Source organism: Pleurodeles waltl, chromosome 3_1 (assembly GCF_031143425.1).
Source record: "Pleurodeles waltl isolate 20211129_DDA chromosome 3_1, aPleWal1.hap1.20221129, whole genome shotgun sequence".
Classification (NCBI taxonomy): Eukaryota; Metazoa; Chordata; class Amphibia; order Caudata; family Salamandridae; genus Pleurodeles; species Pleurodeles waltl.
In genome coordinates, this window is record NC_090440.1 from 444169190 (window position 1) to 444313368 (window position 144179).

A 144179-nucleotide genomic window follows, 5' to 3' on the forward strand; every position below is an offset into this window, starting at 1 on the left:
ATTGCTGCTGTCAGTGCTGAGGCCAGAGCGTTGAACGATCGCTGATGGGCAGCCTGACCCGAATGAATGCCCTCCAGGTATGCATTGCTCCGATGCACCTCCCTTTCTACCCCCTGGATGGCATTCAAAAGGGTAGACTGCCCAACAATGAGCGTCTGGAGGAGGTCAATGATCTCCGCACTGAGGGCAGCAGGGGTAACTGGGGCAGGACCTGAGGTGCCAGGGGCGAAGGAGATGGCCGGCTTCCTGCCCAAGCGGGCACGGGGCGAAAGCTGAGGGGCTGCTGGGAGGGCGGAGCTGGTGCGCTGGGTGGGGGCTTTACCTGTTGTTGCAGTGGGCACGGATGTTGCCGCCACCACAAGGGAGCTCCCTTCCGAGGACGTGTCGGTGTCGCTGACGTCTCCACGGGTCCCCGTTGTGGAGCCCCCCCTCGCCCTCCATCTCACTGGTTAACTCCGAGTCGGTTGCAGGGCCCTCCGGGGCCATGTGAGATGCAGCTCCCTCATGCGCCGATGCCACTTCTCCTCCGCCTGATGATGCTAATGCACACATGAACAGGAAAACCAAAAAAAGGAGGGGGAGAAGAAAGAAAGACATGTTGAGTGCATGCATTGGCGGCACCGTTGGCGGAGAGGACAGACACAGCCATTGTCTCTTCCAGACCGAGTTCACAGCAGCACTTGCAGTATAGGTCCTCTCCTGTGGATGATCAGGTCTCGAGTGATTAAGCAAGTAGAAAATGGCAGTCACGCCCGCGGCGGTGCGTACCGCGGCGGTGCGTACCGCGACCATCGGCGCACATCGTCATTGGCTCCTGAGACCCATAGGGTTCAATGTTAACCAATGCTGCTTTGCGCCGCGGTCTTTGACCGCCTACCGCCACGGTGTGCGACGCCAGCGCATTGACCTCACATCCCATTGTCACACTTCACAGGTCAGGCAGCCGCCATTTCAAGGGCCCACATGGCTGAATTTCTACGGCGTCACACAGGCCTAGGCCTTGCATTGCCACTCATACAAGCCATTCAATGCATAGCGAATCGTGTAATGTGCAAGCTGTGGTTACGTACCTGTGGGTTGCTTGACTCTGTGCTCCATGTTGTCCTTCCTAGGCACCGTCCGCTGGGACTTGCGAGGAGATGGAGAAATCCTCCCGTGTACAGACCGCTGGTGGACCTGTCGACAATGGAAGAAAGACATGTCATACTTACATACAGACTTGACCGAGCCACTATACAGGAACTGTGTTCCCAGCTGGAGCCAGACCTGATGTCCCCCATTCGCCAACCCACAGGGATTCCCCCTCTGGTGCAGGTTCTGTCAGTACTCCATTTTTTGGCAAGTGGATCATTCCAAACAACAGTGGCCATATCATCAGGGATGTCTCAGCCCATGTTTTCTAAGGTTTTGTCCAGAGTGTTGTCTGCCCTGATGAAATACATGCGGAGCTACATTGTTTTCCCTAAGGTGGGAGATTTGGCTACAGTGAAGGCTGATTTCTATGCCCTTGGACATATCCCCAACATCAATGGTGCCATTGATGGGACCCATGTGGCCTTGGTTCCCCCCAGTGGAAGTGAGCAGATGTACAGGAACAGAAAAAGTTATCATTCTATGAATGTCCAGGTGGTCTGTTTGGCTGACCAGTACATCTCCCATGTAAATGCCAAGTTCCCTGGGTCAGTGCATGACGCGTACATCATGCGAAATAGCAGCATCCCTTATGTGATGGAACAGCTACAGAGACACCGTGTGTGGCTAATAGGTGACTCTGGTTACCCCAACCTGTCGTGGCTACTGACCCCAGTGAGGAATCCCAGGACAAGGGCAGAGGAATGTTACAATGAGGCCCATGGGCGAACTAGGAGGATTATAGAAAGAACCTTCGGCCTCCTGAAGGCCAGGTTTAGGTGCCTGTATATGACAGGGGGATCCCTAATGTACTCACCAAAGAAGGTGTGCCATATCATCGTGGCCTGCTGTATGCTTCACAACCTGGCTTTGCGACGCCAGGTGCCTTTCCTGCAGGAGGATGGTCCAGATGGTGGTGTTGTAGCAGCTGTGGAGCCTGTGGAGAGTGAAGAGGAGGAGGACGACGGGGACGACACAGACAACAGGGACACAGTGATACAACAGTATTTTCAGTAGCACACAGGTACGAATCAACTACGCCATTTTACATTTACTTAAAGTCTCCTGCCTCTCTACTGTCTGAGTTCACCCCCAGTTCCTGTTAACTGAGTTGTGACTTTCCCTTCTGTTTTCAGAGCTGTGGGCCCCACTGCGTGAACTCTGCTTTGTTTGCCCATGGACTACAGCTGTGTGACAGTGGTATGTTGTCATCACAATGTAACTGAACATTTTGGCACCGTTATGTCTAATACATTTGTTCAAAATACAAGCAGACTCCAGATTTTTTTAGTGCAAGAAGTGATTTAATTCAAGTGCTAAATTTAAGGAACATGATTGTAAAACGGGGATGGGTGATGGTGGAGTAATGTCCATGGCAGAGTCCAGTTCTCAGTTGCACAGGTGCATTGTCCATATGCCTGTGGAAGGATGGAGCAGGGGCAGTTCAAGGTTGGACAGGGTGACAATGTGGAACAGTGGGATGACATCAGGGGGTATCGTTTGCTGGCGGGGGTCTTGCAATCCTACTCTGTCTTCTTGTGAGATCTCAGGTTCCGCTTGCGGGGTGGTTCTTCTTCTGCAGGAGGTGGGGTTCTGGTGGCCTGTCGTTGTGTGGGGGCCTCCTGACCACTAGCGCCGGCGGAGGTGGTAGGCTGTTCCTGGTCCAGGCTAGTAACAGGGGCCCTTTGTGGTGCCACATGGTCCCGCAATGTGGTGACTATCTGGGTTAGGGCCACGACGATGGTCCCCATTGCGGAACTAATGTTCCTCAGTTCCTCTCTGAACCCCATGTACTGTTGCTCCTGCATGACCTGGATCTCCTGGAACCTGGCCAGTACCGTAGCCATCGTCTCCTGGGAGTGGTGGTATGCTCCCATGATGGAGGAGAGGGCCTCTTGGAGAGTCGGTTCCCTGGGCCTGTCCCCCCCCCTGTCGCACAGCAGCCCTCCCAGTTCCCCTGTTTCCCTGGGCCTCTGTCCCCTGGACGGTGTGCCCACTACCACTGCCCCCAGGTCCCTGTTGTTGTTGGGGTGGTGGGTCAACCTGGGTGCCCTGTAGTGATGGACACACCGCTGATTGACGTGTCCTGGAGACAGAGGCATGGGCCCGCTGGGTGGGAGCTGTGCTGGTGTTCCCAGAGGGGGTTAGGTCTGGTGTAGCCTGTGGCTGTCTGTGGGGAACCGACTGTCCCGAGGTCCCCGATGGGCCGGGCTGGTCATCAGGGTCCAGGGAGGCAGAGCTGCTGTCATCACTGGGGGCCTCTTCTGGGGGTGGGATGGACATCTCTGGACCCTCCGTGGCGGTGTGGTGGCGTTCGGGTCCTGCAGGGGTATAAGAGTATGGTTATTGCTTCTGTGTGTAGCATTTCGTGTAATGGGTGGGTGGCTGTGTCCCCCAGTGCTGGCATTCCCTTGTGGGGGCTTTTGTGACGGTGGCTTGTGGGGGTGATGGGTGTGTGCAGTGGGCATGCTTTGGGGATGGGTGTCCATGCTTTGGGGACGCACGCAGGGCTAGGTTTTGGGATGGGTGGGATGTGATGGTGAGCCATTTGCAAGGAGTTGGTGTGATGGGGGTGGGGGTGAGGGTGGGGGTATGATTTGGCATGCAGGTGGGGTGGGGGGAATGGAGTAGTGAAGATTTGACTTACCAGAGTCCATTCCTCCGCCTACTCCTGCGAGGCCCTCAGGATGCAGGATGTGCAAGACTTCCTCCTCCCATGCTGTGAATTCTGGGGGAGTAGGTGGGGATCCGCCGCCAGTCTTCTGCACCGCAATGTTGTGCCTTGATACCAGGGAACGCACCTTCCCCCGTAGGTCGTTCCACCGCTTCCTGATGTCGTCCCGATTGCGTGGATGCTGTCCCACAGCGTTGACCCTGTCCACTATTCTTTGCCATAGCTCCATCTTCCTGGCAATGGTGGTGTGCTGCACCTGTGCCCCGAAGAGCTGGGGCTCTACATGAACTATTTCCTCCACCATGACCCTGAGTTCTGCGTCAGAGAACCTGGGGTGTCTTTGGGGTGCCATGGGGTGGTGTGGATGAGCTGAGGGGTGGTGTATGTGTTGTAGAGTGTGGTGAGTGTGGTGGTGTATGGTGTTTTGTGCGTGGAAATTGTGTGGGTGATGTTGTGATTTGCCTCTGTGTGATGGTGTACTTTATGCTGTGCTCTCTCTCTCTGTCCTTCACTCGCAATTGTGGTCGTAGGGGTTTGTGGGTGATGTGGGTGTGTGTTTTATATTTAATTGGGTGTGTGGGAGTGGTGTGTGTCTGTGTCTCAGGTGTGTGTATTTTGAATTATCCAATGTGTTAGTGTTTTGTAAAGGTGTGTGTATTTTGACCGCGGCGGTGTGTACCGCCAATGGAATACCGCCGTTGAAAGAGCGCTGCGGGGATTTGTGGGTCGGAATGGTATGGGCGTATTTCTGTTGGCGTGACGGTGGAGGTTTGGTCATCGCCAGTTTCCCGCTGACCTTTGGTGTAGCGGACTTTTGAGGATGTCGGGTTTTTGGCGGTTTGCCAGTTGCGGGTCAGGATGACCGTGGCGGTTTACTGCGGCCGCGGCGGTGTTATGGCAGCCTTCTGGCCGGCGGTAAGCGACTTTTACCGCCGAGGTCAGAATGACCCCCTATGTCTGCTCCAGGCATAATGTATGCAACGGGGGCATTCCCCCTTTAGGGGAGCCAGAAAATGGCGTAAGGAAATCTATGAGATTTCCTTACGACATTTTTATGGCACTTTTAACACCTGCTACAGAGCAGGTGTTAAAAGGGGCCTTCCATTCTTTAGCATGGGGCTCTATGTAATCTGCAGGAGTAGCACCAGTATTTGAGCGCTATTCTTTCAGAGTACATCAATAGCATCATGAATAATGACACTATTGCCCCCTACCCTGCACCATGGTGCGCCGTATTTAAATACAGCGCACACATGGTGGTGGTAGAGGGGTGCTAAAGTCTGCAGGCAAGGTGGCGGTGCTTTAGGAGCAGCGCTCCATTCCATAAATCTGCCCCTGAATGTATATATAAGGCCTGATTCACAAACCTAAGTTACACTTTTGAGTATGTTTAAACTTCATAGTAAGTTTACTACTTTCGGTATTCACTAACTCTGAGTGTAAACTCACTACAAAAGTGTAAGTTAGTTGTCTCCAACCACAGAGCAGTTCAATTGGCTAACCCTTGTGTGGGTAGGTGTTGTCCCTCCCTAAATCCCTCCTTGACCCTTCCTAAACACTCGTAATCCTCCCTAATTCTATCCTCTTTAGTAATGAGTCAGTCCTACTCCCACCCACTCACACATATAAGTATAGGCCAAACTTACATTTTGAAGTACATTTTCTGGTATGCAAAATGAGCTATAAAGTGCAGTCTGAGCATTAGGCCCTTAGAGCCCCAGACATGTAAAGAAAAATGAAACACAGCTGACCTAGATACCTTTTGTGGAAAAAAGTGTCAAAGGCTTATGAGCGCAGTCTCCCAAACATGAAAAAAAGACTCACCGCAGGAGTAGAAAAGCCTCGGCATCTAGGGGGTAAGCAGACATACTGCAGTTGACATTCCACAACACAACCACAACACAAAATCATGTTACAACAAAACACAACAATATTGGCAATTTAGCACAGCAGCTCAGCATAGTACATCAATCAAACAATAAAACAATAAATACAGCAGAACAGCACATGTAATATGACAAAAAGCAATAAAATAACAAAATAATATCACAATTAGAACACAAAAACGCAACTCAACAACACAGCACACCAATACAAGATAACACCATAACTAAACACACCAGCACAACACCACCATACAACAATACAAAGCAAAATAACAAAACAGCACAATGTCTCCATTGTGATGTATGGGGTTCTGTGGAGAAGTATGTTCTAGTAATGTGGGGTTGTGTTGTGTTGGGGTTGTGCTACTTTATTTTGTGCCATCTTTGCATTGTTGCATAGTTTTGATGTGTTGTTTTGTGTAAATACTGCACATTATGCTGTGGTGGTGATAGGTTATGTTGGTTTCTGTGCTATTCTGTCTTTGTGTTGCATTATTGCAGTTTGTTTCTGCACTGGACTGTGATTGATGTGTGACATTATATTGTTATTGTTGTGCTGTTTTGTGTAGTATATTTTTATTTTGTTGCTATTTTCAAATGTGATGTTATTCTGTTGTGCTGTACTTTGTTGTTAATTTAGGGACATTACAAATGTTGGTACATTTCCATCAAAAATGAGCACATGTAAATAAACTCTAAGAGCCTGATAGCGAGTTAGCAGAGTATATGTGTATGCTTGGAGAAACATGTTGGCCAGTATCTCTGCAAATACACCCTCATAATTTGAGTAGAGCTACATAGAATAGAGAGTAACAGCATAGCCCTTTTTAGGTTGAGCCTATGCAGCGTGCAAGCCCTGTCTCTCAACATGTTGTAATCTACATCTGTGGGCTTGCAACACGCTCATCTCATGCCCATCACTTTCTTTAATTCCTTGAGCTACCTTTCAAAATTCCCTTTTTTCGTAGGTTAGTGCTTTACATCTGTCCCACCTTGAGAGGGCTTTGTTACCGCCTTGCAGACTAGCCCTGTTTGATTAATTATTGCACGATCAGCCATATATCTTAGTGAGGCACACTACTTTTTTCTTTTGCCTCTCCACTTCGTGTTGCGTGGCTGTATGTGGTTTCTTCCTCTTCCATCAAAATGTTCAAAACAACATGCTTCTTCTGTCTCGGTCACCTCTAGGTCCCCACACTAGGTTGGGGAGGACCCCAAAATAGTAACCTCTCCCACCTTTCAGTGTGTTTTTAAGATCCCTCAAGGCTGGAACTTTTTGTTTTGTTTAACAGCTTGGAGTAGTTTGAGTTTTAAGGGCCTTGTTTGTAATGGTATTGCAGTAGGCCTGCTAAGCCTGAAAATGTGTGAGACACTACATTTTCTTGTGGCTACATATGTAGTTACACTGCATCACTTTCTGCAAGTTTGTTTTCATGTCGCTATGCTCTTTAGTGGCTGACTATATGGTTACATGACCATGTTTCTTACAAATGCTATTTTTATAGTGGTGCCCTGTAGGGACTTGTTCTGAACATTACAATCAAGATACTGGGGGACCCCAAAATAATATTATATAAAAAAAATATTGGCAATATATTCATTTTTAATGCTGAAAGAGGAAGCAGATAAATGGACGTGTTTAGTTATATGCAGGGCACTGGAATTATGTGGCAGAAAGGACCAAATTATGCTGCAGGGCTGACCAATTTTTGTGACAAGGAAAGTCCAGGAATACATTTTTTAGTCTTCAATCACTTGTGGAATAGCCAATTTTCTGTAATTATAACAAACACATAAGCCACCTACTCTGAGCAGATAGCTTTGTGTGCATGGGGGGCAAGTGTGGATGTAGGAGGTTGTGTAAAATGTTGTATGTGAGGGATAGGGAGGATATTGCATGGCATTGAGGGGCTACCCTACACTGTGAAAGTGGGTTGGGTGGGGTCCGTGGACTGGGGGCGCACTGCATTGCAGCCAATACCCAAAGCAAGTTTAGTGGCCAGTTATTATGGCCCTCAAAGGAAAATGAGATGCATTTCAAAAAGTAAAATGAAAAGTTTTCTTTTAATTTTTTTTTTAGAGTAGGCAGTGGTCCATGGGACCACCACCTGCTCTGGAAAAATATTTCCACATGCTTTCACAAAGGAGGAGTCCCATGGGGACCCCTTTCTGTTTTCGAATGGGTGAACACCAATTTCAACTTGGTGTTAGCTGCAAATGTTTTGCAACCTCATTTGCGGTCACAATTATACACACCACTGCGACTTGCAATTAGGAAGGGATGCCTTCGGGATGCCCCTTCCTACTTACAAGTCACAATCCCTATTTTGTGAGTCGGTAACCATGTACCGACTCACAACATAAGGATGGTACATTGCACTCGGCCATTTTGCAGTCTTACATTGGCCCCTAGTTTTTTGAGTCGAGTATGCTAAGTGAATGTAATTTTAGTGTGGGGAGGCTGTTGGGAATCTGCAAGAGGGCTGGGCAGGGGCCATGCCTGAAAAGGAAGGAAGTGCTAAGAGTCAGGGAACTTGATTAACAGGCTTCTAAGAAGAAAATGAAGACGCACGAGTGCGTGAGGTGACAATAGAGGAATGGTGGAAAAATGTGGGAGAGGATTTATCCTCTTATTATTAGCATACATGTTCATTTGTCTCTAGTTGCAACTATATTCCATACGTGTTAAGTACTGCCGATTTACTGTAGCTGTCCTATACTGCTCTGACAATGACACCTGATGGTCTGCAGTGCTTCGCAAAAACGCCTAAAGAAAATATACATAAATAAAAGCAAGGTATTTTTGTGCAATCGATTGCTGCGGAAATGACTGAGGAAGCTGAAGGACATAAAGAGAGTGAGAGAGAAAAAAAAAGATCTAACAGTGTGAAAACATGTAGGGAAAGAGCATTATACGCTTGACTAATGCTATTATTTTCAAGCAGGCTTTCTGTTCGCAGGTTGTTGATACAAGTATGTTTGATTTGGAGCAAATACTCATCACAGTACACCCTATCTCCTCTGTGACACAGAAAATGACAGTGCGAGGTCGTCGGGGAGAATACATTGGAGTGGAAATTAATTCGTGTAAATCGGTCTGGATAAAGAGAAAATAAAGAACGAAGATGAATGAGTGTCTGGTATACATATATGCATTCTTATTGAGGAATGAGTGTCTGTGTTATGAATAATAGCCTTGTACCCCAATACAATGAACACTTGACCGGTTAAATGCAAGGTGCACGGTCTTCCATACAACAATAGCTATCTCATGAGTGCATGACATTAAACTGAGCTTTTCTTGAGAGTAATACACTAGGAAAGAAAATGAGCACGGCCCTTCCAGAGATTGTGCAGAGGAACATATTTCTCATGCATTTTTTAGAACCATCCGAACATTTCAGAATTTAAAAAATGTTCATACTAGCAGTGATAACCTTAAAGGTAAACCAACTCAATAAACTGCTAACTTATTTTTTTTACTACAGCTTCGTCGTGACTATTATCTATTTACTTTACGCTCATTTGTTTTTTGTAATTAACAAAATTAATATTCTCTCATCATGCCGAAAAGAAATCAGTATTCATTGTACCAAGGGGTACTGTGGTATGTAGTACTCCAATTACCCATTAGACCTATGTATTCGGTACACAGACGACATGGCAATCATGCTAAGATGAGGTGGTGATGCCCAGTCTTCCCAGTTTAATTTTGGTTAACGCCTAGTTGCAGTTCCGTATTGGATAACCAGGAATTCACCTAAATTGAATTGTAACAGGCCTGAGGTACTCATTATTAATTGAATATTTGATTTACCGTTAAATATTTGATGACTATCCAATCCAGGCCACATCAACTCCGTTTGAAAACGTGAGTTCCTATGCAGTCAGTACCTTTAAGATTCTCTCAGTTTGCTTCCATTTTCGCAGTTTGCTTAAATGTGCCCCTCTTTCTCTGGTGTCTTTTTGATTTATGGTGGTCCAGGCAATTGTTGGTGTGCAGTTGGATTATCATAATTCTCTATATGTTGCTCTTCCTTCCTCTCTTATTAATTATTCTTAAGTGCTGTAAAACTCTTGCATGGGATTATTTTAGTGCTTTATACGGCCGCATTTATTTTAGCTCTGGGCTTGAGGCCTGTGCTCTTTTACCTAGTGTCGTTTTATTTTTTCCTTTTATGATTTTAGCAAAGCTTCATTTTAATGGAGATTTTTAATTATTTTTTATCAGTTGCCATTCCATGCAGAATTTGTTATTAATTCTTTTACACAACATTTCATCTGGCCTGGGCCCAAGGCTGTACATGATTGTTTAGCAGGTATTGCCGTTGGAAGAGTATAATGTCTACCTTATTGAACCAAATCCTACTTCTATTTGACTTGCATATGTATGAGACTTGTGTAACAGAGAGAAAGGGTCAAGATCTGTTCCACCATGACTTCCCTGAGAAGCCGTAGAGTGTCATGAATCAGGCTGGCACAAATCACCTTTACTTCTAGGTTTGGTGAGGTGCTACGCACTAGTCAAAACAGTTAGGCTGACAGCTATCAGACGTTGTGGGATAAAGCTCAGCCCCCCCACATGCAGTGGCTTTCATACAAAACCAGTAATCTTGTCCCCATGATGAGAGTCCTACAACACTATTTCGCCCAATTGTTACTTGGCCTACTGCACCAAACTTCCTGCCAATATTGTACAATGGAAACTAACTGTTCAGGACATGCTCTATCAGGTGGAAGTCTGCACAGTATATCAATTCCCATGTGTGTTTAGGTTTATATTTGCTAGCTGCTCCGTGCAGGTTGCAAAGGTGACTGAAAGCTGGTTCGGGACAGTGTTGTACCGATAGGCAATAGGGATGGTTGCTGAGGAAAGTAGAGAACATTGCTTAGGAAGGGGAGTTTTACAAGATCTCTCTTGCTTTGAAAATAAGTCATGTGGGAGCCAGTGATTTGGGTCAGACTTCATTGCAGTCCACTTCCACAGCACTTTTACCAGCCCGTATTTTTTTTCTAGCCTCTAAAATAGAGTCCATTGTTCCTACACTCAGTAAACACAGTTCTGAGAACAGAGACCCACATAGTAAATTCATCTGTGTCCTACTATTATTCAGGGCTAGGTTTTTACTCAAAGGCAAAAAACGGGTCTGGTGCTATTTTTCTACAAATAGCCTTTTCATTTTATCATCAATCCAGAACGTTCCTCTCTTCTTCTGTTGGTTTTATGATTATTCCCATTTTTTTGGGAAAAAAGCTTTAACATTGGCTATTTCTCATAGCCTGTAAAAACAAGTCATTCATTTTCCTTGTTATCAACAATTGAAAACGTGCATTTTGATAACCTTTGAAATTTTCGCCTTTGCTTAATTGAATGTTCCTTTATGGATGCAGAACCCCCTTATTTGTTTCTGCATATTTAATGAAATCATTAGCAGAACATAACATTAAGTCATTGGTACCCTGGCACTTTCATTTACTGCTTTTTATTTTCTGTCTCCAGATTTAGTAGAGCTTAATGACCCAATTTTTAAGCAAGCGCGAAATGAGTGATTAGTGCATTCTGCTTTTGTATATACTATATATTGCATCCTCCTGATTTGTTAAGTGATACATTATTTAGGACCCTCTACAAATATATTTTTCCACAGCAACCTTTCTCTGCTGTGCAGTCTGCCCTGCTAACCAGTGACCTAATAAGTGCCTGTGTGCCTCCATTCAAGATGATGAAATTGGTGTAATGCTGATTGACATAATCAACTTACCTATAAGTCCCCAGTATATGCTACAAAATGTACCCAGAGCCTGTATGCCAATTGCCACCAGTGGACTGCAGCACCTATTATACCAGTCACTACAGTGATAGTGTAAAACTTGGTTTCAGGCCTACCATTGTAGCCTGGCTAAAGCAGCCTCACTAAATCAGTGCTTAAAATGCAATTCTACTTGTCAAAATAAGCCTTCTTTTTAAATAATAGTTTCCACTAAGTAGGTTTTGCTGCCCATAAGACAGGGTGCATGACATTTAAAAGTAGGTTATGTGGAAATGTCATGGTAAACAATTCTCACAGTGAAAAAGCACCACAAGCAATATTCACTGCAGCAAGTCTGGCTGATCCATATGAAAACTATGAGATGCAATATAAGAAAGATTAAATAATTTCATTCATTCATCTTTTGTGATAGTTATTAAAAGGCCAATTCCCTGGTGAAGTTGGATGTTTAATAAATATTAAAGAAAGTTACTTTCAGAAAGTAACCTTTTCCTTGCCTTCTACCTCTGGAGGTTAATTGGCATTAGTCTCCAGCTGCAGCCACCTGAGTGCTTAGCCCTGAATAAGATGCGAAAACTGCTCCCACAGAAGGAGACAAAGGCTTGGGTGGGGAGGTCTTCCTGTTCCTCTGGATGGATGACCATTTGGTCAGTGTTATTACATTAATTTGATTTAAAGGGGCCTCCCCTGTCATTATGAGTCATCAGATGACTGCTGCCCAAGTCGCATTCTTTGTTCCCACAGTCAGCTAGGCTGAAAGAAAAGTGGGCAGTGACAGTAGAGAAAGACTTGTTCAATTCCCTTGTAACACCTCGGAGGGGGGCACATATGCTCTGCACAACGGAGAGGAGTTTAACCATATTGGATTTAGGGTCACAATGGGATTGTTTACTATAGGGCACACATGAATTGCAGCAAAAGGGAGAAGGGGTACTGCTATTTGTTAGGAAGTGGCCAGAAGTCATCCACACACAAGCAGGTACCAGATGGGATTTCCAGTACCCAGCTGAGAATGTTACTGGACCCCTAGAAGATCAGAAGTGGAATGATCCTGCTATGGGAGATCTGTGAGCACTGAAGGGCAGGCAATGCACCCAGAACAAAGAAGTAGACTCAAAGCTGGCATGTTGAAACTACAGGGACACAGTAAGCCACAAGAGTCCTTTCCTGCAACAACCCATCTGACCAGTTTGACCTGGACTTTCCCTTTGGCGTTGCTGGTGGCTTCTGCTGGAGTGAGTCTTGATACCCAAGTACTGTTTCTGAGGTCCTGGAACCCTGAACTGAGTCAAAATGTAGTCCTCCTACCATTTTAAGAAACCTGGGACTCACAAACGTTTTTGGCCAAAAGGTGAAAAGCGGGAAAAGGAGAACTCTGCCAAGCAGACCTATGAATGTGCATTGCCGCTGAGATGAAGATTAAGGGTTCTCCCACTTAGAGCTTTACTGCAGCAGCAAATCTGATTCAGTAGGACCTCACTGAGAAGGTATCTGGCCTCAAGGAGCCCCTTACCAGCAGCCTGATCCTAATCCAAACTAAGTGTAAACTTAGAAATCTTCAGCTGGCAAAGGAGACAAAAGTATCCAGCTGGCCAGGAACCTTCCTTGTGGAAAAAATAAAACGTCTCCATTTCAGAGCTTTTCTACTAATAGTAAACTGCTTCACTGGGACCTTCCCCAATGATTGTCTGACCTTGTGGAGTTGTTCTCAGCAAAATCCCATTGCCTTGTCCTGTTGAAGATTTTGGACTTTCATTTGAGAGTCCAAATGCAACATTGTTGAGTAGGTCAAACTTTTTTTTTTTTTATCTGACTAGCACAGTCTGCCTCAAGATGCGTCTAGGTTCCAGCCTTCTGTAATCAGTTGCTGCTCAATGCTTCTTTTGAACTGTTTGTTTTTAAAAATTTTAAAGATCATATCTTCTGTTCCCCTTATTGGATTTTTGTTGTTTTGGTGTCTCTGAAGGACTGGACATGCAATTTATTAAAATGTACTCTATTTCCCTAAATACGTTTGAGGTTTTTCTATCCTTTTGAACTTAATGTTGTTTTGATACTGCAGAAACAATTCACATATTGGCTTAAAGTTAAGCCTGTCTGCAGTGTGCCATACTGAAGGTTGAGCTTTATCTAGTTTCTTCAGTGGTCCACCCTGATAAGGCCTGTGATTACCACTTGAGGTAGGTATTAATACCCCCTCAACTTACACTACAGTTTCTTACGGTACTAGAATGTCAAGTTTTTAATATTGCTGGACCACAAAGCCTTGGTGAATATAGTGTGACCACAAAACAATAATTGAATATATTATTGAAAGTAGGTTTGTCTTATTTGTATTTGTTTATTTGTATTTATTAACAGTATTCATAGTTAATATTTAAAGTATTGCTTACTAAAGAACTGTGGAATTTAATACAGTTCTAATGTTGTAATTTGATTGCTTATTACTACATGCCTTTTTAAATGAGCATTTTATTGTATTTAGTTCTCTATTCCTATTTTTTTTTTTTTTTACCCGCTGGGACTTTTACTGGGCTCTTCTGGTGGTTTCAGCTGGAGTCATTCTTGAACCACAAGAACAGCGCTTGAGGGCAATGGTTGTGGATTGCTTTGGGAATTAGACTGAATAGTGTATAATTTAAAGGTTAGCAAGAAAATATTATGCTTTTATAATGTTTAAAAGATTATTATTTTTCCTTTTTTAATTGAATTAAATGCTAGATCTTTTCCAGTTTTATTTTGGGTTAATGTATTTTGGGGTGTATAGTTCAAAATTAATTTTTATATTACGGGTTATGGGGTTCTCTAGGGGATGGAATGGTTACTGTTTTAATGCTATGCTAATATTAAGAATTTTTTTCTTTTTTTTGCCCAATCTGGATCTCTAACATTAGCCAACAATAGGCATTCTAAAATATTGCTCTGGTCGATGACGTCAGATGGCATTTTGTGATTTGAGAAGGCTGATTTAGAACAACTACCAATCATGATGAGTACACAATTGAAGCCACTTATCCTCACTCAAGAAGGCACCATGATGCTGTTGAGCTGTCAAAATGCAGAAGACCTCAGCTTCATGGGTTTGCATTGTGAGTGCGCACCATCCAGCTAGATAATATCCTGGTGGACTTTCAAGTCAGATTCAAAGACATAGAGTGCCTAGAGGGCAGGACAATGACTCTCCACATTGTCTAGTTTCTTCAACCAGTCGCTCTGAGACATTGGCAAGTATCCTTCCATTTATGTTCTAAGGTGGAAACAGAACGTAAAAAAAACCTGAAAAAAGCAGACATTATTGATATGACATAGGAGCTCACACTCTGGGTGTTTCCCATTATTATCACTAGGAAGCCCAAACAACTGGGAGAAGCTTGAATATGTATAAACATGTGGTTCCCTGACTGCAGCCATCAAAGAGGAAAACATGTTACATTGATGGTCAATGACATTGTCAGTGAGCTGAGTGGGGAAGGGTGGGTTTTGGAAATGGACCTCCAGCCTGGCTACTACTAGATAATCTTACATCCTGCATTGTAATATATCATGATATTGTAAGAGGCTGGCCTGGTTTGTAGTAGGTACATTGGGTACTTACACCTTACACCAGGTCCAGTTATCCCTTGTCAGTGAATGTAGTAGTGTTCTAGCAGCTTAGGCTGATATAGGTAGCTATAGCAGAGCAGCTTAGCTGAACTAGGAGACATGTAAAGCTCAGGCAATACAACTTCTAGTTACACAGCACTTATACACAAGTGTAGACAATACTCAGTGTTACCAAAAATAAAGGTATTTATTTGGGTGACACAGTACCAAAAATATCTTAGAGACAATACACCTTAAGGAGGTAAGTATTATACACAATATATACACTAGACACCAAAATAAGACAAGTAAATAGTCCTAGAACAATGCAAGCAGTAGGAAATTCTATAGAATGCAATGGGAGAAAATAGGTCTCGGGGCAAAACAAACCATATACTAAAAAAGTGGAATGTGAATCACAAATTCCCCCCTAGACAAGTGTAGTGTGTGCAGAATCGCTGGGAGTAAAGTACACACTACACCTCGTTTTTGGGATTTTGCAGCAGCCAACCGAGTCTGCAAAGAACAACTGCTGGATTATTGGACCTAAAGACGTGCAAAGGAAGAGGACTTAGTCCAGAAGTCGAAAGAAGTTCCAGGAAGGACAGGAGCTTCTGCCAACCCAGAAGAGGGTGCAAAAGAATAGTCCACTGTTAGTTGAAGATTCAGAAGTGCACCGTAGGAATATTCCAGACAGTTCTTGCATGATGCAAAAAATGTCCCATGGCGTGAAGATCGTTGCAGATGAGATTTTGTGTTGGAAGGTGCCAACAAGCCTTGGTTACGGCAAAAGTGCATTTTTCATCAAAATGGCGCTGGATGGACCCAGGAGGGACCTGGGGGCCTCAACTCTGTGTGAGGAGGAAGAGGGGGCTCTCAGCACCTCAGAGAGCCCTTAGGATGCCAGCCAGCACCCCAAAAAAGCCGCAGGACCTGGGTTCAAAGGAGGTGCAAAATGCAGTTGATGCAGCACAACAAAAGAAAGTCCCACGCCGCTGGAGAACAACTCAGCGAGTTGAGCATCACAGGGTCGAGTGCTGGGGACCTGGGCCAGGTTGTGCACAAAGGAATTTTGCAAAGAGTGCACAGAGGCCTTAGGAGGAGAAGAAGACACAAAACACAGGGGTACCATCGTTCTCAGGGAAGGCAAGGTCTTACCTCCTCCAAATTGCATCAGCTGAACCTCAGGACAATCTATGTTGATGATGTCCACCCTTTGTGTCCTTAACAGCACGCTCGTCACTGTGAGAGGAGTCCCAGGGTACCTGCTTGGAGCAGAGGAGTGATTCAATGACTCCACAGGAGATTTCTTCGGTCCTTCTGGTGCAGGATGAAGACAGGGAGTCCCCAGAGCATGCACACTGTGGAAACTGTTGCAGTTCTGACTTGGAGCTGAGGTTGCTGAAGAAGTGTCTCTTGTGGACACTTTGTTGCAGTTACAGCGTTTCTTGGAGCAGGCTGCGGTTGATCCGAGGTCAGAGGATGCTGAAGTTTTTGCAGAGGATTCTTGAAGGAAACTTGCAAGCAGAATCTGAAGAGAACCGACTGGAGAGACCCTAAATAGCCCTGAGAGGGGGATTGGCTACCTTATCAGGTATGGACCTATCAGGAGGGGTCTCTGATGTCACCTGCTGGCACTGGCCACTCAGAGCCCTCCAGAGTGCTCCCACACCGTGCAAAGCTAGATGGCTGAAGTCTGGGATACACTAGAGGAGCTCTGTGCACCACCCCTGGGGTGGTGATGGACAGGGGAGTGGTAGCTCCCCTTTCCTTTGTCCAGTTTCCCGCCAGAGTAGGGGAGAAGGTGTCCCTGAACCAGTGTAGACTGGTGTATGCAAGGAGGGCACCATCTGGTCCTTCAAAGCATTTCCAGAGGCTGGGGGAGGCTACCCCTCCCCAGCCTGTAACACCTATTTCCAAAGGGAGAGGGTGTAACACCCTGCTATCAGAGGAAATGCTGTGTTCTCCCTTCCTGGGACTGGGCTGCCCAGACCCCAGGAGGGCAGAACCCTGTCTGTGAGGTGGCAGCAGCTGTAGCTGCAGTGCAAGCCTAAGAGAGCTGGTTTGGCAGTACTGGGGGTCCATAGTGGAGCCCCCAGGATGCATGGAATTGGCTCCCCAATACCAGATTTTCAATAGGGGGCAATTCCATGATCTTAAACATGTTAAATGGCCATATGCGGAGTTACCATTGTGTCGCTACATATAGGTAGTGACCTATATGTAGTGCACCCGTGTAATGTTGTCCCCGCACTCACAAAGTCCGGGGAAATGGCCCTGAACTATGTGGGATCACCTTTGCAAGTGCAATGGTGCCCTCACACTTAGTAACTTTGTATCTAACCTTCAGCAAGTGACGTTTAGACATATAGGTGACTTGTAAGTTGCTTAAGTGCAGTGAAAATGGCTGTGAAATAGTGCACTATTTCACGCAGGCTGCAATGGCAGTCCGGTGTAAGGGTTTGTCTGAGCTCTCTATGGGTGGCAAAATAAATGCTGCAGCCCATATGGATCTCCTGGAACCCCATTGCACTGGGTACCTAGGTACCATATACTAGGGACTTATAAGGGGGGTCCAGTATGCCAATTGAAATTGATAAATTAAGTCACTGGCCTTGAGTGACAAATTTAAAAGCAGAGAGAGCAAAAGCACTGAGGTTCTGGTTAGCAGAGTCTCAGTGGCACAGTTAGGCACAACATAGGCATTCACATTAGGTCACAAACTATGACCACTGAGGTCCTGGCTAGCAGGATCCCAGTGAGACAGGGAAAACACACTGACATATAGGTTTTTATCTAGGATCACACTCACAAACAGGCCAAAAGTGGGGGTAACCATGTTAGAAAGAGGCTACTTTCCTACATGTATTTTCAACACACCTGGGTGTCTTAATTTTGGGATCTCTAGCACAGCCAAAGTGTTTCAAAATGTAATACAGAAATGTTGGAAATGGCCTTTCTGCAGGGTCATCCCTTTTTGCCTTACTCCGTAATGTTTTTCTGACCTAATTTGTGCTGGCTTTAGGACTCTGAGCACTTTACCACTGCTATTCAGTGCTAAAGTGCATATGCTCTTTCCTTAAAACATGGTGACCTAGGGTCATACCCAATTGGCCTATTTAATGTAATTGTAAGCCCCTAGGTAAGTGCACTAGAGGTGCCAGGGCCTGTAAATTAAATGCTACTAGTGGGCTGCAGCACTGATTGTGCCACCCACTTACGTAGCCCCCTAACCATGTCTCAGGCCTGTCTCTGTAGAGCCTGTGTTTGACGTTTCAGTGCCAATTTGCCTAAAACTTCCCTTTTTCTACATATAAGTCATCCCTATGGTATGCCCTAGGTAACCCATAGGGCAGGGTGTTGTGTAGACAAAAGGCAGGACATGTACCTGTGTAGATTACATGTCCTGGTAGGTAAAACTCCTAAATTCGTTTTTACACTACTGCTACCCTCATATCCTGTTTGAGTGGTAGATCCTGATCTGAAAGGAGTAGCCAGATCATGTTTAGTATGGCCAGAATGTTGATACAAAATCCTGCTTAATGGTGAAGTTGGATTTTATATTACTATTTTAGAAATGCCACTTTTAGAAAGTGAGCATTTCTCTACACTTAAATCTTTCTGTGCCTTCTAATCCACGTCTGGCTAGGTTCAGTTGACAGCTCCCTTGTGCATTCACTCAGACAACCCCAAACACAGGATGCTCAGCCACACTTGCATACATCTGCATATAGAATATTTTTTCCTGGGCTGGGAGGGTGGAGGGCTTGATACTTACATTTTCAAAGGACAGTAGCCTGCCCTCATACAAAGGACTGCCACACCCCCTTCTGGGACCCTGGCAGACAGGATAGAACTGAACGGGGACCTTGTGCACTTCTAAACTACTCTTTGAAGAATCCCCCACTTCAAAGGCACATTTGGGTATTTAAGCATAGTCTCTGACCCTACCAATTTAGACACTTCTGAGGTAGACACTCTACTTCATCAAGACATTTCCTGGAGAAGAAACCCTGAACCAGAACCTGCAACCTGCCACGAAGAACTGCCTGGCTGCCCAAAGGACTCACCTGACTGCTTTCTGAGAAGGACTGCTGCCTTGCTGTTGCCCTACTGCCTTGCTGCTCTTTGGCTGTGCTGAGAAGTGTTCTCCAACAGCTTGAATAGAGCTTGCCTCCTGTTCCCTGAAGTCTCAGGACCAAAACAACTTCATTCCTGCAAGAAGACTCAGGACCAAAACAACTTCATTCCTGCAAGAAGAACTCCCTGTGTGGCAAAAATCAATGCACAGCCTGCCAGAAATGATGCACAGCCTGCATGGCGGTGAGAAAATCGCCGAACCAGAACGACGCAGCCTGACTTCGGAAGGAGAAGATCCATGCAGCGCCAGTGTAGCGACCGGAAATTCGACGCATGGCCCCTGCATCGATGGAACGCCGAGCCGGAATGACGCAGCCAAACTTCCTGAGAGGGATCGATGCAGCACCTGTCGTGCGGTAGAAATTTCTTTGCAATGCCCACCGGATCGACGCAGCGCCTGTGACTTTGTCCTGCAAGCGCTGGATTTCAACTCATCATCCCCAGGGTGTCAGAAACCCTGGCAACCAAAAGAGGATCCCAGTCTATGTGCCAGAAATTGATGCAAAGCCTGCCCTGCGTGAAAACTGGACAATGCACTGCCTGTGTGTGCCGGAAAAATCGATGCACACCTCACCATTTTCTACGCATCTCCTCCTCTGTGGTCCCTTGTGGAGAATTTGAACGCGAACCAGGTGTTCTACTGTGTTATTGAATGATTTCTTGCATAAATACTTTACACATTTCCTTCTGAATTAAGCTTGACTGCTCAGTGCCAAGCTATCAGAGGGCGGGCACAGGATAATTTGGATTGTGTGTGACTTACCCTGACTAGAGTGCTGGTCCTTGCTTGAACAGGGGGTAACCTGACTGCCAACCAAATACCCTATTTCTAACTAGAAAGTTTTAGCGAACCTCCCAGGGATGATAAATGTAACTAACAACATTATGATATGCATCAAGTCAATAGGTTGACGCAATATCAGGCTATGGAGTACACTGCAGAGACTTCATACACAGGACTAATGCACCTCAAAGAGAAATTAAATGTGAGTCTTTGAAACACAACATCAGTTTATTTGGTTATTTGTTTTCTGCTGATGAATTCCAGCAAGGAACAAGACATGAAGACATAAAAACTGCTCCAGCCCTGTCATGTGTCAGTTACTGTAGTAGATTCATCAAAGACCTAACCTTGCTTACTCAACCAATAAGAGAGCTCATGAAGGCACAGACACCAAGGGCATTGGACGCCTGCCACAAAGAGGCTTTTCAGCGATCCAAAGATGCACTTACGCCTCACACTACTCCGGGCTCCTTTGATCTAGTAAAGGACACCAAGCTGGTGGTTGATGCCAGCCAGCACCACCAGCATAGGTGCAGAGTGGTGCTGATTGGGCTCCACTGGCATGCACAAGTAGGGCTATGTTGCCCACTGAACTGAACTATTCACAGATTCATAAAGAGGCTATCACCATTCATTAGGGATGCCATGACTTCCATTTGTAAGTGCGTGGACACACGTTTGTGATACAGACTGACTATAAGCCACTGGTGCCGTTGTTTCAAGGATCAGATTCAAAACGACAGCCTGCATGGAGTAGTAGTTGCTTCAATTACAGAAACACTGTTTTATAAGTGTGTTCTCACAACCCAGTGGACTATCTCTTCAAAACCCCTGAGTAGTGACCAAACTAGAGGAGTGTGAAGCACAAGAGACAGAAGGATATGTTCAATATGTGGCTCAACAGTCTCGACAACAACCCATGACACAAAGGCCCTCATTATGACACTGGCGCTAAATCACGCTTACCGCCACGCTGACGCCCACCAACATACCACCGCGGTGGCGGATATCCCTTTACCATATTATGACACACACACACCAATCTGACAGATTACAGCCACATACACAAATCTGCCAGACCAAAGGTCAGTGCTAAAGTGGTGGTCCCAATACCCATACCGTTACGCCAAAAAATACAACGCCAATCAAATTATGACCCACGAATCACCACAGTGGACATTCAACAGCGGTAAACCATTGGCGGTACATGCCGCTGTGCTCAGAATGGACACCCACATACAAAACACCACCACATTGGCCAATACTAAATACACACACCTGACACGCATTCACACACCACACCACCATAAAACACACACCCATATTACCCACAACCCCTTACGACCAACAATTGCCACCAGGAGACTAAGAAGAAGAGCACAGAGAAAACTAGACACACACACCACTTACACCCATACACCCCTCACGCACTCCACATCACACACCCCACCACATCACCCAACACACCCTCACCAACACATTACACAACACCCATGGCACCACAAGGGCACCCCCGTTTGACTGAGGAGGAGTTAAGGGTCATAGTGGAGGAAATTGTCAGAGTAGAGCCACAGCACTTTGGAGCACAGGTACAGTAGATATCTATAGCAAGGAAGAAGGAGCTATGGCGGAGAATGGAGGACAGGGTCAACACCGTGGGACAGCACCCACAAACAATGGATGACATCAGGAAGAGGTGGAACCACCTATGGGGGAAGGTACGTTCCATAGCAGCAAGGCACCAGCTTGCCATACAGAGGACTGGTGGTGGACCCCTACCTCCTACCCCACAGCTCACAGCATGGGAGGAGCAGGTACTGGCAATACTGCATCCTGAGGGACTCGCTGGAGTTCCTGGAAGACTGGACACTGGTAAGTCAATATTCACTACCTATCACCCCCCGGAATACCTGCATGCCTTCTCACACCCACACCCTCACTCCCATCACTCCACTCCATCCCACACATTGCAGCACATTCCCACACCGCCGGGAAATGAGACTCTCCTGATTGTCCCTCTTGTGTCCCACTCAGTCACCATGTCCACCTTGAACTGCCATTGCTCCCCTTCCTATGTCCCCTTGGACACTACACCTGTGCTACAAACACACTGGAACAATACCCTGGACTTTCCTCCATCATCACCCCATTCCATTGCACTTTACCTTCAATTTCTTAGCACTACAATAAACACCCTTGGATAAAACTCGACTACTAGTATTTCATATCTAGCAAATTTGTATTGATTGAAACAGCCACATCCATTGCAAATTAACTCTAAATAGTGAGAGCATAGAATGAATGACCTGTTGCTGGCTATAGTGATCACATAAGGACATTATTGTCATATCACCAACATCTGTAAACTGATAATCCACAGGTGACAGTAAGTAGAGGTAGCCTGTGGGCGTTGCATGGAAATTTCTACAGCGCGGCTGGCACTGCATCGATTCCTCTCTGGAAGTCAGGCTGCATTGTTCTGCCACACTAAATACAACAATAGTCATAGAAATGTGAAGTTCTACTGTCTCACCTGTGTGTCATTAGAAGTAGTGACGGATCACTAATGTTCCATTGCCCACATCCTCATCCTCTGCCTCCTCATCCTCACTGTCCTCAGGGTCCACTGCTTCCACAGGGGCCTCTCCAGTCTCCTCCTCCTGCAGAAAAGGTTCATGGCGTCTGAGGGCCAGGTTGTGCAACATGCAGCGTGCCACTACTATTTGGCAGACCTTCTCGGGTGAGTAGCACAGGGATCCACCTGTCAGATGGGGGCCACTGAACCTGGCCTTCAGGAGGCGGAAGGTCTTCTCAATTATCCTTCTGGTTCGCCCATATGCCTCATTATAACGTTCATCAGCCCTTGTCCTGGCATTCCTCACATGGGTCAGCAGCCACAATAGGTTTGGGTAGCCAGAATCACCTGCAAGTATTGAAGGACAACATTTAGCCACACACTATCCTATTTAGCTAACAGCAGAGAAATACACTAACATACACTGGGTGGGGACCAAGGCTCACTTATAAGCCACACCCTGTGCCTCTGTAGTTGGCCCATCACATTTGGGATGCTGATATTCCTCAAAACAAAGGCATCATGCACCGACCCAGGATATTTAGCATTGACATGAGAGATGTACTGGTCCACCAGGCACATTATCTGCACATTCATGGAGTAGAAACTCTGACAATTCCTGTACACCTGTTCATTCTGCCGGGGGGACAAACGCAATATGTGTCACATCAATCGCACCAATAATATTGGGGATATGTCCCATTGCATAGAATCCGGCCTTTACTGTGGACAAATCTTTCACCTGGGGGAAAGCAATGTAGCTGTGCACATGCGCTTTACCAGGACAGACAACACTCTTGCCAGCACGATAGAGAATATTGGCTGTGACATTCCTGCTGCCAATCCCACTGTCACTTGGAAAGAACCTGTTGCCAGGAAATGGAGCACTGATAGAACCTGCACAAGAGGGGGTATCCCAGTCAGATGATGGATAGCTGAGAGCAGGTCAGGCTCCAACTGGGCACAGAGCTCGGTGATCGTGGCCCTCTCCAGTCTATAGATGAGTATTTTGTGCCTGTCCTCCAGTGAAGCTAAGTCCACCAGGAGTCTGTGCACAGGGTATGTCTCCATCTCCTATTCATCCACAGAGATAAGTATCTAAGGGGCACAAGAGTGAGTAGGCTGTCACAATTTGAACAACTATAACACAACAGCAGTCCACATCGTGCAATCATGTATTGAGACAGTGTAATTTTAAAAGTATGTGCCTATTTATCCTGTGACGCAGCAATTATCGATAGGCCTGTTCCCCCCCCTGAAATGGCGACTGACTGTCCTGTATGGAGGGACAGTGGAAGTAAGGTAATTCCGCTGAGGTTGTGCGCTGTGGCGGTAGGCAGTCGTGAACCGCTGTGCAATTCCTCATTGGATAATATTGGGCCCTATGGGGTAGAGTGGCCAATGGATATGTACGGTGGTGATGACGGTGTACACCGCCACGAACATCACCGCCATTTTCTCAATCATTCCTCACTTATTTCCAGACCCTCCACAGGAGAAGACCTATACCGCTTGTGCTGATGTGCCCTGTGTATGGAACCTACCATGACCCGTGTGACCGGGGAAAGGGCGCCAGCCTTCCCTTCGGAGGAGTAGGAGCGACTGGTGGATGCGGTCCTACCCCAGTACAGACTACTGTATGGGTCTCCAGACCAACAGGTGAGTGCACTGTGGACACGATGCATGTGGCATGGATAAATGGGGATGTGTGTGAAGGCATTGTGTAAGGGGGGATTATCTGTTGGTGGTGTACCTGTTGTGCGCTGGGCAATGCTTGTGCCAATGGTGATGGAAACTGGCATGGTGGGCCATGTGTGTGACAGCTTGACTGTTAGTTTAATGGTGTTTTCCTATCTTTATTGCCTCTGCAGGTCAGCGCCCATCAAAAAAATGGAATATGACGTGCCATCACCAAGGAGGTGCAGACCCTGGGGGTCTATAGCAGGTGGAGTACCCACTGTCAGAAACGGTGGGAGGACCTGAGACACTGGGCATGGAACACCGCAGAGGCCCAGCTGGGGTTGGCCTCCCAATGAGGAAGGGGTGCCAGTCGGACCCTGAACCCCTGATGGCCCGCATACTGGCAGTGGCCTACGCTGAGCTGGATGGGTGCTTGAGGGAATCACAGCAGCCACAAGGGAGTAAGTACAGTGGGTATCATTACAACTTATGGCTGGTGGGGTGGTATCCGGGTGGTGGTTGTGTGTTAGTGGGTGTCCCTAAGGCTGGGCCAGACATTGCAGCGTGGGTCCTCTGAAGGTTAATGGTTGAATGGCAAATACAGTAACCTAGCTTGTTAGTAGTCACTTCTAGGCAGGGCTACGTGGGTCCCACTTTTGGGCACACATCTGGGCATACCCTTCCCAACCTGGGGTGGTGTGGTGAGCAAAAAAACTATGGATTAAACCCAGATCTTTGTGACTGGGGTGAATGTTTGATTTGCTCTGCATTCCGTCCATCATCTGGTTTTTTTGGCATTTGTCACCCCAAGTGGGAAGGGTATGCCCAGACGTGGGTCCCGTGCTCACTGCATCACTGGATTCAAGCTAGCCTAGCTGATGAAGGGTGATACCCTGAAACCGGTCCTAGGATGCTTGTTTTCGATCCAGGGAGGACCTGGCTTTGCAGTTCGGGCTGGGCTGTTCCCATGAGGAAGAGGGTCAAGACTGATTTGCATATGGCTGGGTCCAACCTGGGGTGGCGTGGTGAGCAAAAAAATGATGGATTAAACCCAGATTTTGTGACTGGGTGTGAATGTTTGATTTGCTCTGCATTTCATCCATCATCTGTTCTTTCTGCATTTGTCGCCCCAAGTGGGAAGGGTATGCCCAGAAGTGGGTCCCAAGCTCACTGCGTCACTGGATTCAAGCTAGCTTAGCTGATGAAGGGTGATACCCTGAAACCGGTCCTAGGATGCTTGTTTCCAGTCCAGGGAGGATCTGGCTTGGCAGTTTGGGCTGGACTGTTCCCATGAGGAACAGGGTCAAGACTGATTTGAATCTGGCTGGGTCCAACCTGGGGTGGCGTGGTGAGCAAAAAAACAATGGATTAAACCCAGATCTTTGTGACTGGGGGTGAATGTTTGATTTGCTCTGCATTCTGTCCATCATCTGTTCTTTTTGCATTTGTTGCCCCAAGTGGGAAGGGTATGCCCAGATGTGGGTCCCGTTCTCACTACGTCACTGGATTCAAGCTAGCCTAGCTGATGAAGGGTGATACCCTGAAACCGGTCCTTGGATGCTTGTTTCCGGTCCAAGGAGGACCTGGCTTGGCAGTTTGGGCTGGACTGTTCTCATGAGGAACAGGGTCAAGACTGATTTGCATATGGCTGGATCCAACCTGGGGTGGCGTGGTGAGCAAAAACAACGATGGATTAAACCCAGATCTTTGTGACTGAGGGTGAATGTTTGATTTGCTCTGCATTCCGTCCATCATCTGTTCTTTTTGTATTTGTCGCCCCAAGTGGGAAGGGTATGCCCAGACGTGGGTCCCGTGCTCACTCTGTCACTGGATTTAAGCTAGCCTAGCTGATAAAGGGTGATACCCTGAAACCGGTGCTAGGATGCTTGTTTCCGGTCCAGGTAGGACCTGGCTTGGCTGTTCAGGCTGGACTGTTCCCATGATGAACAGGGTCAAGACTGATTTGCATATGGCTGGGTCCAATCTCAGGTGGCGTGGTGAGTAAAAAAACAATGGATTAAACCCAGATCTTTGTGACTGGGGGTGAATGTTTGATTTGCTCTGCATTCTGTCCATCATCTGTTCTTTTTGTATTTGTCGCCGCCAAGTGGGAAGAGTATGCCCAGACGTGGGTCCCATGCTCACTGTGTCACTGGATTGAACCTAGCCTAGCTGATGAAGGGCGATACCTTGAAACCGGTCCTAGGATGCTTGTTTCCAGTCCAGGGAGGACCTGGCTTGGCAGTTCGGGCTAGACTGTTCCAATAAGGAACAGGGTCAAGACTGATTTGCATATGACTAGGTCCAACCTGGGGTGGCGTGGTGAGCAAAGAAATGATAGATTAAACCCAGATCTATGTGACTAGGGGTGAATGTTTGATTTGCTCTGCATTCCGTCCATCATCTGTTCTTTTTGCATTAGTCCTTTGTGAGAGGGCAGACTACAGTCCTTGGACATGTAAGTGTCATGCCCTCCACCCTCCTAGCCCAGGAAGACCCATTCAAAATGCAGATGTATTCAAGTGAGGCTGAATATCCTGTGTTAAGGGTGTGTCAGAGTGAATCCACAAGGGAGCTGTCAACTGAACCCAGCCAGACGTGGATTGTAAGGCACAGAAGGATTTTAGTGCAGAGAAATGTTCACTTTCTAAAAGTGACATTTCTAAAATAGTAATATTAAATCCAACTTCCCTATGCTCGAGACTCCTGATGTCTTGAAGGAATTTATCATTCAGACACATGCCTCAGAGTATGACATACAGGCAGATTTATCACTGCTAAATGAAGTGGGCCTGGACTAACCTGTAGCCTTCATCTCCACGAGGTTTCTCCCTAGGGAACAGAGGTGGAGTGCTATTGAAAGAGAAGCTTTTGCTGTGGTTTGGGCGCTAAAGAAGTTGAGGCCATACCTGTTTGGCACTCACTTACTGATTCAGACTGATCACAGGTCCCTCATGTGGCTCATGCTAATTACAGGGGAAAAAATAAAATTGTTAAGGTGGTCCATCTCCCTATAGGGTATGGACTTCAGGGTGGAACACAGGCCAGGGATAGACCATTTCATTGCTCATGGTCTGCCTAAGTTTTTTTGTATTACTGATGAGAACTCAAAAGATGTTGGGTAGCTTTCCCCACTTTCAGTTGGGGGGGGATCTGCTGGATTTGCTAGCCTTGGGGTGGTCTCCCCCAAACCGTTTGCCTGTTTGCCTCACATTTTTGCTGTATCTTTTTGTTGGCCACTTTTTATGATCACTTTACCACTGCTGACCAGCACTAAAGAACATGTGCTTCTCCTCTAAACATGGTAACATTGGTGTATCCACGATTGGCATATTTAATTTAATTATAAGTCCCTTGTAAAGTGGTATGCCATATACTCAGGATCTGTAAATTAAATGCTGTTAGTGGGCCTGCAGCACTGATTGTGCCACCCATTGAAGTAGCGCTTTAAACAAGTCTCAGGCATACTGGGCCTGTGAAAAACTCTGCCAGAAGTAAGGCCTGCTGTGCTACAAGGAGTACCACTCTACTGAACTGCTTTCCAAGAAGGACTGCTCTCTCGTTTGAAGAGTTGCCCTACTAATTGCTGATATCTACCGTGCTGAGGAAAGATTGGACCCCTCTCATCTGAACCCAGAATGACTCAATGGGCTTGTTGACTTGTCCCCTGAATGCCTGCAGCCTGCAACTAGCACCTGGACTCTGTCTGATGTGAGTCCTGATCCCCCAAGTGGTGTCCATTTAGTCCTGGACCCTTGGAAGTAAGTCTCTGTGCTGCACCCCAAGAACGCCATGCATTGATGATGTTGCGCTGATCAGAAGCAAAGCATTTCCTCTTGACGTTGAAGCATAGCCACTGCTGCCTGCGTCACGGACACCACATTGCCAATGGAGCAACGCATCATCCCCGGATTCCAACACATCTTCGCCCTTGCGTGGCCAGGTGTCAACACATCGCTCTAACCTAGCGGTTCAACGTCAATACATCGCCTCGGCGTCTAACACTGCCTGATCTTTGATATGGCCTCGATGCTATTCAGCTCAGAACCGACAAATCACCTACATCTCCTCGATCAACAGCAACACAACTCCTCTTCTGCTCCACGCATGAAGCCCTTGACGCTTCTTCCAGCCAATGTATTTTTTCAGCGGACCATGCGTGGGTTCTGTAGGCAGCCTGCCATCCATTACTGTTGGCCTGAACTTTGTATTTACACCGATCTAGCATGACCTTAAGTAACCTTTTAGCGCTATTGACTTCTAAGCACTATTTTTGGTTGATTCCTTAAAAATTCAAAAAATTCATGTCTAAACTTTCACTGGTTTGATTTCTGTCATTTTGATCTTGTTTTAATCATAAAAATATACGTTTGTTTTCTAACCCTGTGAGGAGTACATTTTCTGGAGTTTTCATTGTGTTACTTTATGTGTGTGTGTTGCACAAATACTGAGCACATTGCGTCTTTAGAGAAGCCTGACTGCTCTGTGTAGGAGGCTGGCCTGGTTTTTTTAGTGGGTACTCGTGGTACTTACACCTTATACCAGGTCCAGTTATCACTTAGTAGTGAAATGTAGGCAGTTTCTAGAAGCCAGGCTCTCTAGAGGTAGCTGTAGCTGAGCAGCCAAAGCTTATCTAGGAGAAGTGCAAAGCTCATGCAATTCCCCTGTAGTCACACAGTACTCACACACATGAAAGAAAATACTCAGTGTTACAAAAATAAAGGTAATTTATTTTGGTGACACAAATACCAAAAATACCATGAAGACTATACTCCCTTAGGAGGTAAGTAATACACGACTAGTATGCAGAAATAGGCATAAAAATAGTTAGAAAACAGTGCAGTTAGTGAAAATCCCAATAGGTCGAAATGGGCCTGGGGGAGCACAAACCATATACCAAGAAAGTGGAATGAGAAAGTTGGTCCCCCACCTAGGCAAGAGCAGTGTGTAGAGGGGAGCTGGGAGTACTAGAAAAGACCAAAGGTAAGTACCAGACTCCACCCCAGCGACCAGAAAAGCAGGAGTAAATCACTGTAACTTTACAGAACACATACAGAAACGAGAAGAAGAATTATGCAAAACTCAGAAGAAAAGGCAAGATACCATCAGTGGATTCCTGGACAAGAAGGCCTGTGGAAGACGGGGACCGAGTCCAAATCCAAGAATCACACAAAAGTCCAGGAAGAGCAGGAGCCCCTGCTAACCCGGATGGAGGTGCAAAAGGATAACCACCGGTGGAGAAGAAAACTCAGTACTGCACCAAAGAAGATTACATCAGGTTCATGAAGGGTGCAAGCAATGTCCCACACCGTATGGAGGGTGGCAGGTGGGCTTGCATTGTCGGAGTCCACCAACAAGCCTTGGCACATGCAAAGGTCACAGTTAGCAGAAAATGGCGCTGCTGGGGACCAAGCAGGACCAGGTGGACTCTACCCAGAAGGGGGAGTCAAAGGGGGCCCTCAGCAACACAGAGAGCCCACAGAATGCCAGGCAGCACACACACGGGTTCTGCAGGACGGGGACAAGATAGTTGCAGAAGTGGTCCACGTAGCACCACAACAGAGGCTCCCACGCTTCCGGAGAACCACTCTGGGAGCTGTGCATCGCAGGATAGAATACTGGGGGCTGGAGCTACAAGATGCACAAAAGACTTGGAGGAAGGATACCAACAAGCCTTGGCAACTGCAAAAGACGTGGTGCACGGGGGTACTGTCTTGCGTGGACAGGCAAGGTCTTACCTACACCAAAGTGGGACAGCTGGCAGAGAGGATCGTTGGGACCACTTAAGTCCACTACCCGTGATGCAGGATCCACGCAGTTCAGCAGGAGAGGGGATCCACGCAGCTGGTCGTCATCGCAGTTGGTGCATGCAGAAGCAGGGGAGTGACTCCTTAACCCCAAGGGAGATTCATTCTTCCTGTTGATGAAGGCTGAGCCCGAGCTGTCTTCAGAGGATGCACAACCAAGAAACTGTTGCAGTTGCTGGCATGAGCCAGAGATACAATATTGCAGGAGGCATCTTGCTTCATTATTGCAGCTTGTAGGTTCCTGGAGGGTCCACATGCAGTTTCTTCAGTGAGAAGTTGAAGTGGAGAATGCGGAGGTTTCTTGCTGGAGTCTTGAAATCCCAATCTGAAGAACCACCCAAAGGAGAGACCCTAAATAGCCCTGAAAGGGGGATTGGTCACCTAACCAGGTAAGCACCTGTCAGGGAAGGGCTGTGACGTCACCTGTGGCTCCTGGCCAGTCAGATGCTCTCAGAGTTCCCTCACAACCTTTAATCCAAGATTACAAAACCCAAGGACCCTCTGGAGGAGCTCTAAGCACCACGTCTGGGGTGGTGATGGATAGGGGAGTGATCACTCCCCTTTCCTTTGTCCAGTTTCACACCAGAGCAGGGACTGGGGGTCCCTGAACCGGTGTAGACTGGTTTATGCAAGGAGGTCACCAAATGTGCCTTTCAAATCATTTCCAGTGGCTTGGGGAGGCTACCCCTCCCAGCCTATAACAACTATTTCCAAAGGGGGAGGGTGTAACACCCCTTTCCCACAGGAAACCTTTGTTCTGCCTTCCTGGGCTGGAGCTTTTTAAGCTACAGGAGGGCAGAAACCTGTCTGTGAGGTGGCAGCAGCTGGTGCTGCCTAGAAAACCTCAGAAGGCTGAAATGGCAATCCTCTAATGACACCCCAGATTGCATGGAATCATACAACCAATGCTTGCAAAAGCCTTGGAGTATGATTCCAACATGTTTGATACCATACATGCCTGTGTTCAGAGTTACCATTATGTTGCTGGACATAGGTAGTGACCTATGTCTAGTACACGTAAAATGGCATCCCTGCACTCACAAATTCCAGGGAAATAGGCTTGGAGTTTTGGGGTACCTCGGCTAGTGCAGGTGTGCCCTGACACACAGGAGCTTTTCACCCTGCCCTCAGGACTGTAGAGCCAGCTATATGGGTGACTTCTAAGTGACCTGGTGCTGTGAAAATGGCAGTGAAAGGTTGCTTGTACCTTTTCATGCAGACTGCAATGGCAGTACTGCAGGAGCCTTTGCATTGCCTTCCTATGGGTGGCAAAATATATGCTGCAGCCCATAAGGACCCCCTGGATCCCCAATACCCTGGGTACCTAGGTACCATAAACTAGGGACGTATCAGGGGGAACCAGTATGCCAATTGTGGGTGAAATACAGACTTTTGGGAGAGAGAGCATAATCACTAGGGCCCTGGTTAGCAGGATCCCAGTGAACACAATCAAACACACTCACAATCATACATCAGGCAGAAAATGGAGGTAACCATGACAAGAAAGCGGGTACTTTCCTACATCCATGAGCTCCACCTTATGAAGAAGTCCAGGCTACGAACTTGCTTTATCTGTGAAGTGCTCATTGCAATGTATTTGACCATGCCAGAGAATGGAAGAGAGTGCTAGTCACGACTTACACGCTGCTTTAACCTGGAGTCCGCAGAACGTGTGGCGAGGATCTTGTTCCTGAATGTTTGGCCTTGTCCCAGGTAGGGGCGACTCTTTCTGGTAGCCACGGTGCTGCAGGCAATGGAAACGCCAAGAGCAGGCTGTGTCCTTCAGAAGTAGTGCCAGAGGAAAAAAAACCCTTAGAGGGGAAAAAACCTCCAAAAAGGAAAGGTTGCTGAAACAGGAGCAAAATGAATAGGTAAATACAAGAGCAAAGTTCAGGAAAAAACACTGGAACAGACGTGAGCCAGTATTGAATACGAGAAAGCAGGAGTGAAGACACCATCCAAACAGAAAGTGTTGCAGCGCAAGGAGAGAAAGAATCACAGCCCTTACATACTAAAAAACAGGAAGCGACGAACAGGAAGTACAAGGACACCATCTTAGATAGGGAAAAACACATAGAACATAATGGACTAGGAGCCAAAGAGAGTAGTGAACGAAGGCATGCTGGGAAGAGAGGGGTAATATGGGAAAAGGAAAAAACATAAAGGAAGGCTCAATGAAGAGACAGAAAAAGAAGAAGAGAAGAAGAATGGGGGAGGTCGGACCTGCATGAAGGCACATCGCGCTAAGAAAGAACGAGGCCCCATACCCAATTTGGGGCCTCTTACCGTGCACAGCAGGCTGGGGGCACAGCGCGTCTTCATGCCGCGTGCCGCGGCCCGGGCCCAATGTTTGGCTCGTGCCATGCACAGTGGCGCGACAGCGCGCACCTATAGAAAAATACGTGAACGGGATGGACGATTTCTCCTTCTGCTTGGAATTCTGGAGTGTAAGAAAGTCACACTGGCCTGCATAAATGACCCCAGCACTGATAGCTCTAGCTCCAAACTGGACAAATCTCAGTCAGAGAGAAACCACACTTGCTTGCAACTGTCCACTAGTATGCCATCATGACTGATCAGGAACTGCCTCCCAGGACAATAGAGTATATCCCATGCCTGAAATGGTCTCGAACCACAAGCTGTAATACTGGCACTGGACTTGGCTTAAGTTGGCAAACATGCTTTTACCTGAAGGCTTCAGTCGAAAGCATCTAGGGATCCCATCTGTCAATCAGAAAATAAACCTGACATAATTGAGTCTTTTACTAACAATGCTAAATCTGGTACGCTTCGGGAATCCATCAAGGCCTATATTCACCCTACATGTCAAAGCAGCTGGGTGTACTGCAAGACTTTAGGGCTTCCCTTTCCTATCAGGATTGGTGATTGTTAGAACTGGAGACCCACTACTATGTGACTAATAACTTCTGGATCCTTGCTCAGATTCACAGTAAACTCTCTGAATATCATGAGAAAACTGAAAGGGAAGCATGAGAAGGCTGTTGCAACGAGATAGGGGAAGGATGACAGGGCAAGCAAAACCCTCACATTCCTGCTGAAAAACAATCAAAGCGGTCAAAATATTACTACCTCCTAAATGATGAGTGACAGTGCTGCTATGAAATTAGTGACGTGTTGCAGGTGATGGAGCAATACTATACCCTGCAATTTTTATCCAACCTCACAGAATCTCCCAAATTAAGTGACAGACTACTTTGATTCCATCTATTTGTTGTGCCTGGACAGACAGTACTAACAGGCAATACCTTGATGTGCAGTTCACTGTGGACAACATTGTTTGTGCGATCTGGGGCATGCTTATTTGCAAAGCACCAGACCTAGGCAGCCTCATAGTTCAATTTTACAAAGTGTGCCAAGCTTTTGGTCCCTTTTTAGACTTTTTCCCTAATGCAGGATCATCCCCAATCTTTTTGCCTCCTGTCTCCTATTTTTTCTGACCTGTTTTTCTTGGCCTTAGAACTCTGCGCATGTTACCACTGCTAACCAGTGCTAAAATGCATATGCTCTCTGTGTAAATTGCATTGTTGATTGGATTTCCATGATTAGTATGTTTAATTTACTGGTAAGTCCCCAGTACAGTGCACTAGAGGTGCCCAGGGCATGTAAATCAAATGCTACTAGTGGGCCTGCAGCACTGGTTGTGAAACCCACTTTAGTAGCCCTGTAAACATGTCTCAGACCTGCCACTGCAGTGTCTGTGTGTGCAGTTTTAAACTGACAATTAGACTTGGCAAGTGTACCCACTTGCCAGGCCTCAACCTTCCCTTTTCTTACATATAAGACACCCCTAGCGTAGGCCCTAGGTAGCCCCATGTGCAGGTTGAGCTGTATGGTTAAGGTAGGACATAATTCTATAAACAAATATGGGGACTGGGAGATTTTCTGGTCCAGTGCACAGTCTCCCAAAATGAACCTGTAATATCAATATAAGTGCACTGTTCCACAAGGGCGAGAGAGACAAGACAACCAATCGAGTTTGGAAGTGGCGAATAAGTACTGAGTATACTCAGGAGAGCCCTCAAGCACCCACTTGGGTGACTGGTATCATCATCGGGCTTGCTCCTCGCCAGACTGGTGCTGCAATGCCTGGCGGGCTACCCAGCATTCTGGGTGGCACTCAACCATTGTAAAATTGCTAACAACAAGGGTCTGGAAAAAAAACTAAATAAGAAACGGAGAGTGTAGAAAACAAGACAAAATTCTTAAAATTAAGATAGGTAGGACATATACTAATGTGTTTTATATGTCCTAACAGTGAAATACTGCAAAACTTGTTTTTCACTGTTGCATGGTCTATCCCTCTCATAGGTTAACATGGGGGCTTCATAGGTTAACATGGGGACTGTCTTTAAATATGATTTAAGCATAGATTCCCTTTGGGAGTGGATAGACATGTGGAGTTTGGGGTCTCTGGACAATTAAAAAATACATCTTTTAGTAAAGTTGGTTTTAAGATTGTGTATTTGAAAATGTCACTTTTAGAAAGTGGGCATTTTCTTGCTTAAACCATTCTATGACTCTGCCTGTTTGTGGATTCCCTGTCTGGGTCAGTTAGACAGCTGGGCTGTTTTGCACCTCTCTCTAGACAGTGACACAAAGGAAGCTGGGGTATAGCCTGCATATCCTGATGAGCCATCTGTGCTAGGAGGCATAGGAGGAGTGGTCACTCACACCTGAAAGGGCTGTGCCTGCCCTCACACAATGCAGTCTCCAACCCCCTTGTGTGTGTCTGGGTCTTGGCCTGGGCAAGGCAGGTATCACAAACAAGAGAGACTTTCCTTTGAAGTAAGCCTACTTTAAAGGCCAAAATGGGTATAAATGGGTATAAGAAGGGCACCTAAAACCACAGACTTTAGATCACTTCTAAATCAAGAGGAACCTCTGAGTGGAGAAGAGCTGAAGAGCTGAGGAGAAGTGCTGCCCTGCCTGTGACTGTGCTTTGTGGAGCTATCCTGCAGTTGCTGCTTCTGCCTGGTGAAAGGGGACAAGACTGGACTTTGTTGTGCATTCCTGCTTGTGAAGAAATCTCCAAGGGCTTGTCCTGAGCTTGCCTCCTGTTGTTGAAGTCTCAGGACCATCAAAGACTTCACCAGCCAGCACCTGGACTCTCTGCTGAGATTCATGCCCTGTCAAGTGATGCCCTATCCAGTTCCTGGGGCCTTGACAGGTGAAGCTGGCAGACCAAGGTAAGAAATCCATGCACAGACTGCTGTGCGGGTAAATTTCCGATGCAACCCCTGAGACGCAGCTGAAGAAATGACGTGCTGCCGGCTTCGTGGCTGAAATCAATGCTCCGCCTGCAGCACAGCTGGAAGATCAACACACACGGCTGGAGAAACGATGCGCCACACCGCCAACGGAGGCTGGTAACATCGCAACCCAGACAATGTGGTTTTGCTGATACCGTGGGGTAGGATAAACCTCACTGGATGTGGAAAACCACTCAAACCTGTCTGGACCTCAGTTCTTGCCCGGATCGACGCGTCACTCTGCTGCAGAGAGGAAAAACGACACACGCCAACCCCACCGGAGGAGGAGAAACGACACACCGTCTCGCTTGTGGGTGAGAAATCGACACATTGCTAACCTTTTCCGACGTACACTCGCCCGTGTGTGTTATTTTGATGCTACCCAGGTACTTTTCAACGCTAACAGTGTTTTTACTGTTTTCTCAAGGATTTAAGACTCTTTTGCTTTAAAATTAATAACTTGACTCGTGTATGGTGGATATTTATCGTTTTGGTCTTTTTTTGTTTAGATAAATATTTCCTATTTTTCTAAACCTGTGTTGTGTCATTTTGTAGTGTTTTCACTGAGTTACTGTATGTGATGGTACAAATACTTTATACTTAGACTCTGAAGTTTAGCCATGTCTGCTTGTGCCAAGCTACCGAGGGGGTGAGCAGGGGTTAAATGAAGGTGATTCTCCTTTACCCTGACTAGAGTGAGGGTCCTTGCTTGGAAAGAGGGTAACCTGACTGCCAACCAAAGATCCCATTCCTAACATTCCTCATGTGCAGACTATATTTGAGGGGTGAGGTCTACTGATCGACTTCTCCTGACAATGAGAGAGGTGCTCCCAGTTACAGTACTCAAACCTGGCAAACTAGCCAACCACTGGGACTCACATTGGCTGCTGTTGATGATTAACATATATAATAACATTCTAGCCAACCTCATAACTGATAGATTGCTTCTACTATTTCCAAATATTGTTCGTTCCACCAGTCTGGGTTTGTACCAGCAAGACCAAACACACATAACCTGCAGCCCTGTTTGTGGTACTTCAGGCCATGGTTGAATGCTACTAAAGGCCTTTGACTAATTGGCCTGGCCATATGTATTCTCCCTGCTTGAATGCATCAGCCGTAGTCCTGGCTTTCTTAAGTAGATACAACTGCTCTATTCCCAGTCAATTGCATATATCATGTAAATGTCACAGTTTCACCTGCATTTACGATTAGCAGAGGCATGTGAAAGGGCTGTCTGCTGTTCCAAGTGCTGTTCATGGTTGCTTTAGAGGTTTTGACTGCTACCTGCAGCAGCCCCAATGCCGGCTGCAGGCTGTACTTTTACATTGCTGATATTGGTAGTGATGATGTTGCAGTTTCTGAATTTATCAGATTTGATGGGCTGACTGTGATTACTATTAACTGGGCTAAGTCTGTAATCTTCCCCTTACCACCAGCTACATTGCATTTCAATGTACATTTCTTTCTAAGGTGGGCTGGCTCCACGGTCAAATATTTGGGGATATGGATTGGAAGAGATGTGGGGGATCTGTAGTGAGACAACAATGATAGGGCGGTTGACTGGTTAGAGAAGCAGAACCCATGCTGAATAGGGCTATCCCTTTGCATGGCCGGGGGAACAGCAATTGTCAAAATACTGACACTACTGAAGTTTTTGTATCTCTTTGTCAATATCTCCATGCCTCACACAAGGGCCTTTCTTAACCCTTTGTGACCCTACTGTTAGCTCTTACAAGGTGTGGTAGACATCCTAAACTGGTATGGGGTGTGATGACCCTGCTGTTTGAACAAGGAGAAATATGTACCCCTTACATGGAACTCTATTACTATTGTGCACAGGCACAATTCCCCCATCAATGGATGCATCCTGAACCCTTATACCATATGTGGCTATTGAGCTGAATTACATCACCCCCTGACCATTAAAAACTGTTGTTTGTGCAAAGCCAACATGGTCTAGAGGCAGAATCGATACAGCAGTATGCAGGGTATGGGCTTTGATGGGCTGTAATGCAGAACCAGCCCACCTAATCTTTACTTGAGATACTACATAGCATGGAACCTGACATTATCCCCCCTTGGCAGACTGCCAGCAATAAAATTGTATGCAGCTGAAATTACTGTTGGGACTTCTACCCAAATGGGTCTTTTGTTCAATGACATAACATCCAAACAGAAGTTGACTATAAACCCCCAGATGCCTTCTTATATTCTTGGCTGTACAGCACATGCTGTCTATTACACCCTTCCTTCCCCCAACAGCCTGCTGGCCTCCAGCCCTTAGACTTTATTTTCACATTGCCCTCAAATAGAAGATTAATTATGGCACATTGCTCCACTATGCAAACTATGGCTCCTGTTCTGGGCCAGGGTGCATGGGGAGTGGCAGCAAAGACCTAGGTATTCATATCCTTGACTGCCATTAATGTTACCAGATGCACTCAAACTGGGGTGCTCTTCCCCAACCCCAGGCTCCATCTTATGCACATCACGTTTTACACAGACTATGCTGTACTCACTTCCAAGTGCACAAATTGAGAAATGTGTAAGATGCAGTGCTGAGGATGCTGACTTTCTTCATTAAGCATGGCAGTTATTGAAAATAGCATTGAGCTTGCACAAAATTAGAGAAGATAACTAATACTTTTTGAAAGATATTTCACCTAGCATGTGCAGGCTCATATCTATGATGTTACTGCTGGCAAAAAGACTTGTAGCCATGCACTGGTGGCATGCTGTGATGCCCCAAATTTAGATCTATAATCTAGCATAATGTCAAGAGCAGCTGCTGGAACACTGGTTACTGATACCATCTGCAAGCAGACCAAGAGACATCTTAGCCCTGTTTGAACTCTATATGGTGATACACCCTGGACAATGATGGGGGAGGATGAGCAGCCATGTGATATGACACAGTGGTACTCTCAAGACACCCTGTATATTGTTCTGTAACCATTGGGACATACTGGACGGCACCTGGAAAGGAAATTATACTGAAGGTCATTGGCATTGACATCCCTATTATGCAGTAATCTACCACAATTCTGTTATATATCAATGATCAATGACTGAAACTACTGTGCAGCAAATGAGCTCACATTAGATGTACTTCTTAGATTTGGAGATGTAGTTGTTGCTTATATGTCCACAATCACAAACTCTCAGCTCAGCCCTCACATCCCCTTGTTGCAAAACTGCACTATGAAAGGGCCCCATATAACTTTTGGTTTAGAAGTCAGTGTCTGAGAAGTGATGTATGTTTGATTATGCCTTGTAGCTAGGTTTTTCTTCAATTCCTCTTTAGTGGGCTCTGTCTTTCTACCTGAGTGCATGGCTTCCCTGCGTTTGACCATCAGTAGTGCTAATGTCATCACTCTCCTATTTTCCTGTGTGGATTGCTTCACAAAGCTCATAAAGGCAATAAATGGTTGAGCCTCCAATAGATCAACTGTCATGCCTGAAACTGTTTGAAGGATGATCTCCTAGTATCTAAATACAGACAAGCAGGTCCAAGCTAAATGGAAAAACCCTGCAAAATCTTGTGATGGGTTAATTCTGGTCAGGCAAAAGTCACAATCCCTTGCAGGATGAACCACAAAAAGTCACTATTTTAACCTGTGCTTAACCTGTGCTTACCTTGACCCAAAAAGGAGTCAGGCTAAACTTATAGGCAATGTGTTAAGTATGTATGCAGCACACAAACAGCAATACAGTGAAAACACAACAAAATAAACTCCCAAACCAATTTAAAGAAACAGAGTACATTTAAAAAAATAATTCAAAATCCAATTAATAGAACAAGAGTAATAATTTTTCATATTTTAAGGTTCAAAATAGCAAGTCCTCTGTTTTAGAAAATGGCCATCCAGGCACTTTTAGTGCCATAATCAAGAGTCCAGGGGTGGATGGAGACCTCCTGGGGGCTCATGACTCACTCAGGCTTGGTCCAGATGCAGGTTCAAGATGGTTGGAACCAGATATGCATCTGTGGCTCTGAATAGGAGGCCAACTAGACAAGCCATTGGAGTCACTTCTGCAGTCCTGGGTGCAGGTGAAGATGCAGGGCTCCGCAGCAGGACTGGCCTCTGAAGGTTCAAGGCAGGCTCCAGGCAACAAAGCAGTCCTTCTATGTACAGCAGCGGTCTGGTGGAGTGTACAGCAGAAGGCAGTCCTCCGAGAGTCCCCCCACAGGCCCAGTAGTGAACTTTAGGGTGGTCTGAGAACCCTATGTTTATACCCTGGTTCCCTGCTCCTAGAAGGAGGAAGACATTTCCAGAAGGGCTTTTTGAAGATCCTAGACTTTTCTGCCGTTCCTGCACAGCCTAACTGTCAATTAAGGCAGGATACAGGCACAGAGGGCTAAGGGCAGGAAAATGCCAACTTTCTAAGACTGGCATTTTCATACTTTTAATGATAAATTTTACTTTACCAGTTAAGAGGATTTATCATTACAAATTCACAGGTACCAAACATGACATAGCTATATCCTCTAGGTTATTGCAGTTTATTAAATATAATAGGGAATCCCAAACATTTTCCTATGAAATGGGTAGGCCTCACAGCAGTGAAAAACAAATTTGGGAGTACTAGGACATGTAAAATTAAAACGTACATGTCCTACCCTTTAATTACACAGCACCCTGTCCCATGGGCTACCTAATGCCTACCTTAGGGGTGACTTATGTAATAAAAGGGGAGTTGAAGGCTTGATAAAGGGGAAAGGGTTTTTAATGTCAAGTCAACATGGCAGCGCAACACTGCCTTCAGGCTGCAAAGACAGGCCTATGACACGTTTTGAAGTGCTACTTAAGTTGGTAGCACAATAACTGCTCCAGGCCCACTGGTGGCATTTAATTTACATGTCCTGGGTATATGGAATTCCACTCTACAAGGTAATGCCAACCAGGTATATTCCAATCAAACCATGTTTTAGGGAGAGAGCACAAGCAAATTAGCACAGGTTAGCAGTGGTAAAGTCCTTCAGCCAACAAGTAGAAATTCAGCAAAAAGTAGGAGGAGCAAGGCAAAACGTTTAGGGGTGACCTTGCAGAGAGGGCCGTTTCCAACACACAGAAGAGGACAGAGGATGCCTTAAGATTGCATGGCCTTCCTCACAATATCATGGTCCCATGACAACCTGTGACTTGATGCAACCTCTTTGAATAGCATAAGGAAAAGTACACTGATAGAGGCAGTGGCAGCAGAGCACAGCAATGTGTGTGTGGAGTAATTTGCACAGGGAGGAGGTAAGTGTCTGGAGAAAATAATTGCGCTGGCATTAGTTTTTGTAGCAGTAATATTTAAATAAAGCCTCAATCTGCAGCTCCTACAATTTTGTACTGAGCTCGGTGAAGTCACCTTTCAACCCAGTTTTTGACTTGCTTCAGGAAATCATAAAGGAACAGTATAGGAAAGGATACAACAGCCTAAACTGGAAACGCAGAGGTTTTTAAAGAAGAATACCCTAGGCCAAGCAACTTAAAGGAGCTTGAAAGGATGCTACAAAATAAGTTAAAGCTTCTGGGAGTTCAATCATCAAGGAAGGGTCAAGGTTGTGAGGCCTAGGGCATGGCTTCAGGAGTGGTGTTTAGGGTCTTACATCCCCCTAATAAATGTAGTTTATTGTAAATGTTTGGGTACATTTGCTTTCAGTTGGATATGTTGAGGCTTTTGTCAGATTTCACCAGAAGTTTTACATACACACAGACAAAAACACAAACCCACCTACTCCCACACTCTGTTTGAAGGTTTCCAAAAATATTTGATATTTTACAAAATGTTGTGTTTCTCTCACTTAGTACCTCTACCAATCTGCATTTGTCTCACCTTTCACTCCCCCTCACATGCTCCCTGCTTGCCATAAAATTCATGTTAACATCATATGGCAAGGTGAATGTTAAAAATCTGAAACTCACCCCGCCCCATCTTATTGACCTAGCTATGCCCTGTGTGGGACTGCAAAAAGGCAGCAAGATTATGAATTGTTGGGTAGCTCTGATAGAAGTTCAATAGGTACCCTGGAAACAATGAAAATGGAAGGGTCTCAGGGGATAAAGAGTTGAGTTGCAATTCCACTGTGATTTCCGAGGTATCAAGTAGAACTTCTTTAAAACAATCCATATCAATCTCCTATGTGGGAAAGAACTTTAGCAGTAAGCTAAGAGTAAAATCTTTGTCCTCATCGTCTAGTAAGGCAACAACAAGAGAAGAAGAGGGGAGATGGGGTAGTATAAGCTCAAGCTTTAGTTTGATGGAGCCAGAATCTGTACAAGATCAATCCTCAATGAAATATCTAGATGCAGTATCAAAAACAAAAAAGTAACTGTCGGAGCCAAGGTCGTCTTCCTCTACCCACCTCATCCCATTGTCAATGGAAAGCCCAAAAACAGATGGAGGAATCTCAACCCTGGAAGAAGAAGCCAATTTATCTGATCCAGTGGATGGTAGAAGCTAAAGCTTAGAGTAGAGGTCCTTGAACAGTGTTGATAGAAGTGATTAATCTAGAAGGGTTACACCTCCTACTTTACAGACCGCATTGGGCCTGGATATCAGCATCACCATCATCTTCTATGCTAGATGTGATGTTTCAAAATGCAAAACAATCCCCACAAGGACTATTGGAAGCTATAACAGTAAACAATAACTTGGTAAAGGCTCAAAAAAGAAATTCAGAAGATAGCGGTTGAATTGAGTCAGACTAATAACTATGCTCTCACTAGATAGATCGATAGGAGTACATAAGGAACAGTCTGTATGTGGCTCTGCAGAGGATGGTGTGTCTGTTCCCCAAAAATCAGAGGACACCTCATCTGTGTATATTTAAAAACTCCTTATTTGTTGCTAAAGTCTCCCTAAGTGTCTAGAGTGTGTCTGGTCATGGGTCCCTTGCTCACTGTTGCACTGATGAGAGGTGACAGCCCAAAACCAGTACCAGGATGCTTTGTTCCGGTCCAGGCAGGACCTGGCCTGACAGCTCAGGCTGGACTGATCCCATCTGGAGCAGAGTCAAAGCTGATTTGCATATGGCTGGGTCCAAACTGGGGTGGCATGGTGAGCAAAAGAACAATCGATTTAACCCAGACCTGTGACTGGTGGTGAGTGTTTAAAAAGTTTCAGCACTCCATCCATCATCCTTTTGTGTTGCTATATTTAAAAACTGCCAATGCTGGAAAAAAAAGACAGGGAGCACATATAGGTTAGAAGGGATGTATCCTGCGTACAAGAATATTATACAAAACTAGGAAGGAAACTTGTAAGAATAGGGAAATAACAGAAATAAGGAATCCACAAATGGTAGACAACTTCAGTAAAAAGGTAGAATAGTAATGGAGATGATTGTGAGCTTGACAATTTGTACAAGGAATAGGCAAAGTAAAGAGGATAAGTTTTAAAAAAAGTAATGTAGTAGCCCCATACCAGAGTAAGTGACGCCCGAACCAGTGAATGTGAAAAGAGTCAGTTGGATTCAGAAGAAGGTAGGAGAACAATAAGGGTGGGGTGCAGCCCGGATCATGCTGTTGTGAGCAGGGCCTTAATGGTATATTGGAGGGAAGTAAGTAAGACCCAAAATAAAAAGGATAGATCTCTCTGACAAATTAGTCCCCAAATAATGGGACAACTCAAGGGTGTTTCTGGAACCACAGCAAGGTTGAAATGGTATTAAAAGGCTAAAAAAACAAATCCCGCTGAATTGCTCCCAACTCCTTCACTTGCTCTTGAAGTGCCCAAGCCTGTGAGAAAAATCATCTGGGGATAAAAGGCAGGCAGGGTATGTTATAAAAAAAGCTGGAAGAGAGGTGACTAAGTTGCAGTTTATCTCAGAAATTGTAAAGTTAGTGCTAGTAAGAACAGTGGAGGAGATTTTGAGGGAACGTATAAGGTTAGAACAAGCGAACGAGGTAGAAAAGAATGAATGCATGACTTACAATTGTTTGAACAATCATGCAGGGCTAAGATTAAATCAAGTTGTGCTGAGCCTGCAGGATAATCAAAGCGAAAAACAGGTCGAAAATATAAGAAAAGGGGGTCTGCAGGTAGCATTCTCAGCGGATAATTCAAAGTGGGAGGTAAGGGCCTAGGAATGAGAAATCACTTCAAATGTCTTTCAGACCCCATTGTGAACCCTGGAGATAGTGAAAGGGGGATATGAATTACATAGATTAGGCCAAAGGCACTTCACACAGCCTGCTAGTAAATTCATAAAATAAAGTTGGGTTTAGGAAATTGTTAACCCAGGAAACCTTACAGAAATGTTGGAAACTTATGAGATCTTGTGTCTACAGTGTCTACAGGATATTTGGCCAAGTAAAGAACCTGAACCAGATGATAGTTTTTTGTGAAGTCAAAAACAGCAGAAAAGCCGCTGGCCACCTGTCATGGGGTGCAGGGGCTGATCAAAAAATTTCCTCCAAAGTGGCAAATTTATTGTCTGTCCTAAAGTTAAAAAGTAGATGGATCCTTGCTTGCCTAGTAAATTTATACAGTAACAATATGGAAATGGCATGTATAACAATCATTGATTTATATATCCAGATATTGAATGCAAAAGATTATATAACCCAACTAGTGCTGCTGTAAGAAGATTTAGAAAAGACAAGTGTAAAATATGCAGCCCAGGTGGTATTACTACTAGGGAATTTCAAACATATATTGGACCCACAACTTGGTGATTTACTTCATAAAGATATGTTGTTTGCATTCAAGGTGGTACTGGCAAGGTTTCCAAAAATAGTTTGTTCAGTGCATGATGCAGCACTAGTGAAGATTTTAGGATCAATCGGGCTGCTTTTCGGAAATGGCCTCCGGTTATCCAGCAAGACATCTTTTCAGTATGGAAAGCAGGGGTGTCCAGTAAACTATATTTTCATCAATGCATAATATTTTCCTATAATTGAGAAGTTTACAGTATTAAAAACAGAGGGAATGATTACTGGCACTGCACTGGGGCCCAGATTTACCAGACTGTCATGCAGGGCAGTGCTGCAGCAAAAAATGCCGAGCTGTGCTGCGTGAGAAGGAGACAGTGGGAGAGCACCATAGTTACACAATTATGGCACTCTCCTCCCCTCTCTCAGCGCCGGTGCAGAAATCTGCTGCAGTGCACCATGCACATACCTTTGCACTATAGTGGGTAGCCCCCCAACCATCAGCAGCAGCTGCAAACCTTTTACCAAAAAACAATAGTAAACTATTGTTATTATCCATTTTTGGTAAAAGGGGCAGGGCCACAGGCTGTGAGAAGCACTGAGGGAGTGCACAGCACACCCCCTCTCTGCCCATGTATGTTTGGCCAGCCATCTCTGGCTGGGTGCTCCCAGGCAACCCTAACGCTGCTCTGGGTAGCATCAAGATCGGCCGCAGGGCAGGCTGGGAGCCTGTGCCTGCAACCTGTCTGTAGCCTAGGAGAGGAGCAGTGCAGTGGTGATGGCGGTGGCAGCACAGGTAATTTTTTGTATTTATTGATTAAACCTCACCACTCCAATCCACACGAGCACCGCCCCGCCCCTATTTACCACTGCGAGCTGCTCCTGCTTTCGGTGAAAAATACTTTAAAACTTCGCCCACTTTGTATGTGTGCTGTACAGAGCAACACACATGCAAATTCAGTAAAGAAAGGAGAAATAAAAGTAGTTCACAATGACAACGCCTAGTTGGATTGGGCACCCTGGCGGACGGTGTTAAAGCAGTGGTAAGACCGCCAACAGGCCGGTGGTAAAAAAATTGTAATTATGACTGTGGCGGAAACCGCCAACAAAGACAGCCACCTTAACACTCAGACTGCCACGGCGGTGCAGACAAACAGCGCGGCGGTCACCGCCAACAGACAGGCAGAGGACAATGTACCGCCCACAGTATCACAACCTACCAATCCGCCACCTTGTCCGGGGCGGATTCACCACGGATAAAAACACGGCGGAAACAGTCAAGGAAGGAGGGCACCATGGAGCCGGAACTCCATATTCTGCCAGCGCAAGTCTTCCTGCTCCTATACGAGGATCATCAATGCAGGCAGCGAAGACCACTGTGAGTACTGCACCTACGAAATAGGGGAGGGGGGAGGCAAAAACACAGGGACACACACAACCAACATCACAACCCCCACCCCGACCCTCACCCACTACAACACACACACACCAATGCATATCTATACATTACAGTAACACACCCCAACCCCCCCGGAAGAATGCAAAGACAAAAGGAAATGAGTTGAACCATTGTAATATATCAAAATACAGTAAGCAAATATATACAATATATCTATACACAATAAGCAAAATATACACCACGATTAGTAGTGCAGGTATTGCACCATTCATAGTCCGTGGACCTCTGGGCCCAAAATGAATGGGCGAGGCCCACACAAGATACCCGATCAAAATGGAGAGAACACTGCAGGGGCATCAGATCGAAATACAACAGGCACCTCAGGGGGAAGGGAAGGGGGGGGCACCTCAGCCGGATGAGTGCACCACGCCAGATCCACGAGGGGGCTCCATGCCCATTGATGTATCCTGGGGAGTGCAAAGCCACAGTCTCCCAAGTTTCTACAGTGGGTGGGTTGCCCACTGTCATATCCGGTGGAGTGCAAAGCCACAGTCTCCCAAGTTTCTACAGTGGGTGGGTTGCCCACTGTCATATCCGGTGGAGTGCAAAGCCACAGTCTCTCAAGTCTCTACAGTGGGTGGCTTGCCCACTGCCATATCCTGGGGAGTGCAAAGCCACAGTCTCTCAAGTGGATGCTGTTCTCCACTGGTTCTGGAGGGGGACTGGTCCCAGAGTGCTTCATCCTGCCAAGGACAGACGGAGTGGATGCTGTTCTCCACTGGTTCTGGAGGGGGACTGGTGCCCAGAGTGCAGCACACACCCGTGACGGTCCCAGTTGCGTCACTGCCCCTGCTGCAAATGGGCTAGTGGTGCATTCTATGGCAGTCTTTGCCCTGTTCAGCGGTCCTTGGCCTGTTCAGCGGTGCTTGAGTTGCCAGTGTCAGACCTGTTCAGCGGTGCATTCCATGGCGGTCTTTGCCCTGTTCAGCAGTCCTTGGCCTGTTCAGCAGTGCTTGAGTTGCCAGTGTCAGACCTGTTCAGCGGTGCATTCCATGGCAGTCTTTGCCCTGTTCAGCGGTCCTTGGCCTGTTCAGCGGTGCTTGAGTTGCCAGTGTCAGACCTGTTCAGCGGTGCATTCCATGGCGGTCTTTACCCTGTTCAGCGGTCCTTGGCCTGTTCAGTGGTCCTTGCCAAGGCGGTCCTTCATTGCCCAGCAGGGCTGTGGCTGGCGGTCCTTCATGGGTCAGCTGGGCTGTGGCTTGCGGGCCCTCCTGGCCAGCTGGCCTGTGGCTGGCGGTGGCCTCCTGGCCAGTGACGATGGGGCTGGTGGTGGCCTCCTGGCCAGTGACGATGGGGCTGGCGGTGGCCTCCTGGCCAGTGACGATGGGGCTGGCAGTGGCCTCCTGGGCAGTGACTCTGGCGGTGGCCTCCTGGCCAGTGACGATGGGGCTGGCCTCCTGGGCAGTGACGATGGGGCTGGCCTCCTGGCCAGTGACGATGGGGCTGGCCTCCTGGGCAGTGACTCTGGCGGTGGCCTCCTGGCCAGTGACGATGGGCCTGGCCTCCTGGGCAGTGACTCTGGTGGTGGCCTCCTGGCCAGTGACGAAGGGGCTGGTCTCCTTGGCAGTGACTCTGGCGGTGGCCTCCTGGCCAGTGACGATGGGGCTGGCGGCGGCCTCCTGGCCAGTGACTCTGAGGTTGGCAGTGGCCTCCTGGGCAGCGGGGATGATGGCGGTCTTCTCCACCGTGCTGCTCCTCCCAGACTTTGGAGATTTCTTCTGGCCCTTCCCCACCTTGGGAGGAGTCACAGCTGAGTCGACACTCCCCCCGGGACCCTTGTGAGCGGCTTTGCTGGCTGGAGTCTTCCCCCTCTCCCGCCGGGCACTGTCCAACTTCTGGTGCTTTATGGGGGGGGACTGGCTGTGCTGTTGCTACGTGCCACACTGGCTGGTCTGGTGGCCCGTGCACTCCACATACCTGTAACAACAGGCGCCACTGGTCCCGGAGATTTTTTGGCTGAGGTGCTAGTACGGGACCTATGAGGGGGGTGGTGGGAAATAGGTTAAGGGTGGATAGGAAAGGTTTTTTGGAGACACTGGGACGGGTAGCTGGAGGGGGTTTGGGAGTGGAGGAAGAGGTGGTGGTTGTAGGATGTGTAACTTTTGTGGATTTGGGTGCAGGTGCATGGGCTGGAGGCTGTCGTGAGGAGGATGGCTGTTGGGTGGGTGTGTGCCTGCGTTTGTGTATCTTCGGAGGGGGCGTCACAGACACACTGGGAGAGGACACAGGGGACGTGGAAATGGTAGTGGGGGTGGTGAGTGCACGTGAGCGGGGTGTGGTGGTGGGTGTGCTGGTGCGGGACGTAGTGGCTGTAGTGGTAGTGCATGCAGGTGTGAGTGTAGACAAGACTGGGAGGGAGGAGGGAGGAGGGGGACGAGGAGGAGGGGGACACAGTGAAGGCAGTGGATGTTGGTGTGTCTGTATGTGTGTGATGCTTGCATAAGTGCCTGTGGGATGTGTGGTGCTTAGGTTTACCTGAGCTTCCCTTGTGTGGTGAGGTGTGTGCAGGCTGGTCTGATGGTGTGCTTGGGATAGGCTGGGGTACAGGGGATTGGGTCTGGTTGGAGGAAGTTGGAGGGGGGAGGCTAGACACAGGGACAATGGCTGCCATCAGTACTGAGGCCAGAGTTTGCAGGGTTCGATGAAGGGCAGCCTGACCAGAATGAATGCCCTCCAGGAATGCATTTGTGTGTTGCAATTCCCTTTCTACACCCTGGATGGCATTCGAAATGGTAGACTGCCCAACAGTGAGGGACCTGAGGAGGTCAATGGCCTCCTCACTGAGGGCATAAGAGGTGACTGGGGCAAGGGCTGAGGTGCCTGGGGCGAAGGTGATGTCCACCCCCCTGGGTGAGCGGGCATGGGGCGAAGGCTGTGGGGCTGCTGGGAGGGCGGTGCTGGTAGGGGGGGTGGCGGCTGTACCTGTAGAAGTGGGGGGCACAGATTTTGCCGCCACCACAAGGGAGCTCCCATCGGAGGATGAGTCCATGTCGCTGGTTGCAGATCCTGTGACCGCCGTGGTGCTCCCCTCGCTCTCCGTCCCAATGGTGTATTCTGAGTCCGTGGTGTGGCCCTCCATAGCCATGTGGGAGGCAGCTCCCTCGTGCTCCGGTGCCACTGTACCTCTGCCTGATGATGCTGATGCACACAAGAACAGGGAGACCACAAAAAGGGGGGGGTGACAGAAGAAAGACAGGTTGAGTGCATGGCTTACCGCTACCGTTGGCGGACAATACAGACACAGCAGCCCCCAGCACTACGCCGTGCTTTTGGGCTCTACAGATGCTATTCCTGGGATATGGCCTACATGGCTATGGACGACATCTGCACACATAGATGACACAGGGGCATGAATACCTGTACTTGGCACTCTACAGAGGTGGGGTGGGGTGCCACATGGCCTGCATTACGGAGGGGCCTAGCCTACTGAACTCGCCCTGGCCTAGGGAAACCCACAGCCCTCCTCCCCCACCCAGACACCTTCACTGCGCGCAAAGCCCGCTGAATGATGTTGTACTCACCCCCTTGTGTCTGCTGTGATGCCCTCAAGCACCCATCCAACTCAGGGTTGGCCACCGCCAGGATCCGGAATATCAGGGGGGTCATGGTTCGACGGGCACCCCTCCCACGTTGGGAGGCCATCCCCAGCTGAGCCTCCGCCGTCTTCTTGCTCTAGAGGCAAATGTCCTCCCATCTTTTACGGCAGTGGGTGCTCTGTCTGTGGTGGATCCCCAGGGTCCGGACGTCCTTGGCGATGGCACGCCAAATATCCTTCTTCTTGTGGGCACTGACCTACATGACATGTACAGTGGAAGAAGAGAAGTCATTAACAACTGCACCGTCTAAGTGAGTGGCCCACATCCCTACCCTTGCCATGTGGCACATGCATTCACACTCCTTCATGCACGCAGAGCTGTGCCCGCCTTCATTCTTACAACCGGACCTCTCCACACAGGCATAGCCCATACAACTTGCTTCCTGTGTACTTACCTGTTGGTCTGGAGGACCGTAGAGTAGTGTGTACTGGGGGAGGACCCCGTCCACGAGCTTCTCCAACTCCTCTGCAGTGAAGGCAGGGGCCCTTTCCCCAGACGCACGAGCCATTGTCTCTTCCAGACCGAGGTCACAGCAGCACTTGCAGTGTAGGTCCTCTCCTGTGGAAGATCAGGTATCAAGTGATTGAACAGCTAGAAAATGGCGGTCACATCCGCGGTGGTGCGTACCATCACCGCCGGCGTACATCGTCATTGGCTCCTGGGACCCATAGGCTCCAATGTTAACCAATGCAGCATTGCGCCGCGGTCTTCGACTGTCTACTGCGACGGTGTACAACGCCAGGGCAGTTACCTCACATCCCATTGTCCCAGTTTAGAGGTGAGGCAGCCGCCATTTCAGGGGCCCACATGGCCTAATTACCAACTGCATCACACATACCTAGGCCTTGTCTCACAACACAAATACAGGCCACATTTTGTGTATGAATGGTGTTCTGTGTAGACTGTGGGTACATACCTCTGAGTTGTTTGACTCTGTGGTCGCTGTTGTCCTTCCTAGGCACCGTCCGCTGGGACATGTGAGGAGATGGTGGAATCCTCCGGCATACCGACCGCTGGTGGACCTGTCGACAATGGAGGAAAGAAGTTTGATCATCACCTACAGGTTTGACCGAGCCACAATCCAGGAAATGTGTGCCCAGTCGGAGCCTGACCTGATGTCAGCAATCCGCCATCCCACAGGAATCCCCCCTCAAGTGCAGGTGCTATCAGTGCTCCATTTCCTGGCAAGTGGGTCATTTCAAACAACAGTGACTATGGCATCAGGAATGTCCCAGCCTATGTTTTCCAACATGTTGTCCAGAGTGTTGTCTGCCCTTCTGAAACACATGCGGAGCTACATCGTTTTCCTTCAGGTGGAGGACTTGCCTACAGTTAAAGGTGATTCTATGCCCGTGGACATATCCCCAACACCATAGGTGCCATTGATGGGACCCATGTAGCTCTGGTCCCCCCCCCACTGGAGTGAACAGGTGTACAGGAACCGGAAGAGTTATCATTCCATGAATGTACAGATGGTATGTTTGGCAGACCAGTACATCTCCCAGGTAAATGCTATGTTCCCTGGCTCTGTGCATGACGCCTACATCCTGCGGAATAGAAGCATCCCTTATGTGATGGTCAACTCCAGAGGCACCGGGTGTGGCTATTAGGGGACTCTGGTTACCCCAACCTGTCATGGCTACTGACCCCAGTGAGGAATCCCAGGACCAGGGCAGAGGAACGCTTCAATGAGGCCCATGGGCGGCTAGGAGGGTGATTGAACGCACCTTCGGCCTCCTGAAGGCCAGGTTCAGGTGCCTCCATATGACAGGTGGTTCCATATTCTACTCACCAAAGAAGGTGTGCCAGATCATCGTGGCCTGCTGTATGCTTCACAACTTGGCTTTGCGACGACAGGTGCCTTTTCTGCAGGAGGATGGTCCAGATGGCGGTGTTGTGGCAGCTGTGGAGCCTGTGGACAGTGATGAGGAGGAAGCAGAGGAAGAAGACATTGACAACAGGGACTCAGTTATCCAGCAATATTTCCAGTGACACACAGGTGAGAAAACATTCCTGCCTACTACAAGTACTTTAACACTTCTACCTCTATCCTGTCTGTCGATTTCAACCAGTATATGGTCACTGAGTTGTACATTTCCCTTACGGTTTCACAGGTGTGGTTTCCAACGTGTGTCATCTGTTTAGATTCCTCATGGACTTGAGATGTGTGATATAGGTATGTTGACATTACATTTAAAAAAGCATTTTGTCACTGACATTGCTAATACACATTTTCTAAATCACAGACTGACTCCAGATTGTTTTGTGCTTCAAGGGTGTTTATTGAAGTGCTCAATATTGGAGGGGGGTTGTAAAATGGTGAGGGGTGATGGTGGAGGAATGTCCATGGCAGAGTCCAGTCTATTAGTCTCACAGGTGCATTGCCCATATGGACATAGGAAGTGGAGCTGGGGCAGTTCCAATATGGACAGGGTTACAAAGTGGGACAGTGGTTTGACAATCAGGGTGGTCTCATTTCTTGGTGGGGGTCTTGGCATCGTACTCTGTCTTGTTCCTGGATCTCAGGGACCACTTGCGGGGTGGTTCTCCGTCTGCAGGGGGTGGGGTGCTGGTGTGGTGGTCCTGTGGAGGTGCCTCCTGTCCACTAGCGCCGGCGGAGGTGGTGGGCAGTTCATCGTCCATGCTAGTGTCAGGGATCCCTTGTAGTGCCACAGTGTCCCTCCTGGTTTTAAGTATTTCCTTCAGCACCCCTACGATGGTGCCCAGGGCGGAGCCGATGGTTCTGAGTACCTCCCTGAACCCCAAATACTGTTCCTCCTGCATGCGCTGGGTCTCCTAAAACTTGCCCAGGACCGTTGCCATCATCTCCTGGGAGTGGTGGTATGCTCCCATGATGGAGGAGAGGGCCTCGTGGAGAGTGGGTTCCCTTGGCCTGTCTGCCCCCTGTCGCACGGCAGCCCTCCCAGTTCTCCTGTGTTCCTGTGCCGCCGTCCCCTGGACCGTGTACCCACTGCCACTGCCCCCAGGTCCCTGTTGTTGTTGGGGAGGTGGGTTATCCTGGGTTCCCTGTAGTGGTGGACACACAGCTGATTGACGTGTCCTGGGGACGGAGGTATGGGCCCTCTGGGTGGGTGCTGTGCTGGTGTTACCAGAGGGTGGAAGGTCTGTGGTGGGCTGTGCCTGTGTGAGAGGAACCGACTGTCCCGAGGCCCACGATGGTCCGGGCTGGTCATCTGTATCCAGTTGGACAGAGCTGCTGCCATCACTGTGGGCCTCTTCTGTGGGTGGGGTGGAGATGTCTGGACCCTCCTGTCTGCTGATGTTGGGTAGTGGTCCTGCAGGGGTGTAAAAGCATGATTATTGCATCTGTGTGTTTCATGGTGTGCAATGGGTGGGTGACCGTGTACCCCAGTGCTAGCATTCCTGTGTGTGGGCTTGTGTGATGATGGTTGAGGGGGGTGTTATGGGTATGTGCAGTGGGCATGCTTTAGTGATGGGTGTCCATGCTTTGTTGTGTCATGCAGGGCTTGGTGTTGGGATGTGTGGTTTGTGTTATTAGTACATTTGTGAGGAGTTGGAGTGATAGGGGAGGGGGCGAGGGTGGGGGTATGTGATGGCATGCAGGTAGGGTGGGGGATGTAATAGTTAAGGTTTGACTTACCAGAGTCCATTCCTCCACTGACTCCTGCGAGGCCCTCCGGATGCAGAATCGCCAAGACCTGCTCCTCCAACGTTGTTAGTTGTGGGGGAGGAGGTGGCGGTCCGCCGCCAGTCCGCTGTACCGCCAGGTGGTGTCTTGAGACCACGGAACGCACCTTCCCCGTAGGTCGTACCACCTCTTCCTGATGTCGTCCCTATTTCTTGGGTGCTGTCCCACTGCTTTAACCCTGTCGACTATTCTTCGCCATAGCTCCATCTTCCTTGCTATGGAGGTGTGCTGCACCTGTGCTCCAAATAGCTGTGGCTCTACCCGGATGATTTCCTCCACCATGACCCTGAGCTCCTCTTCTGAGAACCTGGGGTGTCTCTGCCGTGCCATGGGTTGGTGTAGGTGATGTGTGGGGTGGTGTGTGTGGTGATAAGTGTGGTGATATGTAGTGGTGTTTGGTGTTTTGTGCGTGGAAGTTGTGTGGGTGATGGTGTTGAGTGCCTGTGGCTGCTAGTTTGTGGATGGTGGTGTCTCTCTCTGGCTTTCTTTTGGAAAATTTTCAGTAGTAGGGGTTTGTGGGTGATGTGGGTGTGTGTTTTATATTGTATTGGGTGTGTGGGTGTGGTGTGTGTATGTGTATCAGGTGTGTGTATTTCGAATTGTCCAATGTGGCGGTGTTTTGTATGTGTGTGTGTATTTTGAGCGCGGCGGTGTGTACCGCCAATGGAATACCGCGGTTTAAAGACCGCCGCATGGATTCGTGGGTCGTGATAGCATGGGGCGTATTTCTGTTGGCGTGACGGTGGAAGTTTTGTTTTCGCCAGTTTATCACTGATCTTTGGTGTGGCGGACTTGTGTGGGTGTCTGGATTTTGTCGGATTTTGAGATGTGGGTCGTAATAGCTGTGGCGGATTTCTGCGGCGGTGTGTTGGCGGTCTTCTGCACGGCGGTAAGCGGCTTTTACCGCCAATTTTGTAATGACCCCCTATATTTTGATGCAAAACCCTGTTTCCTCTTTTAGTAAATAAAGTTTTGTGTCAGACGCCTTGGGTGGTTGCATGGGAACGCCCATGCACCACCCAGGGAGTATCAGCTTGCTACTAAGTCATGCAAACTAGCGCTATGTGCTGCTTTGCTTTACTTTTAAGTGATCTTCCAGTGCAAAGCAAGTTTTGCAGTGGAAAGTAGATTAGTACAAAAAGATTTTGCATTGATTTGGCTCACTTTTTTAAGGCAAACATTGTGCAAAATTGTAGTAAATATATCCTTTTGAGTTAAACCTGAGACGCAGAGAGGAAAGGGAAAAAGTAATTGTGACAGATCGAACAATATACAAACGACGACGAGGTATGCGTTTAGTTTATGGTGGGATTTTTATTCTAAGTTTAAGGTGGAACAAAGAAAGAACATGAAGTTTATAACCAAGCGGGCGGGGTTTCCTTAGGGTTTGCGGTGTTATTGTTCAGTTTCCTGTATTGTTGATTTAGTCTCAATGTCTCTTGTTTCTTTTCCAGGGTGACTTCTGGCGGGTCCCCTCAGGTGGATTCCAGGATACCGGAAAACAAAGGAAAACAGCACCTGGGTAAGTATGGGGTTTAACCAAGGTTATCTCACTCTTTCTCTGTAGTCTTGTCTGGGTATGGGTAGGAACGATAAGGAGGGGGGGTGTCTGTGCGGAGTTGGGGGATAAGTGCTCTCAATCTCTAGTCATAGATTTGTGGGGTGCTCATACGTGCTCGTTATTGTGCCCCTTTCTTTTCCCTCCCTTTCCTCCCTTTTGTTCCTCTATATCCCCTCCCCAGTCCCTAGTCTGATATGGCCTTTGTTTTGGTCCACAAGGACCGTACCTTGGTGAGCCACGACCCTCCAGGGTCGTGGCTGGCGTTGTGGCGTTCCTCTGCTTCGGTCTCCTCTCTTGGGCTCTCCTCTCCTGCTCCTCCGGTCTCCTCTCCTGGGCTCTCCTCTCCTCGGTCTCCTTCTCCTGGGCTCTCCTCTCCCCGGTCTCCTTCTCCTGCTCTCTCGGTCTCCTCTCCTGCGGTCTTTTCTGAGGTCTCCTTCTCCTGGGCTCTCCTCTCCTCGGTCTCCTTCGGTCTCCTCTCCTGGGCTCTCCTCTCCTCGGTCTCCTTTTTCCTTTGTTCCGGGTCCGTTCCCTCTTTTAGCCACGCCGCGCTGGGAAACCCACCCGGTTTCCCCGGCAACGGCCCTCCTACTGCCTCGCTCGTATCGCGTCGCCCCGGCAACAGGGAGACGCGGACATGACGTATCGGCCTGGTTCGATACGTCATGTCGAGCCGCGGTTGCCGGGAACACCCGGTCACAGTAATCCTGATACAAGTAGAATACATTCATTTACCTCTACATAACAATAAAAAACACATCATAGAAATGATCTTATAAATAGATAATAAATAATAAAACAATTACATAAATATCAATTAAAGCTCCTAAAATCAATGTACAAATATAACCATAGGAAGTAATTTAATCCCAATACTATCAATCAGTTTACTAGGATCTTAAATCGGGCATAACATGCAAGATTTCCTTATGTAGCCTTTTTGCACCTATCACTCTTTAGATGATGTGATTGCTTAAAGGAGCAGGATGCATAAACAGTACAGTACGTTACTTTACAGCCTCACGTCCTCCCTATCTCTAATATATGATACTGCTAGGAAGAAGTGGCTTATTCCAAAGACTATAAAGGGAATGGCGCTAGACCTTAATAGTCTTATGGCTTCTTTGTAGTTCCTAGTTCCTAGATTTTTGGTGATTGGTTGAATCCATTTCCTCCTGGGCTTCTCTTAGGCTTTACAAAACAATAAAACATTCAACAGTTTCAATGGTGTTCATATTGTATAACCCACAAAAAAAATCATGACTATCCTTATTTTTTGGGGCCCCATTTATTAGTAAATGCCTTGCATTGAAGGATTCTACATCGGAATTTCATGTATAGTAATTGTGCCCGCCTGGGCTGAATTATATCTAGCCATGCGTCAAACCTAGGTTACTGCTTAATATCCAGAAATTGAGAAGTCAATCTTCCTAGACCCGTATTTTGGAAGAGATTATTCGAGAGATAGTCTGAATAGACTTGCTTTAGGTGGCTCTTTGAATGTATTGTAAGGGTATAGGATTCGTCTCAAAAGGATTTGAGCCCAAGCTTGAGGAACCAGGACCTTATGTGGCAAAGCCAGAGGAAGGACACTGTCTTCTCCAGATCCATTGGCTTGATTAGTGCCTTCCTGTAATGGATCAGATCTTGAGTTGACCATAGCCTACACCAATAAAGCATTGGCATCAAAGCTGCTAGGTGGCCTATTTGCTTAATATTTAGGTCATGAAAGAGAAGGACCAAAGGTGTAGATGCCGGCAGTCCTAATATTCCTTTCGCAAAGCTATTTTCTTGAGATGCTAATTGTGTCAAATTAGCTGTTCCCCATAGCGCAGCACCATATAATGCAGCATCCTGCGCTTTATGTCTACACACCTCAAACACTAGGGAGACTATTTCTGTTCTTGAATTTTTATATTTGTTACTTATCACTGTAGAGTTGTGAACTAAAAGTGTTTTTGCTTTATTCACGTGTGCCGTCCAGGATAGCTTTGCATCCAAAAATATCTCTAAATAATTAAACATTTTAACACACATTCCAATTCTCGCCCATTAATCAGAATCTTTCTTTTTAGCGATCTGTGAGGTTTAACAATCAAATATTTTGCTTGTATTAATTTGTAGCCCCTTCAGCGTGCAGTATTTGCAGAATTTTTCCAGAAGAGTCTGTAGCCCCATAGGAGTTTCAGACAATAAGATGGTATCATCTGCAAAAAGGAGGGCAGGGACAGGATCTCCATTTAATCTTGGAGAATCTTTGTCACTCTGTTTAAGATAGTCAACCAGATCGTTTAAATAAAGGGAGAAGAGGGTTGGGGCAAGCACACAGCCCTTCCTTACTCCCCCCTTTATGGGAATTGAAACTGTTAACTCTCCATTTGGACCCCACCTAACCTTTGGATAGGTATTTTCATGTAGCCTAATTATCTGGTGTAAAAGGTTCCCTGGCATACCCTGTTTCCCTAGTGAAAGCCATAAGATATCTCTCGAACCAGGTCAAAGGCTGCACACAAATCCATGACTGCGATGTAGAGATGACCCCTCATCAATTTGGGGTATTTCCACATTATGGATAGAAGCCTAAAGGCCTGGTCAATTGGGCTAGTCCTTGGCCTAAAACCTGCTTGACATGCTGTTAGAATGTTATCCCCCTCCAGCCAGTCAGCTATTCTATTCACTAGGTGTCTGGCGTAGGATTTCTGCATGACATCAATTAAACTGATTGGCCTATAATTCCCAGAATCCTGCCTGGATCCTTCTTTATAAACTGGGATGATTTCTGCTCCTTTCCACGTCTCATGGACTGGTTCTCCCCTTGCTATGGCACCTCTAATTAGGTTAAGATATGGTGCTCAAACATCTACACTATGCTTAAGCAGATCCCCAGGGATCTTATCCAAACCCGGGGCTTTGCCTATTTTAATTACATTTATAGCTACCACTGTTCCCTCCAGGCTAAAATGTATATCTGATGTTTTGTCCCTGATAGGTTGATCCTTATGCAGGGAAAGATGGGGGTTTATTCTGATGAATCTAGATAGAGATTCAGGAAATGATTAACCCACGTACTAGGATCTATATGATGCCTAGTATTAGATGTCCCCTCTTTACTATCTTCCAGAAGGATACTGTGTCTTTGCATTTGGCTGCCGCAAGGAGCTCAGACCAATTTTGAACTTCTCAGTTTTCCTCAGCACTAGAGAGAATTTTCCTGTAATTGGACCTTGCCTGCTGCACTGCTATTGGATTTGTTAGCTTTAAGGCTTCCAGCAGCAGTATTTTTCCCTCTCTGCATTCAGTAATATACCAGGGATTAGCTGACCTAGGATATTTCCTGTCTTGTTTAGGCTTTCATTGAATCTGTTTGGTGAGGTAGGGCCTCAGGGATGTGCTCAATGATTGATGGATTTCTAAGATCGGAATGTCAATGGGACTTTTATGCACATGAGGATCCAGTAATTCTGTAAATGATACTCCACCCTATCCTTACCTGTGGAGGCTAGATCTAGAAGGCACTCATCAGTTCTATAACTAGCAGAAAGTGGTTGCTTTCTCTCCTGTAATCTCTTTTAAAAGTTGCTATCCTCTCCCATGTAATTGTACTGTGCATAATATGATCCAATTTTGAACCTGCCTTACTTCTTTGGAAAGTTTTCAAATTGTCACTGCTTTGCCCACTCTGCCATTGCAGGCCCTTAGCCCGTGCTTTAAGGTAAGGTTCATGAGTTGTAAGGCTGCAACCGTACCAGGAACTGACTCTTTGGTAGCTAAGAGGGGGATAGCTCTTGCCATATCTTCATCCTCCACCAGTTGCTCAAGGCTGATTATAGGCTCATAATTGCAATTAAAATCACCCCCTATCAATATTGTTTCTCCTATCAGAACTTTCTGTAGCATGTCATCTAAAATTTACATTTCATGTGACTCCAGATTTGGCCTCCTGGGCCTTATATAGACATTGTATAAATGGAATAAAATCTTATTTTTGTCACTTAATGACACCCACAGAAGGTCGGCAGAGCCTGTGTCATATTTGTTTATTTCAGTAAAGAACATTTAAACAGGGGTCCCTAGTCTAATATGGAGAGTGATCAAGGGCACTACAAGAAAAGTAAAACATAAAAAACATTCTCACCTCAGAATCTATCGTATGAATTAATCCAATATCAATACATATTTCAAGCCAAATAATTTTATTAATATACACTTAGAAATCTAGAAAAAAAATAACAACAGCACATATATTAAGAAACAATCCCCCCCATATCCAATAACCTAACAATCAATCATCTGGATTACAATAAATCATAATAAATTTAACTGCAAAACAGAGTAACAAACATATAGGACAAAGACAAAACACAAAATCAAAAATAAAGACACCGGACAAACCATTAATGATGACAATATGAACAAACAACTACAGACAATGATCTTTATATGCCATGCTCATAATAATAGATATAATCTGGCTACTATTAGATATAATATGGCTACTGTTCTGAATATAATCCAGTTTGGGTAACCAACAATTTTATATATAATGAGTTTCCAATACATAGAAAAACTGATATTCAAAAAATATATTTACACAAAATAAAAAATAATCAGAAAAGATATAACAAAAAGTAGATATTGCCCAGTATCAACTTTGTATACTTGTCAAAATCTCAGAGTTCATATACATAATCCTCAAATTTCATCCAAGCCACATGCTCAGAGTTCATCAAGATAATCCTTAGTATCGAGGCATAAATCTCATTGCGGGAAAACTCTTGGAATTTCATCAAAATCCTCTTTTATTATCCTCAAAGCCGACGCGTGTTTCAGTGGACAAACAATCTCTAATATTTGAAAATACAAGCGCCACCTTCAACAAGGCATTGTAGAAAGATGATAAAGAGTGATACACCTTGTCGCAGTAATATATCTATATATACAGAAATAAATACCTCAATTAATAATTTACAATTATATAGGGGATTGTCATGTCCGTCCCCGTGACAAAAAACATTACACAAAGTGACAAAAGATACATAAAAACACCCATTCAAACATGTGTATGCTGCGAACAAAATAACAGAATTAATGTGCAAAACCCAAGTGCACACCAAAGCAGGTCTAAAACACCCTAAAAAGTGTATATAGTAAAATAAAAAAAATAGATAAAAGCCCATATAGACTCATGCAGATCATACCTCCTGGTACCAACCAGTGGCAAGCAACTCAAAAAACCAATTACACGGGTAGGAGGAACCAGGTGGATCTAAAAAGACCAAACAACAAGGATAAAATACTCTATGCACATGCAAACATATTTTTGCACTAAGATAGTTTAGCTATCCTCAACTATGGCAAGACCTACTTTCTCCATAATACCAATGAATCACTAAACTTACCTTTAGGAGTAATCGATATAAAGATTGCCAGCACGTCCTATGACTTGGTCGAAAAAGTTTGTTAAGCCTCCGGAGATCACAAAGGACGCCACTTTTATGTTCTAAGCTCGATGTCTCACGATAACGTGTATTAGAAACATAGAAAAGGGACTGCTCACGCCCATCTATACAGGAAATCTAAGGAAAACGGCGGCCATCTACAAGTGTAAGTCTGTTACTGATATGCCAAGGCAAAACTGCTATTCGACGTACTCGTCAGCATCTAAATTATAGATGTTACTAAGAAGAGCAAACAATAATCGTTTGCAGATAAATATGGTCTCAACCAACCCTAAAATTTATTCAGAAAAGGGGGTGAATGTGATAGCTCTAATAAACAGAGCTAACTTCTGGCAGCCATAATGGAGTGGAGACTGACCAAAATATAAACAACTTCACTCCAAAGAATACCAATAAGAATAACTGTGTAGAAGATATACAAAGGGCATATATATAGGTCTAAAGTATAATTACTAGCACAAACTAAATTGCATTTCATCAAGGAATCTCATCGTTCAGTCCTTTTTCACACGTCCGTAAGAGAAAAATCCAATATACTTCTCTCTTTTTCCTAATGGATTCAACGCAGGAATCCCCTCTTGCCAGGATTTTCTCCAGTCTCGTCCATCTTATTTCATCCTCACTGTGGTTGCATGAAGTCCAATGGGCCACTAAAGGGGCATTTAATTTGCACGTTCTTATTGTGGATTTGTGTTCATAAAGTCTGATCCTAATCTCTCTCAATGTCTCTCCCACGTAACCTATATTACATCGGCATAAGATCAAATATACCACATTTTTGGATCTGCAGTTTGTCATGGTCGTCAACACAACAGTTCTCTCATTATTTATAAACATATTAGTAATCATAGCCCCATCACATGCATGGCAGCTACCACATTTAAAGTTCCCTTTAACAGGGTCCAATCCTACGGCAGATCTTTGTACCAGATCTTGGGTAAACCCAACAGATGCCCGGATTAGAATGTTACGTAAGTTCTTGTTCTTTTTAAAGGCAAAAAGTGTTTTTTCTAATGGCATGGCATCATCACCCATGTTCAAGATGTGCCACTCAGATTTAATGATTTGTCTCACCCTGTCATTCAAATTAGAATGATGAACTACAAAGACCAACGTCTCGTTTTTAACTTTGCCTTTATCTTACAATAATGCCTCACAGTCATAATATTTCGCTCTTTTTAATGAATCCTTAATCACTCTATGGGGATAGCCACTTTGTTTCAATTTATCCGCTAGCACATCTGCATGTTTCAGAAAATCTTTTATCTCTGTACAATTTCTTCTCAAGCGCAAGAACTGTGAGAAAGGAATTGTTTGTCTTGGACTCCTGGGATGAAAACTGTCTTAATGTAGAAGTGTATTCCTCGCTGTAGGATTAATGAATAGAGATACTATCAAATGTCTGTTCATAAGTTTGATGTATACATCTAAAAATTCAACCTTATCACAGCTATGTTGCATAGTAAATTTATTATGATTTATTCTAATCCAGATGATTGATTGTTAGGGTATTGTATATGGGGGGAATTGTTTCTTAATATATGTGCTGTTGTTATTTTTTTCTAGATTTCTAAGTGTGTATTAATAAAATTATTTTGCTTGAAATATTTATTGATATTGGATTAATTCATACGACAGATTCTGAGGTGAGAGTATATTTGTTTATTCCAACATTAACCCTTTCGCTGCCAGGCCTTTTACCCTCCTGTGCTGAGCCTTTTTTTTTTGGCTATTTGGGGCAGTTTGCGCTTAGGCCCTCATAACTTTTTGTTCACATAAGCCATCCACAACAAGTTTGCATCCTTTGTTTCCAACATCCTGGGAATTCTAGGGGAACCCAGAGCTTGTGAGTTCCCCTGAAGGAGACCAAGAAATTAGCCAAAACACAGCAAAAAGTTTTTTTTTTTTTTTAAATGGGAAAAAAGGGCTTCAGAAGAAGGCTTGTGATTTTTTCCCTGAAAATGGCATCAACAAAGGGTTTGCGGTGCTGCAATCACCATCTTCCCAGCTTTCGGGAACAGGCAGACTTGGATCAGAAAACCACATTTTTAAACACAACTTTGGCATTTTACTAGGACATACCCAAATTTTTACTTTTTTATTTTTTATTTCAGCCTCCTTCCAGTTAGTGACAGAAATGGGTGTGAAACCAATGCTGGATCCCAGACAGCTAAACATTTCCGAAAAGTAGACAACATTCTGAATTAAGCAAGGGGTAATTTGTGTATATGCTACAAGGGTTTCCTACAGAAATTAACAGCTGAATTAAAAAACAAATGAAATTGAGGTAAAAAAAACTGAAATTTTTCTCCACATTTAACTTTTTCATGCGATGTCAGATTTTTTAAAGCAATATACCATTACGTCTACTGGACTATTCTAGTTGCAGGGATATATGGGGCTTGTAGGTTCATCAATAACTCTAGGTTCTCAGAGCCAATAAATAAGCTGCACCTTGCAATGAGTTTTCATTCTGTACGGGTATACAGCAATTCATTTGCTGAAATATAAAGAGTGAAAAATAGGAATCAGGAAAACCTTTCAATTTCCAAAATGGGCACAAGATAAGGTGTTGAGAAACAGTGGTTATTTGCACATCTCTGAATTCTGGGGTGCCCATACTAGCATGTGAATTATAGGGCATTTCTCAAATAGACGTCTTTTTTACACACTGGGGGTCATTCTGACCCCGGCGGCCAGGGTTGGCGGGAGCACCGCCAACAGGCTGGCGGTGCCCCGCAGGGCATTCTGCGGTCAGAAGAGGAAAACTGGCGATCTCCCGCCGGTTTTCCGCTGCCCAAAAGAATCCTCCAAGGTGGCGCAGCTCGCTGCGCCGCCATGGGGATTCTGACACCCCAAACCGCCATCCTGTTCCTGGCGGCAACAGGATGGCGGTATGGGGTGTCGTGGGGCCCCTGGGGGCCCCTGCAGTGCCCATGCCAATGCCAATGGCATGGGCACTGCAGGGGCCCCCGTAAGAGGGCCCCACTTTGAATTTCACTGTCTGCATTGCAGACAGTGAAATTCGCGACGGGTGCAACTGCACCCGTCGCACCTTCCCACTCCGCCGGCTCCATTCAGAGCCGGCGTCCTCGTGGGAAGGTTGTTTTCCACTGGGCTGGCGGGCGTCCTTTTGGCGGTCGCCCGCCAGCCCAGTGGAAAACCCAGAATCACTGCAGCGTTCTTACGACCGCAGTGCGGTATTCTGGAGGGGGGAACTCTGGCGGGCGGCCTCCGCCGCCCGCCAGAGTTAGAATCACCCCCACTGTCTTACATTTGGAAGGAAAAAATTTTGAGAAAGACAGGGGGCAATAACACTTGTTTTGCTATTCTGTGTTCCGCCAAGTCTCCCGTTAAAAATGGTACCTCACTTCCGTGCTCGCGACAGGAAACGCAACATGGACACATCAAATTTTTACATTGAAATCTGGCATGTTTTTTGCAAAGTGGCTAGCTGTAGATTTTGGCCTCTAGCTCAGTCGGTACCTAGGGAAACCTACCAAACCTGCGCATTTTTGAAAACTAGACACCTGGAGGAATCCAAGATGAGGTGGCTTGTGGGGCTCTCACCAGGTTGTGTTACCCAGAGTCCTTTGCAAACCTCAACATTTTGGTGAATGAAACACTTTTTCCTCACATTTCAGTGACAGAAAGTTCTGGAATCTGAGAGGAGCCACAAATTTCCTTCCATCCAGCATTCCCCCAAGTCCCCAGATAAAAATGGTACCTCACTTGTGTGGGTAGGCCTAGCGTCAGCGACAGAAAATGCCCCAAAACACAATGTGGAGACATCACATTTTTCCAACGAAAACAGCCTTGTTTTTTTACAAAGTGCCTAGCTGTGGATTTTGGCCTCTAGCTCAGCTGGCACCTATGGAAAATTACCAAACCTGTGCATTTTTTTAAACTAGGCAGCTAGGGGAATCCAAGATGGGGTGAATTGTGGGGCTCTCACCAGGTTCTGTTACCCAGAATCCATTTCAAACCTCAAAATTTGGTGAAAAAAACTATTTTTCCTCGCATTTCGGTGACCGAAAGTTCTGGAATCAGAGAGGAGCCACACATTTCCTTCCACCCAGTACTCCCCCAAGTCTCTTGATAAAAATGGTACCTCACTTGTGTGGGAAGGCCTAGCGCCAGCGACAGGAAATGCCCCAAAACACAACGTGGACACATCACATTTTCCTAAAGAAAACACCTGTTTTTTACAAATTGCCTAGCTGTGGATTTTGGCCTCTAGCTCAGCCGGCACCTAGGTAAACCTACCAAACCTGTGCATTTTTTAAATCTAGACACCTAGGGGAATCTAAGATGAGTGACTTGTGGGGCTCTCACCAGGTTCTGATACCCAGAATCCTTTGCAAACCTCAAAATGTGGCCAAAAAACACTTTTTCCTCACATTTCGGTGACAGAAAGTTCTGGAATCTGACAGGAGCCACAAATATCCTTCCACCCAGCATTCCCCTAAGCCTCCTGATAAAAATGGTACCTCACTTGTGTGGGTAGGCCTACTGCCCTCAAAAGGAAAAGCCCCAAAAGACTATCTGGACACATCAAAATTATCAAATACAAAACTACCTGTTTTTGCGAGAGGGGCACCTGCGTTTTTGGGCTCAGCAGCCATCTAGGGAAACCTACCAAACCCAGACATTTCTGAAAACTAGACACAGGAGGAAGTCCAGGGAGGTGTAACTTACGTGGATCCCCCAATGTTTTCTTACCCAGCATCCTCAGCAAACCTCAAATTTAGCTAAAAAATCAAATCTTTCCCATATTTCTGTGTGGGATCACTGCACCGGGACCAATTTCCTACCACCCAACGTTCCCCTCAGTCTCCTGGTAAAAATGATACCTGACTTGTGTAGATGGGCCAGGCTCCTGTGACAGGGAAGAGCCAAAAACATGTTGAAGTTGAGGGGAAACCAAAGTGGGTCCAAAAGGGCAGTATGAAAAAAAAAAAAAAAATTAGGCTGACAAGTGCAGCAGGTGGTAAGAATTTTGTGGATTCCTGCAGATTCCGGAAGGTTCATTAATAAAAATGTGGGAAAAATTTCTGATTTCCAGCAAAGTTGGAACTTTGCAGGGCATTGTGGGTAAGAAAATGTTGCAGGGTGCATGTGAAGCACACCACCCTGGAATCACCCAGATGTTTAGTTTTCGGATGTGTCTAGGTCTTGTGGATTTTTCTATATGTTAGCGTCCCAAAGTCCATAGAGTGCAGCCCACACCCTAACAAGTTGTACAATTTTGAGAGTTAGCTAAACTCTCATGGCCCAAATGTAAAACCAAAACCCAAAATAATCAAATGTTCTCTTGCTTGCCATGGGATAAGATATTTTAGTGTTCGGCGGGAGAGCTGAAAGACTGTTACCCCCTTCAGTTGGGTTGTGGGCATAACCAGACCCATACTGGTTGGTAGCCACCACCCCAATATTTTTTGTTTCATTTAAATTCCCTGGCATCTAGTAGATTTTCTGCCCTCTGGGGTGTGGATGAGGGGTAATTGCCACATCTGCTCACTGGTGGGCAGAACAACTTTGGCCCCATCTATTTGGGGTGGGGGTATGGCCATACCCCACCCTCTTATTTTGAAAAATAAATCTTTCCTGGTCTCTGGTGGGCTTTCTGCCCCCCTTGGGGGAATGTGGGCCTTCCAAAAATAGGCCAATCTGCCCCCAAAGGGGGCAGATAAAGCCCAAAGTAATGTGCCCCCATGGGGAGAGACCCTTGCCCAAGTGGTTCCCCCCCCCAAAAAAACACACACATACACATACACCAATCCTTAGAGCCTAAGTGGTTTATCCCCCCGGGGGCAGAAATAGCCTAAATTAAATTTGCCCCCACAGGGGAGCGACCCTTGCCTAAGTGGTCGCTCCGCTAGAGTGAAATCGGCGCATTTTTGCAAATGATCCCTGGTGTCTAGTGGGCATTTCAGCAACCAGATCGCTTCACGATCCGGCTGCTGAAATGCTCTGAGAGACTTAAAAGGGAAGGAAATTCCTTTCCTTCCCTTTGAAGCCTCTCAGGCCTCCATCACATGATCAAAAGAGGAATGCAAAGCATTTCTCTTTCGATTGTGCTGGAAGCTCAACTCGGGGTCAGCGCGTGATTGCATGCTGATGTCATCAGACATCACTGGGCGGAGGTGGAAGGGGAAGTGATTCCCCTTCAAGCCCTGCCATGGGAGAGGTGGGGGGGAAGCCCACGGAAGAAGCGCGAGAGCGCCGGTGCCGGGATGAAATAGTTACGTCCTCTGCCCAAGTGAACTAAGGGTGGGTCTGAGGGTCGTCATTTTTATACCCAGTGCCTTCTTTGAAGTAGGAGAAGTTTCCAGATGTTTCTCATTGAAGTGCTTGGAATATTCTGACTCCCCTGCCCTATCCCAAAGCTGGCTGTGCCCAGCTCTACACCTATCCTGCCAGCAGATGGCCCTTTCAGGCACACCTGATCCCTCTATTGTGCAACTGTATGGGAGGAATTCACAAAGTCTAACTGCCAACTACACCCAGTCATGTGAAAGAGGACAGACTGCAGGCACAAAATAGTAAAGGGCAGGAAAATGCCAAGTTTCTGAAAGTGGCATTTTCAAAATTGTAAGTTAAAACCTCACTTTAGCCATGAGGAGTATTATAATTACAATTTAATTGATATCAAACATGAAATACTTATCTGTTCCAAATCAAATATTAGCACTTATTAAATGTAATAAGACAACCCAAAGATATCCTATGAGAGAGTTAGTTCCCAAAGTAGTGAAAAACAAAAGTAGGTGTTTTTCACTACCAGAACATGTACAACTTAAAAGTACATGTCTAACCTTTTAATTACAATGTACCTCATCTTATGGGCTACCTAGGGTCTACTTTAGGGGTGACTTGATGCAAAAGGAGGTTTAGAGCTTGACAAGGGGGTTACATTGCCATGCTGAATAGGCAGTATAAACTGCATTCAGGCTTCAATGGCAGCCCTGCCACATGTAATAAGGGGCTACATACGTGGGTGGCACAATAAGTGCTGCGAGCTCTCTTGCAGTATTTACTTTACAGTCCTTGGGTATATGGTATACCACTCTACAAGGAACCTATAGATAGATTAGATGTGCCAGTCAGGTGTAAGCCAATTTTACCATATTTAGGGGAGTGAGCACAAGCACTTTATTGCTGGTTAGCAGGGGTAAAGTGCAGAGAGCCCTAAGGTCAACAAAAACTAATTCACCAAACTGTGGAGGGTAAAGGCAAAATGTTGGGGAATGACCCTGCACAGAGGGCCAGGTTCAAAAGAGGCCTTTTGCAGAGAAAGGAGGTGGCAGTTCTTTGACTGGGTAGGTTCAATAAGGTCGGGTGGCAAAGTTTAGAACTTGTTTTTTAATTTGTTTTATTGGTGTTGCAATGAAATGGAAAGCAACAAGTTTTACGATTTCCATGACAATATTGGCACAAGGTTAGCATATATTGCCACCAGGACTGTTCCAATTTCTTTATAGTATTGCAATAATAATTTAACACACAATAAAACAAACTAAACTAGTTTACTTAGCAAACATCAACACACCATCAAAGGTGTCTCACAGCCAGCATATCGTTAACATTTTGTAGGGACCATTATCATATGTTGATGTAGAAATCCCAATGGTGATGATCTGTCCATCTTCAGTAATCTATTCCTAATACAACTTTGTTCCTTCATATTTGATGCCCTCCATGTTGGTCTAGTGCCTAGAGGCGTGTGGGTCTCTGTTAATTATCTGGTCAATTCCACCCTTACTAATAAATCGTCTTTCCATTTGTGTGTCGTGTCAAACTTGTTACATTCTGGATCCGTAAGTAGAGGCTCATTCTATCATATCTCTAATCTAATAGTCACTAGTTTGAAGCCTAACACTCTGCCAATGTGTGGCTATTTGTCACTTGGTAAGCACATTACCTAGCATCAGAAACTTTCTGACCACTTTACCTTTTTTTCCTTCTTGGGATGAGTTCCTTTATACATTCTTAATTGTGGGAGTTAGAGTTCTGCCTGTACAGTGTTTGAGCATGGTTAGTACTTCTGTCCAGAACACTTGCTCTACCTCACACCTTGATGTAAAATGCATGAGATCAGCTTTTTCCAAATGAGATCAGTAGCATCTGGCAGAAAGTTCTGGAATCATTTTATTGATTCTTATTGGTGTTAGATATCTCATGTGGACATAATCATACTGAACAAGCACAAGGCATGCATTATGCAAAAAGTTTATTTCCATTCTTCAATTTCCTGCCACATGTCTTGCACCTTTAGGGGCAGATGTAAGAAAAGTGGTGCTGCACCCAGTGCACCACCACTTTTCTTGCAACACTTAGCGACCCCTACCGCCACCATGTGTGTGCCGTATTAAAAATATGGTGTACCATTGTGCAGGGTAAGGGGCAGTAGCGTCAACAGTTATGACACTATTGATGTACTGTTCATGGTTAGTGCCAAAATGTTGGCGCTAACTCTGAACAGTACATAGGGGCCCATTGTAACCAATGGTGTGCCCCCCTTTAACGTCTGCTCTGAACAGGTGTGAAAAGTAGTCGCAAAAAATGATGCAGTGGAATCTCTTAGTTTGCACAACGTCATTTTTGCAGTCCCCCTAATGGGGGAACGACCCCTTTGCATACATTATGCATGGCACATGCATAATAAGGAGCAAAGTGTTACAAAGTGGTGTAATGCATTAATTGCAACACTTTAAATATGGCTTGGCATTTTTGCCATATTATTGCCACATAAGCAACATCAAAATGATGCTAATGTGGTGATATACCGGCTCAAGGGGCTTTCAAATCTTCCCCTTAGTTTGGTTAGTAGTGTGTCTCTTCTCAACGCCTTATACATTAATTTAAAATTAAATAGATTAAAAATATCTACTGTTGTATGTTTGGGCACAGGTACTTGCATGCAATTTTGTCTTTTTCTATAAAGTGACATAGCCCAGTTCCAAAAATCGTTTACGCTTCAAAAAAAGTCAAAATCTATTTTCTGGATAGAGATACACCAGTGCGAACCATCCACCCTTCTTCCATCTGTTTACTAGCCTACTTAAGGCAATGTGAGCAAAACGTTGTTTATACTCTACCCATGCATATCAGGCACAGATATCGCTCACCTAAAAATATTTTGAACTGTTCTGTCCTACATTCGAAAGACATTTTTTATAAGAAATGGTATATATTGTAGAATCACTGATCCATAACTGATCTAATGGATCATCCCTATGTGATCACTTTGGCAGTCTTTTTTCCCAGTTGTTGTTTTCATCTAACTAGTGCACCACATATTTCAGATGTACTGCTATGTATTATGAGCGCATGTCAGCTGCCTCCAACTCTTTTCTATCCCGTTCCTTTTTTAATGTTCTAAGCTTTGTTTGGCGTCTCTTCCCTGCCCATTTAAGTCTCACCAACAGTTAGTCGAACACTATAAACATCATCTGTGGGACAACAGTAGTAGTATGCAATAAATATGACTTCTCCGCAGGAAGACCATTTTGCAAGGGCCACTTTGCCCATCATTGATAATTATAATGTGTTCCAGAACTTAAAGGTTGCCAGAAGCCCCTCTATTATTATTCGCATGTTTGGTTTATGGCTTTCAGTTTCATCATGTACAACAAGTATGCCAATGTCCCACATGTCATGCCCTCGTCTGGCAGCCCCCACTGACTTGACTGTGCCTCTATGAGAGCTCATCCGGAAACATTTTGATTTATTTCTATTCATACAAAGTCCTGATATTTCTCCAAATTCCTGTAGTGCATGCCGTAGTATTGGAGTGGTATTTGAACTGAATATGTTGACTATGAAAGTAAGTCTTTTGTCAGCATAAAATAATACTACCTAGTATCCCTCTGTGCTGTAGGACTCCTGTTAGTCAGCATGTCAATTCAATGGTTCAATAGTCAATGCAAACAATAATGGCGACAGAAGGCACCCCTATCACTCACTCCAATTCAAATAATTCTAAAACTATACGTCCTGTGCAGCCTCTTTCAGTGGGTGCTGTGTATTATAGGCTTACCATGTTAGGTTTTCATGTCCAAATCCTATATATTTTAGACCCTCCCATATATATCCCCAGTTGACAGTAACAAAGGCCTGTTCTGTATGCAGTAGCACTAATGCATAGTCATCTTCAACCAGCTGTGGAGCATGCAAAACGTGTGCCAACCTACAAAGATTCCACAATGTACTTCTACGTGGAATAAAACCACTTTGAGCCTCAAACCAGTTCAGGGATCACTTCTAACAACCTGCATGCCTATATTTATGGGTACTCTGTTATCTACATTGAGCATTCCCAATGGGCAATATACAAACTGCTCAGTTATGCTTCTTTGTGGTTAATGAATCATTACTATAAGTCCCTCTCTCACTGAGACTCTAAAATGTGTCAATGTATACTTACAACAACGTTTCCCTTAGCACTGCTGGATTAGACAGATATACTTCAGTTGGTAGACCATTACCCCCTAATGCCTTCACCTTATATATAGACTGTAAAACCATCACTAATTATTCTTTTGTTATAGGAGCTACTAGCACTTCCCATGTTCTAGTGACCTTCGTGAGAGGGAGGACAGTCAGAAAGACAGCCATCTGTTTAGAATCATCACCACAAGGCTGTTTATAGACCTCCCTCAAAATATCACTGGGCAAAAATGAGGACGTTGTCTTGGTCCTTTGGCAGATAATTGCAGTAATCTAGGTTCCAAAGTACCAGCATATTAGTCCTTTGGCAGTGTAGCTGAAGATCTATTTTTCTTATATATAGTACCTCATAGTTTGCTGTTGTGGTAGTAGCACGAAACAAAACCCCATAAGCAGAGATGCCATCTGGTTGTGCTTGAAAAGCCACTATGCACGACGTTCGTTTAAAAAAAATCATAATTAAAGATGCAAATAAGCTTCAACAGTTTTTATATTGTATGTTTATATTGGATTTAATGAGTTGGTGTTTTGATGAGCCCAATAGCACATCTGAGTTATAGCGAAAATAGTGGCTCAGTGATTTAGTGAAACACACCTGCAGTGTCAAAAGGAATGTATAGGATATGCGCCACCAGTTCTCTTGCACTTGCAGCTTGCGTCTTCAAAGCAATGCACACACTTCAACTGACTTGTTTCAACTGTAGCTTTTTTTAAGGCAGCAATAAAAAAAATCAAAGAAGTCTAGTGAATATGTTTCTGCTACAAAAGGACCTGACTTTTGTCTAGTAGCAGTTTTGATGCCATAAAGTAGCGCAGAAGGTTTAAATGCCTACTGCAAATGTCAAATCTATATTTTATGTGAATAGCTGAGTGGATCAGTAAAGCCAGACATTACACGCACTATAATTCAAATTTAATGTGTGTGCGAGGGGGGCTATGGAGAGATGAAGCACAATTTTGCTGGGTGGTAGTGAGGGAATGCCAGGAGGAGGTCATGGGAGTGGGAGCACCAATAATGATTGTTGGACTGGGCGCTAGAGGAGCTAAAGACTGTGACGATTGGTATGTGACAAGGTGAAGTAATAGTGTGTCTTTTTTTAGTGTCTTGAGAGAATGTGCTGATTGAGGGAAGAAGCAAAGGTAAGGTGACCTATACTGTTGCACGTATCACACACACACCGACAAGCAATTTTGTGATTGTCTATGTAGGCTATAGTGCAATAGTTTAGCCAGTAGCAGAGAGGGCATCTTGTTGGATGACTGCTACTCATGCCCTAACTCAGGTTTTAGAGGATAGCTCTGTCACAGGATCAGAGGCTGAGACAGCAGATACTGAGACAGCATCTGAGGGATAAGACAAAGGTGCAGACTCTGGGAGTGATCTTTCAGTTGTCGGAGTCCTATTCTATAACTCCTCTTCAGTGATTCTGAAGAAGGTGGTGAGGACAGTCCTGCTGTCCCTTTGCCAGTACAGCCTGTGCAGCAGGACAAAAGTGGGTTATCCCAACCCAGAGAGCAGGTGCATGTGGCAGCAAGCACAGAGAGAGTGCTCTCTTGGGAGCTCCCCAATTTAGTTCAGCCCCAAATTCCACCACCCAAATCTTATGTTGGGAACATCAAATTGATTTATCACAAAACAACCTGGTTGTATTTTGGCTAATTTCTTGGTCTCCTCCAGGGAAACCCACAAACTCTGGGTACCTTTAGAATCCCTAGGATGTTTTAAAAAAGGACAGAAATTTGGCATGGATAGCTTATGTGGACAAAGACTTATAAAGGCCTAAGCCTGAACTACACCAAATAGCCAAAAAAGGGCTCAATACCAGGGGTGGGGGGAGGTGGAGGCCCAGCAGCTAAGGGTTAGACCTAAAAAGAGGAAAATAAACATTATAAATCCCCAACAGACTAAGAAACATGATACCAAGCTATATAACAGCGCTGAAGCAAAATCAGCTCAGCTTATCCCAGAAACTGGAGATCAGTCTGCTCTTAGGTTAAGATAAAGTCATTTATTGCATGCACACGGAGACTGTCAGCCTAGGAAACCAAATCCGAGCAGTCTAACGAAGGAAGTAATACGTGATCTTTTATTCTAGCAAACCACATGGAGTGTTTGTACATTTCATTGGTTCTTGACATTAACATATCGTTATTTCTACTATTTTGCAAGAGGTGTTACCGTTAATTCTTCATAACACACCATATATAGTAAGATAAAGCATAGACAAGGAATTTACAGAATATGTCCTACGTGTCTTATATTGTGTGATACATTTTTCTACAGAACTGTGAAAAGCACATACATAGGATGGTACATTTCTAACGAAAGATTGCTTCAGGTAGCATGCAATGATATTTCATGGAGGCTGTTCTAATAGCAAGCCTTGCAACATAATGCTTTCTGAGCAGTAATACATAATATCAGTAGACATAGTTCATGTAGGTCATTAGTTGTTCAACAAAAACAGGCCTAGTTGTCATTGGGTATCACAGGGCCTAGCAGGCCCAAAATGGATTCCAGGAAAATGTGATTAGACATTCCGCCTTCTGATACTCAATGATAACCTAAACTTCATGATGAAGGGATGCCATTTCTGTGGTGTTGCCCTTCCTGGTGTTATCTTTGTCTTTTAGATGGCAGTGATGTTCAGTAGTCTTGCCAAAGGCACTCTTTATTAGGACTGTCAAGCATGAGGGACACACTTCTATCAACACACACAGGCCCTCATTACGACTTCAGCGTTTTTTTTCAAAAACTGCTGAAGCCGCGAGTGCCAACATGCTGCCAGTGCTGGCGGTATGTTTGGCGCCCTATTATGACTTTTCCGCTGGGCCAGCGGACGGAAACTGCGTTTTTGCCACCTGGCCCAGTGGTAAACTCACCATAACATTGAAGCCGGCTCATAATCGAGCCGGCGGCAATGTTGAGGTGTGTCGGGTGCAGCAGCACCCGTCGCGCATTCCACTGCCCATAATTTGGGCAGTGGAATGCACAATGGGGCTATGCATGGGGGCCCCTGCATTGCCCATGCCAACTGCATGGGCACTGTAGGGGCCTACAGGGGCTCCCCAAGTCTCCCATTCTGCCAGCCTTTGGTGGATGGGGACTCGTAATCCCCAGGGCAGTGCTGCTTGTAACTCTCCTCTGGTGGATTACAACAGCCAGGACCACCAGGCTGCAGGCTGGTGGCAGCCTGGCGGTTTTGACGGTATCACCGTTGCGGCTCCACCACGGACATAATGTGATGGTAAGTACCGCCAGCCTGATAGCAGAATTACTGCCACATTATCGCCTCCCGCCGGGGTCATAATGACCCCCACAGTGTTGAGCGCCACTACCCCTATTACTAGTTCCTCTATGACCCAGGAGCCTCAATTGCTGAACCATTTTCCCAAATATCCCAGGGTCTGTCAAGACAAACACTTTCCTGGTCTCCTTATATACTTTCCGTATACTTCCTATTGCCCTTTTTATATTACCGCTGTTGTCCGGTATATATACACAGCAGTCTTGATGGATCACCTGACAGACACCACCATCTTTTGCTAAAATTATGTCTGGCACCATTGTGTTCTGAATTACGACAGCTCTGAGGTCAGTGAGATCTTTTTTGATATTTACCTGAGCTGTTGCTGTGGAGTCTGCCAATGTCTCCACCAGTCCGGCCAACTTGTGCATTTTATATTCTGAATGCTTAATCCCAAGTGGTGGCACTATCGCTCCCATAATTTCTAAGGCTTGATCTATCCAAGAAGGGGTCTCTTTTCTGCGTACCTTCCGGCGTGCTGGGTCTGTTCTCTGAGACATACTTGTAGCATGTGTTATGCAGCACTAACGCTGGATAACAGCTACCTCACCATCCAGCAGCTAATTTGAAATATGCGTAAGCACCACATACAAAGAAAAACCCTTTGGGTCCTGAGGGGTCCATAGACAACTTTTTGGGACCTACTCTTATTTTGTCCAAGTTGGTGTAACTAAGGCAATCACTGGTGCCTACAATTATGTTAACCCTGGCATCGGTGAAACCTAGCTCACAATTAGGCATGAGGCGAGGGTCAGAAGGGCGGAGGAACTTCATTATCGGCCATAGGTCCTTATTGATCTCCTTCTCAACAGGTGTGCTGTCCTTGATGTACTTTATGCACCAAGGGGCTTTCTTCCCCTCACTTATTCTTAGGAATGGGATGCCAATACTTTCTGCAGTCCTGTCCCCGGGTGCCTGCCCCTTCTCTTGTACCATTTCGCTATCCTTGCCCATTTGCCTAAGTCCCTGAAGTTGGCCCAGAATCAGCTGATCTTTTACTTGAGGGGTCAGTCCCCTAGATGCTGTGCCATTTCAAGGCCTGTCCCTTGCTTATGTTTTCTTGTTAAATAGACTCTCTTGTTGAGCTGCTGCTCTATAAGGCTGTTCACTACGTTGCATCCCACGTACTTGCTGAGTGTGATAGTCATGTAGTTCATGGTGTTTTGGGAGTGTGTGGGCAAGAGGGTACATACATAACAATCTGACATATTTGTGGCTTCTGTATACAATTTAACAATTTGTACAAATGCGTTATCAACATAATTTTCCTTATTCTTGCCCAATGATCTCTGTCCCTTGCTGCCCACGTCTTCCAGCTGACCTTTGTCCCTATTCTCTGTTAAATTCACATACTTCTTTTCACTTTTATTTTTGTAATTATCCTTATCCAAAAATGGCACATATATTTTATTTGCATAAATTATTATTATTATTATTATTATTATTATTATTATTATTATTATTATCAATATTAACCCTGGAACTGGGGTATATATGTCAGTCAACACTGTAGTCCTCTTATTTTCTTCTTTTTTGTTTCTAGGCATGGTCCTCATTGTCGATAAGATGATATCATGGTCTGTAGCTGTCCTCAAGTCATTATCCCAAGTTTTGAGTGTGATCCTTTTGTAGATATTGTTTCTTCTTATTATTGTTCTTATTCTGTTCTTAATTCTCTTGTTCCCTTGTTGGTGCCTCACAGTGTGGCTTCAGAGGTTAACTAGCATTTGACGCTCATTGTGGTACTTTGTAGATGTATGCAGACAGGACCCACTTGCACCCTGTGTCTTCTGAGGTGTGCAGCATGAGCAGTCCTTTGAAGAGTCACCGCAGGACCCACTTGCACCTCCTTGCTCCTGTAGAGGGTGCAGCACAAGCAGTCCTCTCATTGTTGACTTGTCTGGCTGGTCGATCGGAGGTTGTATCTCTGCAATGGTGGTGGGGCTTTCATCAGCACCGCAGGTGGCTGTTGAAGATCTGTTGGTCCCGTGGCCTTCTTGGTGTGTGAGTTGTGGGTCCAGGATGATAGCCCTTCACACTTTACTGCCGTAGCCTTTGTCAGTAGGATCTGGTAAGGTCCCTTCCACCTTGGTTAGAGACAGTGGCATCTTGTGTAGGACTTGACCCAAAACCCAATCTCCAGGCTGCAGCCCGTGTTCTGGTAGTGTCTCTTCTTCTGGTAAGGCCTGCAGTACCTGGCAGTGGAGATAACGTAATCTCTCTGTTATTTTTCTACGATATTGTAACAATAGGTCATCTATCACTGCTAGTGGTTCCATGGACATGTGGCCTGGTACGTGCATGGGGCAGCCGAACACCATCTCATGGGGACTTAGGCCCTCATTATGACATTGACAGCTGCCAACATACTGCCGTGGTGGCGAATATCCGTTCCCACACCAATTTGAAATAATACTGCCACATACACAAATCTGCCAGCCCAAAGGTCAGTGCTAAAGTGGCAGCACCAACACCCATACCGTTGCACCAACAAAAAAACGCCCACCCCATTATGACCCACAAATCACCACAGCGAACATTCAATGGCGGTAAACCATTGGCGGTACAAACTGCAGCGCTCACAATGGACACCCACATACAAAACAACACTACATTTTCCAATACTAAAAACACACACCTGACACTCATATACACACCACACCCACTCAACCACAGCACTATAAAACACACACCCACATTACCCAGAACCCTTTATAAACAACAATTACTGCCAGGAGATTGACACGAACAGCACAGAGACAACTAGACACACACACCACATACACCCATACATCCCTCACGCACCCCACATCACACACCCCACCACATTACTCTTCACACTCTCACCAGCACACACCACGCAACACCCATGTCCCCACAGAGGCACCACTGTTTCACTGATAGGAGTTAAGGGTCATGGTGGAGGAAATTGTCATGCTAGAGCCACAGCTGTTTGGAGCACAGGTACAGCAAATATCCATTGCCAGGAAGATGGAGCTATGGCGGAGAATCATAGAAGGGTGATCGCTGTGGGGCAGCATCCAAGAACAAGGGACGACATCAGGAAAAGGTGGAACAATCTACGGGGGAAGGTACGTTCTGTGGCAGCAAGGCACGAGCTCGCCATGCAGAGGACTGGCGGTAGACCCCCACCTCCTTCCACACAGCTCACAGCATGGGAGGAGCAAGTCTTGGCATTACTGCATCCTGAGGGACTTGCTGGAGTAGCAGGAGGACTGGACACTGGTAAGTCAATTTTTACCACTTATCACCCCCTTACCTAATTGCCATCACACACCCTCACTCCCATCACTCCACTACATCCCACAAACTGCACCTACACATATGACTAACCCCAATGCTTAGCCCTGCATGCTATACCAATGCATGGACAGCCCTCCCAGCCCTGCATGGACACCAATCACTAAAGCATGCACAGCATAGTGAAACTAACAATCACACAATACATCACCATACACAAACAAAGGTGGCAGGGCAACAGCAACAATAGAGGGGGAGCCAGGGATGTACATTATGTCACAGACATGAAGCATAATACATCACTTACATCCCCACAGGTGCCCCAGCCAATGTCAGCAGAGAGTAGGTGCCACGACTATCCAGTCCCCCAACAGAAGATGCCCCCAGTGATGACAGTAATTCTGGACTTCTGGATCTGGACCAACAACCAGGCCCATCAGGGACCACTGGAGAGTCGGTCACCCCAGCCTACTCAGTCCACCACAGAGCCTCCCCCATCAGAGTCCAACACCACAGCACCCACCCAGAGTACCCACACCTCTATCCCCAGGACATGAGAATCAGCAGTGTGCCCACCTGTACAGGGACCCAAGGCCACACCTCACCCCCAAGACAATCAGGGACCTGGGGTCAGTGGCAGTGAGCACACTGTTCAGGGGACAGAGGCACAGGCCAACAGGGACACCGGGAGGACTGCGGTGTGCCAGGGGAGGACAGGCCCTGTGAACCGACTCTCCAGGAGGCACTCACCGAGATCCTGGGAGCCTACCAACATTCCCAGGACACAATGGGCTAGATCCTTGACAACGTGCAGGAGAAGAGGAGGCTTCAGGAGGAATAGTATCAGGGGATCAGGGAGGACTTGCAGGCCATCAACACCACCTTGATCTCCAGAGCAGGGGTGCTGGCAGACATGGCCAACGTCATGAGGGAAGCAACAGCATAGCAGCGGGCCCTTACCACTAGCCAGTCCATTGACCAGCCCTCCACTTCTGCTGCCGCTAGTGGGCAGGATGCCCCACCACAGGACACACAGGCCACCAGCACCCCTTCCCATGAAGAAAGTGAATCACCCTGCAAACGTTCCCTGCGACCCTGACAGAAGCCTGAGACACCGCCAGGAAATGAGACTCTCCTGATTGTCCCCCTTGTGTCCCACACTGTCACCTTGTCCACTTTGAACTGCCTTTGCTCCCCTTCCCATGGCCCCTTGGACACTGCACCTGTGCTACAAACAGGCTGGAACAATACCCTGGACATTCCTCCATCATCACCCCATTCCATTGCACTTTTCCCTCATTTTCATAGCACTACAATAAACACCCTTGACCACAACTTGACTACTAGTATTTTATGTGTTGAAAATGTGCATTTATGGAAACAGTCACATCTAGTGAAAATGATATGAACACTGTAATAGGATAGAAATAATGGCCTGTAGCTGTCTGTACTCATCACATCAGTACACAGTAATCTCAGCAACATCTGTAAAATGACAAGCCATAGTTGACAGTAAGTTGAGATGCAATGGAAGTTAATGCCATCATGCTACAGCCACACAGAAACCATCAATAGTCATATGAATGGTTAGTTGCACTGTCTCACCTGTGTGTCATTGGAAGTATTGAAGTATAACTGATGGTCTATTGTCCTCATCCTCATGCTCTGCCTCCTCATACTCACTGTCCTCAGGGTCCACTGATGCCACAGGGGCATCTCCAGTCTCCTCTTTCTGCAGAAAAGGTACATGCCATCTGAGGGCCAGGTTGTGCAACATGCAACATGCTACTACTATCTGGCAGACCTTCCTGGGTGAGTAGCACAGGGATCCACCTGTCAGATGGCGGCACCTGAACCTGGCCTTCAGGAGGCCGAAGGTCCTCCCGATGATCCTTCTGGTTTGCTCATGTGCCTCATTATAACGTTCCTCTGTCCCTGTCCTGGCATTCCCCACAGGGGTCAGCAGCCACAATAGATTTGGGTAGCCAGAGTCACCTGCAAGTATTGAGGGACAACATTTAGCCTTACACAATGATATAGGGATGACACCTGAAAGCACACACTAACATACAGTGGGTAGGGACCATGACTCACCTATTAGCCACACCCTGTGCCTCTGTAGTTGGGTCATCAAATTTGGGATGCTGCAATTCCTCAGAACAAAGGCGTAATGCACCGACCCAGGATACTTAGCATTGATGTGGGAGATGTACTGGTCCGCCAGGCACACCATTTGAACATTCAGTGAGTGGAAACTCTTCCTATTCCAGATCACATGTTCATTCTGCTGGGGGGACCATAGCAATATGTGTCCCGTCAATGGCCCCAACAATATTCGGTATATGTCCCATTGCTTAGAATCCTGCCTTCACAGTGGCCAGATCTTCCACCTTGGGGAAAGCTATGTAGCTGCACATGTGTTTCACCAGGGCAGAAAAAACTCTTACCAGCAGGATTGAGAACATTGGCTGTGACATTCCTGCTGCCCAGCCCACTGTCACTTGGAAAGGACCAGTTGCTAGGAAATGGAGCAATGATAGCACTTGCACAAGAGGGGGGATCCCTGTCAGACGACGGATAGCAACTATCAGGTCAGGCTCCAATTGGGCACACAGCTCTGTGATTGTGGCCTGTCCAATCTATAGGCGAGTATAATGTGCCTCTCCTCCAGTGTAGCCAAGTCCACAAGGGGTCTGTACACAGGAGCTTGTCTTCATCCACAGTGGTAGGTATCTAAGGGATACAAGAGTGAGTAGGCTGTCACAATTTGAACAATGGAACCCCAACCTCAGTGTACATAGTGCATTTATGTGATGGGACAGTGGGAATGGCGAGGTATGTGCTAATCTAGGCTGTGACACAGTTAAGGTTGATATGACCGTTGTCCGACACCATGAAATGGCAACCACCTGTCCTGTATGTAGGGACAGGTGAAAGTGAGGTAACTCTCACAACGTTGGGCGTCGTGGTGGAAGGCAGTCTTGCACCACCGTGCAATTCCTCATTGGATAATATAGGGTTCTTTCGAGTACAGTGGCGAATGGGGATTAGCGCCGGCAGTGATGGTGTACACCGCCCCGGACGTGCCCGCCATTTTCTATCTGATCCCTCCCTTGTTTCCTGACCTTCTGCAGGAGAACACCTACACTGTGTGTGCTGCTGTGACCAGTGTCTGAAACCTACCATGGCCCGTGTGACTGGGGAAATGGCCCCTGCCTTCACTTCGTAGGAGTTGGAGCGTTTGGTGGATGGGGTCCTACCCCAGTACGCATTGCTGTATGGGCTTCCAGACCAAAAGTAAGTACACTTTGGGCAAAATGCATGTGGGAAGGATGCATGGAGATTTGTGTGCAAGCATTGTGTCATCGGGGGGAATGTCTTGTAGTAGTGTACATGGTATGAGCCAGCCGATGTCGGTGCCAATGGTGATGGAAATGGGGTTGGTGGGCCACATGTGTGAAAGGATTTATTGTATGTGTAATGTTGTCCTCCTGTCTGTATTACCTCTGCAGGTCAGCGCCCATCAAAAGAAGGGATTATGGCGTGCCATCGCCAAGGACGAGCATACCCTGGGGGGTCTATGGGAGGCAGACCACCCACTGTCGGAAATGTTGGGAGGACCTGAGACGCTGGGCATGGAAGACCCTGGAGGCCCAGCTGGGGATGGGCTCCCAACGAGGATGGGGTGTCCGTCCGAACCTGACCACCCTGATGGCTCACATACTGGCGGTGGCCTACCCAGACCTGGATGGGAGCTTGAGGGCATTACAGCAGCCACTAGGGGGTGAGTACAGTGGGCATTACTACAATAATTGGCAGGTGGCATGGGATCCGGGTAGTGGGGGTGAATTAGTGGGTGCCCCTAAGGCCAGACCAGACATTGCAGCATGATCCAGCTCAAGAGTTATGGGTGTATGACAAATGCAGGTAACCTAGCTTGTTAGCATTCCATGTCAGTCAGTACTTTGTGGGTCCTAGGAGGGGTGCAGTTGGTGGTGTGTGGCCCTCATCTTGCCATGGCATCTAGCCAAATCACTGCCAGTGCAATGCATAGTGGTCAAGCCTGATCCCTGTGTGTGACGGTGTTGTGTATGCCAAATGTGGTGTTGGTGCAGTAATTGACCCAGTGTTTCCTTTTTCTCTCTCCTCCCCTTTTTTCTTCTGTCATCCTGTCCATGTGTGCATTAGCATAATCTGGCAGAGGAGCAGGGGCACTGGTGACAGTGGGAGCTGCATCCCACAGGACCCTGGAGGCAGAGTCCACCAACGCAGAGGGAACCAGTGGGACAGAGGGCGAGGGGAGCACCACGGCAGAGACAGGAGGCGACAACACTGACTCAGATACCTCCTCTGATGGAAGCTCCCTGGTGGTGGCAGACACCTCTGTGACCACCCCAGCTGCAGGTACAGCTGCCTCCCTGTACTAGCACCGCCCTCCCAGTAGCCCCTCAGCGAGTTGCCCATGCCCGTTTACCCAGGAGGGTGGGCATCTCCTTTGCCCCAGGCACCTCAGGCCCTGCCCCAGTGAGCCCAGCTGCCCTGAGTGAGGAGGCTATTGACTTCCTGAGATCCATCTCTGTAGGGTGGTCAACCATTGTGAATGCCATCCAGGGGCTGGCATCCCAGATGCAGCAATGCAATGCATTCCTGGAGGGCATCCACAGTGGTTTGGCGGCCCAACAGAAATCGATTCTGGCTCTGGCCTCCTCTTTGATGGCAGCCATTGTCCCTGTTCCTACCGTCCCCCCTCCAACTACCAATTCCCAGTCCCAGTCTCCTCAACCACAACCCCTCCCATGCACACATACAGACGAGCATGTACACAAGATAACACAAGAGTGGCACAGTCAAACACAGACACCACACTTCATCCCACAAGCACTCACGCAAACACCAGACAGTTGCAGACACAGCCACATCCACTGCCTCCATTGTCTCCCTCTCCTCCTCATCTGCCACCTCCCTCATAGTCACTTCCACACTCACACCTGCTTGCAAGGCACTAACATCCACCACCAGCATCACCACACCAAGCAGCAGACACACCTTACTAGCAGACAACTCCACAACATCCATGCACTCGTCCCCTGTGTCCTCTATCACCCTGTCTGTCCCCTCCTAAAGGACATAAACGCAAGCACTAACACACCCAACAGCCATCCACCTCACATCAGCACACTGCCCATGCACCTGCAACCAAGTCCAGCAGACATACACCTCCAACAAGCACTCCCTCAAACTCCTCTCCCATCCCTCCTCAGTCATCCCGCTCCACCATCCCTAAGAAGCTTGACCTTGCCCAACTTGACCTCTTCCCTCCACCTTACCCCCATCCTGCCCGTAAGAGCAGGGTCCCAATGACCCAGCCCAGCATCTCAGCAAAACAGTTCACACGGACAGTGGTGGCATCACCTAGTCATGGTGGCAAGTCAGTGAAGGATCCCACTCCACCAGCCAGGAAGGTTAAGGATCCCACACCTTCTGCCATGAAGGGGAAGGAGCCCACACCTCCTGCCATGAAGGGGAAGAAGCCCTCGACTCCTGACAGGAAGGGTAAGGAGCCTCCACATCCTGCCATGAAGGTGAAGAAGCCCTCAACCCCTGCCAGGAAGGGTAAGAATCCAATACCTCCTGCCATGAAGGGAAAGAAGCGCTCGACTCCAGCAGAGGCTGTTAGGGTAACACCACCAGTGGTCACTAGGCCATCACCGCCAGCTGAGGAAGTGCATCCCTCACCTCCAGCAGAAGCTGCCCAGGAGGGATCTCCACCTGCCAACACGATGCATCCCTCACCTTCAGCAGGGGTTGCTCAGGAGGCACCTCCACCTGCCAACAAAGTTCAGTCCTCATCTCCAGCAGAAGCTGTCAGGGTGACACCACCACCAGTGGTCATGGGGCCCTCACCATCAGCTGAGGAAGTGCATCCCTCACCTCCAGCAGAGGCTGCCCAGGAGGCACCTCCACCTGCCAACACAATGCAGCCCTCACCTCTAGCTGACAGTGCACCGATCACCACCAGCGGAATCCGTGTAGGCCACCCTCCAAGGACTGCTGTACAAGGGAAATGGACATGGATCCCCCTTCAGAACCAGTGGGAAAGGCACCCACTCCAGAGACTGTGTCCTTGCACTCCCCAGCAAAGAGAAATGGGCATGGAGCCCCCTGCAGAACCAATGGGAAAGTCACCCATTCCAGAGACTGTGGCCTTGCACTCCCCAGGACAGAGAAATGGGCATGGAGCCCCCTCCAGAAACAGTGGGAAGATCACCCACCTGGGAGACTGTGGCCTTGCACTCCCCAGCAAAGAGAAATGGGCACGGAGCCCCCTCCAGAACCAGTGGGAAAGTCACCCACTACAGAGACTGTGCCCTTGCACACCCAGGACAGAGAAATAGGAATGGAGCCCCTTTCAGAACCAATGGGAAATTCACCCACCTGAGAGACTGTGGCCTTGCACTCCCCAGGACAGAGAAATGGGAATGGAGCCCCCTCCAGAACCAGTGGGCTTGTTCCCGTATTCTGCTGAGATGTCCCCCACACCCTGTCCCTCTGAGGCATCTGCCCACTTGCAAATTGATGGCCCTGCAGAGTTCTATCCTGATGGAGTCAGGATTTGAGTTGGGCCTTGGACTGTGCCCTGTGGCCATGTGGGCCCTTAGTACTTTGGACTGCGCATCAGCCCTTTGTGTACATTGTACATATCTGTTTTTCGTACAATTGTTTCATTTGGTAGCTTTTTATATCAATACATTCTCATTACTGCATTCTTGTTGTCCTTGCATTATTGTGCCTTGTATCGTGTGCCATTGTTTTTCATCTACAGCTGGTTGTGTGTATGGTGTGTGTCTGTCGGGTGTGTGTCATGCGTGTGTGTGTGTCACTCTCGTTTTCCCCCCTCCCTCCCTTGTGTGCTAGGTGGCTGTACTCCCCGTTGTCATCTTCGTCGGTGTTGGTGTTCCAGGTGGAGCATGACGTAGATGAGCATTGGGAAGACTTGAAGTTCCAGTTCCATGTCAGCATTGTTCTTCCCTGTGTCTCCGATGGTGGGTCTTTGCTCTTCTGTGATGTGTTTCTACCAGGCTTTTGATAGCGTTGATACCGCCCCGGAAATCCTGGAAGATTGCAGGGTCAAAATATGGTGGGCAGTACTTTGTCTTCCGGCTGGCTGCCATCGTGGTCAGTGGTGTTAACTCCCTGGCAGTTGGTGCTGTACATTGGCTGTCTATGGGAGTTTTCTCCACCATGGTCATAGTTTGCTGGTAATTACCACTATCCTGTTGGCGGTATTATTGACACTTTATCACTCACCGCCATGGTCTTAATGTGGGCCTTAGTTTGGTTAACCGGTCGGGTGTGCTTCTCATAGCAAGCAATGCCAGCGGCACTACAACAATCCATGATAGTTCAGTCGCTGCAAATATTTTCCCTATCTTGTTCTTTAGTACCCCATTTTTTCTTTCAACTGCTCCTGCTGTGGGTGGGTGGTATGCGCAGTGCAGCTTCTGGGTGATCCCTAACCCTTTACAGAGGCCCTGGATCACTTGTGAGATGAATCCTGGTCCATTGTCAGAGCTCAAAGAGTTGGGACCCCCAAGCGTGGTATTAGTTCATGTAGAAGGCATTTAGCAACGGTCTGTGCACGGCAATTCTTGGTGGGGTACGCTTCTGTCCATTTACTAAACATGCAAACTATCACTAAGACTTAGCTGAACTTCTGTGTGGGTGGCATTTCAATGAAGTCCATCTGAAGACTTTCAAAAGGTCCGTGTGGCAGTGGGAAGTGGCCTGGGGCAGTGGGTGTACCCTTGCCTGTATTGTACTGTGCACACATAGTGCACTTTTTACACAAAGGTTCTGGACATTGCCGAAACTAGGTACTGAACCAGCATTGGGAACACAGACAGATCATCCCATCCTGCCCCACATGTTAGGGACCGTGGAAAAGGCGGGCCATGGAGGGGAATCATAGATGGCAAACATATCTTACCATTAGGGGCTACCCAAACTCCCTCTTTATTTTCTCTGCAGCCGCCCCTCTTCCATTCTTCTAATTCTTGTTCCCCAGCCTGTTGTTGAACACTTTTACGATCAAGGTATGCACTTTCTTCCTTAGTCAGTGGGACAGATGTAACCTGCACCATTTCATAGTTGCACCCACTTACGGCTATCCTCCTTGCTTTCCTGTCGACAAATGCATTGCCTATGGAAATATAATCCCTAGCGGAGGTGTGAGCTGTACATTTCATAATAGCAACCCTTTTGGCAAAAGTAGCACTTGTAACAATTCAGCAATCAATGAGGCATGCTGTATATGTTGGCCAGCTGAGGTGAGGACCCCCCTCATTGCCCACAACTGGCCAAAATTGTAAATAACTCCAAAAGCATATTGACTGTCTGTGTAAATATTTGCCGACGTCTCTTCTGCCAGCTTGCAGGGTCTCGTAAGTGCTACTAATTCTGTTTCGTGGGCACTTTTTTATTGTCATTAGCCTTTCAACAACCTTTTGGCCGTTCATATAGCAGAAACGGCTTGTAGTGTCCCAGTGTGGTCCCTAAAGCATGACTAGTCGACAAACAAATCTCCCTCTGCATCTGGGAACGGGGTGTGTCTAATGTCTGGGCTCACTTTCGTGTGTCTATTGACCGCCATAGTGCTGTCGTGGAAGAAGTTATCTATGGAAGGGCCATCATGGTCATGCTCAGTTGCCAGAAGGCAAGAGGGATTCAATGTGGTACACCTCTTAGTCATTCTATGTTGTGCTAGCAATGTTAGTTCATATCGGGAGAGGTGAGAATTTGTGAGGTGTTGGGTCTTGATGGTAGTCAGTAATGTGTCAACTGCATGTGGGACGTGCAGTATCAGTATATGTGCCAGCACCACATTCTCTGATTGTTCTACCACTAGAGCAGCTGCTGCAACTGCCCTCAGACAAGGTGGAAGTGCTGCTGCCACAGGGTCTAGGGTGGCAAAATAGTAAGCCACTGGGCGGCAGAAGGAAGTGCAAAGACTCCCAAGGAGCAACCTCCTTTCTCATGACAAAATAGGTGGAAGTCTTTAGCATAATCTGGGAAACTAAGTGCTGGTGCTGCACATAGCTCCCTCTTCAGCATTTGGAAAGCTTCCTCACAATCCGTGGACCATGGTAGTTTATCGGGCACCTCCTTGTGCGTGAGGTTCTGGAGTGGGCATGCAATTGGTGAAGAAATTGGGCTCCAGTGTCGACAAAAGCCTGCCACTGCAAGAAATACCATCACCTTCCTCTGTGTGTGGGGCCTTGGCTATTGTGTTATGATCGCTATCCTGTCTGGCAGTCATTTTTTGTCCCTTGTGATAATTAATTTACCAATAGCACACTTTTGTTTGACACAACTGTAGTGCCTTGGGAGAAACATTATGGCCCTTCCTGGCCTGGTGACATAATAATGCCACTGTATCTTGAATGCATGCTGTCCGTGATGGAGAGGCCAGTAACAGGTCATCAATGTATTGCACTAAGATGGACCCTCCAAGTAAGCGCAGAGATGCTAAATCTGTCCGTAGGGCATTCAAAAATATTGATAGGCTGTTGCAATAGACTTGGGTAATACGTTCCCAACTTAATCTTTTCCCCCGGAATTGGCAGGAGACTAGATATTGGGACTCCCTATGGAGAGGCACTGAAAGAACACATTGCTGAGGTCTAAGACTGAAAAGTGGGTGGCAGTTATTGGAATGCTTCACAGGATGGTAGCAGGATTTGCGACCACTGGGAATGAGCGTATCACGCCTTGTTAAGCTCCCGGAGGTATTGAACAAATCAGTGCACCACGGCCCCTTCGGGCCCCTTGGTGGCCTTCTTCACCAGGAGGATCGGCATATTAAAGGTGCTGTTCCATATCTCCCTTAGCATCCCCTTCTTCAGAAGTTCCTCTATCACCGGTGCTATGCCCTCCTCCCCCTCTTCAGATATTTTTTATTGGGGTACCTGTGGCAATGGTGCCCCGAGACGCAGTGTCACCATCACTGGGGGGTACTCCAGTATCCTCCCCACATCATTTGGCCCCTGTGACCAGACCTCACTAGGGGCAGAGTCTTGTAGCTCTTCTGGGAGGCCCTGCACTTTTTCTTGGTGATTACATCTCATAAATGCCTGTAACATTATCCCATTCTGCTTACTTTCCAGCAACTGAGAGTACACTGTAATTTGCATGGGAGGTCCCTCCCCATCAAGTTAACCTGCCAATGTCTGCCAAAGATAAATTGATGGTTTACTGTGATGGGGCCTACTATGAATTTCAGGGGCTTTGTTAAGTATTCATCCACTGGTTGTCCCGTCATATCCACAGCTGTTATTTGTTTTCCCGATAGTGGTGCATCTGGTATGTCTGATCCCACAACATTAAGCTAGTTGCCCCAGTGTCCACCAGAAACAGTACTGTTTTACTCAACACTGTCCCGTCTACATATGGGCTGGCTTGATCTACTGATATTAGCGGGCGCATAAAGTACGTTTCTGGAGGAGGTGGGTATGGGAACACATTCTCTTCCCTGTTACACTGTCCACCGCCGCTCCAGGGTGGCGGTGGAGGCTTGGGTGTCTGTGACCTGTCCTGGTGGGGTGCCACCTGGTGATGGGGTCCATTTTGTTGGCGGGACGTCAAATATATTGTCAGTGTAAGGCGGGGTGGTGTTCTGTGTTATTGTCTCAGCTGACTCCTACCCCTCGGCCCCCTCACCAGGAAGGGGCACTCTGCTTTCCAGTGTCACTGCTGGTTGAAGTGGAAGTATGCAGTGCCTGGAGGGGGTTGAGAGGATGCTCGCTCATTCTGCCCCCTGCCCCGTCCTCTGCCCCCCTCCCCATCCTTGCTACCACTGTAGAACCGCTCCTGTACCACCAGCAGATTAACCTTGCCTCTTTTTGTCTTTTCTTCTTCTACCTTCTGCAGATGTGTTTGATAGTCTGTGCAGTACTTGGCTGCTTCTAATACCTTATCTATAGGTTCCTGCTGCCAGCATACGAAAGATGTTTATAAGTGCGTCTGGATGGGCTGTTGTAAGCCATAAACAAACATAGTGACAAACACTGGCATCACGCCACCCAGTGGGATTTTCATCCCACTGCTCTGCTGGTATACCTGGAGGAGACGTTCATAGTAATTGTTTAAACTTTCAGTTTTTTCCTGCTTTGTATGTATTATTTTTGACCAGTCTACCTTATCTTCTGGCACCCCGTCCCTTTACATACTCCAGTACCTTTTTTCTTGACTTTTCTACTTCTTCTTCTGGTACTCCCCCTTTTCCCTTCTGTAGCTCCTCGATTGGCCACCCTACCACTTTCTTGAAATTCTCCCATAGGTCTCTTGGCACTATTCTGTTAAATAGTGTATCCAGATCTCTCCAAAGCAACCCTCCCATTGCCACTATCCTGTTTAATTTGGTTTAATTTGGTTTACCACTTGTGGGCTCTTCCCGCAGTTTGGGGAAGTCCTTGGTAAACTACATTAAATCAGCACAACTCCAAGGTAAATGGACGTAGGACTGCATGGGGTCATTTTCCCCTGCAGATAGCATTGGTATCTCTCTTAGGGGCAGTGTCAGTATTGTATTTGTGAGCTCCAGGTGCGTTCTTGTTGCTAGACTTATGATAATCTCTGCTGTGTTGATGCCCTCCAACAACTCTTTCCACTTCTGTAAGTATAGTACCATATGTTGCAGTTTTTCTGTCTGTTTGGCCTTGTCCCAGGACTGCAAGTCTGTGTCTGTAAAACTTAACAAGGAGGTGTCCCAAGTGTACTCTGGTGGCAGGGGGCCTGTGCTTTTGGTGTGCTGTGTGAACCTCTGGTGTACTCGAGAAGCCTGGGCCATTAGCTCTGTGCGTGCTAGGATTATTATTTCCTCCCTGTATGCCCTGTTATTATCTTCTGCTACATCTGTGAGTATCATCCTTTTATCAATCAGATCTGTTAGCATGGTATGACACTTCGCGCTGTCTGATTTGAGAAACATTTTCTTCCGTCTTACAGGAGAGCTGCGCTGCATATTTCCCTTAGGCTGCGTGTTTGATATGCTATCTTTCCTGTTCCCTGGTGTTGCTAAAACATTTCATGGAAAGTTTGTCAGTAAGTCTATAATATGTTGTTCTGTTGTATGTGGTGTGCATAGATACATATCTCCCAGATCACCTTCTTCATTTCTTCAACTCTCATGTCTTGATCCCCAGAGGTGTCTTCGAACCTTTGCACGGCACCTTGCCCCCTTCCCTTCACTCTCTTCTTGTAATTGTTTGCTGACCTTGCTCACTTTCCTTGCAGCATGGGCTGCTTCCTCTTTTATTTTCTGTAGTGACAGAAGGTCTGCTACATCTTAGAGTTTTGTTCTTTGTGCTTCTTCTTTTACCAGGTGTCATGCCAAGGCACCGGCTGCTGCCTTCTCAGCTGGAGGTTGTATCCCTGTTGCAGAGACCTCCGGGTGTTCTTTTCTGTCAGTAGCAACCGTCTTGTTGCGATTCCCTAGCCTCCCCTTCAATATGTCTTCTATGAGTGGTTCCTCCCCGTCATCCTTTTCCGTATCTTGTGCATCTTGTTCCTGTGATTGCGCACTTACCACAGGAAGAGATGGGAATGTTCCTACTACTTCAAGAGGGTTTTCACTCCAACCCTCCATCTTTTCTTTCCCTTTTTGATCTGAGTAAAATCCTTTTGTTCCAACAATTCTTTATGCACTTTCTCCTTTACATCGCTAGTCGCACACAAATCACGCCTCACAGCGTCCCAAATCTAGAATGCATCCCACTCAAGACTTCTTATTTTCATCCCATTAAGAATCAGCATCTGTCGTAAATAAGACAACTTATTATGTTGTACGTGCCAGTCTTAGGAAATTGCACGTCTGGTCTCCTGGCCTTCAACTTATGCCACTTGTCAAGGAATAGTCTCAAATCCTTGTCTAACAGCGACCAGATGTGCAGGAGAATCCTTTGGTGGTAAGGACTTATGAGTATCCAGGTATTCCTTGCAAAGAGGGTTACCCATGACTGATCCGCCACTGTCCCTTGTGAAGCTACGCAGACAATCCAACTGTACTTAGAGAGGGAAAACAAAAGGGTCTCAGAAGGCTGTCCTTGCAGCTCATACCCAATAAGACAAGAGGAGGTAGACAGTGGGTACCTCAAACAATCAGACAGTGACCTGCAAGCAGCATATGTCATTAGTGAAGCAGAGAGCACACTTCAATTTCACCACATTGCACTCTATTCTTGTGCACCATAAGCATCTACAAGTTGGAAATAGATAGAGGATAAAGGTGCCATTTAACCGGCGTCCTTACGCAGGCAGAAGGAAAGATGACAGAAAGGTAGGGAAAGAATTTCAGAATTCCACACCCTTGCGATCCTGCCCAAGAGCGGTTGTATGGAATTTAAAGCTGGTCCGAATCCACGGGGAGGTAGCACACAAGTGAGGCACAGGTGGTGAACCCTTCATGCAAGTGCAATCATACATACATCCTATCCTATGCACTGGAAGTTCCTAACAGTTGAGTGCCTTAGACAAGAGTCACAATGTGAGGGAGATGATAACGCAAACCGTTATTATAATCGCAATATGACAGAATGTATCTAAGGTCATACCTGCAATGTTCTCTGCGTTGCACTCTATACAAAGGTCAGATTGGTAATCATAAACTTTGGTCCTGGTACAGTAGCAGCCTAGCTCTGTCAATTTGTACAGTATACTAATATATCCCACTTTATTTCACGCCCCTCACCTACAAGGAATCCCTTCCCATTCACACACAGGCATTCATTTTAACTCATCCATATCCTGTAGTGAAGGCTAAATAACTGACACAGGCTAACGTCACCAATATAGCTCACAACACAGTATCAAATACAATCAGGAGTCACGCACAGTCACATGCCATTCAAAATAACGCACAATCCACCGGTGGCATGCAAAGAAACACAGATCTGTATACAGCAAACAATAATCACAAAATTTCAATGTACTAAAGAAAATAAAATTCATCAAACAGCTGGGCACCTCCTGCCTGCTCCACTGGGGTGGGCAACCACTACCCCTTCTGGCCAGATTATTCCTCTCCAGCCCCACCCGCTGGGGACACCAGTGCCTTCCACCCCCACCCCTCTGGCTGGGGACACTAGTGGCACAGCTCCTCTGGCTGTACCTAAGACAGCGTCTCTAGCTGTCTACAACACGCAGCCCCACTAGCTTGTGTTAACCACAAAGGATGTCCATTCCAACTATGCAAAAACAAAGAAAGGAAACTATGCTCTGAAAAAGAAAGGGAAGAGGAAACACTCTAATGAGAAGGAAATAATATTATCAATACAGAATCCCAGAATCCGACGAGTGTCGTATGGCCACCAACGGAAATTCGGGAGCAACCACTGGAGCGGGGGCAGAGCTATTGGCATGCCAATGAAGGCAAAAGAGAAACATAACTAGAAAGAAGAGCAGGCTCAAAGGAACAGAAACCGTCAATATCAAATAAAGCCCAAACTCCATTAGGAACTGGATCTGGTGCTCCACTTCCACCCCTTGTAAGGCACAATACACAATGCACAGAAATGTACGCCAAAGAAAGGCACAATGAGAGGCAACTGAAGAAGTGACAGATACTCACCACAGCCCAGGTTCCCGGTCCACAGGTGCGGCCCCCCCCACACAGAAACCAGAGACCATCCTGCTCTTAGGTTAAGATAAAGTAATTTTTTATGTGCACATGGAGACTGTCAGTCTGGGAGACCAAGTCCGAGCAGTCTAAAGAAGGAAGTAATACATGATCTTTTATTCTAGTAAACCACAAGGACTGTTCATACATTTCATTGGTTCTTGACAATTATGTATGGTCATTTTTACAACACTGCAAGAGGTGTTACCGTTAATTCTTCATAACGCACCATATATAGTAAAGTAAAGCATAGACAAGGAAATTACAGATTATGTCCTACATGTCTAATATTGCGTGATACATTTTTCTACAGAACTGTGAACAGCACGTACACAGGATGGTACATTTCTAATGAAAGATTGCTTCTGCTAGACTGCAATGATATTTCAAGGTGGCTGTTCTAATAGCAAGCCTTGCAACATAATGTGTTCTGAGCAACAATACATAATATCAGTAGACATAGTTCATGTAGGTCATTAGTTGTTCAACAAAAAACGGGCCTAGTTGTCATTGGATATCACAGGGCCTAGCAGGCCCAAAATTGATTCCAGGAAAATGTGATTCCACAATAGTAGTGTAATAAAATATCAAGATCCAAAGTGTACATTATAGAGGAGAATATTAAATAAACCACAGCACTGAGAATAGTAGTTATCATGCATGGTACCAAGTTAAGCAGCAAATGTAATTACTAAACCAACACTCACAACCAATCTTTAGAAACATGTATAATAACTACTATGAATTGTAGACATTGTTTCCAAATTGGTAAACATACCCAAAACCTATCTTGTACGGGAAATGAACCAACCAGCCTTTCCTTTAAGGTTAATTATAAATATATGCATTTTAATGAGTTAGCAAATTATATCACTCTCAACAGCAAAATAAGTATCAAATGCACAGAATAAATAACAATGTACAGAAGTGAAAACCTTACTGGGTACAAAAGTACTCCACAGTTCAATAGCTCACTTACAGCAGCGGCTTTCAGGACCGGCACCATATTGGAGAATTTTAAATAATTAATTATAGAGATAAATCATGTGTAATACATTTGCAGCCATCCTTGAAGTTTACTCTTAGAATACCTCGTTAGTTAAAAGGTAGTATAATTTCTGTTAGCTATTTTAAGTTACACAAACCAAATGAAAGTCACTAGCAAAATTATACACAATCAAACAATATCACGCAAATAAGCAACAAAAAATATAAACAAATATTTAAAATTAACTATGGGAAACAATCCTCAACTTGTACATTAAGGAGTCATAAAATTGTGCTATACAATGACTATTCTTGAACAATCCAATCTCAACCAATCAATGTAAATAGGTAATCATACATAGCAGACACCATTGACAATCCAATTAGCAGAATTTATGATAGAAATGAAAGCAAGAACACAATAATAATGCTATCCTCCTAATAGATAGCAAGGCCGGGCATCTTTGATCAATGATCTTGAGAACAATGCTATAGACAAAATTATAATAAAGAGGAACGTTAAAATATGCAAACAATAATGATGGAAGTCTTCTAAACCTCAAGCTCCAGATCAGACAGGAAAAAACTCAAATAGCTCTGTGATAAGAGAAAACTAAAAAGGATGAGATATTTTAACCTCAAAAATGCCACGTACAACCATGCAGGCATCAGAGAATTGAAAGAAATTTAAATTTAAATATAACCACGAACTGTTGAATGTCAAGGCTTAGTTGTGTGGTGTCTTTTAGGCGTGGTGGCACCGGTGGTGGTACTGCATCTGCACCACCGACCGCCAGCACGACTGGTCTCGGAATTCCAACCGATTTTGGGTGGAAGTCAGAGATCAGTCGTATTTGGGTGATCTTAATACTGCCAGCACTGGCGGTATTTCGGTACCCGTGATATCAGCATGGATTGCAATTTTAACTGATGGGTGAGTCTATTCTATACACTTCTGCATACTATCTTTCCAGACGCAGGCAATCTGGTGGAGTTCATCCTTGTATGCCTGGGAAAATAGATTGTAATGTTTTATGTTTGTTACTGTTCTAGCCCTGAGGAAATCAGCTGAAATATAATTACCCAGAGACTAAACATAAACCTTGCTCATCTTTTTTTTTTTACCAGATGTTACATTTGGAATGCTCTTTAGCTTTCTGTATGCCTGTGATCACAGATTTTGCTACAAGCATGGCGATAAACCGCCACGCAGTTACCACTCTTGGTGATATTCTCACCTGGCTGGAGCTACCTATTAATATTGAAATGTTGTCCTGGGTCAGGTGTAGGTAGTTGCCTGTATATGAAAGGGCCATATTGCAATATCTTGGTAGTGCCAGGCATGCCGTATCATGTTGATCCAATATCCATGACCCTGGGAATTATGGCAATAATCTGAAATCAAGTTTCCATTATGGAAATATGCAAGAGTGTAATAAACCATTTACTGTGTGTATACTTGCATTTGCCTGAAATGTATTCCTCTCACTGCTTGTCGACAGTAATCACTGACCTTTTCCAAATTTGATGGATTTAGGTACAGACATATTTTTCTTCCTGTTAGAAATTGGGTCTTTGGTTGGCAGTCAGGTTACCCCCTGCCCAAGCAAAGACCCTCACTCTAGTCAGAGTAAAAGAGAATCACCCTCAGCAAACCCCTGCTAACCCCCTTGGTAGCTTGGCACGAGCAGTAGGCTTAACTTCAGAGTGCTAGGTGTAAAGTATTTGTACCAACACACACATTAACTTAATGAAAACACTACAAAATGACGCAATACAGGTTTAGAAAAATAGAAAATATTTATCTAAACAATACAAGACCAAAACGACAAAAATCCACAATACACAAGTCAAGTTATCACAAAAAATAAAAATAAAAGAGTCTTCATGTAATTTTAAACACAATGCTAATGCTGTTAGCTTGAAAATGTACCATGAGCGCCTCAAAATAACCCTGCACGGGTGAGTGGGTGTCAAAAAGGGCTTGTGATGCATCAATTTCATTCATGAGCAAGACCTTGCATTGTTTCTCCTTTAGTCGGGTCGGCGTGCGCCGTTTCTTCTCTCCGCAGGCGAGCGATGCGTCGATCCAGTCAGGACTCTCGGGTCCAGGCAGGCCTTCCGTCATTTTTACACACCCAGTGGTGTTTGCATCAGAAATCCAGCCGCACGGTGATCAGAAAACCACGCAGCATGGGTTGCGAGCTCACCAGCCTCCGTCAGCGATGATGTGCGTAGTTTCTCCAGCCTCGGGTGTCGATCTTCAGGTCGTGTTGCAGACGAGAATCGATTTTCAGCCACGAAGGAAGCGGCACAGCGATTTTTCAGCCGCAGATCGGAGTCACGTCAATCTTTTCCCTACACGGCGGTCGGTGCGTGGATTTCTCACACTTGGGCTGACAGCTTCTCCTTCCAGGGCCCCAGGAACTGGATGGGCATCACTTGGCAGAGTGGGAGTCTCTCCAGAGACTCCTGGTGCTGGCAGAGAAACGTCTTTGCTGTCCCTGATACTTCAACAACAGTAGGCAAGCTCTAAATCAAGCCCTTGGAGAGTCCTTCACAAGCAGGAAGGCAACACAAAGTCCAGTCTTTGTCCTCTAGCACAGACAGAAGCAGCAACTGCAGGATAGTTCCACAAAGCACAGTCACAGGCAGGACAACGCTTCTTCCTCATCTCTTCTCCAGGCAGAGGTTCCTTTTTGTTTACAGAAGTGTTCTCAAGTCTGTGGTTTTGGGTGCCCTTCTTATACCCATTTTGCCCTTTGAAGTAGGCTTACTTCAAAGAAAAGTCTCTCTTGTTTGTGAATTCCTGCCTTGCCCAGGCCAGGCCCCAGACACACACCAGGGGGTTAGAGACTACATTGTGTGAGGTCAGGCACAGCCCTTTTAGGTGTGAGTGACCACTCCACCCCTCCCTCCTAGCACAGATGGCTCATCAGGAAATACAGACTATACCCCAGCTCCCTTTGTGTCACTGTCTAGTGAGAGGTGCACCCAGCCCAACTGTCAAACTGACCCAGACAGGGAATCCACAACCAGGCAGAGTCACAGAAATGGTTTAAGAAAGAAAATGCTCACTTTCTAAAAGTGGCATTTTCAAACACACAATCTTAAAATCAACATTATTAAAAGATGTATTTTTAAATTGAGAGTTCAGAGACCCTAAACTCCACATGTCTATCCGCTCCCAAAGGGAATCTATGCTTTAATCATATTTAAAGGTAGCCCCCATGTTAACCTATGAGAGGGTGGCCTTGCAACAGTGAAAAACGAAGTTAGCAATATTTCACTGTCAGGACATATAAAACACATTACTATGGCCCTCTTACAACCTTGGTGGTAAAATCTGCTTTCCACCGTGCTGAAGACCGCCAACATATCGTTGCGTCAGCAGAATACCGCAACAGGTATTACGACCCATATCTCGGAATCCGCCACAATACAGACACCCACACAAGTCCGCCACACCAAAGGTCAGTGATAAACTGGCGACACCAAAACCCACACCGTCACACCAACAAGAATATGCCCACACTATCACGACCTACGAATCAACGCGGCGGTCTTTCAACCGCAGAAATCCATTGGCGTACACACCGCTGCGCTCAAACTACACACACATTTACAAAACACAACCACATTGGACAATTTGAAATACACACACCTGAGACACATACACACATTACCCACAAACCATTACAACCTAAAATTTCCACAGACACACAACACGATCACTTATACAACATCCACGCACCTCAAACAACACACACCAACAGATCCCCCCACACATCACAACAGACAGCACCTCACACATCACCCAAACCACATCATGGCACCTCAAAGACCCCCCAAGCTTTCAGAGGAGGAGCTCAGGGTCATGATGGAGGAAATCATCCAGGTAGAGCCACAGCTATTCGGATCACAGGTGCAGCAGACCTTCATTGCAAGGAAGATGGAGCTATGGTGGAGAATCGGCGACAGGGTCAATGCAGTGGAACAGCATCCAAGAACACGGGATGACATCAGGAAGAGGTGGAACGACCTACGGGGGAAGGTACGTTCCGTGGTATCAAGACACCAGATTGCTGTACAGAGGACTGGCGGTGGACCCCTACCTCCTCCCCCACAACTAACAACATGGGAGGAGCAAGTCTTGGTAATAATGCACCCTGAGGGCCTGGCAGGAGTAGCAGGAGGACTGGACTCTGGTAAGTCATATCTTAACTACTTTATCCCCCCCACCCTACCTGCATGCCATCACATACCCCCACCCTTACCCTCACCCCATCACAGCATCATCTCACATATGTCCCACTATCACAACCCACACATCTCAATACCAAGGCCCTGCATGCAACACCTGTGCATGGACCACCGTCACCAAAGCATGACCAGTACAGAAACCCACATAGACCCCAACCAACTATCACAAAAGGGTAAACACAATTATGAAAGCACAGGAGTAGAGGGTACCTCACCCAATGCACAAGAAGGCACACACAGATACTAAAACTATACATTTACACCCCAACAGGGCCCCTACCCAATGTCACCGGACAGGAGGTGCCAGACATATCCAGTACCCCCAGAAAGGAGGCCCACAGTGATGACAGCAGCTCTGCACACCTGGATCTAGATGACCAGCCCAGCCCATCAGGGACCTCGGGACAGTCGGTTCCCCTGACACAGTCCCAAACCACCACTGAACATCCCCCCTCAGGGAACACCACCACAGCACCCACCCAGCGGGCCCATCCCTCTGTCCCCAGGACACGTCAATCAGCAGTGTGTCCACCACTACAGGGAACCCAGGCAAACCCACCAACCCAAGATAATCAGGGACCTGGGGTCAGCGACAGTGGGCACACGGTTCAGGGGACAGAGGCACAGGATAACAGGGAAGCTGGGAGGACTGCTGTGCGACAGGGGGAGGACAGGCCCAGGGAACCCACTCTCCACAAGGCACTCTCCAACATCATGGGAGCTTACCACCATTCCCAGAAGACCATGGGCACGGTACTGGCCAAGTTTCAGGAGACCCAGCGACTGCAGGAGGAACACTACCTGGGAATCAGGGAGGACTTGAAGTCCATTAACAACACCCTGGTCACCTTTGCAGGGGTGCTGGCAGACCTTGTCAACACCATGAGGGACAGAGTGGGACACAAACGGGCCCCTGACACCAGCCTAAACGATGAACAGCACCCCACCTCCGCTGGCGCTAGTGGACAGGAGGCACCACCACAGGAACAACAGGCCACCAGCACCCCACCCCCTGCAGAAGGAGAACCAGCCCGCAAACGGTCCCTGAGATCCAGGAACAAGAATGATAACATTGCCAAGACCCCCACCAGGAAAAAGACCCTCCTGAATGCCACCCTTCTGTCCTACTTTGTCACCCTGTCCACCTTAAACTGCATTAGCTCCACTTCCTATGCTCCATTGGACAATGCACCTGTGAGACCAAGAGACTGGACCCTGCCATGGACATTCCTCCACCTTCACCCCAGCCCTTTTCACACCCCCTCCACTTATTTGCACAGAAATAAACACCCTTGAATCACAAAGCAATCTGGAGTCAGTCTGTGCTTTTACAAATGTGTAGTTGCAAAATCTCTGGAATACAGCAATGTCAATGTACTTGTTCACACACCAATGTTACACAGCTGTAGGCCAGGAGCAAACATAGCAGAGGGCACAAATGGGGACCCAGATCTGTGAAATGGAAAGCCAAAGTGACAAGTCAGGGTCCATACACAGAGTAAAAAAGGCAGACTTATGCTAGGTCCTGCAATAGTATGATATGTGGGAAGCAGTTCCATCTTCTTACCTGTGTCTCACTGGAAGTATTGCATGATGATGTTGTTTCGGTCTACATCTTCTTCTTCTGCCTCCTCTTCTTCACTGTACACAGGCTCCACAGCTGCCACAAGACCAGCATCATGCCCATCCTCCTACAGGTAAGGCACCTGGCGTTGCAAAGCCAGGTTGTGCAACATCCAGCAGGCGACGATGATCTGGCACACCTTCTTCGGTGAGTAGTATAGGGATCCATCTGTCAGATGGAGGCACTGGAATTTGGCCTTCAGGAGGCCGAAGGTACGCTCGATTATCCTCCTAGTTCGCCCATGTGCCTCATTGTAGCGTTCCTCTGCCCTTGCCCTGGGATTCTTCACTGGGGTCAGTAGCCATGACAGGTTGGGGTAACCAGAGTCACCTGCAAATATCGAGGGCCAACTGTTAGACATACTCCAAACATTAGGGAATCTCCCATACACAGACAGCAAATGTGTGGGTCTTTAGGCTCACCTATTAGCCACACCCGGTGCCTCTGGAGTTGCCCCATCACATAAGAGATGCTGCTATTCCTCAAAATGTATGCGTCATGCACTGAGCCAGGATACTTGGCATTCACATGGGAGATGTACTGGTCTGCAAAACACACCATCTGCACATTCATGGAATGGTAGATTTTCCGGTTTCTGTACACCTGTTCATTCCTGCGGGGGGGGGACAAATGCCACATGTGTACCATCACTGGCATCAATGATGTTGGGGATGTGTCCCAGGGCATAGAAGTCACCTTTCACTGTGAGCATATCCTCCACTTGAGGGAAAACGATGTAGCTGTGCATGTGTTTCAGCAGGACAGACAACACTCTGGACAACACGTTAGAGAACATTGGCTGGGACATCCCTGGTGCAATGGCCACTGGTGTTTAAAAAGACCCACTGGCCAGGAAATGGAGTACCGACAGGACCTGCACTTGAGGGGGTATTCCTGTGGGATGGCGGATAGCTGAAATCAGGTCTGGCTCCAACTAGGCACACAATTCCTGGATTGTTGCACGATCAAGTCTGTAAGTGAAAATTATGGCCCTCATTACATCCCTGGTGGTTGGTGTTAAAGCGGCGGTAATACCGCCAACAGGCCGGTGGAACCAAAAATGGGATTACGACCGTGGCAGAAACCGCCAACATAGACAGCCACTTTAACACTCCGACCGCCACAGCGGTACAAACAAACAGCGCGGCGGACACCGCCAACAGAGAGGTGGGAGACAATGTACCACCCACCCTATCACAACAGGCCTATCCGCCACCTTTTCCGGGATGGAACCAACGCGAATAAAAACACGGCAGAAACAGTACAGAGAAGGGAAACACTCACCTCTCCACACCCCATGAGCAACCTTGACGCCATAGAGCCCAAATTACAGATGCTGCCGGCGATGGTCTTCCTGCTCCTCTATCAGGACCTCCAACGACGCGGCGACGACCACAGTGAGTACTGCACCTACAACACAGGGGAGGGGGGAGGGAAAAGAGAGTGACACACACTCAACACGCCACACCCCCACCTCACCCTCACCCACAACACCATACACACAAACACATGCTGCAACATTACATATACACCCCCCGAAACCCCTGGAAGAATGCAAGGACAAAAGGAAATGATTTGAACAAATGTAATCATGTGAAATATCATTATCAAAATGCAAAATCCAGTATATACAATTATGTACACCAAATACACAAGTCCGGATAGTGCACCAATCATTGTTTGTGGACCACTGGGCCCAAAATGCATGGGTGAGGCCCACACTAGATACCTGACTCCAAACGGAGAGAACACTGGAGGGGCATCACATAGAAAATATACAGACACCTCAGGGGCAGGGGATCACCTCAGTCTGATGAACGCACGGCGCCACTGCTCCACTGCTGCACGAGGGGGCTCCATGCCCACAGTTTGGTCCTGGGGAGTACAAAGCCACAGTCTCTCAAGTCTTTCCAGTGGGTGGTTTGCCCACTGCTTTATCCTGGGGAGTGCAAAGCCACAGTCCCTCAAGTCTTTCCAGTGGGTGAGTTGCCCACTGCTTTATACTGGGGAGTGCAAAGCCACAGTCTCTCAAGTCTTTCCAGTGGGTGGGTTGCCCACTGCTGCATCCTGGGGAGTGCAAAGCCACAGTCTCTCTAGTGGATAACAGTCTCCACTGGTTCTGGAGGGGGCACTGTGCCCAGAGTGCTTCATCCTGTCAAGTACTGAGGTAGTGGATGTGAAACTTCACTGGTTCTGGAGGGGGCCTGGTGCCCAGAGTGCTTCATCCTGCCAAGGACTGAGGTAGTGGATGTATCTCTCCAATGGTTCTGGAGGGGGCATTTTGCCCAGAGTGCTTCATCCTGCCAAGGACTGAGGTAGTGGATACATCTCTATACTGGTTCTGGAGGGGGCATGGTGCCCAGGTGCTTCATTATGCCAAGGACTGAGGTAGTGGATGTGATACTTCACTGGTTCTGGAGGGGGCATGGTGCCCAGAGTGCTTCATCCTGCCAAGGACTGAGGTAGTGGATGTATCTCTCCACCGGTTCTGGAGGGGGCATGGTGCCCAGAGTGCATCATCCTGCCAAGGACTGAGGTAGTGGATGTATCTCTCCACTGGTTCTGGAGGGGGCATGGTGCCCAGAGTGCGTCATCCTGCCAAGGACTGAGGTAGTGGATGTATCTCTCCACTGGTTCTGGAGGGGGCATGGTGCCCAGATGCTTCATCCTGCCAAGGACTGAGGTAGTGGATGTGAAACTCCACTGGTTCTGGAGGGGGCCTGGTGCCCAGAGTGCTTCATCCTGCCAAGGACTGAGGTAGTGGATGTATCTCTCCACTGGTTCTGGAGGGGGAATGGTGCCCAGATGCTTCATCCTGCCAAGGACTGAGGTAGTGGATGTGAAACTCCACTGGTTCTGGAGAGGGCCTGGTGCCCAGAGTGCTTCATCCTGCCAAGGACTGAGATAGTGGATGTGATACTCCACTGGTTCTGGAGGGGGCATGGTGCCCAGAGTGCTTCATACTTCCACGGACTGAGGTAGTGGATGTATCTCTCCAATGGTTATGGAGGGGGCTTGGTGCCCAGAGTGCTCCACATGCAGTGTGACCGGAACAATACACTCACCTGGGTGTGTGTGCCAAGAGATTGCCGAGGTACAGGTAGCATGATACACCATGGAGGCAGAGACATACCCCACACTGCTGCAGCTTTGCATTCCATATGCAGGTGCCAACTGTGATGACAGTGATGCTTCATGGAAGCTGCCCAGGGTCCTGGAACTAACCACCAGCCTCGGACGACTGACGACTGGGGATGGTAGCCATGTCAGCGGTGGTGCCACTGTCTGAGGACGTCATGGGGCTTCTGGCAGTGCTTGTGGCGGTGTCAGTTGCGGCAGTGATTGTGGTGGTGTCAGTCGTGGCGGTGCTTGCGTTGGGGTCTGTGGCAGCGGTGCTGGCTGCGGGGTCTGTGGCGGCAGTGCTGGCGGCGGGGTCTGTGGCGGCGGTGCTGGCTGCGGGGTTAGTGGCGGTGCTGGCGGTGGGGTCTGTGGCAGGGGTGCTGGCTTTGGGGTCTGTGGCGGCGGTGCTGGCAGCATGGTCTGTGGCGGTGCAGGTGGCGGTATTCTCCGCCGTACAGGTTGGTGTCGACGTGGACAGAAGGTGTGACACTGGTCCCTCAGTTGGTGCCACCATGCCCTCTCCTGACCTGCCCTTCAGTTTTTGGCCCTTCCCCACCTTTGATGGTGGCGCAGCTGTCTTGCCACTGTCCCCTTTCGTTTTCCCTGACCCCTTGGTGGCAGGTGTTTTCTTCTTCTCCCTCTGGGATGTGAGCACCTTTTTCAGCTTGGCAGGTGGCGGAATGTCCTTGCCCTCGCTCTGTGGCACACTGGCAGCCCTGATGGTTGACGCACTCCATGACCCCACAGTTGCTGCTGGCACCACTGTGCCTGGGGATGTGGTGGCTGAGGTGCTGGGCTGGGACCTGGAAAGCCTGGCCCTGGGGGAAGGACGTGGGGGGAGGTGTAGGGAAGAGGTCAATGTTGGCCAGGAAATGTTTTTTAGACACACTGGGACGGGTAGTTGGATGGGGTTTGGGAGTGGAGGTAGAGGTAGTGGTTGTTGGAGGTGTACGTCTGCTGAATTTGGGTGAAGGTGCATGGGCTGGAGGCTGTTGTGAGGTGGATGGCTGTTGGGTGGGTGTGTGCCTGCATTTGTGTACTTTGGGAGGAGGGCTCACAGACACACTGGGAGAGGATACTGGGGATGTGTGAATGGTAGTGGGGCTGGTAAGTGCACGTGAGCAGTGTGTGGTGATGGGCGTGCTGGTGTTGGAGGTAGTGGCTGAGGATGTAGTGCATGCAGGTGTGAGTGGAGACGAGACTGTGAGGGAGGAGGGAGACACAGTGGAAGCAGTGAATGTTGGTATGTGTGCATGTGCATGATGCTTTTGTGAGTGCCTGTGAGATGTGTGGTGCTTATGTTTGCCTGAACCACTCTTGTGTGTTGATGTGTGTGCATGCTGGTCTGATGGTGTGCTTGGGATAGGCAGAGGTACAGGGGATTGGGTCTGGGTGGAGGAAGTTGGAGGTGGGAGGCTGGACACAGGGACAATGGCTGCCATCAGTGCTGAGGCCAGAGTCTGAAATGCTCTCTGTTGGGCTGCCTGGCCAGAATGAATGCCCTCCAGGTAGTCATTTGTTTGTTTCAAATACCTCTCAACACCCTGGATGGCATTCACAATGGTAGACTGCCCAACAGTAAGGGATCTCAGGAGGTCAATAGCCGCCTCACTGAGGGCAGCAGGGCTGACTGGGCAGGGCCTGAGGTGCCTGGGGTGAAGTAGATGCCCACTCTCCTGGGTGAGCGGGCATGGGATTCACGCTGAGGGGCTGCTGGGAGGGCGGTGCTGGTAGGGGGAGTGGCAGCTGTACCTGTAGATGCAGTGGGCACAGAGGGGCCCGCCACCGCAAGGGAGCTCCCATCAGAGGAGGAGTCTCTGTCGCTGGTCTCTGCTCCTGTCCCCGCCGTGGAGTTCCGCTTGCCCTCTGTCCGACTGGTGGCTTCAGACTCCGTTGTTTCACTCTCCAGGGCCAAGTGGGATGCAGCTCCCTCCTGATCTGGTGCCAATGCTCCTCCGTCTGATGATGCTATTGCACACAAGAACAGGGAGACCACAAAAAGGGGGGAAAGACAGGAGAAAGACATATTCAGTGCATGCAACACCACTACCGTTGGCGGACACAACAGACACAGCAGCCCTCTGCACTACACCATGCACTTATAGTTCCTAGATTAATCACATGCCCATGGGGTACAAGGCCTAAGCCCGATTGCTGCACACCTGGAAGTCACAGGAGCCTGACTAGGTGTAGATGGCACTAACCACTAGTGGAGTTGGGGTGCCAAAGAGCCTGCCTCACAAGGGACCTTGCCTACCAAGATCGGCTTGGCCTAAGGTAACCCACTGCCCACCTCCCCCACCCGGACACCTCATAATGCGTGCAGAGTCAGCTGAATGAGAGTGTACTCACCCCCTTGTGGCTGCTGTGATGCCCTCAAGTGCCCATCCAACTCCGGATATGCCACCACCAGGATCTGGTACATCAGGGGGGTCATTGTGCAGAGGCACCCCTTCCATGTTTTTTTCCCGCAGGGCAGTTGGTGGTATTACCGCTGCTTTAACACTGACCGCCAGGGTTGTAATGAGGGCCTATATGTCCTACCTTAACCATACACTGCACTCTGCCCTTGGGGCTACCTATGGCCTACCTTAGGGGTGTCTTACATGTAAGAAAAGGGAAGGTTTAGGCCTGGCAAGTGGCTACACTTGCCAACTCAAATTTACAGTTAAAACTGTACACACAGACACTGCAGTAGCAGGTCTGAGACATGATTACAGAGCTACTTATGTGGGTGGCACAACTAGTGCTGCAGGCCCACTAGTACCATTTAATTTACAGGCCCTGGGAACCTCTAGTGCACTTTACTAGGGACTTACTATTAAAACAAATATGCCAATCATGCATAAGCCAACTACATACATATTTTGTATAGGAGCACTTGCACTTTAGCACTGGTTAGCAGTGGTAAAGTGCCCAGAGTAACAAAAACAGCAAAAACAGAGTGGAGAGGCAAAATGTTCACAGGAGACCACGCCAAGGATGAAAAGTCTAACACGTGCTCCCCAGCTGAAAATAGGAGTTCGCATCACTAAGGCGGAAGAACCTGGACCGACCATCAGCATTGGCGTGTTCTGTAGCAGGACGGTGTTCCACCGTAAAGTCCATCCCCTGTAGGGAAATGGACCACCTCAACAGTTTTGGATTCTCACCCCTCATCTGCATTAACCATTTGAGGAGCCTGTGGTCGGTCTGCACCCAGAAATAGAGTGACAAACAAATAGGGTCTTAGCTTCTTCATTGCCCAGACCACAGCAAATGCTTCACGTTCTATGGCACTCCACCTACATTCCCTGGGAAGTAACCTCCTGCTAATGAAGGCTACAGGTTGATCTAGGCCCTCTTCATTAAGCTGTGAGAGTACTGCTCCAATACCATGTTCCAAGGCCTCTGTTTGCACAACAAACTCCTTGGAATAGTCAGGTGCCTTCAACACAGGTGCTGTGCGCATGGCAGCCTTCAGGGCATCAAAAGCGTTCTGGCAAGCCTCTGTCCAGATCACTTTCCTGGGTTGCTTCTCAGAAGTCAACTCAGTCAAGGGGGTAACAATGGTGCCATACCCCTTGACAAACCTCCTGTAGTATCCTGTGAGACCTAAGAAGGCTCTCAACTCAGTATGGGTCTTGGAAGGCTCCCAAACCAGAATGGTATCAATCTTCAGCTGTAGGGGTGCCACCTGGCCACTCCCCACCTGGTGTCCCAAGTACACAACAAAACCCTGCCCTATTTGGCATTCGCTTGCCTTAATAGAGGCCTGCCTTCTGTAGGGCCACTAACACTCTCCAGAGGGGTTGCAGGTGTTCCTCCCATGTGGAACAAAACACAGCAATATCATCCAGGTAGGCGGCACTGAACTCATCCAGCCCAGCCAACACCTGGTTGACCAACCTCTGAAAGGTGGCAGGGGCATTCTTCATCCCAAATGGCATGACTTTAAATTGAAAGTGTCCATCTGAGGTAGAAAATGCTGACCTCTCCTTGTCCCCCTCAGTTAAGGCAATCTGCCAGTATCAAGATGTTAAGTCAAATGTACTGAGGTACTTGTGCATCAATCTTGCTGACCACATTGAGTCACCGGTAGGCCACACAGAACCTGAATTCTAGAGTGGCACCATGTGCAGCAGCCTTTGGGACCAGTACCACTGGGCTGGCCTAAGGACTGCTGGAATGCTCAATAACGCCTATTGTTGACATCTTGGATACTTCTTCCTTAATGCATGCCCTGACCCTGTCAGTCACCCTGTAAACCTTCAGTTTAATGGGTGGACTGTGCCCAGTGTCCACATCATGTGTGCACAAGTGTGTGACCCCTGGGATCAGGGAAAACAGTGAGGCGAACTGTCCCAACACGTGATGACAGTCACCCTGCTGCTCTTCAGACAGTAAGGGGGAGAGGATCACTCCCTCCACAGACCCATCTTTCTCTCCTGCAGACAGGAACTCAGGAAGAGGCTCACTCTCCTCCTCTACCCCATCATCTGTCACAAGGAGCATGGACAGTTCAGTCTGCTCAAAGTGCGGCTTGAGGTGGTTGACATGCAGGACCCTTAAAGGGTTCCTTGGAGACTGCAAGTCCACCAGGTAGGTGACTTCACTCTTGCGCTCCACCTCCTCAAATGGCCGAGTCCACTTGTCATGGAGCACCCTAGGCTCCACTGGTGCCATCACCCACACATTTTGTCCAGGTTGAAACTCAACCAGAGTGGCATTCTGGTCATACTAGTGTTTTATGTCCTCCTGGCTCACTTCCAAGTTCTCCTGGGAAAGACTCCTGAAGTGGGCAGTCTCGCGTCTCAGAGCCAGCATGTAACTGAATACATCCTGGGGGGGGGGCACTAGGAGCTTTTTCCAAAGCCTCCTTGACCACACTTAAAGGTCCCCTCACAGGGTGGCCATAGCTGAGCTCAAAGGGACTAAACACAAGTCCCTTTTGAGGCACCTCCCTGTAGGCGAACAGAAGGCATGGCAAGAGAACGTCCCACTTCCGCATCAAGGGCTCTGACAGGCCCATGATCATGCCTTTCAAGGTGCAGTTGAATCTCTCAACCAGACCATTACTTTGGGGGTGGTAAGGAGTGGTGAACCTGCAGGTTAACCCACACTCCTTCTACAGAGACTTCTTATACATGGATATGAAGTTGGTAGCCTTATCAGATACCATTTCCTTGGGGAACCCCATGCGGGTAAAAACTCCCATCAAACCACGACTCACCACAGGGGAAGTGATTGATCTCAAAAGAATGTCTTCGGGGTACCGGGTGGCATGGTCCACCAAGACCAGGATGAACCTGTTGCCCATGGCTGTCTTGGGATCCACAGGCCCCACAATGCCAATCCCTACCGTCTCAAAGGGAGTACTGACAACAGGTAAAGGTTGGAGGGAAGCCTTACATTTTCCCCCACTCTTGCCACTTGACTGACAAGTCTGGCAAGACCTGCAAAGTGCATCCAAGTGCCTGCACATTAGGGGCCACTAAAAGTAGGTGACAAGCCTCTCAAAGGTCTTGACCTGCCCGAAATGTTCACCTAAACGCACATCATAAACCAACCCCAGTAGGAAGGCCCTGAAGCACTGAGGTACCACCAGCACACGGGCTGACCCAGGCCCAGGAACCTTAGGCTCACTATACAGGAGGTCATCCTACCAATAGATCAGGTGGGATCCTGGCTCCTTGCCAGCCACCTGGTCTGCAGCCTGCCGCCACAAACCCTCCAGAGTAGGGCATGTCTTCTGTGCTGCACAGAATGCTTCCCTGATGGGCCCCCCTTCCTGCTGCCACTGCGACAGCTCAGGGACCTCACCCAGTTCAGCCACCTGTTCCCCTGTAGGCTCCAGGGTGTCATTCTCAGGCTCCACCTCCTCTCGGACCTTGGGAACTTCTGGGGTTGGTTTCCCATGCCCCTTGCCCTTCCTCTTTTTGGTGGTCCCCTGGGCCACTGTTTTAGGCTCTTGGGCTCTTGACCACCCTGACGGGCTGGCATTGACCTGGTGGATACGCATACCCACCCAGGCAGACCCAACATCTCCAAGTGAGACCTGTGTTCCACCTCCTTCCAGGGGGAATCCTCCAGGTCAGTGCCTAGCAAACAATCAACAGGCATGGTTGGACTGACAGCTACCTTCCAGGAACCTGAGACCCCCCCATTCAAAGGGAACCTGCGCCACTCTGCAAAGACGCTCCGAGTTGTCCACTGCAACTACTTGGTGAAGTACCCGGGGATCAATCTGCTCTTTAGAGACCAGCTGACTCCTCACTGTAGTCACACTGGCTCCTGTGTCTCTCAGAGCCTCCATCCTATGTCCATTGATGATCACCCACTTCCTGTACTTCTTAGTGTTCTCAGGCACAAGGGTTCTCTGGACCATCTCACTGTCCCCTAGTGAGACAGGGGTCATCTCAGCTGGCTCCCACCCACCTGGAACCAATTTCTCCCCAATCGCTACACTGGCCAAACACTGGGATGGTGCACCAGTGGGTGCTGGTGTACTTTTGCCCCCCCCCCCTTGACATGACCCACCTGGCCACATGCATAACACTTATGTGGGGGTCCCCCTGCCACTGGCTTCCCTTTGGAGAACCATGGCTTCTTCTCCCTGGGGCGTTGGGAATCCTTACCCTGGGAATCAGTTTGGGGCCCTTTAGAGAACTCCCCCTGTGTTCCCTTACCCGCCCTTTCTTCTGAGAGGGACCCTGCCCACTCTGGCATGGTCTACCCCATACCTCTTTTGGACCCTGGTGCTCTCCCAGCGGTCTGCTTCCTGAGCAAGCTTCCTGGGATCAGTCAGCTTGCTGTCAATCAGGTGCTGGCGCAGCTCTGGTAAACATATACTGTACAAGTGCTCCAAAGCAATCAGATTGTAAAGCCCCTCATATGTAGTTACCTTATTGCCCTTCACCCAACCATCCAGTGACCTGCAATAAGAATCAACACATTCCAACCATGTTTGGGGTTCCTTCTTCTTATAGGACCTAAACTTATCCTTATATTGCTCAGGGGTGAGGCCATATCTTGTGAGTAGGGTATCCTTCATGATATTGTAGGTGAGATTTTGAGCATCCCCTAAGGCTGTCAGTGTATCCCTGTCCTCGATCTCAAAGTGCTTCCACAGACCCACCCCCCAATGAGCTTCAGGGACCAGATTCATGTGGAGAGCAGACTCATACCCCTTGAACCACAAGTATATGTCATCCTCCCCTTGTAATCCTTCACTAGTTCTTTTGGGATGTGTACCCTTCTTTCAGGCTGCACTGTGCTGTTGCTGCCACCATCTCTAATGGACTGGCTCCTATGATCTAACTACATTAAGCTCAGCTCATGAGCCAGCAGTATCTTCCTTTCCTCAATGGCCATCCTTCTCTCTTCCATCTCTAGACTGAGCTTCTTCAGCTGCAATTAGTTCTCTCTTTCTGTCTGTCTGTCCTGTAACTCTTCAGGTGTCAGACCCTTGGAGGATACTGCTACTTGCCTTGGAAACTCTCTCCCTAGACAGACCAGACCCACCCACTACATCATTGTGAGTGACTTGCACATCTTCCTCCCCTTCTTGCTCAACATCTGTGTGCCCCTCAGCTTATTTGGCTGTCACCCAGGCCCTCAGCCCCTTTTGCAGCTCCTCCTTCTTGGATGAGCTCTTAATGGGACAGGCATAATCCTTGCAGAATTGCTTCAACTGAACTACTGTGTAGCTCTCCACTTTCTCTATGTCAAAAGCCACTTCAGCTGATGCATCTCCAAATTGAGACATGATGAAGATTTAAAACAAGTGCAAAGTTCCAAAGGCAGAAAAAGTTCCCAAATGAATTTCTTAAAAAAAAAAAAGTCAGTCAAGGGATCAGCAAGAAGTAGAATAAAAAGAAGTCCCAAAGAGAAAAGCGAATATCACAAGACAAGTAATGTGTGGTCATGTAGTGGTCTGAACTCAAAACAGTAGTGTACACTTAATTACTGTATGTCAAGTACAAATACAAGTCCAATCCCATCCGGTGATCACTAATGTTAGAAATGGGGTCTTTGGTTGGCAGTCAGATTACCTCCTGTCCAAGCAAGGACCCTCACTCTAGTCAGGGTGAAAGAGAATCACCCTCAGCTAACCCCTGCTTACCCCCTTGGTAGCTTGGCATGAGCAGTAGGCTTAGCTTAGCTAGTGCTAGGTGTAAAGTATTTATACCAACACACGCAGTAACTTAATGAAAACACTACAAAACGACACAACACAGGTTTAGAAAAATAGAAAATATGTATCTGAACAAAACAAGACCAAAACAACAAAAATCCACAAGACACAAGTCAAGTTATCATTAAAAATGCAAAAAGAGTCTTTATGTAATTTTAAACACAACGCTAACGTTGCTAGCGTGAAAATGTAGCTTGGGGGCACGAAAAATAATCCTGCATGTGCGAGTGGGCGTCGAAAAGGGCTTGAGATGCATCAATTTCACTCATGAGCGAGACCTTGTGTCGTTTCTCCTTTAGTTGGGTCGGTGTGCGTCATTTCTTCTCTCCGCAGGAGAGCGATGCATCGACCCGGTCAGCATTCTCGGGTCCGGGCAGGCCTTGCATCGTTTTTACATGCCCAGCGGTGTTTGCGTCAGAAATCCAGCCGCACGATGATCCGAAAACCACGCAGCGCGGGTTGCGATCTCACCAGCCTCTGTTAGCGATGCTGTACATCGTTTTTCCAGCCCCGGGCATAAATCTTCAGGTCACGTTGCTGTAGGAGGATGGCCTGGCTTGTAGTGGGTACCAGAGGTCCTTACACCTTGTGCCAAGTTCAGTTATCCCTTATTAGTGTAGAAGACGTGTTTCTAGCAGCTTAGGCTGATAGAAGGTAGCTATGGCAGAGCAGCATAGGCTGAACTAGGAGACTTGCAAAGCTCCTACTATACCACTGGTGTCATATGAACAATATTATAAGAAAACACAATACACAGATATACTAAAAATAAAGGTACTTTATTTTTATGACAATATGCTAAAAGTATCTCAGTGAGTACCCTCAGTATGAGGATGCCAAATATACACAAGATATATGTACACAATACCAAAATTATGCAGTAATAGCAAAAGGAAGTAATGCAAGCAGTGTAAAGTGGAATGCGAACCATGAATGGACCCCAAACCTATGTGAGCTTGTAGAGGGTCGCTGGGAATGTAAGAAAACAGTGAGGGTTAGAAAAATAGCCCACCCCAAGACCCTGTAAGGTAGGTGTAAAGTGCACCTACAACCCCCAGAGAGCACAGAAGTCATGATAGGGGGATTCTGCAAGGAAAACAAACACCAGCAATGCAACAACAGTGGATTTCTGGACCTGAGTACCTGTAAGACAAGGGGACCAAGTCCAAGAGTCGCAACAGTGTTGAGAGTGGGCAGGAGCCCAGGAAATGCCAGCTGAGGGTGAAAGGAAGCTGCCACTGGATGGAAGAAGCTTAGTGTTTTGCAAGAACGAAGAGGACTAGGAACTTCGCCTTCAGAGGATGGATGTCCCACGTCGTGAAGAAGCTTGCAGAGGTGTTCCCACGCAGAAAGACTGCAAACAAGCCTTGCTAGCTGCAAGGGTCACGGTTAGGGTTTTTGGATGCTGCTGTGGCCCAGTAGGGACCAAGATGTCGCCACTTGGATAAGGAGACAGAGGGGGCACTCAGCAAGTCAGGGAGCCTTCACAGAAGCAGGCAGCACCCACAGAAGTACCGGATAAGGCACTTAGAAGAGGAGTGAACCGGAGTCCACCCGAAGTCAGAAAAGGGAGTCCCAGGACGCTGGAGGACAACTCAGAAGGTTGTGCACTGAAGGTTAGAGTGTCAAGGACCCAGGCTTGGCTGTGCAGAAAGGAAATCCTGGAAGAGTGCACAGAAGCCGGAGCAGCTGCAAATCACGCGGTACCCAGCAATACAGTCTAGTGTGGGGAGGCAAGGACTTACCTCCACCAAACATGGACTGAAGAGTCACTGGACTGTGGGAGTCACTTGGACAGAGTTGCTGAGTTCCAGGGACCACGCTCGTCGGGCTGAGAGGGGACCCAGAGGACTGGTGATGCAGTCTTTTGTTGCCTGCGGTTGCAGGGGGAAGATTCAGTCGACCCACAGGAGATTTCTTAAGAGCTCCTGGTGCAAGAAGGAGGCAGGCTACCCCCAGAGCATGCACCACCTGGAAACAGTTGAGAAAGCCGTCAGGATGAAGCGATATAAGGTTGCTAGTAGTCGTCTTGCTAATTTGTTGCAGTTTTGCAGGCGTCCTGAGCAGTCAGCGGTCGATCCTTTGGCAAAACGTGAAGAGGGAGATGCAGAGGAACTCTGGTGAGCTCTTGCATTCGTTATCTGAAGAATTCCCCAAAACAGAGACCCTAAATAGCCAGAAAAGGAGGTTTGGCTACCTAGGAAGGAGGATTGGCTACTAAGAGAGGTAAGAGACTATCAGAAGGAGTCTCTGACGTCACCTGCTAGCACTGGCCACTCAGAGAAGTCCAGTGTGCCAGCAACACCTCTGTTTCCAAGATGGCAGAGGTCTGGGGCACACTGGAGGAGTGGTCACTCCCCTTTCCTTTGTCCAGTTTCGCGCCAGAGCAGGGCTGAGGGATCCCTAAACCGGTGTAGACTGGCTTATGCAGAGATGGGCAGCATCTGTGCCCATCAAAGAATTTCCAGAGGCTGGGGAGGCTACTCCTCCCCAGCCATCACACCTATTTCCAAAGGGAGAGGGTGTCACACCCTCTCTCAGAGGAAATCCTTTGTTCTGCCTTCCTGGGCCAGGGCTGCCTGGACCCCAGGAGAGCAGAAACCTGTCTGAGGGGTTGGCAGCAGCTGCAGAGGAGACCCCTGAAAGGCAGTTTGGCAGTACCCGGGTTCTCTGCTAGAGACCCGGGGGATCATGGAATTGTCTCCCCAATGCCAGAATGGCATTGGGGTGACAATTCCATGATCTTAGACATGTTACATGGCCATGTTCGGAGTTACCATTGTGACGCTATACATAGGTAGTGACCTATGTATAGTGCACGCGTGTAATGGTGTCCCCGCACTCACAAATTCCAGGGAATTTGCCATGAACGATGTGGGGGCACCTTGGCTAGTGCCAGGGTTCCCACACACTAAGTAACTTTGCACCCAACCTTCACCAGGTGAAGGTTAGAGATATAGGTGACTTATAAGTTACTTAAGTGCAGTGATAAATGGCTGTGAAATAACGTGGACGTTATTTCACTCAGGCTGCACTGGCAGGCCTGTGTAAGAATTGTCAGATCTCCCTATGGGTGGCAAAAGAAATGCTGCAGCCCATAGGGATCTCCTGGAACCCCAATATCCTGGGTACCTCAGTACCATATACTAGGGAATTATAAGGGTGTTCCAGTATGCCAATGTGAATTGGTGAAATTGGTCACTAGCCTGTTAGTGACAATTTGGAAAGCAGAGAGAGCATAACCACTGAGTTTCTGGTTAGCAGATCCTCAGTGAGACAGTTAGTCATCACAGAGGGAACACATACAGGGCAGATACGTATGAGCACTGGGGCCCTGCCTGGCAGGGTCCCAGTGAAACATAGACTAAAACCACATATAAACAGTGAAATATGGGGATAACATGCCAGGCAAGATGGTACTTTTCTACAGTTGCAGGCAAGCATCGATTTTCAGCCACGAAGATGGCGGCTCGTCGACTTTTCAGCTGCAGAACAGAGTTGCGTCGATCTTTTCCCTGCACGGCGGTCTGTGCGTGGATTTCTCACTCTTGGGCAGCCAGCTTCTCCTTTCAGGGCCCCAGGAACTGGATGGGCACCACTTGGCAGAGTAGGAGTCTCTCATAAGACTCCAGGTGCTGGCAGAGAGAAGTCTTTGCTGTCCCTGAGACTTCAACAACAGGAGGCAAGCTCTAAATCATGCCCATGGAGAGTTCTTCACAGGAAGGAAGGCAGCACAAAGACCAGTCTTTGTCGTCTAGCACAGGCAGAAGCAGCAACTGCAGGATAGCTTCACAAAGCACAGTCACAGGCAGGGCAGCTCTTCTTCCTCAGCTCTTCAGCTCTTCTCCGGGCAGAGGTTCCTCTTGGTTTCCAGAAGTGTTCTAAAGTCTGTGGTTTTGGGGGCCCTTCTTATACCCATTTTGCCCTTTGAAGTAGGCTTACTTCAAAGAAAAGTCTCTCTTGTTTGTGAAATCCTGCCTTGCCCAGGCCAGGCCCCAGACACACACCAGGGGGTTGGAGACTGCATTGTGTGAGGGCAGGCACAGCCCTTTCAGGTATGAGTGACCACTCCCCCGTCTCTCCTGGCACAGGTGGCTCCTCAGGAAATGCAGACTACAGCCCAGCTCCCTTTGTGTTACTGTCTAGTGAGAGGTGCAACCAGCCCAACTATCAAACTGACCCAGACAGGGAATCAACAAATGGTTTAAGCAAGAAAATGCTCACTTTCTAAAAGTGGCATCTTCAAACACACAATCTTAAAATCAACTTTACTAAAAGATGTATTTTTAAATTGTGAGCTCAGAGACCCCAATCTCCACATGTCTTTCCACTCCCAAAGGGAATCTACACTTTAATCATATTGAAAGGTAGCCCCCATGTTAACCTATGAGAGGGACAGGCCTTGCAACAGTGAAAAATGAGTTTAGCAATATTTCACTGTCAGGACATATAAATCACATTACTATATATCCAACCTTAACCATAGACTGCACCCTGCCCTTGGGGCTACCTAGGTCCTACCTTAGGGATATCTTACATATAAACAAGGGGAGGTTTAGGCCTTGCAAGTGGGTACACTTGCCAACTCGAATTTACAGTTAAAACTGCAAACACAGACACTACAGTGGCAGGTCTGAGACATGATTACAGAGCTACTTATGTGAGTGGCACAACCAGTGCTGCAGGTCCACTAGTAGCATTTGATTTACAGGCCCTGGGCACCTCTAGTGCACTTTACTAGGGACTTACTAGTAAATCAAAAAATGCCAATCATGGATAAGCCAATTACATACACATTGTGTATAGGAGCACTTGAACGTTAGCACTGGTTGGCAGTGGTAAAGTGCCCAAAGTAACAAAAATAGCAAAAACAGAGTCCAGCACACATCAACAACCTAGAAATCAGAGGCAAAACGTTAAGGGAGACCACACCAAGATTGAAAAGTCTAACACTTCCATTTATGTTCCAAGTGTCTGCCACCTAGTTCTTTGTGATTCATTTCAGAGGGGGATACCTACCAACTTAATTAATCACTCTCTTTAGGTCAAAACATAACTGTGTGAGAGTCTCTGCAAACCCCCTAGTAGTTATGACAAAAGAAGTCATTCATCTCCAGAGCTGGACAAGTTAAGTTTGAGCAGTACCAAAGCTTGTAAAGTAACAAAAACAGCACAATATAGTTCCTAAATTGATTTAGAAAAATAGAGGAAATGTAATGCGCATAAACACACCAAGATCATCAAAATAGGTTTAGGGGAACCATGGATTTCATTTTTAAAGTTTTAGGGCAAATAACACTATTAGAAAATAAAGTCACTGTTAATGGTTGACTGGGACCTCAGCATGATTTTAGGACTGCTGCAATGGAATGGTCATCAGATATACCAAGTAGGTCATTCCTATCAAAGAGTTTACATTCTCATTTAGTCATTGCAAAGGAACTCTAATTCTTCCAGTGGGCATGGTCTAAGGCTTAAGGCAACAAGTGTTGCGTGAAGATGGGCTTGTTTTTGTCAGGCTCCCACTGAAACTGTTGGTTTTGGCACCAAAAGCTCCATGTGGGACAGACCTGAGTTTCGAAGCTGCTAAGGATGCTTTTTTGGTTGGATCTCATTTCTGCCACACCCCAGTCCAAATCTATACCTTCAGATGTAGTAATGTTTTGGAAGTCAAAATCATTCAATAAGGCAAGGATGGAAGCTGTAAGCAGGCAGGGCTCCATTAGGTCGAATACCTTCACTGTGAGGTCCCGCTGTGAGGTCCTGCTGAATCAGTTTTCATTGTGGCAAAAGCTCTGTTGTGTTCCATTTTGGGACCACCAAGGAAATCATGGCAATGTTGAACAGAAAGAACAGAAAAAATCATTCCAACATCCTGGAAGAAAACCTCCAGGGTTGACAGGGCCATTTATTGATTGATTTTCAAAAACAGGTTCCCAGTTTTGGAGTTTATTTTTGGAAAAAACTGTTTTGTGAGTAGCCCACTTAAACATGGAAGCTGCTCAATACCTTTCAGTGCCTTCAGAGGGGATCTCTGCAGAGCCAATGGGGATCTCATAATATGGTTGGTATGATAGATAGTGCAGCTTAGATGAAGGAGGAAAGACCTTCACCAAACTATTAATCAGACCTAACTCCTAACGTATTCAAAGTTCTTGGAACATTTCCTCTGATCAGTCCTGTGCCCTCAATTCCCCAGTGGAGGCTTCCCAGCACCAGGTCTCACTCCAGGCAGGTTTCCTGCAGAATGCAGTTGTCAGTGGCAAGGTCAGCTCACCTGAGATCGGTAAACTTTTTGTTCTTCTATGTCCTTGAAGCAGGAAAAAAAAGGCCAACCACACAACACCTGAAGCAGGTAGAAATTATACCAAGTGTGTGATCCTTGAAGAGCAGTTCCAGTTCATTTAAGCCAGCAAAATCCTGTGGTTTTTGTGTGAGTCCTCCTTTTCCATCAGGTATCAGGAATCTTCTTCCAGCTAAGGTTTCATCCTCACATTCTACAAGAATGCTCTGATGTGGGGGTATCAGTGGTGCCAGATTTAATCTCTGGACTAGTCAGGAATTTTCAAAACCTCTACCACCAAATCTTATTGTGTCGCACTGTATCCACTTCTTTTCATAGCACTTTCTACTTGTCGTATGGTAAAATAATCCAGAAGCCCCTGTTTCATTTAGGCTGAACCCTTCTGTCCCTGGACATGCGTGTCTTTACCTCACTGGACTAAGATGCCCTCCTGGACCTTGATACAATCTTATCCTTGCTCCGTTCATGGGCCTGAATGTCTGCCTTCTAACCAAGATCGCCTTTTTCTCCTGCAATGTAAGTGCTACTGCTGCCTTCTTCGCCTCAGAGAGGAAGGCAGCCTTTTTCTTCTTCAGGAGAAAATAATCAAATTTTAATTTTAAGACTGTGTAAGTCTTCCTGTCCTCCTGCTCCAGTGTGCAAACTTCCAGTTCTCATAGGGCAGACTAAGAGAGGACACACTGCTCCTAGCCCTTGGCAATACAGGAGATGCTGCTTCTTTGAGCAAGTCTTCCTATCACACTGGTGCCTCCTCAACTTCATCTTCTGTTTCCTCTAAGGTAATATTTTCTTGGCAGGCTTCCTTTCAAGCTTGACATCTTTCTCATACTCTCTCTTTCTGACATTCAGGCCCACTATCAACTTCCTTCCTTAGCACATTACTTTTATCAAAATCTCATTAATGTCCCCCATAGTTACCAAAGAAAAAATTTGCTTAGGAAAATAGATAACGATACTTGATCAAAAATGAATTTAAAATAACATTTTCCTGCAAGAGGGAAAACAAATGTTTTGTTTGTTAATCTGGAATGGGGCAGCAGTTTGGAGCCCTTGGAGTCCTTCAGTGAGTCCTCATGTTCCAGCAAGTCCTCATCTTCAGAGTCTTCTCAGGTCCATAAATGTTCTGAGGAGTTGGATAAGTAGTGCAAGATTTATCCAGTGCACTAGCCAGCTACTGGAGAAATTATACCAACAATACTATTTTGTCACAGTCCCCCACCTTCTTTTGAAGTGCTTAGTTTTTGCCTTTGTTGGACCTGTCAGTTAGAGTGGTCTCCCTCCAAACGTTTTCCCTTCCCCCTCCATTTTTTATGACTTTGGCCCTTATTACATCCCTGGCGGTCGGTGGTAAACAATTTGAATCACGACCATGGCAGAAACCGCCAACATAGGCAGCCACTTTAACACTCCAACCGCCACGGCGGTACAAACAAACAGCGTGGCGGTCACCGCCAACAGACAGGCGGAAGACAATGTACCGCCCACACCATTATGAGAGGCCAATCCGCCACCTTTTCCAGGGCAGATTCAATGCGAACAAAAGCACAGCGGAAACAGGATTTCGAAGGGAAAACGCTCACCTCTAAACACCCCAGGAGGAACCAGGACGCCATGGAACCAGAACTCCAAATTCTACCTGCCATTGTCTTCCTGCTCCTCTACCAGGAGCACGCAGCACCCCAACCCCACCCTCACACACAACAACATACACACAAATACATGTTGAAACATTACATTTACACCCCCTACCCCCCTTGGAAGAATGCAAGGACAAAAGGAAATGATTTGAATGATTGTAATCAGGAAAAATCCATTAGTCAAAAATATATATACACTATTACCACATATGTACACCAAGATTTCAAGTCCATGTACTCCACCTACATAGTCCGTGGACCACTGGGCCCAAAATTCATGGGCGAGGCCCACACTCAATACCCGATCCAAACGGAGAGAACACTGCAGGGGCATCAGATCGAAATAAAACAGGCACCTCAGGGGGAAGGGAAGGGGGAGCACCTCAGCTGGATGAGTGCACGACGCCAGCTCCACAAGGCAGTTCCATGCCCATTGAGGTATCCTGGGGAGTGTAAAGCCACAGTCTCTCAAGTCTCTCAAGTGGGTGGTTTGCCCACTGCTTTATCCTGGGGAGTGCAAAGCCACAGTCTCTCAAGTCTCTCCAGTGGGTGCTTTGCCCACTGCTTTATCCTGGGGAGTGCAAAGCCACAGTCTCACAAGTCTCTCCAGTGGGTGCTTTGCCCACTGCTTTATCCTGGGGAGTGCAAAGCCACAGTCTCTCAAATCTCTCCAGTGGGTGCTTTGCCCACTGCTTTATCCTGAGGAGTGCAAAGCCACAGTCTCTCAAGTAGATAACAGTCTCCACTGGTTCTGGAGGGGGCTTTGTGGCCAGAGTGCTTCATCCTGCCAACGACTCAGGTAGTGGATGCCTTTCTCCACTGGTTCTGGAGGGGGCTTTGTGCCCAGAGTGCTTCATCCTGCCAAGGACTCAGGTAGTGGATGTATCTCTCCACTGGTTCTGGAGGGGGCTTTGTGCCCAGAGTGCTTCATCCTGCCAAGGACTGAGGTAGTGGATGTATCTCTCCACTGGTTCTGGAGGGGGCTTTGGGCCCAGAGTGCTTCATCCTGCCAAGGACTCAGGTAGTGGATGCCTTTCTCCTCTGGTTCTGGAGGGGGTTTTGTGCCCAGAGTGCTTCATCCTGCCAAGGACTCAGGTAGTGGATGGATCTCTCCACTGGTTCTGGAGGGGGCTTTGTGCCCAGAGTGCTTCATCCTGCCAAGGACTCAGGTAGTGGATGTGATACTCCACTGACCAACATGGAAGCTGTCCAGGCCCCTGGAACTAACCACCAGCCACGTACGACAGACCACTGGGGATGGCAACCATGTCTGCGGTGGTGCCACTGGCACAGGATGTGGCGTGGCCGGTGGCGGTGCTGGCAGCGGCCTCAGTAACGGCAGTGCTTGCGGCGCTCATTGGGCAGTGGGTGGCTCGGTGAGCGTGCTGCTGGCGGCGGTGTCCTGGGCAGCGGTGCTGGTAGGTGCCTCAGTGAGCGTGCTGCTGGTGGCGGTGTCCTGGGCAGTGGTGCTAGTGGGTGGCTCAGTGAGCGTGCTGCTGGCGGTGGTGTCCTGGGAAGCGGTGCTGGTGGGTGGCTCAGAGTGCTGCTGGCGACGGTGTCCTGGGCATGTGGCGGTGCCGTGGCAGTCTTGTCCGTCGTGCAGGTTGGTGGCGACTTCCCTTTCTTCCTCTGGCCCTTCCCCACCTTGTATGGTGGCGCAGCTGTCTTGCCACTCACAACTGTAGTCCTGGGAGAACCCTTGGTGGCAGGTGTTTTGGCCTTCTCCCTCCGGGCTGTGGCCAACTTCTTTAGTTTTTGAGGGGGAGGTGTCCTTGGGCTGGCTCCTTGGCACGCTGGCTGCCCTGCTGCTTGGCGCACTCCAGAAGCTAATTACTGCTGGCACCACTGTTCCCGGTGATGTTGTGGCTGAGGTGCTGGATTGGGACCTGGAAAGGCAGGCCCTAGGGGATGGAAGGAGTCGGGGAGGTGTAGGGAAGAGGTCAAGGTATGACAGGAAAGGTTTTTTAGACACACTAGGACGGGTAGATGGACGGGGTTTGGGAGTGGAGGAAGAGGTAGTGGTTGTAGGAGGTGTTTGCTGACTTTGGGTGAAGGTGCATGGGCTGGAGGATGTCGTGAGGTGGATGGCTGTTGGGTGGGTCTGTGACTGCATTTGTGTGGCAGATAGGCTCACAGACACACTGGGAGAGGACACAGGGGATGTATGAATGGTAGTGGGGTGGTGAGTGCACATGAGCGGTGTGTGGTGATGGGCGTGCTGGTGATAGACGTAGTGGCTGAAGATGTAGTGCATGCAGGTGGGAGTGGAGACGTGACAGGGAGGGAGGAGGGAGACATGGAGGAGGGGGACACAGTGGAGGCAGTGGCTGTTGGTATGACTGCATGGGTATGATGCTTGTGTGAGTGCCTGTGGGATGTGTGGTGCTTATGTTTGCCAGAGCTACCCTGTGTGTTGAGGTGTGTGCATGCTGGTCTGATGGTGTGCTTGGGATAGGCTGAGGTACTGGGGATTGGGTCTGGGTGGAGGAAATTGGAGGGGGGAGGCTGGACACAGGGACAATGGCTGCCATTAGTGCTGATGCCAGAGTCTGAAAAGCTCGCTGTTGGGCTGCCTGGCCAGAATGAATGCCCTCCAGGTATGCATTTGTCTGTTGCAACTGCCTCTCTACACCCTGGATGGCATTTAGAATGGTAGACTGCCCAACGGTGAGGGATCTGAGGAGGTCAATGGCCATCTGAATAAGGGCAGCAGGGCTGAAAGGGGCAGGGGCTGAGGTGCCTGGGCGAAGGAGATGCCCACCGTCCTGGGTAAGCGGCCATGGGACACACGCTGAGGGGCTGGTGGGTGGGCGGTGCTGGTTGGGGGGTGGCGGCTGTACCTGTAGATGCGGTAGGCACACAGGGGCCCGCCACTGCAAGGGAGCTCCCATCAGAGGAGGAGTCGGTGTCAATAGTCTCAGCTCCTTTCTCCGCTGTGGAGCTCCCCTCGCCCTCCGTCCCACTGGTGAATTCAGAATCCGTACTCTCACCCTCCAGGGCCATGTGGGATGCAGCTCCCTCCTGCTCCGGTGGCACTGCTCCTCCGCCTGATGATGCTAATGCACACAAGAACAGGGACACCACAAAAAGGGGGGGAAAGAAAGAAGAAAGACATGTTCAGTGCATGCAATACCGCTACCGTTGGCGGACACTACAGACTCAGCAGCCCTCTGCACTACGCCATGCACTTCCTTAATTCATCACAGGGACATGGGGTACAAGGCCTATGCCCGGTTGCTGCACACATGGAAGTCAGAGGAGCCTGACTAGGGGTAGATTGCTCTTAACACTGGTGGGGTGGGGTGCCACATAGCCTGCCTCCCAAAGGGACTTTGCCTGCAAAACTCGCCCTAGCCTAGGGTAACCCACTGACCACCTCCCCTACTCAGACACCTCCCATGTGTGCTGAATCAGCTGAATGAGAGTGTACTCACCCCCTTGTGGCTGCTGTGATGCCCTCAAGTGCCCATCCAACTCTGGATACACCACTGCCAGGATCCGGAACATCAGGGGGGTCATGGTGCGACGGGCACCCCCCCCCACGTTGGGAGGCCATCAATTGCTGGGCCTCCGTCATCTTCTTGCTCCAGCGGCGAATGTCCTCCCATCTTTTACGGCAGTGGGTGCTCCGTCTGTGGTGGACCCCCAGAGTCCGGACTTCCTTGGCGATGGCACGTCAAATATCTTTCTTCTGGTGGGCACTGACCTACAGGAATAGTACAGGGGAAAAGGAGAAAATATAACCGTCGGACCGTCACAGTCATTGGCCCACATTCCCACCCCTGCTCTGATGCACATACACTCACCATCGTTTCATGAATGCCTCATTCCCCCCATCTCCCATCCACACCACTCCAAACAGGTATTGCCCATACAGCATGCTCACAGTATACTCACCTGTTTGTCTGGAGGACCGTAGAGTAGCGTGTACTGGGGGAGGACCCCATCCACTAGTTTGTCCAACTCCTCCGATGTGAAGGCAGGGGCCCTTTCCCCAGACACTGTAGCCATTGTCGCTTCCAGACTGAGGTTACAGCAGCACTTGCAGTGTAGGTCCTCTCCTGTCGAAGATCAGGTATCAAGTGAGTGAACAGACAGAAAATGGCAGTCACGTCCGCGGCAGTGAGTACCGTCACCTCCGGCGTACATTGTCATTGGCGCCTGGGACCCATAGGGCCCAATGTTAACCAATGCAGGATTGCACTGCGGTCTTCGACCGCATACCGTGATGGTGTACAACGCCAGCGCAGTTAACTCACATCCCATTGTTCCGCCTTACAGGTCAGGCAGCCGCCATTTCAGGGGGCCACATTGTATTCATTTTAAATGCGTCACACATATCTAGGCCTTACATACACACGAAGACAGGCACATAGCGGATTGACAAATGTGTGCAATAAAGTTGTGTTTTCGTACCTCAGTGTTGGCTGACCCTCTGCTCACCATTCTCATCCATAGAGCACTTCCGCTGGGGCAGTAAGGAGATGGCGGCATCCTCTGGTGTACAGACCGCTGGTAGACCTGTCGACAATGGAAGAGCGACATGTAATAGTGACCTACAGACTTGATCATGCCACAATCCAGGAACTGTGTGCCCAGATTTCCTGGCAAGTGGGTCTTTTCAAAGTACAGTGGCCATAGCATCTGGGATGTACCAGCCTATGTTCTCAAACGTGTTGTCCAGAGTGTTGTCTGCCCTGCTGAAACACATGCGCAGCTACATCGGGTTCCCTCAGGTGGAGGATTTGCCTACAGTGAAAGGTGACTTCTATGCTCTGGACATATGCCCAACATCATAGGTGCCATTGATGGGACACATGTGGCCTGGGTACCCCCCGCAGAAGTGAACAGGTGTACAGAAACCAGAAGAGTTACCATTCTATGAATGCGCAGATGGTGTGTTTGGCCGACCAGTATATCTCCCATGTGAATGCCAAGTTTCCTGGATCAGTGCATGATGCTTACATTCTGAGGAATAGCAGTATCCCTTATGTGATGGGGCAACTCCAGAGGCACCGTGTGTGGCTATTAGGTGAGGACATGGACCCTATACAGTGTGAATAGTTGTCTGTGTCTGCGTTTGTCCCTAAGGGTTAGTGTGTGTCTAACAGTTGTCCCTCAACATTTGCAGGTGACTCTGGCTACCCCAACTTGTCATGGCTACTGACCCCAGTGAGGAATCCCAGGACAAGGGCAGAGGAAAACTACAATGAGGCACATGGGTGAACTAGGAGGGTTATCGAGAGGACCTTTGGCCACCTGAATGCCAGGTTCAAGTGCCTCCATATGACAGGTGGTTCCAAATACTACTCACCAAAGAAGGTGTGCCAGATCATCGTGGCCTGCTGTATGCTGCATAACTTGGCTTTGCGAAGACAGGTGCCTTTTCTGCAGGAGGATGGTCCTGAAGGAGGTGTTGTGGCAGCTGTGGAGCCTGTGGACAGTGAAGAAGAGGAGGTAGAAGGAGAGGACATAGACAACAGAAACACTGTGATCCATCAATACTTCCAGTGAGACACAGGTAAGAAGACATCACTACCTCCTACATCTGATACACTTGTTCTACCTCTCTACTGTCTGTCACTTTCACTCAGTGTAAGGACCCTGATTTGTAACGTTCCCTTTTGATTTCACAGATGTGGGTCCCACTGTGTTACCTCTACTATGTTTCCTCATGGACTAGAGCTGTGTGACATAGGTATGTTGACAATACAATGGTCATTGCCATTTCCCTCAGTTATTGCAAATACACATTTGTGAAAGCACAGACTGACTCCAGATTGTTTTGTAATTTAAGGGTGTTTATTTAAGTGCTAAATAGTGGAGGGTGTTGTAAAATGGTCAGGGATGATGGTGGAGGAATGTCCATGGCAGAGTCCAGTCTACTAGTCTCACAGGTGCATTGTCCAAAGGGGCATAGGAAGTGGATCTGGGGCAGTTTAAGGATGGACAAGGGTGACAAAGTGGGACAGAGGGTTGACACGCAGGGTGATCTCTAATCCTTGGCGGGGGTCTTGGCATTGTTCTCTATCTTTGTCCTGGATCTCAGGGACTGCTTGCGGGGTGGTCCTCCATCTGCAGGGGGTAGGGTGCTGGTGTCATGGTCCTGTGGCGGTGCCTCCTATCCACTAGCGCCGGCGGAGGTGGTGGGCAGTTCATCGTCCAGGCTAGTGTCAGGGGCCCCTTGTTGTGTCACAGTGTCCCTCCTGGTGTTCACGAGTTCCTTCAGCACCCCTATAATTGTGCCCAGGGTGGTATTGATGAATTTGAGTTTCTCCCTGAACCCCAAATTCTGTTCCTCCTGCAGCCGCTGGGTCTCCTGAAACTTAGCCAGTACCATTGCCATTGTCTCCTGAGAATGATGGTAGGCTCCCATGATGTTGGAGGGGGCCTCGTGGAGAGTGGGTTCCCTGGGCCTGTCCTCCCCTGTTGCACAGAAGCCCTCCCAGTTCCCCTGTTTTCCTGGGCCTCTGTCCGCTGAACCGTGTGCCCACTACCACTGCCCCCAGGTCCCTGCTGTTCTTGGGGTGGTGGGTTAGCCTGGGTTCCCTATAGTGGTGGACACACTGCTGTTTGACGTCTCCTTGGGACAGAGGTATGGGCCGCTAGGTGGGTGCTGTGCTTGTGTTTCATGAGGGGGGAGGCTCTGTCATGGCCTGTGCCAGTGTGAGGGGAACTGACTGTCCCGAGGTCCCAGATGGGCCAGGCTGGTCATCTAGATCCAGTTGGACAGAGCTGCTGTCATCACTGTGGGCCTCTTCTGTGGGTGGAGTGGACATGGCTGGAACCTCCTGTCCGGTGACGTTGGGTAGGGGTCCTGCAGGGGTGTAAAGGCATGATAATTGCATCTGTGTGTGCCATGGTGTGCAATAGGTGGGTGACCATGTACCCCAGTGCTTCCATTCATGTGTAGGACCTTGTGTGCTAATTGTTTAGGGGTCTGGGTGGGTATGTGTAGTGGCCATGCATTGGTGATGGGTGTCCATGCTTTGTTGTTGCATGCAGGGCCTGGTGTTGGGATGTGTGGTTTGTGATAGTGGGACATCTGTGAGGAGTTGGAGTGATGGGGGTGAGGGCGAGTGTTGGGGTATGTGATAGCATGCAAGTAGGGTGGGGGATGTAATAGTTAAGATTTGACTTACTAGAGTCCATTCCTCCTGCTACTCTTGCGAGGTCCTCAGGATGCAGTATAGCCCAGACCTGCTCCTCCCATGTTGTTAGTTGTGGGGGAGGAGGTGGGGGTCCGCCGCCAGTCCTCTGAACCGCGATGTGGTGTCTTGAGACCACGGAACGCACCTTCCCCCGGAGGGCATTCCACCTCTTCCTGATGTCATGCCGTGTTCTTGGATGCTGTCCCAGTGCGTTGACCCTGTCCACGATTCTGCGCCATAGCTCCATCTTCCTAGCCATGGTGGTGTGCTGCACCTGTGATCCGAATAGCTGTGGCTTTACCCGGATGATTTCCTCCACTATGACCCTGAGCTCCTCCTCAGAAAACCTGGGGTGACTTTGCGGTGCCATGGGGTGGTGTGGGTGATGTGTGAGGTGGTGTGTGTTGTGATGAGTGGGGTGATGTTTAGGGGTGTGTGGTGTTTTCTGTGTGGATGTGTATTTGTGATGGTGTTGTGTGCCTCTGTATGCTGGTGTTGTCTTTGGTGTGCTGTCTCTCTGGCCTTCGTCAGAACTTTTTGTAGTAAGAGTTTGTGGGTAATGTGGGTGTGTGTTTTATATTGTATTGGGTGTGTGGGAGTGGTGTGTGTATGTGTATCAGGTGTGTGTATTTGGAATTGTCCAATGTGGTAGTGTTTTGTAGATGTGTGTGTATTTTGAGTGCGGCGGTGTGTACCGCCAATGGAATACCATGACTGAAAGACCGCCACGTAGATTCGTGGGTCGTGATAGTGTGGGCTTATTCCTGTTGGCGTGACGGTGCAGGTTTTGTTATCGCCAGTTTATCACTGACCTTTGGTGTGGCGGACTTGTGTGGGTGTCTAGATTTGGGCAGATTCAGAGCTGTGGGTCGTAATACCTGTGGTGGAATTCCGCGGCTGCGGCAGTGTGTTGGCTGCCTTCTGCACAGCGGTAAGCAGCATTTACTGCCAATGTTGTAATGAGGGCCTATAAGACTTGATATTTTTCTAATGAAAACCAGTGCTAAAGTGTATTCCCTCACTATTTAAAACATGATAAAATTGGCTTTTCCCCAATTGGCATATTTAATTCACTTAGAATTTCCTTGCAATTTGATACTATGTGTAGCCAGGGCGTGTAAATTAACTACTACTGGTGGACCTGCAGCACTGATTGCTCCGCCAACTTCAGTAGCCCTTCCAGACATGCCACAGGTCTGTCAGTGAATCCTCTGTGTGCAGTTTTAAACTTTTTTTTTGACCTGGCAAAATAAACTTTTTGCCAAACCCAAACCTTCCCTTTTTAATACATAATAGTCACCCCTATTGTAGGTCCCAGAGGGCAGGGTGCAGAAAGTAGGATATGTACTTTTAAGTTTATGGTGGTCATTCTGACCTCGGCGGTAAAAGGCGCGTACCGCCGGTCAGAAATCCTCCATAATTCCGCTGCGGTCGCGGTAACCCGCCACGGTCATTCTGACCCGCAGCAGCCAAACCTCCGAAAGTCCGACAGCCACAACAGACCGCCAGACCAGCGGTCGGCGGAAAAGTGGAGGTGACCAAACCTCCACCGTCACGCCAACAGAAATACGCCCATGCCATTACGACCCACGAATCCACGCGGTGGTCATTCAAACGCGGTTTTCCATTGGCGGTACACACCGCCGCGGTCAGAATACACACAAACGAACAAAACTCAGCCACATTGGCCGATTTGAATTCCACACACCTGATACACATACACACACCACTCCCACACACACAATACAATATAAAACACACACCCACATCACCCACAAACCCCTACGACCAAAAATTCAGAAAGAAGCACCGAGAGACACATCATCGAACACAGAATACCATCACACAGAGGCACACTACACCATCACCCACACAATATCCACACACAAAACAACACACACCACCACACTCAACACACTTAACTACACATACTCCACCCCACACATCATACACACCACTCCATGGCACCCCAAAGACAGCCCCGCTTCTCAGACGAAGAACTCAGGGTCATGGTGGAGGAAATCGTTCGGGTAGAGCCCCAGCTCTTCGGCACACAGGTCCAATACACCAGCATTGCCCGGAGGACGGAGCTATGGCAGAGGATTGTCGACAGGGTCAACACTGTGGGACAGCACCCCAGAAATCGGGAAGACATCAGGAAGCGATGGAACGACCTACGGGGGAAGGTGCGTTCCATGGTATCCCGGCACAACATCGCCGTGCAGAAGACTGGCGGAGGACCCCCACCTCAACCCCCACAATTTACAACATGGGAGGAGGAAGTCTTGAACATCCTGCATCCTGACGGCCTCGCAGGAGTCGGCGGAGGAATGGACACTGGTAAGTTGAAGCTTCACTACTGCTTCCCCCCCACCTGCATGCCAAATCATACCCCAACCCTCACCCCCATCCTCGAACCCCACCCTCACCCCCACCCCCATCCTCACCCCCACCCTCACCCTCACCCCCACCACCATCCTCACCCCCACCACCATCCTCACCCCCACCCCCAGCACACCTATTCCCTGCCAATGTCTCACCATCACAACCCACACATCCCAAAACCTAGGCCTGCATGCGTCCACTAAGCATGGACACCCATCACCAAAGCATGCCCAATGCATATACACATCCCCCCCACAAGCCACCCTCACCAAAGCCCCCACACACGAATGCCAGCACTTGGGGACACGAGAACCCACAGATACACCCATATGCCACACATTGAAACTATAACCATACCTCTATACCCCTGCAGGACCCGACCGTCAACACACCGTGGCGGAGGGGCCAGAATTCTCCACACCCCCCACCCAAGAGGCCGTCAGCGATGACAGCAGCTCTGTCGACCTGGACACCGATGACCAGCCCGGACCATCGGGGACCTCTGGACAGTCGGTTCCCCTCACACAGGCCCAGGCCACTACAGACCCAAACCCCTCTGGGAACACCAGCACAGCTCCCACCCAGCGGGCCCATGCCTCTGTCTCCAGGGCGCGTCAATCTGCGGTGTGTCTACCACTACAGGGCACCCAGGATAACCCACCACCCCAACAACAACAGGGACCTGGGGGCAGTGGTAGTGGGCACACCGGCCAGGGGGCAGAGGCCCAGGGAAACAGGGGAACTCGGAGGGCAGCTGTGCGACAGGGGGGGGGAGGAGAGGCCCAGGGAACCCACTCTCCACGAGGTCCTCACCACCATCATGGGAGCATACAACCGCTCCCAGGAGACGATGGCGACGGTACTGGCCCGGTTCCAGGAGATCCAGGTGCTGCAGGAGGAACACTATCGGGGGTACAGGGAGGACATCAGAGCCATCAACACCACCCTGGTTACCATGGTAGGGCTGCTGCAGGACCTCGTCAACAACAGGGCGGACACTGAACACCAACAAAGGGCCCCTGCCACTAGCCTGGACCAAGAACAGCCAACCACCTCCGCCGGCGCTAGTGGTCAGGAGGCCCCCGCACAACAGCAGCCCACCAGACCCCCACCTCCTGCAGGAGAAGAACCACCCCGCAAGAGGGCCCTGAGATCTCGCAAGAAGACAGAGTAGGATGTCAAGACCCCCGACAGCAAAGGATACCACCTGATGTCATCCCACTGTCCCACATTGTCACCCTGTCCATCCTTGAACTGCCCATGCTCCATCTCTCCACAGGCCTATGGACAATGCACCTGTGTGACTGTTACTCTGGACTCTGCCATGGACATTCCTTCACCATAGCCCCCACCCACTTGAAACCACCCATCCCATTTTGAGCACTTAAATAAACACCCATTTAGCACAAAACTATCTGGAGTCTGGCTGTGATTTCAAAATATTGTAATTGACATGACATTGCAAATATGTCCTTGTACATAGTGAAGTCAACAAACAGCTGCCACAAAGCTGTAGTCCATGGGGAAACGAAGCACAGGACTCGTAGTGGGGACCCCAGATCTGAAATAGGGAGGGAAAAGCCACAAGTCAGTCATCATACACTGGGGCAAATAGACAGGCAGCAGAGATGCAGGAGAGTAGTTCACATTCACTAAATTATGTTTGAATTGTTACCTGTGTCCTATTGGAAGTACTGTTCAATGATTCTGTCCCTGTTGTCTGTTTCAGCCCCGTCGTCTTCCTCCTCGTCACTCTCCACAGGTTCCACAGCTGCCACTACACCACCGTCTCGACCATCCTCCTGCAGGAAAGGCACCTGGCGGCGCAAAGCCAGGTTGTGAAGCATGCAGCAGGCCACGGTGATGTGACACACCTTCTTAGGTGAGTACATTAGGGATCCACCTGTCATATGCAGGCACCTAAACCTGGCCTTTAGGAGGCCAAAGGTGCGTTCGATCACCCTCCTAGTACGCCCATGGGCCTCATTGTACCGTTCCTCTGCCCTGGTCCGGGGATTCCTTACTGGGGTCAGTAGCCACGACAGGTTGGGGTACCCAGAGTCCCCCAATAGCCATACACGGTGTCTCTCTAGCTGTTCCATCACGTAAGGGATGCTGCTATTCCTCAGGATGAAGGCGTCATGCACTGACCCAGGGAACTTGGCATTTACATGCGAGATGTACTGGTCAGACAAACACACCACCTGGATGTTCATGGAATGGTAACTTTTTCTGTTCCTGTACACCTGCTCCCTGTCTCTTGGGGGAACCAAAGCCACATGGGTCCCATCAATGGCACCAATGACGTTGGGAATATGTCCAAGGGCGTCGAAATCTCCCTTCACTGTAGCCAATTCGCCCACCTCAGGGAAAATGATGTAGCTCCTCACGTATTTCATCAGGGCAGACAACACTCTGGATAACACCTTCGAAAACATGGGCTGAGACATCCCAGAAGCAATTCCCACTGTTGTCTGAAATGACCCACTTGCCAGGAAATGGAGTACTGACAGGACCTGCACCAGAGGGGGAATCCCTGTGGGTTGGCGGATGGGGGACATCAGGTCGGGCTCCAGCTGGGCACACAGTTCATGTATAGTGGCACGGTCAAGCCGGTAGGTCAGGATAATGTGGCGTTCTTCCATTGTCGACAGGTCCACCAGCGGTCGGTACACGGGAGGATCCATCCGTCTCCTCGCCAAACCCAGCGGACGGTGCCTAGGAAGGACAACATGGAGCACAGAGTCAAGCAACCCACAGGTACGTACTCACAGCTTGCACAGTAAACGATTCTCTATGCAGTGAATGGCGTGTCTGAGTGGCTATGCAAGGCCTAGGCCTGTGTGACGCAGTTGAAATTGAGCCATGTGGACCCTCGAAATGGCGGCTGCCTGACCTGTGAAGTGTGACAATGGGATGTGAGGTCAATGCGCTGGCGTGGCACACCGCGGCGGTCGGCGGGCGAAGACCGCGGCGCGAAGCCGCATTGGTTAACATTGAAGCCTATGGGTTTCAGGAGCCAATGGCGAAGGGCGCCGGCGGTGGCGGGACGCACCGCCGCGGACGTGACCGCCATTTCCTATCTACTTATCCACTTGCGACTTGAACTTTCACAGGAGAGGACCTATACTGCAAGTGTTGCTGTGACCTCGGTCTGGAAGGGACAATGGCTGCTGCGACTGGGGAAAGGGCCCCTGCCTTCACTGGAGAGGAGTTGGAGAAACTTGTGGATGTGGTCCTCCCCCAGTATGCGCTACTCTACGGTCCTCCAGACCAACAAGTGATTCATTAAATTCAATATGGATTTGGGGCCACTGGCTGGCTTGGGGGCCTGGCGGGGGGCCTGGCGGGGATGGGGGGCATGTTGGGCCTGGCGGAGGGCCTGGCGGGGGGCCTGGCGGGGATGGGGGGCATGTTGGGCCTGGCGGGGGGCCTGGCGGGGATGGGGGGCATGATGGGCCTGGCGGGGGGCCTGGCGGGGGGCCTGGCGGGGATGGGGGGCATGTTGGGCCTGGCGGGGGCCTGGCGGGGATGGGGGGCATTGGGCCACTGGCAACGATAATGCAGACAAACTTGAACGTGGTATTTCTCCCTCCCTGTACGTGTCACATAGGTCCGCGCCCATGAGAAGATCGGGATTTGGCGTGCCATCGCCAAGGAAGTCCGGACCCTGGGGGTCCACCATCGACGGGGCACCCACTGCCGCAAGAGGTGGGAGGACATCCGCCGCGGGACCAAGAAGACCGCCGAGTCTCTGCTGGGGATGGCCTCCCAACGTAGGCGGGGTGCCTGCCGTCAACTGACCCCCCTGATGTTCCGGATCCTGGCGGTGGCCTACCCTGATTTGGATGGGCGCGTGAGGGCAGCACAGCAGACACAAGGGGGTGAGTACAAGCATCATCTACTCTGTTGTCGCGCAGTGGAGGTGTCTGGGTGGGGGAGGAGGGCTGTGGGTCCCCCTAGGCCAGGGCGATATCTGTAGGCTGTGCACCCCCGTAAGCCCCTGTGTCCCCAGCCACCACCCTCAGTAGTGTGTCAGTACAGCCATCCCTGGGCCGTGTCATCCATGGGTGCAGTTGTCAACTCTAGGCGTGTAGGGCATGTTCCACGGAATGCGTAGCGGACCCCAAGTGCGCAACTTAGTGCAGGGGGCATCTGTGTCTGTCATGTCCGCTAACTGTACCGGTGATCCATGTACTCAAAATCTCTTTATTTCTCTCTCCCCCCCCCCTTTTTGTTTGTCCTTCTGTGCTTGTGTGCATCAGCATCATCAGGCGGAGGAGAAGTGGCATCGGGGCAGGAGGGAGCTGCATCTCACATGGCCCAGGAGGGCCATGCCACAGAGTCTGACTGGACCAGTGAGACGGAGGGCGAGGGGAGCTCCACGACGGGGACGACTGGACCCTGCAGCGACACGGACACGTCCTCAGAAGGGAGCTCCCTTGCGGGGGTGGCACCATCTGTGCCCCCCGCCATTACAGGTACAGCCGCCACCCAGCGCACCATCTCCGCCCTCCCAGCAGCCCCTCAGCATTCGCCCCGTGCCCGCTCTGCCAGGAAGCCGGGCATCTCCTGCGCCCCAGGCACCTCAGGCCCTGCCCCTGTTACCCCCGCTGCCCTCTGTGAGGAGGTCATTGACCTCCTCCGAACGCTCATTGTTGGGCAGACTACCCTTTTGAATGCCATCCAGGGGGTGGAGAGGGAGGTTCATCGCAGCAATGCGTACCTGGAGGGCATTCATTCGGGTCAGGCTGCCCATCAGCGATCGTTCCAGGCTCTGGCCTCAGCACTGACGGCAGCCATTGTCCCTGTCTCCTGCCTCCCTCTACTAACTCCCTCCTCCCAGTCTCCTGTTCCTCTGCCTGTCCCACCCACACCATCAGACCAGCCTGCACACACCTCAACACCCAAGAGCAGCTCATCCAAACATAAGCACCACAGATCACGCAGACATTCACACAAGCAACATTCTGATGCAGACATGCCAACAGTCACTACCACCTCTGTGACCCCCACCTCCTCGCCTCCCTCCTCCCTCCCTGTGACGTCTACACTCACACCTTCATTCACCTCACCATCAGCCAGTGTTTCCATCACCAGCATACCCTCCACTCCAGTCCGCACACGTGCAGTCACCACCCCCACTGCCATTTACACGTCCCCTGTGTCCTCTCCCACTGTGTCTGTCACCCCCTCTTCCACACCACACAAACGCAGCCACCCACCCACCCAACAGCCATCCACCTCACGACAGCCTCCCGCTCCTGCACCTGCACCCAAAGACAGCAAACTTGTCTCGCCTACAACCACATCCTCTCCCTCCACTCCCATACCCACTGTACCTTCCACTCTCCATTGTCCCAAGAAAATCTATCTCTCTACTGCTACCTTCTTTCCTGACCCTGAGCCCCCCCCTCCTTCTCGTCGGGGTAAAAAGAGCACCTCAGCCACCACCAGCCCTGCAGCCCCCTTGACAAGGGTGCAGGGGCATTGGAGCCCACCAGCCCGCAGGTCTTGATCTTCGCCCAGCAGCAAGGGGACAGCCAGCCCACCCCCTGGGAAGAGGAGCAGAAGGCGGAAGGGCCGCCGCCGGAGCCCGGATTCGATATCCCCCCAGGACACTAGCCAGCCACCATCAACAGCCACAACTCCAAAGGGAGGAAAGGGCCACAGACTCCCGACTAAGGAGGGCAAGGGCAGCAAGGCGGAGAAGTCAGGCAGCAGGCCTGCTGCCCATGGAGGACCCGTCGCAGCTGCCCAGGAGGAGCCCGCAACCCCCATAGCCGCTGCCCCGGGAGGAACCGGCACAGCTGCCCCGGGAGAGCCCACCACCCCCATAGCCGCTGCCCAGGGAGGACCCAGCCCAGCTGGCCAGGAGGGCCCCACCACCCACAGCCCAGGTGGGCATTGAAGGAGCACCATCCCCGCTGCCCAGGAGGGCACCACCAGGCAATGAGCAGTTGGCCATAGAATGGCCGCCGTCTCCAGCACCGCTCCGCTGGGGCCCGCCGTCTCAAGAACCGCTGAACTGGGCCCTTCAAGGCAAGAACCGCTGAACTGGGCCCCGCCGTCTTCAGCACCGCTCCGCTGGGGCCCGCCGTCTCAAGAACCGCTGAACTGGGCCCTTCAAGGCAAGAACCGCTGAACTGGGCCCCGCCGTCTCCAGCACCGCTCCGCTGGGGCCCGCCGTCTCAAGAACCGCTGAACTGGGCCCTTCACGGCAAGAACCGCTGAACTGGGCCCTTCAAGGCAAGAACCGCTGAACTGGGCCCTTCAAGGCAAGATCCGCTGAACTGGGCCCTTCAAGGCAAGAACCGCTGAACTGGGCCCTTCAAGGCAAGAACCGCTGAACTGGGCCCTTCAAGGCAAGAACCGCTGAACTGGGCCCTTCACGGCAAGAACCGCTGAACTGGGCCCTTCAAGGCAAGAACCGCTGAACTGGGCCCTTCAAGGCAAGAAACGCTGAACTGGGCCCCGCCGTCTCCAGCACCGCTCCGCTGGGGCCCGCCGTCTCAAGAACTGCTGAACTGGGCCCTTCAAGGCAAGAACCGCTGAACTGGGCCCCGCCGTCTCCAGCACCGCTCCGCTGGGGCTCGCCGTCTCAAGAACCGCTGAACTTGGCCCTTCAAGGCAAGAACCGCTGAACTGGGCCCTTCAAGGCAAGAACCGCTGAACTGGGCCCCGCCGTCTCCAGCACCGCTCCGCTGGGGCCCGCCGTCTCAAGAACCGCTGAACTGGGCCCTTCAAGGCAAGAACCGCTGAACTGGGCCCTTCAAGGCAAGAACCGCTGAACTGGGCCCCGCCGTCTCCAGCACCGCTCCGCTGGGGCCCGCCGTCTCAAGAACCGCTGAACTGGGCCCTTCACGGCAAGAATCGCTGAACTGGGCCCTTCAAGGCAAGAACCGCTGAACTGGGCCCTTCAAGGCAAGAACCGCTGAACTGGGCCCGCCGTCTCCAGCACCGCTCCGCTGGGGCCCGCCGTCTCAAGAACCGCTGAACTGGGCCCTTCAAGGCAAGAACCGCTGAACTGGGCCCTTCAAGGCAGGAACCGCTGGCCCTTTGGCAGACGTGGCAGGGCAGGATCTGTCTCGGGCAGGGCTGCAGGATGTCCTCTGGCCAACATGCCTCCTCCAGTGGCAGTGGAGTCTGTTATGGACTGCTTGGACTGTGGCTTTGCTCTCCCCAGGATGGCCCAGTGGGCAGGCCACCCACTGTATGGACTGTATGGACTGTGGCTTTGCTCTCCCCAGGATGGCCCAGTGGGCAGGCCACCCACTGTATGGACTGTGGCTTTGCTCTCCCCAGGATGGCCCAGTGGGCAGGCCACCCACTGTATGGACTGTATGGACTGTGGCTTTGCTCTCCCCAGGATGGCCCAGTGGGCAGGCCACCCACTGTATGGACTGTTTGGACTGTGGCTTTGCTCTCCCCAGGATGGCCCAGTGGGCAGGCCACCCACTGTATGGACTGTATGGACTGTGGCTTTGCTCTCCCCAGGATGGCCCAGTGGGCAGGCCACCCACTGTATGGACTGTTTGGACTGTGGCTTTGCTCTCCCCAGGAAGGGCCAGTGGTCATGGAGTCCCCTCGTGGATCTGGCGTCGTGTACTCAAGTGGCTGAGGTGCCCCCCCTTCCCTTCCCCCTGAGGTGCCTGTCCTTTTTTCTTTCTGATGCCCCTGCAGTGTTCTCTCCGTGGAGTTCTTGTCGTGGGACTGGGCCTTGACCCTTTGCTCAGGACCCCTGTGGTCCACGGACAGTGGTTGGACTACATTTAGTAGATGTATATATTTTGTACATAGTTTATTTATTTATTTGGATTACTGCTGTCCATTTTTCAATATATCTGCCCGTTTGAGATCTCTTCTTTTGGTCTTTGCATAATTTCGGAAGGGGGGGGTTTGTGGGTTGTGACAGTGATCTGTGGGAATGCATTGATGTGTGTGTTGTAGTGGGTGTGGGTGGGTGGGTGTGTGCCGGTAATCTTTGCCCTCCCCTGTGTCGTAGGTGCAGTACTCACCGATGTCTTCCGCGCCGCCGGGCGTGCTCCTGGTACAGGAGCAGGTATAGGAGTGCGGGGATGACCTGCAACTCGGGTTCCATACTGCCGGAATCTCGCGTGGTGTATGTGGAGGTGAGCGTTTTCCCGTTCGTAGTCTGTTTCCGCCGTGTTTTTATCGGCGGTGCTCCCGCCCCGGAAAAGGTGGCGGATTGGTGGGTCGTGATAGGGTGGGCGGTACATTGTCTGCCGCCTGGCTGTTGGCGTGGACCGCCGCGCTGTTTGTTTGTTCCGCCGTGGCGGGCGGAGTGTTAATGCGGCGGGCTGTGTTGGCGGTTCCCGCCAGGGTCAGAATTGCATATTTTGGACCGCCGGCCTGTTGGCGGGTTGGCCGCCGCTTTATCACCGACCGCCAGGGTCAGAATGAGGGCCTATATGTCCTAATAGCGGAAAATTCTTAAATTTGTTTTTCACTATTGTAAGGCCTGCCTCTCCCATAGGCTAACTTTGAAGTTACCTTATTACATTTGATAATTTGCAACTTCCAAATGAAAACAGGTAATCAGTTCATGTTTGCTGTCTATCGAATTGTAATAAAAAATCCTCCTTTATGGTGACGTCAGATTTTTTACTACAATTTTGAAAATTCCACTTTTAGAAAGTTTGCAGTTTCCTACCTTAAACATTTAGGCCCTCATACAACCCTGGCGGTTGGTGTAAAAGTGGCGGTAATACCGCCAAAAGGCTGGGGGTAATTACTGCCAAATTATGACCATGGTGGATCCCAATCCCCCACCTTTTCCGGGGCGGTACCAACGACATCAAAAGCCTAGTGGAAACACAGCACAGAAGTGAAAGGACTCACCATTGGAGACGTGCTGCTCCACCATGAACACCAATGACGGCGAAGAGGACGACGGTGAGTACAGCCACCTAGCACACAAGGGAGGGGGGTGGGAAAGAGAGTGACACACACAAGCACAACACACACTCGACATACACACACCATACACACAACCAGATGCACAAGAAAACAAGTTATTCCCCCTAAATCAGCTGAATAATGCAAGGAAAAAATTAATTTACTAAAGTGAGTGTAATAAGATCAACACAGTACAAATTTAGCCAATATAACAGATATTTACAATTGTACAGTTGAAGGGAAACTGCCCAGTTCTCTGTTTGCGTGGGCCACAGGGCTACAGGCCAAGGTCCAAGGCCCAACTTGTCACCTGCATCAACACGGAGCGAACACTGCAGGGTCATCAGTTGGTAAATAGGCAGGCACCTCAGGGGGATGGGAGGGGGCACCTCAGCTGGGAAATGAAACAAGACCAATGGTTCTTGAGGGGGTTAACGTGCCTTAAGCTTGGTCCTGGGGAGTGCAAGGCCACAGTCTCTCGGGTGGGAATCTTAGTTACTAATTCTGGAGGGGGCAACATGCCCTGTGCTTGGTCCTGGGGAGTGCAAGGCCACAGTCTCTCAAGTGTGTGATTTCCCCACTGGTTCTGGAGGGGGCATCGTGCCCTTTGCTCTTGATCCTGTGGGAGCTGGGGTTGGTGGGTGTCTTACCCACTGATTCTAAAGGGGGCATCGTGCCCTGTGCCCTTGATCCTGGGGAGGCTGGGGTTGGTGGGTGTCTTACCCACTAGTTCTGGAGGGGGCATCATCTTCCTGGCAGCAGCTGGTTTGTGCTCCTTACGCTAAACTCCTTAATCACAATGAATTTCAATAAGTTTTTGTTTCAAATAAACACTTATACAGAAAAGATGAATGGCCTAATGCTTCACTATTACTAGGCCTCAAGTATCTAGGTACCTGGAAATCAAGAAAGGTTATGCACAGTTTCATATGAACATTCCATAATTAACATATCATATTTTGAACAATGAATAACACTCTGTTGGATCTGGGTTTCAAGAATACTATGAACATTGAATAACACTCTATTGAATCTGTGTTTCAAGAATACTATGAACATTGAATAACACTCTATTGAATCTGTGCTTCAAGAATACTATGAACATTGAATAATACTCTCCAATTAGTTCTCGGAATAGTCTCTGTATTATAACAAAGGTTAAAGAACACCTGGTTTTCTCTGCATGAATGAACTGTTCTAGGATCATGAATAACACTGCTACGTCACACTCTGATTAAAAGTTCCAAGACTCAAACGTTCAGTAAATATTATGCACCTCAATCAAACTGCACATCTAGATTTCAATGTCTAAAAAATGATTGCGCACTCTGCCTATTTGTATTTCAAAGGTTAAACGCCAGGAATGAATTGTGCACACTGTTGCCAATTCGAACATCAAGAATCAAATGTCATGAAATGATCACATGCCAATCTAAATGCCAAGAAGTAAATGCCAGGATTGAATCGCGCACACTGTTGCTGATTCGGAATTCACAATACAAATGCCATGAAATGATCGCGTGCACTGCCGATCTGAATGCCAAGAAGTAAATGCCAGGATTGAATCACGCACACTGTTGCCAATTCGGAATTCAAAATACAAATGCCAGGAAATGATCGCACGCTCTGCCGTTCTGAATGCCAAGAAGTACATGCCTGGAATGAATCTCGCCCACTGTTGCCGATTTGGAATTCACAATACAAATGTCATGAAAAAACAATTGCACACGGGATTTTAAGTTTAGGCCCAAAACTCGAGTGTCACTGGAAAACGGAGTTGGGGCCTAACCTGACCTCCGCCTTACCGCCCTGCTTGAAGATCACCAAATAAACGAGGGCAGGCCTAGAAATGACTGGATAGGCCTCCGGGACAGGAGCTCTGGAAAATGCTGCTGCTCTGCACCGGAACCTCTGAATAGTGAGCATGTGGAGCTGAGCTGGCTCTCTTATATAGAGCCAAGCCCCGCCCACGAGCCACACCCAACCATGCTGCAAGAAAGGCTTCTAGAAAGTCTTAGAATAAAGGACCACACCCTGTAGTCCTGCAAACAAGCCTTGCAAATGAACAATGAATTACAAACAGCATTAATTACTTTTCAAGGTAAAAGCTCTGCAATGCAAAAGGTTAACATACTGCATAGAAACACAATGCATGAAATATGTCTTTGCATAAGGACTGGGTTTTTGCATTTACGTCGCCCGTAGAGCGCGCACTGTCCTGGTGACCAGAGTTGCTGTCATCACTGTGGGCCTCTTCAGTTGGCGGACTGGATATTGCTGGCACCTCCTCTCCGGTGACATTGGCTGGGATACCTGTGGGGATGTAAATGATGTGCTATTGTTTCTGTGTGTGACATATTGTGCATAAGTGGCTTGCCCTCTTTGGTTTTATTTGCCCTGGCAGCTTTAACTTGTGTAAGTTGGTATGTGGTGGGCTAGCTGATTCACTCTAGTGTACATGCTTCAGTGATAGGTGTTCATGCAGGGCTTTGAGTGATGTCCATGCATTGGTACAGCATGCAGGGCTTGGCATTGGGATGAGTGAGATGTGATGGTGGGGTGTGTGGGAGGTGGTGGAGTAATGGAAGTGAGGGTATGTGATAGCATGCAAGCATAGGGTGATAGTAGTAAAGAGTTGACTTACCAGAGTCAAATCCTCCTCCTACTCCAGCCAGGCCCTTAGGATGCATGATTGCCAAAACTTGCTCCTCCCATACTGTTAGTTGTGGGGGAGGAGGTGTGGGTCCACTGCCAGTCCTCTGTACAGCGAGTTGGTGTCTTGCTGCAATGGAACATACCTTCCCGTGTAGGTTGTTCTACCTCTTCCTGATATCATCCCTAGTTATTGGGTACTGTCCCATGGCGTTGACCCTGTCCACGATCCTCCGCCACAGCTCCATCTTCCTAGCTATCGATATCTGCTGTACCTGTGCTCCAAATAGCTGGGAACCTACCCTGATGATTTCCTCCACCATGTCTCACACACACACCCTTAGGGCCCACAACATACCCATACACCAACATCCACTTGGTGGGAACCAGGGCTCACCTATTAGCCACACAATGTGCCTCTGGATTTGGGCCATCACGTTTGGGATGCTGCTATTCCTCAGGATAAAGTCATAATGCGTAGACCCAGGATACTTAGCATTGACGTGGGAGATGTACTGGTTCGCCAGGCACATCATCTGGACATTTACGGAGTGAAAACTCTTTTGATTTCTGAACACCTGTTCATTTCACCGACAAATGCAATATGTGTTTTACCTATTGCCCTAATGATGTTGGGGATATGTCCCATTGCATAGAAGTCAGCTTTCACAGTGGCCAAATCCTCCACCTGGGGGAATACGATGTAGCTGCACATGTGTTGAATCAGGGCAGACAACACCTGGTCAGCACTATTGAGAACATTGGCTGTGACATTCCTGCTGCCAAGCCCACTGTCACTTGGTAAGAACCAGTTGCCAGGAAATGGAGCACAGATAGCACTTGCACAAGAGCGGGGGATCCTGGTGGGGTGACGGACAGCATATATTAGGTCAGGCTCCAATTGGGCACAGAGCTCAGTGATTGTGGCCCTGTCAAGTCTATAGGTGAAGATAATGTGCCTGCCCTCCATTGTTGCCAAGTCCACCCGGGGTCTGTACATGGGGATGTCTCCATCTCCTATTCATCCGCAGCGGTTGCTATCTATGGGGCAAAAGAGTGAGCAGCTGGTCATTATCTGTACATTCTAACCACTACAGTGCAATGCATATTGTGATTGTAACATTATATTGGTGGGATATGTCCAAAATGTGAATTGGGGTACTGTGACTGGATCCATGGCCTGCCCCCCCTGAAATGGCATCTGCCTGTCCTGTATGGGGGGACATGTGGAAATGAGGTAATTCCGCTGACGTTGTGTGGCGTTGCAGGAGGCAGTCGAGAACTGCCGTCCAACTCCTCAATGCTGATGTACGCAGGAGGTGATGGTACGCACCGCAGCGGACGTGACCGCCATTTTCTATCTGTTCACTCACTTACTACCTGACCTTCAACAGGGGAGGAACTACACTGTATGTGCTGTGGACCTGTGTCTGGAACCGACCATGGCTCGTGTTACTGGGGAAAGGTCCCCTGCCTTCACTTTGGCACAGTTGGAGAGACTGGTGGATGGGGTCCTACCCCATTACGGACTGCTGTATGGGCCTCCATACCAACAGGTGAGCACACTGTTGGCACAATGCATGTGGCATGAATGCATGGAGTGGTGTTTGAAGGCCTCGTGTAAGGGGCGTGGGCAGATGTCCCCTGAGCGGCGTACAGGTTGTGTGTTGGGCCATGTGTGTGTAAATGGTAATGTGAAGGGGTATGGTGGGCCAACAGGCAGGACTGTCTGACTAATACTATTTTCCTGTGTGTATTCCCTCTGCAGGTCAGCGCCCATCAAATGAAGGGCATATTGCATGCCATCGCCAAGGACGTGCGGAACCTGGGGTCCATGGCAGGCGGAGCATCCACTGTCGGATACCCCTAGGCCAGGCTGACATTGCAGCGTACGTCCCCTGGTGGCAAGGGTCCTGAAGGGATTGCCACCTGCCCCAGTGGGCTGCCGTCTGAGGCTGCAGGGGATGGGCTGGAGCCTCCCCCCACTACTACCAGCTCCACCCCCAGCACCGCCACCTGTCCCAGTGGGCAGCCATCCGAGGCTACAGGGGATGGGCTGGACCCTCCCACCACTACTACCAGCTCCACCACCAGCACTGCCACCAGCACTGCCTCCTGCCCCAGTGGGCAGCAGTCCGAGGCTGCAGAGGATGGGCTGGAGCCTCCCCCCACCACTACCAGCAGCACAACCACTGCCACCACTGAACAGCCGTCACTGCCGGCGGACAGTGTGTAGTCCTGCGTCCATGGGCTGTTGTGCGGCCTGGCCCCTGCAAATCCTGTGGGTATGACACTCAGCTGAGAGACTGCGACCTTGCACTCCCCAAGACCTGCATCACAGGGCACGATGCCACCTCCAGAACCAGTGGAGAAGCCATCCACTCACCCCATCCTCCCCAGGATGAAGCTCACTGGGCATGATGCCCCATCCAGAACCAGAGGAGAAGCCATTCACTCATCTTATCCTCCCCAGGATGAAGATGACAGGGCATGTTGCCCCCTCCAGAGCATGTGGGAAAGTCACCCACTTGAGAGACTGTGGCCTTGCACTTCCCAGGACAGAGCACAGGGCATGTTGCCCCGTCCAGAGCAAGTGGGCAAGTCACCCACTTGAGACACTGTGGCCTTGCACTCCCCAGGACAGAGCACAAGGCATGTTGCCCCCTCCGGAGCCAGTAGGCAAGTCACCCACTTGAGAGACTGTGGCTTTGCACTCCCCAGGACTGAGTAAGGGACATGTTGCCCCCTCCAAAGCCAGTGGACAAGTCACACACTTGAGAGACTGTGGCCTTGCACTCCCCAGGACTGAGTAATGGGCATGTTGCCCCCTCCAGAGCCAGTGGGGAAGTCACCCACTTGAGTGACTGTGGCCTTGTACTCCCCAAGATCGAGCACAGGGCATGTTGCCCCCTCCAGGACCAGTGACGTTGTACCATCATCCGGATGAGGTGCCCCCCATTCCCCATCCCCCTGAGGTGCCTGACTATTTTCGACCTGATGCCCCTGCAGTATTCTCTCTGTGTTGTTGCAGGAGTGAGGTGGGGCCTTGGACTTTGTGATGTGCCCTGCGGCCCACGAACATTGTGGACTGGACAGTGTCTCTTGATTTGTAAATAAGTATATACTTTTTTATTTTAATGCACGTATTACTACTATATTTATCTTATTACACTCTTTTTACTCTATAGTAGTTGTCCTTGCATTATTCCTGAGTGGTACGCGGTGAATATGTTATGTTACTGCATCTGCTTGTGTGTATAGTGTTGGGGGTGGGAGTGTTGCGTGTGTGTGTCACTTTCTTTTTCCTTCCCCTGCGTGCTAGGCGGCAGTACTCACCGTGGTCTTCGCAACAGAATTGCATGTCTTCGCCGTCATTGGTGTTCGTAATGGAGCAGCACGTAGAAGAGCACGGGGAAGACATGCAACTCTGGCTTTATGGCGGCGTTGTTGTTCCCTGAGTCTCCACAGGTGACTCACTTCTGTGCAGTGTTTCGGCCACGCTTTTGATGTCGTTGGTACCGCCCCGGAAAAGGTGGCGGTTCCCTATCTCATAATACAGTGGGCGGAACATTGTCTTCTGCCTGGCTGTGGGCGGTTACCACCATGGTGCCTGTTGATTCTGCCCTGGTGGTCGATGTGTTAAAGTGGCTGTCTGTCTGAGCTGTTTCTGCCGTGGTCATAATTTCACGGTTATTACGCCCCTTTATCACCGACTGCCAGGGTTGTATGAGGGCCTTTGTCTCTTGTCTAACTCAACCAGATAGCCACAGTTGATGCTTTGTGTTTTTTGTCTTTATTTTCACTGAAAGCTTTAAAATTACATATATCCGGTTCTACTGATTACATTTTTGTCATTTCGGTCCTGTTTCATTTTTTTAAAATGACTCTACTTTCCGAATCTGATGTGGGACCCTTTCTCTGGTGTATTTTCACTTCACTTCTGTTTGAAGTGCTGCACAAATACTTTACACATTGCCTCTGGGTTAAGCCTGCCTGCTCCATGCCAAGCTACCGAAATGATGAGCACTGGTTAATTTAGGATTGCCTGTGGCTTCACCCTGACAAGGATTGTAGTTCCTGCTTGAGTGGAATTTCCCTCTCCCTCAGCCAGCACCCAATTTCTTACACCCTTACTGTAAAAATTTACAGGAACCTCTTTTTCAAGATGGCAAATTCCAGCTGCCACCAAGCAAACCAGCCTTCAGCTCCCTGTTGAAATAAATTCTACTCCCAGCTGACAGGGTCAAAGCTGGTTCTCGCTATTGCTGTAACTGGAGCTTAGCTGTCTGTTAGGGTCCTGGGAAAGACCAGAAGGAGCCCTCTATTGCATCTCAAAAGAGGTAGTGCTAAAGGTGCCCTTTGTTCTGCCTGTGGTCCCTGTCCACAGCCAGACAGCTAATCCCTGCGATGTGGTCATTAGTTAACACCCATTTGCCCTCTCTATTCTGAAAGGCAAGTCATTTTCTTCTGAGACAAAATTGTTAATTCTCCCATCCAAGGTTGTTTATTTCAGCCCTGCGGTGTTTTGGATGGCATGATTGAGTTTAAGCCAATTCTGGATCATGAAGCATAAAGTACATTTTTATAAAGTTACTTTTCCACTTAACTGATCAAAAATCTGACCTCACTGTTAAATTAAGCGAGAAAGAACTATGGAGCATTTTTCTAGCCTTTTCCTAAAAGGAGCTAGAGAATCAAGATTTTGGGGCCATATGTACCAATTTCATTCTGCAAAAAAGGATTGCAACCTGTCACCACTTTTTTTCTAAAGAAATGGAATTTGGAGAGCGGACCTGTGTATAAATAGGTCAGCTCGTTAATCGTAATCCGACCTACCTCATTACTATTCATGGGGTCATTTGCAAATTTCTACTCACTCTAATTGGTGGCCATTACAGGGATGGTGATCTGCTAGGGTCAGCAGACTACTCTGTCTGGGATCGGGTTTTTAATATTTTTAATGCAGTCCATTCTATTAAATTGAATGGGTCTGTGTTTAAAAAAATATTTTTTCAAAATTAATGTTTAAAAGTTGGCAGTGCTTTTTAAATTCACAGATGGAATGGGGTCCCAAATGAACTCTTTCTTTTTTGTGAATGGATTACAAATTCCTTTGAGAAGTCAGTAATTTATCAATAGTTTGCAACCAAATTGCATTTGCAAAGATTGATTTGATTCCCAATTTGGAAGAGATGTGATGACTATATTGTGACTCAGTATGCATTTCTATTCCCATTTTGCGCTTTGGTAACCTCTCACAGAATTGCAAAATGGGATTAGCATGTACTTAAAAATCATTATGTGGCCACAAACCCTTTGATTTAGTGAATCGCAAGGTTCAACTGCTAAATTGCTTCCTACATCTGGCCCTTGAATCCAGCTAAGCTTACTTAGGAAAAAATCAAGCATTTATTTTGTTGAGTTCTGCAGTATTATCTTACAGTGCCTCTTTAGTACCATTCCAAATATATCAAAAATACACTACAAGATTTTCCTGCCATGTCTGAATGGAGAACATAAACAGATCCTCAAATTTTGCCATGAAAATATTTGCATAGCTTGGTGCTGCTAAAAGACCC